Source organism: Trichosurus vulpecula, chromosome 2 (assembly GCF_011100635.1).
Source record: "Trichosurus vulpecula isolate mTriVul1 chromosome 2, mTriVul1.pri, whole genome shotgun sequence".
NCBI lineage: Eukaryota > Metazoa > Chordata > Mammalia > Diprotodontia > Phalangeridae > Trichosurus > Trichosurus vulpecula.
The window spans coordinates 361,436,040-361,580,218 of NC_050574.1; the positions used below are offsets into that span (position 1 = coordinate 361,436,040).

Genomic DNA, 144,179 nt, shown 5'->3' on the forward strand with positions numbered 1-144,179 from the left:
TCTGACCAAAGATATACATACATAATTACCAGAGAGAGAAGCACTAACACCTGGGTTTTCAAAGCCAGGGGGCTCCTTAAGGGCTACCAAGAGTCTCCACACCAACACTCTTCCAATGAGTGAGCCCCAAGAAAAATGCTAACCTCAGTGTATATATGCTCTTTTTAGGGCCCTGGGGCTTCACAAGTCTCTTGACCTAATTAGCAAAAGGGTGTGGGCCTTCCTACAAACAAAGGCAAGACTCACTCAAAGGCACTTGATTGCCTTAGTGCTGAGAAGCAATCTAAAAAAAAACAGTAAAAAAATAGCACTTTGCTTGCCCTTATGTAGGGACTGGCACAGATCCTAGGTCATTTTCCTACTGTTTCCTCATGAATAGGAAAACCAGGTTGTATAATGGATAAAGAGCCAGGCCTAGAGCCAGGAAGACTTGAGTTCATATCCAGCCTCAGACACTTACTAGCTGTGTGACCCAAGGCAAATCACTTAACCCTGTTTCCCTCAGTTTCCTTATCCGTAAAATGAGCTAGAGAAACAAATGGCAAACTACTCCAGCATCTTTACAAAAAAAAAAAAAACAAAAAAACAAAAAAAAAACCCAAATGGAGTCACAAAGAGTTTTCTCACGATGTTTTTACTTCTATGTGAAATTCACAAGGTGTCCTAGTTGGGGAGATGAGCATGACTGGTATGTATCACCACAACTCTGTGTTGAAATAGTGCATCATTGTGACATTTGGGGTATGTCCATATGAATTTGGGAGCATAGACTATCACTACTTATGTAGTTAGGATGTGGTGCTCCTCTGAAGATGTAGGTCCCCTAAAGTACCTATATTTGTGACATAATATAGGTCACCATCCACTTAAAACCACTGTTCACAAGCCCCTACCAATTGTATTTGTTACTTTTAACAGACAACCAGAGGACATCTGACGTCAAAGAAAAAGAAATTAAACACCACAGTAAAATAAATTCTAAGATTTGCTTCAAAAATTTTTATAGCATCTCTTTTTGTGGTGGCAAACAATTGGAAATTCAGGGGAAGCCCATCAATTGGGGAATGGCTAAACAGGTTGTGGTATATGAATGCAATGTAAAATACTATTGTGTTGTAAGAAGTGACAAGCAGATGGATTTCAGAAAAACCTGGAAAGATTTACTCGATGCAAAGTGAAGTGAGCAGAGCCAGGGGAACATTGTACACAGCAAGAGCAACATTGTGGAATGATCAACTATGAGTGACTTACCTCTTCTCAGCAATACAGTGATCTAAGGCAATTCCAAATGATTCATGATGGAAAATGCTATCCATATCCAGAAAAAGAACTGATGAACTCTGAATGCAGATCAAAGCATGCTATTTTTGCTTTCTTTATTTTTTTCATGGCTTTTTTCCTTTGGTCTGTTTCTTTTTTCACAGCACGAGTGATGTGGAAATATGTTTTACATGATTGTATATATAGAACCTACATCAAATTGTTTACCATCTTAGGTGGGGACAGAAGGAAAAAATTTGGAACTCAATTTTTGTTTTTCAATCATTATTTATTTTTTTAATATTTTTAGTTTTCAGCATTAATTTTCACAAGAGTTTGAATTACAAACTTTCTCCCCATTTCTCGCCTCCCCCCCCACTCCAAGATGGCATATATTCTGATTGCCTCATCCCCTTTTCCCTTACTTTCTCATAGGGCAAGATAGATTTCTATACCCCATTGCCTGTATATCTTATTTCCTAGTTGCTTGCAAAAACTTTTTTTTGAACATCTGCTTTTCAAACTTTGAGTTCCAAATTCTTTCCCTTCTTCCCTCCCCACCCACCTTCCCTAAGAAAGCAAGCAATTCAATATAGGCCACATGTGTATCATTATGCAATTACCCTTCCACAATACTCACGTTGTGAAAGACTAACTATATTTTTCTCCTTCCTATCCTATCCTCCTTTATTCAATTTTCTCCCTTGACCCTGTCCCTTTTCAAAAGTGTTTGCTTTTGATTACCTCTTCCCCCATCTGCCCTCCCTTCTAACATCCCCCTTTTTTAATCTCCTTCCTCCTTCTTTCCTGTGGGGTAAGATACCCAATTAAATGTGTATGTTATTCCCTCCTTGGGTCAAATCCAATGAGAGCAAGATTCACCCATTCCCCCTCACCTGCCCCCTCTTCCCTCCCAACAGAACTGCTTTTTCTTGCCACTTTTATGTGAGATAATATACCCCAGTCTCTCTCTCCATTTCTCCCTCTCTCAATATATTCCTCTCTCATCCCTTAATTTTATTTTTTTAGATATCATCCTTTCATATTCAACTCACCCTGTGCCCTCTGTGTGTATATGCATATATATAGATAGATATATACATACATATATATATACATATATATATATATATATATATATTCCCTTAAGCTACCCTAATACTGAGGTCTCATGAATTATACACATCATCTTTCCATGTAGGAATGTAAACAAAACACTTCGACTTTAGTAAGCCCCTTATGATTTCTCTTTCTTGTTTACCTTTTCATGCTTCTCTTGATTCTTGTGTTTGAAAGTAAAATTTTCTATTCAGCTCTGGTCTTGTCACTGAGAAAGCTTGAAAGTCCTCTATTTTATTGAAAGTCTATATTTTGCCTTGGAGCATGATACTCAGTTTTGCTGGGTAGGTGACTCTTGGTTTTAATCCTAGCTCCATTGACCTCCGGAATATCATATTCCAAGTCCTTCAAACCCTTAATGTAGAAGCTGCTAGATCTTGTGTTATTCTGATTGTGTTTCCACAGTACTCAAATTGTTTCTTCCTAGCTGCTTGGAGTATTTTCTCCTTGATCTGGGAGTTCTGGAATTTGGCAACAATACTCCTAGGAGTTTTCTTTTGGGGATCTTTTTGAGGAGGCGATCTGTGGATTCTTTCAATTTCTATTTTGCCCTGTGGCTCTAGAATATCAGGGCAGTTCTTCTTGATAATTTCTTGAAAGATGATATCTAGGCTCTTTTTTTGATTATGGCTTTCAGGTAGTCCAACAATTTTTAAATTATTTCTCCTGGATCTATTTTCCAGGTAAGTGGTTTTTCCAATGAGATATTTCACATTGTCTTCCATTTTTTCATTCCTTTGGTTCTGTTTTATAATATCTTGATTTCTCATCAAGTCACTAGCTTCCACTTGCTCCAATCTAATTTGTAAGGTAGTATTTTCTTCAGTGGTCTTTTGGACCTCCTTTTCCATTTGGGTAATTCTGCCTTTCAAGGCATTCTTCTCCTCATTGGCTTTTTGGAGCTCTTTTGCCATTTGAGTTAGTCTATTTTTAAGGTGTTATTTTCTTCAGTATTTTTTGGGTCCCCTTTAGCAAGTCATTGACTTGTTTTTCATGGTTTTCTCACATCCTTCTCATTTCTCTTCCCAATTTTTCCTCTACTTCTCTAACTTGCTTTTCCAAATCCTTTTTGAGCTTTTTCATGGCCTGAGACCAGTTCATGTTTTTCTTGGAGGCTTTTGATGTAGGCTCTTTGACTTTGTTGACTTCTTCAGGCTGTATGTTTTGGTCTTCTTTGTCACCAAAAAACAAAAGATTCCAAAGTCTGAGTCTGAATCTGAGTCCATTTTTGCTGCCTGGCCATGTTCCCAGGCAAGTATTTGACCCTTGAGTTTTTCGTCAGGGTATGACTGCTTGTAGAGTAGAAAGTACTTTGTCCCAAGCTTGAGGGGCTGCTCTGTTGTTTTCAGAGCTATTTCTACACAGGAACCTCTGCCACACCAGCGCTCCTCCTCCCCCAAGAACCTCCAACCCGAACCTTGACTCAGATCTTAAGCAGGCTCTGCTCTCCCGCTCTGATCTGCCACTTAATTCCTTCCACCAGGTGGGTCTGGGGCAGGAAGCAACTGCAGCTATAGTTCTGTCCTGGGAGCTGCACCACCTTCACTGCACCTGGAGCAGTGACCTAACCGCGAACTCCTTTCACTCTGTCTCCACAGCTTTTCCCACTAACCTTCCCTGTTGTCTTTGGTGTTTGTGGGTTGAGAAGTCTGGTAACTGCCACAGCTCACTGATTCAGGGTGCCTGTTCTGCCAGGAACCTGGTCTGGTTGGTGCAGGGGCAGCTCATGCTGGGCTCTGCTCTGTTCCGCTCCCAGTTCTGTGTGATAGACCTTTCCCAGCAACCCTCCAGCCTGTCCTGGGCTGCAGCCCTGTTTCACTCTGCTATTTAGTGGGTTCTGAAGTTCTAGAATTTGTGCAGAGCCATTTTTATAGGTATTTGGAGGGTCCTGGGGGAGAGCTTTTGGCAAGTCCCTGCTTTCCAGCCACCATCTTGGCTCTGCCCCTGGAACTCAATTTCAAAAAAAAATGAATGTTAAAAATTGTCTTTACATGTAATTGGAAAAAATAAAATAGTATCTTAAAAATAAAATAAAATTTTAATTTATTGGTGAGTTTCCTTTGCATTCATATTGGTCTCTTCAGAAAGAATCTCACAAGTTTGTTTGACTCTTTTCTTCATTGGAATTATCTCCCTTTGTGTCTTCAGAATTTCATTCTTGAATTTCTCTCCTTTCTTTCCTCTGAATTCTTTGAAATCTGCTTTCCTAAAGCCTAAAGTCCACATCAGACAATACCCAGATATCCTTTCCTCTGTTACAATTTCAAGGATAAAGTAGTTAATTTCCCCATTCTAGAGCTGCATCAACCAGTTTCTCCCCATTGGTATCAGATACATAAATTTTCTCTTGTTCATTCCACCACCTTTCAAAAGATAGAATTATCAGTAAGGCAAATCAAGAAGTTATTAATTGCTCCACATTTGTTAGGGAGAAAACTCCAGCAGATGTCCAGATAATTAAAGTTCTCTACCGTTACTACATCATGACTCACTGCCAAGATTATGATAAACCTCCTCATTTACTTCCTTTTTCTGTCCAGGTTTTTTTTTTTGTAGTATACTTCAATGACAAAACCATTTTTTCTTTCTCCCTTTGCCTTCATTTTAATACTCATTCTAAGTCATGCACCTCTCCACTTTCCTGGCTTTCCAGGAATATTAAGAAGGCATGGATATACTTAGTATACAGTGCTACCCCCACCACACCCCTTTTTACCTATCCTATTTCTTTTTGATAAGGTCAAGACCCATAATCATCATTAATTTCATCCCACCAAATCTTAGCAATGCTGATGAAGTCAGATTTGCCCCCTTTGTGTTAGCACCCACTTTATTTATTGCCTAAAATGTGGAATTGGTGTATAGACACTTTAGGATGAGGCTTCTTTCTTTATTTTGCATCCTTTTAGTTTCTGGGTGTCTCATCTGCTTTTCTTTCTTTGTTACTATTCTCTTTAGCATCTAACTTTGTGAATATAGATATTCTTTTCTATCCCCTCCCCTTTTCAATTAAATTACCCTCTCATTAGATTTGCAAGACATCTTGCAAGACAAATATATTCTTACCAACCTTTGCTGGTGTCCTCCAACTCCATCCAGGAATCTGTCAACTCTATATTGTACAGAAATCTAAATCTAATCATCACATAATTACATCTCTTTTTTTGCAGGGGGAAGGCAGGGAAATTGGGGTTAAGTGACTTGCCCAAGGTCACACAGCTAAGTGCGTCAAGTGTCTGAGGCTACATTTGAACTCAAGTCCTCCTGACTCCAGGGCTGGTGCTCTACTCACTTCGACACCTAGCTTCCCCCTACATAATTACTTTGCAACCTGCTCTTAACATTCCTAAATCAATTAGTCATTTTGATAAGTCTTGAGAGATTCTCTGCTATAACATGGAAGCATGCCCCAGGAAGAGAACACGACTCTCTGTTGTTGTTATCAGGTAGACAAATAGCTCTCTCAGTATCACTGAGCAAGGATTTACCAAATATTACTACTTTACTCTTTTTTCCTTTATCCCTAAAGGGATGCTCTCTTCCCAGATAGATTCTGTGGACCTACTATGTCATTCTTGGGAGGATTAGCAGCTTCTTCCTCCTAAGAGCATTCACAAGGAAGAGATTCACAACTGGTTTGAAGGTTTTATCATACAGGCATCCTTTTCTTTCCCTAATTTCCCTTATGGCAGCTGGTTGATTCAGTGAATAAAGCACTAGGCCTGGACCCAGGAAGACTTGAGTTCAAATCCAGCCTGACATTTGCTAGTTGTGTGATCCTGAACAAGCCATTTAACCTCAGCCTGCCTCAGTTTCCTCGGCTGTAAAATGAGGATAATAATAGAACCTGCCTCCCAGGAGTTGTGAGGATCAAATGAGATAATGTTTGCAAAGTGCTTAGTACTTAACAAAAGCTTATTCCTCCTCCTTTCTCCTCTAGATAAAACTCTTTCATTCTCCATCATGCAGAGAAACATTAAATTTCCCTTCTTTCACCTCAGATCCTTTTTTCTACCCCATTGAAACCTTACTTCTATTTTCTTTCAGGACTCTTCATTCTCCCTAACAGCCTGGAGTGTGAAAGAGGTGTTCTGCTACTCCCTGACCCTTCTATTCCAGGAGGAAGATCCACCTAAACTTGGGACATAAATAACTCTTACTCATCTGTGACAAAAATACAAATATTGTTTCAGTCAGTACACAATTTCCCCTACTCTTAGTGATAGTTAGGATTTTCTAACGTGTGTGGCTGGGGAAAATTTGTAGCCAGGACAACACACACTTCAAAAGCTTGAATGTCTCTATTCTTCTGATGCTACTCCTTATTCACCTATGGGAATTCTGATGTATTCTAGTGATATCATTAGACCATAGATTATTTTATTCACTGAACTACCCTATAGTGCTTTATTTTCCTCAAGAAATTTTCTACAATTTATCTGTTAAGTCATAGAATGATTAAGCGCTGTATCAGTGGAAGAAGTTTCCATCCTGGAAGTTCCCAATACTGACAGTATCTAGACAAATCTGGTAGCTCCAAAGTTTCCTAAATGCCCTTAACTATCTAGTTTTCCCTCTTTGGGCCTAGCCCTTAACTCCAGTCCTAATACTTGGAATCATTGTTGGTTATCCACAATCTTCCAAACTCCCTCCTAAACTTAGTTCATTGAATCCCCCAGAATGAGGTGAAATTTAGAGCCTCCCTTTGCAACCTTTTCCCTATCTTTGGCTGAACTCATTCAATCATAAAAGACAAAAAAGTCAAACTTCAACCAATTAAGAATGGCCAACCGTGCCTCATTGGCAACAAGCAATAAATGCTTGTTGATTGATCAAAAATTCGAGTCACATGATCAATTTCAATTGTGCACTGGTTAACAAAGACAACCCATGGTGTAATGAAAACGTTAAATTTTAGGGCAAAAATCTTGGTTCTCATTCTTATTCTGCTACTTACTATGCACATGACCTTGGACAAGTAACTTGGCCTCTCTAGGCTTCAGTCTTCTCATCTATAAAATGAGGAGAGTAGACTCAAATAATCACTAAGTTCTCTTCCCTATTTCTTAAATTCTAAATCTCTAAACTTGACCTTCTCCTTGATCTTCCCAGCTCCAACATCCAGCCTCAATCAGTTTTTCAACCTAAGTCATTGGCATGACCCAGAATATATATAAAGACAGAGAGAGAGAGAGAGAGAGAGAAAGAGAGAGAGAGAGAGAGAGAAGACAATAGAACAATTTGGTTGTTGGGAAGAAGTAGGGTTAACGACTCTTAATTGGCTAAGGCTTGACATAAATATATATATATATATATATATATATATATATATATATGCGGGTGTATATGTATGCATGTGTATATATACATATGCATATATACATATACATATATATATACATATACATGCATGCATATGTATATAGATATATATGAATGAGCTCAGCCAAAGAAAGGGTAAAGGGTTAAAAAGAGAAGCTCTAAACTTCAGGCCTTCACTGGCTTTACTCAGTCCCTTGCAGTCTTGCTCATGAGGTGATTTTCATGGATCCAGGATACTGATCAAAGGTATGTTTTAGATTGAAAGGAATTTTTTCATGTTAGTCTATCCAGTTCTGGTTCCTTTATAGTTTTGCATTCAGGGATTTTTCAGGCCATCATCTATGACATCGTAGCAGTTAAAAGGAATTTTCTAACCATAACTCAAATAAGAGTTTATTCTGAAAGTGTGAGTGGCACAGCAGAGTTACAGCAGTTCAAAAGACAGACAAATGCCTAAGGGTTTCTTTAACTGTGTGAATGGGTACAGCTGTCTGGAGATCTAGAAACATAAAAGACTGGAAATAGCTACTGAGTATGTGATCTAAAAAGAGCTGAAACCCCTAGTACCTACAGATGTAACCCAATAGAAAAAAAAAGTTTAGCAGAGATAGAAATAGAAAGAAGGCAATAATCAATAGGAAGCAATGGAGAGCAGCTCAGCAAAGAAAGCAACTTTTTTTTTTTCATAATTACATCACCAAGGGACATCAGCAGCCACTCGTGGGAGTGCATAGAAAGCCGAAAGGTGCTCCATCTAGGAAGCTGCCTTTGAAATGTGATTGGGCAGTACTGACCATGAGAACAAACTCCAAAGTCTGAAATAGTTTTAGAAAAAACTTATTTGGTCATTTGGCAAAAGAGAGACCTGGTAGAAGGTATGGCTCCCTTTTGAGTCTTCACACTCAGTAAAGCAATTTTTCAGTGAGGACCATTATCCAGCAAGTTTCATTGAAATATATATCAGTAAACATAAACATTCAAATTTGGAGAACTCAAAACACAAGCATTAGGTGACTCCATGACTTGAGTGGGATCTAAGCATTCCCTGCAGACATTAGGCTTCCCCAGAGCATCTCTGATGTCAGTCTGACTGATAGGTTAAACTTTTGGGTTAGACGATTTCTAGCCACATAAAGCTAGGTTTGAACAATATTAATAAAGGATAAATAATATTTTCTCCACTGTATGCAGAAACACATGTTCCCTGGTCATGTATGCATACCTTGCATGCATGTTCCCTTAGATTTATTTAATTTATAAAAATTATTTTTGTGCTTTTGTGCATTATGTGGATTTATTCTTTCCCTGTAAGCAAAACCCCTATAAAGGAAAAAAAAATCTAACTGGTATCTGAGAATGAGTGGAAGAGAGAACTGTGGAAAAGAGAAAAGCAGATGGAAACAGGAATGGATATCCACAGAATATGGCAATCCAAGGGGAAGGTAGGTGGCACAGTGAGTAGAGCACCAGCCCTGGAGTCAGGAGGGCCTGAGTTCAAATCCAGCCTCAGACACTTGATACACTTACTAGCTGTGTGACCTTGGGCAAGTCACTTAACCCCAATTGCCCTGCCTTCCCACTAAAAAAAAATATGGCAACCCAAGCGGCAACCTGGATAAGGCATTGAATCAACCTTTAAGGCATTTAGATGCAGTCAGAGATTCTAGAGAGGAAGCCAGTGCCCATTTCTTTGACTAGAGATTGTGATTCAATGTTGGTAGGGCCCTGGCCTTGTTTTCTCACACCTGTTCTTCATGACTTTCAGGCAGTACTGCAGGACATGGAGGAACAATCCTAATCTCAAGAGTGATGTTAAGAGCCTAATCAGAAAACTATTCTCATAGTAATTTTTTTCTCATCACTTTCTATCAACCTTTTACATTTTCCAGTCCATCCATGTCAGTGATTTCAACAAGCTAAAAGTTCCTTTCTCCACTGAGCTCTTCTCTACTGGACTATGGCTATAGTATTAGAGATTTCAGCCTTTTATACCATAAACTGGGGTTATTTCAGTTGTTTGGGGTTTTTTTTTAAATATCAGACCTATAGACAGTAACCCAGAGGAGCCTTTAAGTAGTTAAGCCTGTCTTTTTGACCCCATTCTTCGGCTACCCCTGTATTAGACCAAACTCTTTCCCGACTTTTGTTGCAGAAATTCCTTTTAACTTTTAGCATACTTATTATCACTAGCCTGAGTCCCTGTAAATCATCAAAGAAGCTCCACTTAATAAAACTGCAAAGGAGTTGAAACTGGATGGAGCTGGGGCAAGAAAATTTCTTTCAAGTCAGTTGTTTTTGTTACCGGATATTTTACATTTTCTTCTTCAAGTTTCTTAATCTTTTCATTTTGTTTTAATATTTCTGGCTGTCTCACGGAGTCATTAATTTCTGTTTGATCTATTCATGTTTTCAAAGACTCCACTTCTTGGGTAAGGTGTACCACTTTTTCTTCCATGTTATTTATTCTACTTCCAATTTTTTCCAGGTATTTTATTTCTTTTTTTATCTCTTCCTTCATTTCTTCTAGAAATTCATGTAGTCCTTGTATAAAAGCCATTTTTTCCTTTGAATCTATGTTTGCAGTTATTATGGAGTTACTTTCTCCTTGTTTTGGAGGATCTGTAGATTTGACACTTGTTGATGTTTTCATCTTTAATGTATTTATCTCCCCAGGTTTAGTTTCTGAATTGAGGTTTTGTGCTAGGGTGAGGTTATGTTCCCTAATAAGCTTCTGAGTGGATTGACTGACCAGGCAAGGTCTTGATCCCTTGATCCCTTGGGTTTTTGCACTGGCTGCACTAATCCTGGACTTAGGCCTCTTTGAATCTTTGGGGTTTAGAGCTGAATCCTCAGGGCCCTCTCTGGAGTCTCAGGACAGTTGTCAGGAAGCTCAGAGTCTCTGGGCTCGGGCTGTCCTGGTATGATGGCTAAGGGTACCTACTACCTCAGCCCTCTGGCATGTCCAAGCTCTCCAACCTAGGGCTTTTGTAATGGAAAAAGTTCTTTTGCTTTTGCAGCCTACAGTCTACATGAACCCCTTGGAGGGACTGGGAAATTTAGAGTCTAGTTTTGTTTCTGGGTCCCCATTTTCTGTTGCTTGGATGTTTTTTGTTTTGTTTTATTTTGTTTTGTTTCTTGCAGTTCTCAAGTAGAAGTCACTGACTTATATTTTGTCACTAGATTTCAATGAAGAGAGGACCTCAGGGATTGTTGGAGTAGATATGCAGGAGGTAGGTGGTCTGCCTTGAGTCTCAAAGTCCAGACAGCTGATCCCAGACCAAGGGAGGGAGATCTGCAGCCTCAAGGCCACATGTGGCCCTCTAGGCCCTCAAGTGTGACCCTTTGATGAAATCTGTCCCCCCCCCCTGTCCTAAATGATAACTTGTTGGAAATGTTGGAGAAGAAATTCTTGTCCAGAAATGAGCTGGCTTAGATGACCTCTTCAAAAGGAGTAACCCTCATAGAAATTCCTCTTTTCTCTGGTATCACAGGGACTCCTGTTCCTCCTTAAGGATATGGAGTCAAAATTCTTTTCCCAAGCACCCTTCCAACTAGAGGCCCACAGGCATTCAAAGAGTCAGCAGCCCAGGAAAAGAAAAGAGCAGGAGAGGATTCTCCCAGGATCTCACCAAATTGAATCTCTCAAACCAAGTTTTCCCCAGTGGAGCCCCTCTAGCCCAGAAGGGGAGATTTCTTTCAACCTTTATCTTGTCTCCAGTCTCTTATAAATCACCTTAAGAACACACTGAAAGAGGCTGGGTGTAGAGGACTGTGATAGAGATGTAGGCAAAAGCAATTTTTTGGAGTGCATGAAATTTATTTTTCCTGTAACAATTTAGCAATGGACTTTAAAGTTGCTTTGTAGTATTGGGCTTAGACTATCCAGTACTTTCTTTTCAATTAGAAAAAAAGATGCCATGTGCCACCACTCCAACTTCAAAAGTTTGGACAATATCCCATCCCTTATTGTTAGTCTAGAGTATGCAAATATCAGATCACTTTTCTGCAGTTGTCTAGTATGCCACTATTATCTCAATGAACATTTCTTCCACCCCAAATACTCCAGTTCCAGAGATCAAAACTATTTTCACATTAACCCTCACCCTCATATGACAAAACTGGAATTTTTCAGCATATACAACTTTTGGCTCACCCTCAATAAACTACTTTGAGAATGTTTTATTTTTTTTAGAGACAGAATTAATTCTATCAGGATACTAGGACCATTTAGTAGGCTACTGCTTCAGTGCACTAAATGGGACCCCGGTGGCATGAACACTTAATGAATTGTCCAGAAGCGCCTGGTGGTAGTTTAAATGGAGTACTAGAAAGACTTGGCCTAGTATTTCTGTGTCTGATACAAAGAGTTTATAACCTGATTTAGTTTAAAAATTCCTACATTTAAGATGGATTCTCACCCAAGGTCATCCAATTTGTTCTGTTATATGATGGCTTCTCATTTCTCTATGTGCTTCAATTAATTTCAGATTTTAGTATTAAATTCAGTATAGATTCAGTATTAAATAATATATCCATAGGCATTTACTTAGACCTTGTCACTGGAAAAAAAAAGGATTTTTAAACCTAAGTTACTCTGAAAAGTATGGACTTAATACAAGTTCCAGAACAGAAATTTAAAGCCATTTAAGAAAAAAAAATGATACGTTGAAAAGATTATAAGCATCATTCTTCACAAGAGGTCTTGCTTTTCCTGTAACCACTCTCTGGCTCCTCTTCCTGTCCTTCCTTTGTTTGGTTTGAATCTTATTTTATTATTTATATGTTTGTATTGTAGCAAAGGAGCAAACAAATGATTTCTCCTAAGCCTCCTCCACCGGAAAGCCCTCACGTGGTGAAAGTCTATTTAAACAGCCTGCATTTTGTCCTTTGCTTGGGCAGGAAATGAATTTGCTACAATGGGTCGTAGAACCAGCTCTGATAGAAAGGAAGGTAATTAAAATCTAATGGCAGGATCTAACCATTTGAATTACCATTTAAATTGGCCAAATAGTCTTGAAGTCAGACTACTTGACAACCTCAAAATGGGACTATAAGAGATTCATTGTGTGAATGTGAAATATTTTGCCTACTGTGAATTGAAACTAACTTCGTGTAAATGAAAAGAAATAACGTCCCAATTTTTTATGACTTTTCATTAGTATAAAAAGTTAGTGGTGATGATTTGCAACATAAAATGCATGCATAACAAAGAACCCCGGATATCAAAGTAAACGCTTTTACTATCAAACAAAAAATAAGGCATCTCTGGTTTATGACATCTTCCTATAATTTTGATGGGAATATTTTATTGTAAAAGACCTAACCATGGGATTTCTTAAATGTTAAATTAAGTAGTTTATAGCGTAATATACGAAAAAAATAAAGGTAATGCTGGTTCATCTGTACTGTGCCCTGGCCAGATCAGGTCTGCAGTACTCTGTTCAATTCTGGGTGCTGCACTCTTAGAGAGATACCGCTGAGTCAGAAGACTGGAAACCGTGCTGTGTGAAGGATGATTGAGAGAACCAAGTAAATTTAATCCAGAGGAGTCAAGACAAGAGAGACATGATACTTCACTTCAAGTATTTAAAGAACCAACATTTAAAACACACACACATAAAATTAGACTTCTTTTACTTTGCCTCAGAGGGCAAAAGTAGGAACAATGGGTAAAAATTGCCCAAATGCAGGCTTTGGCTTGATATAAAGAAATGCTTTCTAATACTAAGATGACCTAAAGTAAAATAGCTTCTTCTGTGAATCAGTGAGTTCCTGATCTCTGGAAGTCTTTTCAGGTGGAAGAAGGAAAAATATTTATTGGAGATGTTATAGAGGGGATGCTTTAGACAAGATGACCTTGGACAAGTCACTCAACCCAGGTTTACTTATGACTGGGTTGAGTTGTGTGTTTTTGACTTCTAGGTGAAGTCTTATGTGAGGGTAGAGGTTTGTGGAGATCACAGTGCATCTTCATATTTGAGCCATGGTGAAATTAGCCCACAACTAAAGAGAATGCTCCTCTAGAAGAAGGGCTAATATTGTTGAGGACCATAAGCAGAGTGACTGGGAAAAGTTCTGCATCTGGAGACTAGCAGGAAATGGGATGACTAGCACCACCTGCTGGGATATATAGTGAGCTGCAACGGGCACCAAACACAGAAAAACTCTGAGGAGTAATGTCTCTTGAGAGTGCTATCCAGGAACCAAGTGACCATAAATCAGTCATAATGCTACAAATATCTGTAAGGAAGACTTCATCGGAGATCATCAATGTTTTCCATGACCTCTATTTTTTCCAACATTTAAATGAACTGGATATCCACTAAGGTCTCTTCCAGCTGTATGACTATGACCATAACTATGAACATGAGCTTTGTGAAATGTCTACTTCCAAGGAGACACATACTAGGTTATGTGATTTAGAGGTTTCAATGATTTTCTAGGTTTGGGAAATTACCAAAAAATGTGAGATATCACCCACACTGTATTCAGGCAACTCTCTCTCACTTGAGAGTCTCTGACATGAGAGTTATAATCAAATAGTTTCTTAGAGAATCATAGGATTATAAGTTCCAGTAGCATCATGAAAAATTATCATTTAAATCTCTCATCTTATAAATAAGGAAACTGATCATCTAAAAGGTTAAGTGACTTGCCCAACAAATGATGAAACCACTAGTTAATGGTCAAAATAAGAGTAAAATGTGGTAGTCTTGATTCACACCAAGTTTTCTTTCTACTAAACATTTAACTTCACATTTAATAATTTATCACGGTCAGAACTATTTTTAGTGCATTAATACTTGAATATACTACTTGAATGTTGGTATTGGGACAAGCCAGAATAGGGATAATTATGAGCAAGAGACATTCAAGAACAGAGAAGCTATCACAGGGCATCTAAGCAAAAGGAAATAGATTCAGGTCTGCACAGATGGACAGACAAAATCCCAAGAAATTTGGCAAGTATGAGCAATTTAAGATATTGTAACTGGACTTCAGAGGATAGTATCCATTCTCTGGAACAACCTATGGACAAGTCCAAACCTTAGTCCTGAAGGAAATGAGGGTCTCACATAGGTGATCATCAAGGTAGGAACACAGATATATGGAAATAAAAGAAGTATCCAGTCACTGGACCCAAGGTACAAGAATGAATTAGGCACAATAACAAATGAGCTCCTTGTACACCCTACATCTAAAGATACATCTAGGCAGCTAGATGACTCAGTGGATAGAGTGCTGGGCCTAGAGTCGGGAGGACCTGAATTCAGATCCAGTCTCAGAAACTGGCTAGCTGTGTGACCCTGGGCAAATTGCTTAACCTCAGTTTGCCTCAGTTTCTTCAAGTGTAAAATGGGGACCTTGGAGAAGGGAATGGCAAATCACTCCAGCATCTTTGCTGAGAAAACCCAACGAATGGGGTCATGAGGAGCCAGACATGACTAAACAGCTTAACAGTAACAACATCTAAAGATGGGATGGATCATTGATTTTGGATGAAGCTAAATGTCTAGGTGAACACTTAAGTGGCCCAAGCTTCAAAAGTTAGAGAGGTTATACAGTCAAAGATAAAAGCAGAATATTACAAATTCCTAACAAATATGCATATGCATCCTACATATAGAATCCACATTATCCTGTTATGATAAAAATTATGGGTAATGACCTTTCCTCTGGAAACCTAGTCAAAAGCTTCCTTACAAAAGAAGTTGCCAGGACATTTCAAAAATTGTTTGTTTTATATGATTTTTCTTAATAAAATAGGAGATGTGGACAAATGAGAAAAAATGTTAGATTCGACATCAGAGGATCTAGGTTCAAATCCAAGGCTTTTTAGTTATTGCTTGTGTGTCCTTTGGCAAGGACATTTTAGGGATCATCTCTCTGGACCCCAACATATGCATCTATAAAATTAGCATATTTAGACTAATTTACCTCTAAGGTCTCTTCTAGCTCAAATTCTAGTGTTTTCTCTCTCTCTCTCTCTCTCTCTCCCTCTCTCTCTCTCTCTCTCTCTCTCCATATATATATAATGTGTCTATTGCATTCTAGGTATTGTGCTAGGGATGCAAAGAAAGAAAGAAACAATCCCTATCCTCAAGTATACATTCTGTTGAAAGGAAACTATATACATAGATAAGTAAATACAAAACATTTGTTCAATGATGTCCAGGTCTTTGTGACCCTTTTTGAAGTTTTCTTGGCAAAGATACTGGAGTGGTTTTGCCATTTCCTTTTCCAGCTCATTTTACAGATGAGGAAACTGAGGCAAATAGGGTTAAGTGACTTGCCCAGAGTCACACAGCTAATAAGTGTCTGAGGCTGGATTTGCACTCAGGTCTTCTTAACTCCAGGCCAAGCATTCTAGCTACTGCGCCATCTAGCTGCCCCCAAGGACAAAATATACACAAAGTAAATATAAAGTAATTTCTGAGGGGGATGCACTTGTGAATGGAGCTTAAAGAGGGGAAATAAAGATAAGGCTTGTTTTAGAAGAGGCAGTTGAGATAAACCTTGAAGAAATGGAGGGATTCAACAAGAAAGGCATGAGATTGGAGTTCACCTCAGATGTAGGGACAGACTCTACAGAGCAATACACAAGAGACTGAATGCTGTGTATAAGGAACATGGAAGCCATGACATATAGTTATGTGTAATAAGCTTGGAAAGGTGGGTCTGGATACAGGCTATGAAGGACATACCACTGACCTCCTTGCTGTTCCTCACACAAGACACTCCATTTTCTCAGCTGTGCCTCATGCCTATAACTCTTTTCCTCCTCAATTCTAACTTCCTGACTTCCCTGGCTTCCTTCAAGTCTCATCTTCCTCAAGAAACGTTTCCCAGTCTTCTTAGTTTTAGTGCTTCCCTCTGAGATGATCTCCAATTTATTCTGCATATCTTGTTTGTATATAGTTATTTATATATCATCTACCCTACTAGAATGTGAGGTCCTTGAGAGCAGAGGTTTTTTTTTTTTTAATTTTTTGTTTGGTTTAGTTTTTTTTTGCCTTTCTTTGCGTCCCCAGCACTTAGGACAGTGCCTGGCAGTACTAAGTGCTTAATAAATGTTTGTTGACTTGATTAGATTGGAGACAGATGATTACCTCTTAATATAGGTAGGAAGTGGGGAAGGACAGGAATTAGAGGAAACTTGGTTTGGCAAAAGACCATTAGTTGGAAGACTATTAGAGTCTGAAACAAGTTAACCTTGAGAATGATAAAACATAATAACCATCTAACTAGAATTTGAGGGCAGGGATGAAGATGGAGCAGAATACACTGTAATAGGAACGATTAACTCACAGACTTATGGATTATTAGACCTGTAAGAATCCCTGGGGATCTAATTTAGTGATGATAGACAACTTATTGGTAGAATTAGTTTCTTTTGTTTAGTTTTTGTTCTGCAGAACTGTAAATGGTAATTTCCACGAGTGGGCAAAATCAGAAATTCAGTTAGGGCAAACCAAAGAACCAGCTGGACTGTTTCACTTTCTATCAGAGTGTGTCACAATATGATTCCAAAGAGTGAACCATTTAATTCTCCAGACAAGCAATGGAAAGGGACTGTTAGTATTATCAGGCTACATATAAAATCACCTGAAAATTGTGAAGTCTATGTGCCAAACTCTCTCCCCCTCTTTACTCTCTTATTCAACTCAAAAATCTATATAAAGCATTTTAATAGAGATGGAGAAGAGAGGGATGGATGGCCCCAGGAAAGGCCACAGAGGATAGTGGAGGAGGAGGAACACAAGGTACAGGGACTGACCAACTAAAGTGTGGAGGAAGTTTGTCCCCTGTGGATGTTTCCACCCTGAGTCAAAGCTCCTGTTACCCTGCCCTAGTGATTATTGAATCCATTTATCCACTCTGTCATTCCAATAAAGTTATTTCTCTTAAATTTTTACTGGTTTAGGGGAACATTGTACACAGTAATAGCAATATTGTACAATGAAAAACTGTGAATAATTTAGCTATTCTTAGCAATACAGTGATCCAAGACGACTCTGAAAGACTTAAGATGAGAAATGCTATCCATCCCCAGAGAAAGAACTGGTGGAGTTTGAATGCAAATTGAAGCATACTTTTCCTGTTTTGTTTATCTTTCTTAGTTGTTTTTTTGTCTGAGTTTTCTTTCACAACATGACTAATATAGAAATATGTTTTGCACATGATGCACACAATATGATGGCACATGAATAACATGTCAAATCTCTTGCCTTTTCAATAGGGGGAAAAGGAGGGAGAGAATTTGGAATTCAGAGTTTTTTTAAAAGGATGTTAAAGATTATTTTTGCATGTAATTGGGAAGGAATAAAATATCAAATCATTCATTAAAAAATTAAATTTTTACTGGTTTTATTATTTATATAACCTAAAGCTAAAGCCTTTGACTCATCTAATTAATATCAGTGTAAGCCTCTCTCCCAAATAAGTAGTGTTCAATGAGAAATATGTATACTTGAAGAATTGGAGAAACTCTGTTCCTGTCTCTAATACACACAAATACACACACACATGCATACATACACACACACACACACACACACACACACACTTTATTAAATGCATACCTTAGGGAGATTGGGAACTAAAACCTGTAGAAGTTATTTACAGCTTTGGGTAACAGAAAGAGCCCCACCCAGTTGCCTAAGAGAGGATCATAGGACTATAAGTTAGAAGATCCCTCCTCGTAATAAACTGGTCCCTATAGACTTGAAATTATTTTCTTGACCAGAAAGACACAGGCACCAAATAGCAGAGACAGAATTAGACCTCATACTTATGCCTCCATTAGATAACATATAAATATATAAAGTAAGAGCTAAGACCTGAATTCAAGTCCTGCTTCTGGCATAGGCTAGTGGTATGATCCTGGACAAATTACTTAACTTCTCAGTGTTATAGGAAACTCTCGAGACTATATGTTGTAGAAAGGGTATAGACCTGTGTTGTAGAGGGAGTTTCCTCATGTGGAAGTTTCCTATACTAATGAAACCGCAGTTTCAGTCCCTAACCTAACATGCATATAATAATTTATGTATGAATATGTTTGTGTGCACATGCCTGTGCATATGATCTTATTTTAGTATATATTCCTATCACCCACCTGGTGGCAGTAATTTTGTATTTCATAGGAAAGAACAGTCCCAGAAGAAACAACCACAAGAGTCATACCCTATAATCTGTGTCTTTACACAGTGCCTCCTAGAAACCATACTGTTAAGTAGATTGGCATAAAGCACATTGCCCTTTCATAAGAATAGTGTTGTAAATGAAGTGTTACATTCCTGGCTAAGTACTTGGCAACAAATAAATGATAGATATGCCTAACAAATCATAAAAGCAAAGATAGAAACCCCATAAACCTCTGTAGTAATTTAAAATAGTAAAATTGTGTTCTGAGTCCCATAAAATGAGCATAAACATACTGTATACATTGATTATATTAGGGGTCCCAAGATACTATAAAGTGTGTATACAGCAAATAAAACCACAACTTTACTGGATCATAAATTTGACCTATTTAAAATTAATGTGCTAGCAATGACAAATTCTAAACATTTAATTAATAATCATTTCTAATTTAGAAGGGCTTTGGGGCATGACTTGTATGGTCTGAGTCTCCTTAAAAAGCTGAGAGAAATTTCATCTATTGCCTTATTTCTTTTTCAATAAATTTCCCTGTAGCAAGCAGGAACAATTTTTTTAAAAATCATTCCACTGACCTTTGATCTCTGAACAAGACTGCATTTGAGTTTTTTAAGACCGCATGTTGATTATCAGGAATTAAATAGGAGAAATCTTTTGAATCTGGTCTTAGTATTCCTTTTAGCCCCCAGCCAGCAGAAGTAAATAATTGCCCTAGACCTTACATTACTATTTCCTACTGGTTTAGATAATTGAGTTCTAAGAGATCTCTAAGACAAGGAGAAGAAGGAATGATAAAGTGGTGCTATCAGACTGTTTCACATACGTTAATCATTCATCCAAGTATGCACAGAGTAGCTTAATCAATGCCTTTTCATTCATTCATTCATTCATTCATTTATTCATTCATTCACCTGGTCAGATTAGAATGAGATTACTGTCATAGTAAGGAAAACTGTAGGTCTGAGCTCTTGTATGAGGGACAGTTTGATAAGATCCAAAGTGTATTGTAAAGATGCTAAAGCGGAGTAGAGTTAAAGTTTGTCATAGCAGTCAAGGAGATCTAGGAACTTGGGGACCAGGATATCTCATAGCTCATGAACATGGAATATCACTGTGTTCCATGCTTGAAATTAAGATGGGGGGAGGGGACACTGACTTGGCTAATTAATTCAATTCAATAACATTGTGAAAGCAGTAATGATGAGTATATGTTTTTTTCCAGGCACCATGCTGGTTCAGAATGTCTGAATTTAACCAAATGAAACTGGATGGAGCTGGTTTGCTTACATTTTAGCTGAGTGTTGGATTTTGTGTTATAAGCATGTTACAGTGTGCTTTTTGTCATGTTTTTAATTCTGTGCTTTTTAAAGAATAGCTATTACTCTAAAGAAACATGCAAAAGCTGTAGAGAGCACACTTCAAAAACTGTTAGAGATATTGCTACAGCTGTTTGGTATGGAAAAGTAAAGTATTTCAAGAATTGTTAGAACCTGCAGTGAAACAGTCAGTCACATGAAATGTAAAGGAAAATACAGTTGAAAAAGAAGCTCCATTTTGCAAAAATTGACAAATTATTGCTGCAAAACAGTCTAAATAATCTTCTGAAAATAGAAAAGACCTTAATAAAGATGTAGCAACTGGAACATTTGTTATTGATCTCTCTATAGTGTAGTGAGGCTAATTGAACTTAGGAGAACAGTGAGATGACAAGTAAAAAAGTGGCTGCTGACTCTTGATGTGAAAAAAAAAATGATTGTCATGGGCAAGAAAATGTAGAAACTGGAGAAAGAAGATAGAAAAAGTTAATTTTTGCTAATGAAATTCAATTTTTCATTCAAGACCATGCAGGATCCTGTAAGGTCTGGGTGGGGATCTTCATCAAACTTTAAAATATTAGACTTAAAAAATGTATGAGTTATATACATACTTACATCCACTATATGTATATATGTATTCGTTTGTATGTGTGTGTGTGTGTGTACACTTAGTTACTTACAGTGGATGGACCTGGAAGACTTGTCCCCATTGAGAGAATGATGAACTGTGAAACACTGATCTATTGAGAATAAATATTGTTCCGGAATTACAGAAATCAGGAATTCCCAAATAGAGATGGGATATTGCAATACAACCTTGCACTAGCTGACTTGTCATGAAATGTTGAGAAATGTATTTGAGACAGAGATAAACATACTTCAGTAGCCTGGGAACTCAACTGGTTTAAACCTTATAAAAAGAAAACAAATGAACAAACTATGACCTATAATCCAGGACATATTTAGAAAAATTGTTTGTCAAAGATTTACATAATACCCAATGTAATAAAATGATCATTTCATGGTGAAAAACATAAAGAAAAAGTGCTAAAATCTTGTGAGCTCAGTGCCAAAATATTTAAAATGAGATGTCAGCAAAAGTGGCTATATTATATGTTAAAATTTTAAAGATGTAAAAAGTTGTAATGATTATTGTATGGCAGTAAATTTAATTTATTTGTCCCAAGTAATTTGCACAACTCAGAATCAGTTATTTGATCAAGCGCATATCACTCAAACTCTCTGTGTTTTAGACATCTTTATACAACTACAAATTATAAATCAAATGCATTTGTGGAAGAAGTTTTGGAACCCAGAGTTCCTGAGACATCAGAGTTCAGTACTTTTTAAAGTGTAGCACATAGTAAGTACTTAATAGATTCTTGTTGATTGTTGTGCTAGATTCTGGTGATATAAAAATAGAATTACACATTCTCTTTCATCAACAAGTTTTTGATCTATTGGGAATGAGATGTAAAGAATCATTCTTTACAGTTCCCATTGATATAAGAGGTCAGGGTGGCATGAGAAATTCAAGGACGAAAGATAATTTGTAACTAGAGATGTCCAAGAAATCAACGAGACGTGTGTCTTCTAAGCAAAACTGTGAAGAATGTGTGAAAGGTGCTCACTCTAGAAGGAAAAACACTCGTTGTGAAGCCAGGAAAGTTCTCATTAAGTTTATTTTACATTCATTGTGAAAGGGTAGCTCCCTAAAGGAGCATGCTTGCTCAGACAAACGCAACGCTTTTTATGCTGTTCCCAGTTCAAATTTCCTCCCCTGCTCTCCATTGGCTAGATGCAATTTCCTGAACCACCCATTTCATGTTCTCTTACTTGATATGTTTCCCCTCAAACAGCTTGTTAAGTGTTCATACAAGTGTCTGACCTTTTACCTGATCAGAAGCCTGGTTCTGGAAGGTCACAGCTCTGATTAGAACCAGTCACCTCTGACTTACATTCTGTTATCACTCAAAGCTGGGAGTAGTTTTAATCCTGTGAAAACAGAAATCCTTCTTTTGTTTCTCACAAGAAGGTCATCAGTAGGCAAAGAGAGGAATTCCCTTCTAGGGAACAGTTGGTGAAAACATGAAGTAAAGAGAGGGCAAGATTCATGAAGAAATACTGTAAAGATAAATTAGAAGTCTACTGAAGAGAACTTTCAATGTCAAGAAAAGGTATTGGTGTTTTCTTGAGTCAATCAAGAGTCACTGAAGATTTTTCCTCAAGAGATTGTCATAGTCGGACTGTGCATTAGGAAGATTACTTTGGCTGCTTGATGACAGGTTGGAGAATGAAGAGCCCTAGCTTCTCTCAAGAGTTCTAGTCCCATATGAGCAGGTGTCTTATACGAGTTCAACAGCTCTAATACAACATGTCCAAAATAGGTCTCATTGTCTTTCTTCTAGCTAAAGCCATTGTGTCAGGGGAAGAGTCAAAATGGAGTGTGAAACTGACACTTTTCCTTAGCTCCTTCACATTCTCCTTCACGATGTCCTAGAAAACATGCTGATCCAAATTCTGATTAGAAAATCTAAGAAAAAATAAAAACAAGTCTTTTTTTATCCCAAGGCAGCTTAGAAAGATAGGAAGAGAGGTATGGAGGGGCCATTGGTGAGAGGGCTTGCCAAGAGAGTAGCAGCAGCAGCAAAGCAAACCAAAACAGCAGTGAGCTATGACAGAGGCAGCAGTGGTAAGAAGCAACCTAGAACCCAGACATGGTAAGGGGACTGAATAAGTAGGCAAAAAGAGATCACAGGGGACCCCTGTACTAACCCTGGGAGCAAGAATTGGTACCACTTGGCATCTCTGTTGTCCAGTACCAAATTCCAGGTCACAGTTCCAGGGCTGGGAGAAGCAATCACAAAAGAGCTGGGATCCTATCCATACAGGGAGCAAAGAACAAGTTCTAGAATCATAGCTGTGTTACTGAACCTAAGAGCAGAATGGTGACTCATTTCTAACCTTTAGCCTCATATATTAGCCTGCAATCAAGTAAACCAGGACAGGAGACCAAAACTAAAGGGAAACAAGTAGTTTGAATGTTCTAAACTGGCAGAACCTCTCAGAGTGCTAACTATGACTATCTATGGAAATTCAAATGCACGTAAGGCAACAGAGTTGCACTGGGTCAAGAATTAGTAGATAGCAGAACAGAAGGACAGTGAAGAGACCTGTCCCCAGATCATACCACTTTGGAAGTACCAAAATTACAAGTCTCCAGAGTGAGCTGTGAAAACAGCAGAATGACTTAAAAGAAAGAATGTTAGGCTAAACATCGCTACCCTCCAAAGGTGAGCAGAGCCCAAAACTAATATAAAGTCCAGTGTCAATAAATATCCTAGGAAAATGAACAAGCAAATAAATAACCTGACCATAAAAAAATTTACTCTGGTGACAGGGAAGCTCAAGATACAAAAACAAAAGAAGACGATGACCTGAAAACATCTATAAGCAAAGCCTCAAAGAAAAAAAAGTTGCAGATTGGGCAAACTCAGCAAAAACTCCTTGAGGAATTAAGAAAAAATTTTTTAAAAAGAACAAATTTTTTAATCAAATAAGAGTCATTGAAAAAATCGGGAAAATGAAAGCTATGCAAGAAAATTGTCGGGGCAAAGAATGAACAACCTGATAAAAGAGATACTAAATTTCCTTGAGTATTAATCAAGGAACTAGCTCCTTAAAAATCAAGAATTGACCAAATAATAAAAGAGCTATAAAAAATACTAAAAAATCCAACTCTTTAAAAATTAGAATTCTTCAAGAAGGAACTAATGACTCCATGGGATATTAAAAAACCAATAAAGCAAGTAAAAAAACTGAAAAAAAGAAGAAAATGCAAACTATTTCATAGCAGAAAAAAAGCTGACCTGAAAAATAGATTAAGGACACATAATTTAAGAATCATTGCAGGATCCATAGGTCATGTACAACAACAACAGAAAAGAACCCCAATATCATATATAAAGGAAAACTTCCCAGATATCTTAGAAGCAGAGAGCAAAAAAAATAAATTGAAAGATTCCACTGGCTACCTCTTGAAAGAAATTCCAAAATGAAAACTCCCAGTAACCTGAGAGTCAAAAATCCAGAGCTCCCAGATGAAGGAAAAAATACTACAAATAGCCAAAAGGAAAGAATTCAAATACTGTGGAGTCACGGTCAAGATCACACAAAATGTAGCAGCTACCATTATAAAGGAACGGAGGTCTTGAAATATGATATTCTGGAAGACAAAGGATGCAGAATTATAACTAAGAATAACAGTAAACATGAGTATAATCCTATAGGGGAAAATAACAGAATTTTAATGAAATAGAGGACTTTCAAGCATTCCTATTGGAAAGACCAGAGCTGAATAGAAAATTTGACATTGAGGCACAAGACTCAAAAGAATAATAAAGGAGGTTAGCAGAAGTGAGAAATCATAAGGGACTAAAACAAGGTTAAACTGTTTATATTCCTATATGGGAAGATGATACATGAACTTCATCATCACCATGGCTGTTAGAGGGAGTGTAAATGGAAATGTTGGGATGATCTCAAAAGAAGAATGGAAAGGTGAAAAAGAGGAATGCAATGGGAAAGGGGAAGCAAGGAGGAAAAATTGTCTCACATAAATGGTACATGCCAGGACAATTATACAATGAAGGGAAGAAATGGGGGATAGGGAACAAGCAAGACTTGAACCTCACTCTCCTCTGAACTGGTTCAAGGAGGGAAGAATATACACACACAGTTGGGTACTAAAATTCATCTTGCCTGACAGGGAAGTTGGACAGAAAGGGGTTAAGAGAAGGGGGATGGATAAGAAGGAGAATAGATTAGGGAGCACAGTGGTCAGAAAGAAAATAGACCCTTGAGGAGGAGGCAGGGTGAAAAAGAGAAGGATAAGTATAAGAAAATAGGATGGAGGGAAATATACAGTTAGAAATCATAACTGTGAATGTGAACAGAATGAACTCATCCATTATACAGAAGAGAATAGCAGAATGGATTAGAAACCAGAATATAGTAGTATGTTGTTTACAAGAAACACACTTGAAATGGAAAGACTCAGAGTTAAAATTAGGGGCTGTAGCAGAATCTATTAAGCTTCAGCTAAAGTATAAAAGGATGGGATAGTAATCATGATCTCATACAAAGCAGAGACAAAAATAGACCTAATTTTTTATTAGACAATAAGAGAAACTACATTTTACCAAAAGATACCGTAGACAATGAATTAATATCAATGCTGAAGATATATGCACCAAATGGAATAGCATCCAAATTCTTGAAGGAAATGTTAAATGAATTATGGAAGGAAATAGATGGTTAAGCTATAATAATAGAAAAACTTCAATTTAACCCTCTCAGATCTAGATAAATCTAATCATAAAATAAACAAGAAAGAAGTTAAGGAGATGAATAGAATTTTTAAAAAGTTAGATATGATAGACCTCCGGAGAACATTGAATGGAAATAAAAAGTATAATACTTATTCTCAACTGCACATGGCACTTTCATGTTTTAGGTCATAAAAACATCACAAACAAATGCAGAAGAGCAGAAATGTTAAATGCATTAAAATTACATGCAAAACAGAACGCATTTAGTAAAGGGTCTTTGAAGCACAAATTAAAGATTAATTAAAAACTAAATAACCTAATCCTAAAGAATGTTAGTCAAATAACAAATCAAAGAAGAAACATTAAAGATAATGACAACCATGAGAGAACATCCAAAAAGTTATGAGACACAGCCAAAGCAGTACTCGAGGGAAAATTTATATCTCTAAACACTCATTTCAATAAAAGAGAGAACAAATAGAACAATAAACCTGATGTATAAGCATAACAATAAGTAAATTTTCTGCTCTGGGGTGCTGGAATAAAGATTTACCTATCTGAAGAGTGGGCAGGAAGAGCCTAACTCTCCTTCCATTAGAGGTCACATTCTTTGAGGATTGAGCCTGGTTTAAATCACATTTCTGGGGCCAAAGGCAAAAGGCCTTCTTAGTGAAGGGACTGGCACAGTGTATTATTATAGGCCCTATGGACCTCACAACAGTCCTTTTAATATTACATGTGTAAGAAATGGGAGGAGGAGTTTTGTTTCCACAGAACTAAAGGTGTGCTTCCCTGCCCTCCCCCACCCCAGCTTTAGCAGAAACCAGGCCTCAAGGTCGGTCAGGTGAGAGGTCAGAGGCTTGTACTCATGTGCATACTTTTTGAGAAGGCAGTCTAGGGAATTAGAGAGGCCAAACCCACTTGAACCTGTTCAAGCTTATCTAGGGTCTGGTCTTGGTCAAGAATCCAGGCCTACTGATTTGCATCATTTGCATATGTTAAAGAGGGAAAGTAGGGGAAGTAAAAGAATATAGCTTAATACAAGGAAAATCTAATTAACTTCACTTTTGCTTCTGTATCCTTATTATCCTATTTATATAAACTGTATAACCTAGTAAAACTATGTAAAAAAACAAAGATTGTAAACTAACCATGACTCTAGCAGGAGTGGAGGGAATGGTTACCCCTGCTCCTGCAGCTGTATGGATGTGAGTGTTCCCTCGAGCACTACACCCGCTCTCCCGGGGAGCGTAATAAAATGCCTTCCTCTGCCCACTCTGGTCCTGAGTTCTTTGGGTGTGAATGGGCAAATCACATGGATTTTCCTAAGGTCAAGTGAAGGGAAGCAACAGGCAGCGGAAGCTCGCCAGGCTTACTCCTGGATCTTGTCTTGGGGTGTCCTGTGATCCCCACTGCAGTGTTAAGAGGGCTACCACTCTGGATTCCCTTGGGGAACCCTGTGGTCTGCACGGCCTTCTTAAGGGGACATCACATGGGACTTCCGGCCCTGTCTCGGGAGCCTTGTGATCTTACTGCCATCCTAAGGGGCCATCACTTGGGTCTTCCTTAGGGTCTGACCCCTAGGAGGCCCTGTGATCCCCACAGATTAAGGGATGGCTACCACTTGGTCTTTCTCTGGGAATCCTGTGGTCTGGATTATCACAGGGTTCTTCTTCAGGACTTTGGCCCTGCCTAGGAAGTCCAGTGATCCCCAAAACCACGTTTCTCACACATGTATGTAGCGCAATAAAGATCTGGATTCAAGTCCTGATTGCCTTATTACTAGCTGTGTATGTAATCTTAATCTCTTAGTGTTCCAGATAACTAAGACTATAAATTATAGACAAGTTTCCAATTTGTCTCAGTGTAGGGAACATCTACTCACTGCTAAAATCACAGGTGAAAGTGAATTTTTCTTTGTTGGGCTGGGAGGAGAGAGAAGAGAGAATGTGACAGAGCAAGAGAGAGAGAAGAGAAAGAAAGAGCAACAAAGAGGAAAGAAGAGAGGAGTGGGAGAGGGCAGAATTAGTCTTTATTACAGCCCACAGTCCAGAACAGGGAAAACTGGTACAGAAGGAATGAAAGCAGAAAAAGAATATATCTGCAAATGTTGCATGTTATTCATCATTTGACAGAATTCCAATTTTCATACTGTTATAATTGTTTGAGTCAGCAATGGATAATCGATGGACTCTAAAAAGCTTTATCAAATCCAGTTTTAGAGATTTTATGTACGTATGTGTTTATACATATATATGTGTATAGATATATCCTTACACACACGTGTACATACGTATATATCCATACACACATATACATATGTATATATACATGCACACATATATACATATCTATGTACACACACACACACACATATATATTTATCCCCCTTCCATTGGGTCAGAATAAAATTTTGCTCATGTTTTGCCAATGATTCAAACGTCTGCTCTATGTGAAAGTTTTTTTTTTTTTTACAATCCTCTGATCTCTGCAAGCAGAAGACATGATTGACTGCTTTACTTTGACAGTTTCTTTGGGAAGGTTATTTAATGTGAGCATCATTTAAAAATGTGAAAGTGGGATAAGATACATCTTAGAGCTCATTTTTATTTAGCCCCAACATCTTATCTTAGCCATGGCATTTAAAACATCCCATTACACTTTATTTTCCCCAGCCTTTTAGGCTTACTGCATAGTTTAGATATTGTGGGACACAACTTTGACTGAAGTGGAGCTAATTCCCACTGATAAGGTTATATGCCTGGTTCTGTTCTCTTTGGACCATCTGAAAAAAAGACAAATATCTCTTCAAAGATTCATCATAAACAGATCTCTTTCAAACCATCAAGCTGATAATTAAACAGTGTGCCATCCTGAAGGTGTCATTTCAAATCCTATGAGCATATAAAGATAGAAATGTATTTTCACATGCTGTCAATTTTGAGAAAGGATCCTAATACAAGGAATGTGAATGAATCTAAGCTGTACTTCCTTTCCCCTATTGTAACTCAGACCTTACATGTTTTAAGTATCATGAAACTATGGTTACCATCCTAAAAGAGACAGGATCAAAGAATAAAGGTTTCTTAGAATGATCTGCCAAGCAGTAACTGGTGTTCTGACAGTGGGAGGAAGCTACACAAGAAAGAGTTATTTGATGCTTTAACAAAACATCAAAATGAACTGCACTCAATCTGAAATGGGCCGTAATCCAATCACCTTATTTTATCAATAAGAGAACGAGGTCCAAGGTAGATTTAGGAAACTTAGCCAAAGTCACATAGGCAGTATGTACCAAAGGCAGGATTTGAACCTGGGATTTTTGATTCCAGAAACAGTGCTCTTTCCTCTGTACCAAGCTGCCTACTGCTTAGTGCTTTTGGAAAGTTTCTACATCTATTTCCTAAACTATGTCTCCCACAAATTAGCATGCGGGGCAGTAAAAATCATTCTGGACATTACATTTATGTGGAAAAAAGCAACAACTACATGGATCTTTTCCTTAGCAGTAGAAGACAAAGGTGGACGTAACAGATTATTCAATAAAAAATAATAATTATAAATATGGCATAAATTTATTTATTTATTTTAAAGGGTTGAGGATGAGGGAAGGCTAGAAGAGCTTTGCTGTTATCATAAAATATCAGGCAACAAACAGCTCCACTGGGGGGAAGAGGTTTGAATATAATTTTCATCATTCACATAATGAAGATGATGGTGCTTATCAGCTGTTTCCTGGAGCATAAACTCATTTTCTGTATGAGCTTGGCTGTGTGACCATAACGAATGCAAGTTATGTGGGGAAAACAAATGCAAACATGAAAAACAATGAGTCAGAGAGCTCATTCATTGTTGTCAATAGGCCCCAGAGTTCCTGAAATCTGCTTAATGTGATGCCATTGTATAGTTTAGAGAGGGAAGGGAAGGCATTGTGAAGTATTTACACAGAATGAAATGTTCAAGTTGCTCAGGGATATATAAAGCCCTTGACTTTGTGCTCCTCTCTCTCTGTCTGTCTCTGTCTCTGTCTGTCTCTGTCTCTGTCTCTCTCTCTCTCTGTCTCTCTCTCTGTCTCTGTCTCTCTCTCTCTGTCTCTCTCTCTCTCTCTCTCTCTCTCTCTCTCTCTCTGTCTCTCTCTGTTTTTGTTGTTTGTTTTCTTGGTATGAACACTCATTGGATTGGAGAAAAAGGATATTTGCAGCAGAAGAAGTCAAATGAAATAGAAAACTGAGTACATTATCTGCAGGTGATGACATTCATGTCAAATAGCAGATGACCAAAGTGAAGTTTTGGTTTCAGTGGCCTCCCTATATTTTCTTCAATGCTCAGTTTTGTACAGGCAAACACCATCATATCACTCTTTCTACCTTTATCAAGGCAACATGCCCCTCCACTCCTTGAAACTTTTCAATAAGAGTGCTCTCCAAAATAGGGATGATGGCTTCCTGGAAGGTGGTGACCCAATCCCAAGTAACCATGATTTGCACCACAGTGGGATAAAACAATGAGAGGATGGGTAGGTGAGTAACATCCCTTCCTTCACCCACAATAGTCAGTCATAAAGCTTGACTCCAGCACAACCTGCTTTATCCCTCAAAACACTTTCACTCCCTCTTTTTTCTGCTGTACAAGGAAGGCATCAACCTATTCTTCTTAGCCAGGCATTGGCATTCCAGGGAACTTATAACTTAACTCAGGACTGTCCAACCTTAGGTTATCTTTGGGATGCATGAAAACAAAATAATTATTTGAGGGCAGCAGCCAGAATAAAAAATACAGTACAATAATAGAAAGCGGGGGAACACGCATCATCAATACAACAGGCGAAGGCGTGATGCGTGAAAGCAAACACAAAACAGCAAAGCAACAACACAACAGTATAAAGGTAGGTGCATACTGACTAGTCTGAATCGTACAGACGGAACTCATCCCACAGATCTATTGAACATTCTGTGCGATATGTTCTGTCCGCAATACTGCTTAAAAACACCAAAGAAAATTAACATCAAGATTATTTATTAGTAATGGAATTTAAAAATCTAATTATGCAATTCATGCAAATTATTATTTTATTTTTTCACTCATGAAAATTAAAACCCACAGGCACATATTTTGGATAGCCCTGACTTAACTGTTACTTGGGTGCCCACAGGAGCAACTGAACAGGAAAATTTGGGGAAATTTCTCTCTTTCCCAGTCTTAGAAAGGCAAATTGAAGAGGTATATGTTGATATAGGGAGTTCACTCTATTGCTGAAAGAAAAGGTTCTCTCCCAACCCCTATAGTGAGGGAAATATTTGGAAGCACAAGCTGAGGGTACCCATTTGGAAGTGATCCATAGTTGCAAAGGTGGATTATCACTGAAGATAGCAGGGAAAATTTTCCCTCTCCATCACTATTGCTTTCATACGTTCACTTTTGTTCTTGTATCCCCAGTGCTTAATATGGAATTTAACACACAATACGGACACAACATCTGTTGACTGATTGATTGATTAAAGCATACAGCCTTGATAATAATTGAGACTGAGTATTAGTAACTTCTTTTGAAAAAAGAGGTGGCTTGGCTTCTCATCTCCTTCCATGATGCCCAAAGATCATTCTTGTGGTGCCTTATCCTTCTTCCTAAATAAACACCTCTGAGCTTCTCCACAGTAGTCTTGTCTGAATTTTTGTCGAAGAGGATAGTAGTGGCATGTAATGAAAATTACCATATATTGAATCAGCCTTTAAACAACGACCAAAAATCCTGTAAGAACAGGCTAGATTGAGTTAATTACTCAAACTCATCAAAGTTAGAGTAAATAACAATATGCTGCTACGTTTACCAAGTAAAAACATCTCTATCATTTTTAAAGCAGCTAGGTGGTGAAATGGAAACTATGGATCAAGAGTCAGGAAGACCTGAGTTCAAATTCAACTTCAGACACTACTTACCTTTTGGGATCCTAAGCAAACCACTTAATCTCTTCCAGCCTTAGTTTCTCATCTTTCACTTCTTTTTATACCCCCCCCTAGAACTTAGAACAATGCCTGCCATATAGTAAGAGCTTAATAAATTTTTGATTGATATTTTTGAAGTATTATAGTTTTCTTCTTTTCATATTTCATTTTTTCTCAATTACATGTAAAAACAATTTTAACATTCATTTTTTAAAAATTTTGAGTTCCAAATTGTCTTTTTTCCTCCCTCTCTTCTTCCCTCCCTTCCCTGAAATGGTAAGCAATTTGATAGAGGTTATACATATGCAATAATGCAAAACATTTCTACATTAGTCATGCTGTGAAAGAAAACAAAGACAAAAAATGAAAAAAAAATTTTAAATGTGGAAAATACTATGCTTTGACCTGAATTCAGACTCCATCAGCCTTTTCCCCCCAGACAATCAGGTTTAAGTGACTTGTCCACAGTCACACAGCTGGTATCTGAGGTTAGATTTGAACTTAGGTCCTCCTAACTCCAGGGCTGGTGCTGTGTCCACTGTACCACCTACCTACCCCATCAGTTCTTTCTCTGGAGGTGGATAGCATTTTTTATAATGAGGCTTTTGACGTTGCCCTGGATCACTGAATTGCTGAGGACAGCTATATCATTCACAGTTGATCATCATACAATATTGTTCTTGCTGTGTGCAATGTTGTCCTGGTTCTGCTCACTTTATTTTGTATCAATTCGTATAATTCTTTCCAGGCTTTTCTGAAATTGTTCTGCCTGTCATTTCTTGTAGCAATATTCCATTACATTCATATACCACAACTTGTTCAGCTATTCCTCGATTGGTGGACATCCCCTCAATTTCCAATTTTTGGCCACCACAAAAAGAGCTGCTACAAATATTTTTGTACATGTGGGTCCTTTTCCATTTTTTATCATCTCTTCAGGATACAGAACTATCAGTGGTATTGCTGAATCAAAGGATATGCACAAGCCCTTTGGGCATAGTTCCAAATTGCTCTCCAGATGGTGGGATTAGTTCAAAAGTCCACCAATAGTTCTTAGGTGTCCCAATTTTCCCACATCGCCTCCAATATAAGCATTACAATTTTCAAGGAAAAATTGAGATAGTGACACTGGGATTCTCTTAAGGAATACACAATATTCAAGGATTCAAATCAATAAAAATCAAGAGGGAAATGGTGCAATGTCAAGATCTAAGTATAGTCACTTAAGCAGAGCAGCTTGTTGTAGGTTCCAGTATTATTCTACTTTGTGCAGAAATCAATCCATCTAGCTATTTGGAATAATACAAAACAAACTAGAGCAGAGATTTTTTTGACAATCTATTCTAAGGTACCTGGTTTGTTATTATTTATCAATGCTTCTAACAGTAATGTAATGGATTAAGTAATGTAATGGCCTAAGGGCATATGTAAGGGAATCAGGGGTATAGCAGACAGATGGAGTTAGTCCAACTTAGGTAACCCTGTCTGTACCTCCATATATAATATAAATAGATATGTTGGGTATGTTTGAGGGGCATAATTTGCCCTGTAAACTCTTCACTCACAGATAAGCTCACTAAAAGGAGGAATAGATACAGGGGGGTGACAATGTGTACATTGGTAAAAGAATCCAAAAAGGGGACCCCAATGGCACAAATGTAAGTCGGCCTACTTTCCTCACTTCTGGGTTGGCTTACAAAATGTTTTTCTACTGTGTCTAAGGGCTTTTGATTCACTTTATGTTTTAAATCTCTCTGTGCTTTACATTCTCTCCTGCAAATCAACTCTGAGCTGGCTAATGAATACTGTCACAGAGTAATGCTAAAGGTTTATGATTCCCCAGGAGGGAAATCAGGATTTTCCCACTTCCCTGTACCTGGTCCTGAAGATAGAATATGCCCCTGCTTTTCTCAGATTACCCATTCTTTCTAATCTCTATTGGCATCCATATTAACTATACAATAAGGATTTGTGAGAACATAGAGGAAGAAAGACAGTGGTGTATATGTAGTCAGTGCTCAGTGCTGCTAACTGCAGGAGAGACTTAGCAGCTTTAGACTCCTTCCTTTTATGGAAAGAAGGCAGGAAGTAGCTTCCTTCTCTGGCATGGAGTAACAAGAGAAGGATGTTATCTTGGGTCATCTCACCAAACCTGCTCCAATCAGCTTTTCAAAAGTCCCCATTGCCAGCTATAAAACTTTTCAGATTTTTTTGTAGGGAAAAGTAAAGGGGCACAAATCCGATGCCCTGGATAAGTACTCAACTCTGGAAAGTACACATGAATTAAGCATTTATTAAGCAATTACTGCATGCAAAGCACTGTGCTTAGCATTAGAAACACATATAGAAAAGTAAGATAGTCCCTGCTCTGGAAGAGCTCACAGTCTAAGGGTTTGAGGGAAACAACACATATTTAAGAGTTCAGATGTTAGTCAAATGGAAAAGTCCCATGGTCCTTAGGTTGCAACAAAAAAGTAGATTTTAATGCTTCTTATTTAATATAATTATTTAATGTCACTGTCATGTAAATCATTCCACTAGGCTAGGATCCCAAAGGTCACTCTGGAAGCTCCTGCCTGGTTCTTTGGGACATCAGTGTTGCAGATGGCTACAAAATCTGGCCTGGATTGCCAAGATGGAAAATAAATAATATCCTCTAATAGCTTCTTCCCCTCATGTATCTCTTTTCTGGAAATCTCTACAAAAATTCCCAGAACCCCAGTTTTTTAACTGTAATGGCTTGTAGATTCTGAGGAAGCATTTCTCCTAACAGGCTGCTGGATGGAATACCAGATGGAACATTGAACTTGGAGTCATGAAGATCTAAGTGCAAATCCAGTTGCAGACACTTACTAGTGTAATGCTGGAAATGTTTCTTAACTTCTCTCAGTCTCAGTTCCTTTATCTGTAAAATGGGGATAATAATAACTTCTACCTCCTAGGGTTGTTGTGAGTAATAGATGAGATCATGTATATAAAATACTTTGTAAAACTTAAAGTAGTATATAAATAATAGTTATTTTTATCATCATCAGCTCCATGGTGATAGATATGCATAGTTACAGCAATATTCTATTTCTACACTTAAGATACCAATACTCTAGCTACCTAACAGGAATTGATGTGCTGTATTTTGCTTAAGTATCTTGTTTGTAGGTTTTACTATTTCACTCAATTAACTATAAATAGTTCCATCTAGCTATTTGCAGCCAAACAAAGTAAATTGGAGCAATCTAGAAGCTGATTGTCACTGTAATTTATCAGAGTTGTATGCATAATTTCTTATTAGCTGTCTAGCTTCCTCATAGAAATATTGGGTTTATACAACTAGGATTGTAGTTTTCTGACAATTTCCATCCATCCAACATCAATAGAATTCTATCAAAGAACTTATGCAATATCAATGCATAACTATATTGAGCTCAAGTATTTTGATTCCAGATAATAATACCCACGGCATCAATTCAACATCAACGGGAACTCTATTATGGGACTTGCAGAATGTCAGGGAATAACTATATCGAACTCATTTCTCCATTCCTTGAGACATTATTTCACTCTATTACCAGAAAATATGTCCATCCAGCTAGTTAAATCAATACCAATCCATTTGGAAAAATCAAATTAGTCTTTTGATAAAATATTCTACTATGTTATGCTCATAATTTCTACTAAATCATCACTCCTAATATGAACATCTAGGTGGCACAGTGAATAAAGTGGAAGACCTGAATTCAAATCTAGGCTGAGGTACTCACTAACTGTGTGTGCTAGGGCAAGTCACCCAATTTCCATTTTCACTATCTTTCTCCTTTGTAAAATGGGGATAATAACAGAAACTACCTTCCAGGATCATCACGAGAATTAAATGAGATAATATTTATAAAGTACTTTATGAACCTCGAATTGCTATGTAAATGCTAGCTATCCTATCAATGAACTATCAAGAAAAACTCAAGAGAGAATTGGTATCATTTCAGGATCTAACCGTATTCCATTTAAGTATCTATTTGTCAGATCCAGTATTTATAGAAATAAATACATCTTGCTATTTACAGCAATACTTTTTAAATGGCACAATCTAGAGACCACATTAATAATGTATTTGATCTAAATGACATAGCTGATTTCTTATTAGTTATCAATTCTCTTCATGTAAATATATTACATTTCTACGAGAACTATAAAACTTCGCCCCATCACATACCCCATCTTCTATTTATTCTTTTCCCCTAAACATTAAGATAATGTTATAATGATATATCAGGCACCATGCTAAGCACTTTACAAATATAATCTCATTTGATCCTCACAACAACCCTCCCAGGACTGTGTTGCTGTTATTTTTATCCCCATTTTATAGATGAAGAAACTAAGGTTAAGTGACTGGTCTAGGGTCATACAGCTAGATAAGAGCCTGAAGCTAGATTTGAACTTAGGTCTTCCTGACTCCAGACCCAGGGTTCTATCCACTTCACCATCTAGCTATCCCACTTAATAGATCTTTATGTATCTTTCAAGTCCTCACACCATCTGCCCTAATACCATTTGTTGGGAAGACAATATTAGAGCCACAGATGTAATATAAACGGCATCTAGAAAAATTTCAGTGGGTGTCTGGCTTTGAGCATATAGCCAAAACATTACTCATTTCTTCAGTTCAAGTAGACTCTAAGCAGTTTATATCTCAATAAAATAGCCACATTTTCCTCCTGATACAAATATGGAATCCCTAGTAACTTCAAAGAGAAAATCTGACTTAGTCCTGGAGGCACAGAGGAAGATGGAAAAATGAGCATGAAAGCAATGACTTCTCAATATGCCTCCATCTGGCCCAATACAGAAAGCTAAGTTTTGGGAGAAATGCTTCCAGTAGGATATTGGATCAATCTCTGTTGATTCATAGTGAATTTAGTAAGGTGTGATCTGAAGGTTCAATCTATCATTACCTTTCTAGTATACAAAAGGGGCTGCTGGGCAGCATTTCTCATATCCTGTTCCCTGGAAGTTAAAGAACATACTTCATGGTCCTGTCTATTCTTACTACAGCAGAAAAAGATACCATGGACATGAAACAGCTCTTTAAATTAAAATCAACATTGTTTTTAATCTTCTAATCTACAAACCTAGTAAGTGTGTCATTACTATCTTTTAAAAATCATGTGTCCCACAAGGTGATTTTCCATCTTAGTCCATGGATACTATATAAAAAAAAATTTATAAAATTGCATAACGCTGAGAAAAATAGCTTCAGGACCCGTATTACTAAGTCAGAAGTTCCTGCAAGTTTTTTTTTTTTAAGCCAGAACACTCTCAGGATCTTATAGTGCTAGTTGATTAGTCAACCCAGCAGGATTATTCAGTAATGGATTCAGCTTTGGGCAATGCTAATACAGTCTTTTTTAAAAAAAGTATTAAAACTAACCTTGAAACTGGTGTGACAGCCTTAGATTATCACTCTATGTAATGGCTTCACTTTTCCACATAGAGAGTGTAAGGAGAAATTGAAGCCATTATCTTGGTCATTCCATTTTTTTTCTTTTTGTGTCTGAAATATCAGCTACTTGAAGCCAAAAAGGTTTTCAGTATTAAATTATCCAGTTAACAATCTTGATTCTTTGTTTTCTTTTGTTTAAGATACAGAGCATTTTATGGATTAAGTTAACTGAGCCTAATTCTCCAAACACACATTATTTGTACAAAGCTGTGGAAAAGACCAGACTTTTCTCATTCCCCATCCGTGATACAAGCAGTTAAGGGAAGTCTGGTTCTGAGAAAAGCTATTTTATTACATTTATTATTTCTGCTTTTGTAAAGTGGCAAAGACTACAGTTGTTTACTATTAAAGTTTGTGGCATGACAGTCACATAGATACGACAACATTCCCATTTTTCCGCATTTTATTTTCCACAGTTATATCAGTTTTCAATTTGTAAGCCAGTGGCTATACATTTGTCAACTGCTTTGAGTTGTCCTAGTACTGGTAATTCCAGGATGATGTATTCGTTTTCATTCCAAAAATATTTGTTCGTTGTAAATATAAACATGTATCATCAGTGTTATTTATAAAAATATAATACAACCAAGGGGAGAATGGTATGTTGCACTACCAGGAGGAACTGAGGGAAAGGTCACTAGCTCTATCAAGCCCAGAAAGGAGAGAGTATTACTCTCAAGGTGATTTCCATTAAGCAGGAGCCTAACAGAAGTTAAAAGAACATCCACACCTCATTTTCATCTAGCTTCTTTGCAATTTTACTAAGCAGAGTCCTAAACCTGATTAAAGGAACTTAGACTTGTGACCTGGAGATATGACAGAAATTAAAAGGAATTTTAGATCATAGCTCAGTACTTGGATTGAGAAAGTCAATATCATGGTGGGGAAAACAGAAATGGTCAAAATTGGCCTTAAAATGTCTAGGTTTTCTTAACCAGCTGTCTAAGGCCCACATCTCAAAAGAGCTAAGCTTGAACCTATAGCCTATAGCTAAAGGGCTGGAAGAACTCTCAGACAATGGGGAAGAAGACACATACCACTTCAAGACCAACAGAAGCAGCATTTCAAAAAAAAAAAAAAAAACTCTGATAATGTGATATCTGCCTTGTGTCAGGGATATTTTAGGCATTAAATTTTTCTTAGTAGTGAGCATCTTTTCCAAGTTAGAAGCTTGGTTTTACTACATAAAAGTCAGGGCTATCCAAAATGCGGCCCCCCTACAAGCATAGAAATTTACATAAATGCTTCAGTAAAGGAAGCCAAGCTACCACAGAGCTCTCACTAAAATGGCAAATCAAAATGTATTGTCTATTGTTTCAATAAAAACCTAAGGTTGGACAGCCCTGATATAGATATTGTATATGAATAATCAGGGGTGAGGGGCAGGGAGAAATCTCCTGAATACATTTAATCAATACAAAATCTGCTCAATTTGGTAAGGAAAAAAAAGTAACCTTAATTTCATATGATTATTTTTTGTCAAAATCATAAATACACATGCATTTTCTCAAGAGATTTATTTAAAATTATTTTATTCAACAATCATGTTTTAAATGTCATCAGACCTTAACCCTGAAGTGTAAAAATAAGTCCACAAAAAAAAATCCAATTTGAGGTATTGAAACTGAAGGAAAATAGGCACAATGTGGTTTCTCTTTATAACATCTTTACATTCTAGAAATGAACATCATTTAGGGGGAAATTACCTTGCATTCCCAGGTTGTAGAGAGTAGATCTTTGTATCTAGTATTACACCATACACCTCTAATCCTGCTGATTCATTTGGTATCACAAGAAGGAGGAACAAAACTCATCATGAAAAAAGAGATTATCTCCAAAAATGTATAGACAAAATACAGCAATGTGGAATAATTAAACAATTGTTAAAACTGCAATTATTCTAAAAGTTTAGAAATCAAACTAACAGGTGTATCTGGCTTCACAGATATAATTGTTAACCTGTTTACAGATACCTATTCAGTCAATGCATCCCTGACAATTCAAACACCTAGTCTAAAGTAAATTGGGGGGGTAGGCTTGGGAAATGAAATTCTGCTGCTTTTGACATACAGTCGGATAAGTAACACAGCCTAGTTTTTTCTTTAGAACATTCTTCCTCCTCCCCCCCACCCCCATCCCCATCTCAAGGAAATTTATTAAAACAGAGAGTTAAGGATGATCACCTCTTGGCTGAATTAAAACAACACATGGTGAAGGAGAGATTGGAGACCTTGAAAGACTTAATTTTTTTTTCTACATTCAAGACATTAACCAGATGTTTGCCAAATCTTCTTTCACCTTGCCTGTGCCTTCCCAAGGAAGTGGAGGGGTGAAATAGTTGCGCATATAATTATGCCCAGAGAAGTACTTTCTCTTGAAACATACAGATAAATCTTAGGAAAATTAGGTTTGGGACCCAAATAACCTGGAAAATTACATTAATGCTCCATTTGAGTGTGTAGGCACAGAATTTTATATAAGAATTCTGTAATTTGCATCTGGCATAGTAATTTGGGTCCTGAACAACATGACAATTTGTGGGTAGGAATTACTCTATTTTCTCCCCCCACGCAACTATTACTTTTAAAGTGTTACTTGACAGCATTTGGATGTCCGGCACCTAGCAGTCTTCCTGGGGCACAGAATAAATGTTTGCTGATATATTGATTGATTGACAAGGCACTGGACAAATTGCCCATGCTAAATCATTTTAGTTATCAGTGATTAGTGTAGCAAATAGGGTTCATATACTTTACGGCCTGCTTGTCTCCTAAAAGGAGGGGAAACTAAAAAAAAAAAACTATAATAATGGCTGGTAAGAATGTTATTTTTTTTTTAGAAAACTTTTGAAGTGTTAAATTACTTTTACAATCTAATATTGGAAAGAAATACTGTCAAATCCAGAGGACATGATCTAAGAAGACTTACTGTAAACAAGCATCTTCAAGAGTTTATTTTGCCTTTGTACTAAATGTTTGTTGACTGTTGTGGACTGGCACCAGACTTATGGTGATGAAAATTTTCTGTGTAGACCCAAGGGAAAAAGTTGGCCTAGGAAGTTACATTCAATCTACTTTGTAGGGGCAGCCATGTCATTATAGATCCACCAAGGATCATTGCACTTATTTGGGCTACATGGTGGGGAGAATTCTTTCTCCATTTTCTGATTGAATTTGAGAAGGGGGAGAAGGAAAAAGAGGAGGAAGAATGAGACCACGGCAACAACAGCAGTTGAGCTGTTTATCTCAGAAAATTGGTCCTGTTGGGGCTCCCTCTAGAGCCAGAAGGATAAAATTGATCCCATTCATTCTTATGTAAGTAAATAGCAACCCTGGGCCACTTAGTATAATTTGGAGGCTACCACTCTTTTTCACTACTCACTGTAGAAAATGGATACTAGAGGCTACACAATACATCTCTCAGGAGGGTCCTAGAAAATGAACTGTTGCCAGCTGCGGAAATCAGCCCAAAGCACAGGAGGTTAAAGTGAATAGCTATCAAGTTTTCAGATTGGCCGATCTAATTAAAATGGAATCCCCAAGCCAGAAGAAGCTGTAAGCAACTTCAGCTTTAAGACCCTATTTAGAACTGTCTCACAGGGCTTTTCTGGGGGAAATGGAGTGGGAATGACAGATGGAGAGTAGGGAGGAATGCATCTGATTCCCCAATTTCTTACCACACTCAATGCCAGTCCATTATCCCCATAATCCACCAAAAAAATGAGAGAAAAAGAGGAGAGAGAGTGAGAGTGAGAGAGAGAGAGAGAGAGAGAGAGAGAGAGAGAGAGAGAGTAGAAAAAAAAAGTCAGTGTTTCTGTTAGATTTAAGTCCTGATTTTTTTTAACTTCCAGTTAGCACACCCCTGGGCAACAGAGAGGTCTGATCACAAACACGAATGACAATAGCAATATAGCCTAAATTCTTTCACTACCCTCATCACTACCAGCTGCACAATAAAGTCTAGGAAGACTACAAATAGAAAGAGCTGGCATTCCGTGCTGATGGAACATTGCCTCAGTCCACCCACAATGGAATCATATATACTATTGAAGGCAGCTCCCCAAATGTGAGGAGACTGTTACAGTTAATCAAAAACTGGATTTCTTATGCCATTCAACACTAAGCCATCAGACCCCTTCCTGTGAAGGAGGGTCAGGGAACACATGAGAAGGGAAAAGCTCATGACTCCCAGAATGACTAATCCCGATATCAGTGCATTGGTGATGGCATTCAGCTGGAAAGGAGGCTCACTTGAGGAACCTGTGAAGCAAGGAAACACAGAAATATAAAGGTCCACCATATTATCACCCTCTCCAAATTACTACTGATGTGTCTGAGCACTGAGTAGTAGCAAAAGTCTAGGAGTCATGTGACCTGTGTCCTGCTTTCTGACTTCAGCATTAATTAGCCCTTTGACCCCTGAACTTCACTACTTTCAGACTCAATCTCTTCATCTATATAATGGAGATAGAATTTATTTCCTTTTTTAAAATAGTTTTGTTGATTTTTTAAAATGTCACCATCTTTTCCCAGTATGATTCCTGTCAATAGAAGCATCCCCTATAATAAAAAAGTACAACAAGCCAATAACTTGGCCATGTGTGACAGCATGTTCCTCAGTCTATACCTATAGCTCCCCTCTACTGAGAACAAAAATATCCTTGATAAAGGCAACCTAACATAGCAGAAAATGGATTGGAGTTAGAGTCAATGCAACCCTATTTTACATTGACAATATTTTTTTTTTGCTAGGGGGAAGGCAGGGCAATTGGGGTTAAGTGACTTGCCCAAGGTCACACAGCTAGTAAATGTGTCAAGTGTCTGAGGCCGGATTCGAACTCAGGTACTCCTGACTCCAGGGCCGGTGCTCTACTCACTGCACCACCTAGCTGCCCCAACATTGACAATATTTAAATTAACTTACCAAGCTGTGAATTGTTGGTGGGTGTTTCATCTGAAAAAGAAAGAAGAAATACATTATATATTTTTGCCAGGGATTTGTTGGAGCTGCTTCCTAAGAGCTGATTGTTAAATTTTCAGGAGCATTTGCATCTCTAAAACCAGCGAATGCTAAAAATCTGGGCTTGATTTATTGTTTTGCTGATTGTCTAGATTTAGGAGCACAGAGGAGAAAATGTTCTTAATGCAGATTAAACTTAAAAGTATGTGTTGTGTACTTTTTTTCCCTTGCAGAGAGAAGGCTGTTAAGCATTTACCAGCACCCTCCTTATTTGGCCCCATTTTCTTCCCCTCTCACCTTCCCTAGGAAGGTTAATCCATAATCGGCTTTCCACATTGTTCTTACCATCCCTCAAACCGTCACCCATCAAAATACTAATACTATCCTTAAATATTTGTCAATTCATTCTAGTCACTGCTGATTCATGATTGTCTCTGACAGGCAGATCAGAGGAGGCACTAATTGACAGAGCTGATTTCATTTTTAATGTGTTTACAACTAATTTTTCTAATGTTGTTGATATTCATTATTTATTGTCTGTTATACTCCAACGTGCAGCCAATTCTTTCCTGCTTATTCTACAAAAATGTTAGCCTATGCTGAAAGAAAATCTACATTTAAAAACTAAATGAAAGAGAAATCTGATAGTTTACTTAGTGTTTACTGTACTGGTAAATCAAAGCATACTGACTTTCACTTCTCCTTACTCAATTCATTATTAAAAAAAATTCCAGTTTTACCTTTTTTGATCTATAACCAAAATGCCTTAAATTTTTATTTTGTGTAAGGAGTGGGAGAGGGAGGAGTTCTACCCTAATTAGAATTTGTATAATGTTTCTGGTGTTTTGTTTTGTTCAACCCTTCATTTTTAAATAAAAGCATATGTTTAAATCAAAGCCCATCAGTTTCTTTTTCTTAAAAAAGAAAGGAAAGGAAAAATTACATGCAGCAAAAAGTTATCGCTTTGGTTATAGAAGAAAAGAATACTGAGCTTAATTTATCTAGCTTTTGATTAGATTCAGCAAACATTTATTAGGCACTTACTATTTGCAGGGCACCAGAACTAGGCATTAGGGTTTCAAAAACAAAATGAACCATGGCTGTCCTCACTGAGTTTACATTCTAATCTTAAATAGATAAGGAAGAAGACTTTAAACAATTAATAGGATAGCTTGATGGCATTTCACAAAGTAACTGAGGCTTTTTTTAATCCCCTGACATTTAAGTTTTAGAAAAATAAATATTTGCTCTGTGGTTTTGACCCTTAAAGGTGAGCTAGTCCTTCAACTTTGGCTGGTCCTATTTACAGATGAAAAGCAAGGAATGCAGCTAGCCAAGTATAAGACACAGACTTAGCTTTGCCTCTATGCACTTTCTTCCATCTAATCTATATGAGAGCATCAAAAGGTTTAAAGTTGGAAAACTGAGGAGTCTCAAACCCCAAAGTTATTTGATTGTTATTGGGTGACTAGCCCTTACACAAACAATGATCAGAGATAGTCTACACTAAAGGAATTAAAATCCATAGAAACGGGCAATCCTCACCATAAGTAAGGATGAGGTCTCTGACACAAAGATGCAAGCCCTTGGGTAAGATAGGTATGAGTTTGAGGCTACTACTTAATTATAGACATCTTTTTTTTTTCTTTTTAATCTAAACAGCCTGCCAGTCATAATTGAGAATCTCTGGATGTTGCTGAGGAGATTCACAGGAACTTTGCAAATAAGTTTCCTGGGTGAACAGAACAGGTTTCTCTGATTATAGGATCAAGGGTAGCCAAGTATCTAAAAGAGGTATTTAAAGTATCTAAGTATCTAAAACGCCCATGGCTTTCAAAATATAAGGGCAGGGCAGAGCGTATTCTTCGTGTTAGAAGAAGATCCAAGCTTTGGCAGAAGCCAGAGAGAAGCTTCTTAGTCATGTGCCCCCCAGCAAAGCCATGCCTGGCAAAGTTCACTGGATACTACATGTCCAGTGAAGCTTCCAACAATGACTCTGTCCAGAAGAGCAGCATGCAGCAAAGCTTCATGGAGTACAGAATACCCTTCCAGCAGAGACTACATATATTCCTGTACAACCTGGCCAATTATGTTCCCTATGTGTCCACTCTTCCCATTGATGGCTGCATATGTGGGGAAAGAGTATGCCACAGGTTTATGGAGTGATATGTTTTATTGCTACTTCTCTTACTATACCACTTTGAACTTATTGTATCCTCTTGTAATAGGACTGGTGGAAGCTTGTGAATTACGGTCTTAGCGGATGTGGTCATACAGAGTACCTTGAATATGGGCCATCTGGGTCTGGGGTACCTGCTCTCCAAGTCCGAGGATACACCCAATTGTGATAGATCGGAAATGCTAAATCCACACTTGCATACAAAAAAAGAAAAATACCCAGTTTGCTGATTGCTTAATTAACTCTGCAGAAAGACTAGGGAAGAAGATTTGTACCTATTTTCTGTTACCTTATTACCTGGTCAGACTGGTTTTCTTTTTCTTCACCTTTCTTTAGGTATACTATACCAGACTTTGCATATGGAAATACTCTTTCCTCCTGGTGGTTTAAAAATACACTAGGGGAAGCAGATGAAACTGTTCAGGAATTAACATGATAACAGCTTGGAATACTATGCTTGATGGGCACTTCAAAAGAACATAGATGGATAAGAACCAGTGCAAAGAAGGTAATAGAAGCAATGCCACAGGCCTTTACAAAGCCAGCAATGACAGATAAGCTGTCTTGCTCTGGTTTCTCCCATAAAAATGGTTGAAGTGCCTTGAAAAGATGTATAACATCTATGCAAAGACATATGCAGAATGAACATTTCCTCTCTTGACATAACTAGACAGCAATTAAAAAAAACGTTAGTAACCATGTGGTAAAATGACATATATTTCAAATTCTTTAACAGCCTCCAAACTTTTACCCTTATGCTGTGTTGCATTTGGATAAAACTTCATAAAATTACCAAGATGCCAAAAGAACAAGAATCTTGACTTGGTCTTCTGTATGAGACCAGGGATCCATGCTCAATTAAGGAACTAAAATCAGCTATTTTATTATATGACCATAATACTTTTCTTTTCCTAAGACTGCTTCTTCCTTGTGTTCTCAAGAAAGATTTTAAATTTATCCAATTATATACTCATCTGGTCACAGATTTATAGCTGGAATGGGATCTTAGAGGAAACTGAAGCCAGCCCTCTCATTTTATAGGAGAGGAAACTGAGGCCCAGAGAGGTTGAATGATTTTTACAGGGTCACACAGACAGCAAGTATTTGAGTCAGGCTTTGACCCAAGTTGTGCTGACTCCATGTCTAATACCCTATCCCATTCCAGCTATAAATCTATGACATAGTATATATTTGCTGTTCCCTATTCTCCTGCCTCCATGTCTTTGCATAAGCTATTTCCCATTCTTGGTAAGCACTCTTTCTTTACCTCCACCTCTTAGAATTCTTGGATTTTTTCATGGTTCAACTTAGCTGCTTCCTCCAAGAAAGGAGAGGTCTTTCCTGATTTCCACATTTTTAGTGCTCTCTCTCCCCATTCAAATTACCTTATATTTATTTATCCATTTACTTATTTTATCTCCCATTAGAATATAAGCTACATCCAGTTTGGCTGGAACATATGCATGTATATTATACACGTGAATCTAGAAAGAGATAAGTATAGATAAAGATAGACAGAAATAGAAATAGAGATAGAGACAAATGTAGATATAGATAAGATACAGAGATATAGTTACAGATGATATATAGATGATAGATATGGATAAAGACAGCATGTCCCCAAAATCTTAGTTCAGTTGTTAAGCTATTAAAGCTTAAGACAGCACTAAGACTCTTGAGATACCCTGTATACATATATAGCTGAGTTTATTTTTAGGTATTCCAAGGAGTGCATGAAAGATTAGTTCTTGTCTCCCTGCCAGTGTTACACATCATGATGAATAGCACCTTTACCCAAATACATATATTTCATGATACACTGTTAGTCTTTTAAAAAAAAGATAAGAAAAACCTTATGTGTGTGATTCAAGTATGAGTTTTGAGGATTTTTAACACTTTTAATAAGCCAAATACAGACTTTAAAAAGAAAGAAGAGAGGTAGAAAAGACAAAGAAAGAATGGGAGAGCTTAGTAAAATGGAAAGAACATTGGATTTAGAATTGGAAACCTAAGTCTGAATCCCATCTCTGCTGCTTACTACCTATGTGATCTTAGGGTAAGTCAATTCTCTCTGTCCATGCCTTGGTTTTCTTAGCTGCAAAATTAGATTGTACTGGGTGAACTCTGAGTTCCTTTCAAGCTCTAACCTGTGAGCTACTCAAGGGCAGGAAAGATATACCAGCTTGGAGAACCTGCTCTAGATACAATGTTGATGAAAAAGAAGCTTGATCAAGAAGTCCTGATTATGGGATGCAGGAAGGCTGGAGCCAAGATACTAAGGCCACACTGAACTTTAAGGACAGCACCTTCTTCCAGAACCCAATGCTTGCCTCTAGGCAATTATTCAAAAAGTACCTTTTTTTCCTCAAGGACTGGAGTCTGAAAAATAGAATCTGGGGTAGAGCAAAAAAGGGGCTCCAAAAGAAGACTGATGAGTGTAGTAACCTGGGCAAACCTGGACTCTAGCTACATCATGTATCTGTAATTTGCCTGCATTGTGAAAGAACTCAAAAGGAAGTAATGCAGTGATTCTTCATGACCTGGAGTTGTGTTTGCATTCATTTTGATGTCTTGTTATATAAGAGACTCACTGACGATGAGCAAGAGGCAAAGATCTACTTAGTCCCTGAGTAATTATCTAAAAAAAGGAGAATTCTCTTTTAACCCTTGAGTGCTTGTAGCAGTTAATATAGGGAGCATGCTGTTCAAGGGTCATGTTCATAATGATCTAAAGCAGGAGTTCTTAACCTGGGGTCTGTGAATTTGTTGTGTTTCTTCAAAAAATATTTGGATAACTATATTTCACTGTCATTGATTTCTTCTGTAATCCTTATGTTTTTTTTCCACATCTAAAAATATTCTGAGAAAACATTCATAGGATTCACTAGACAGCCAAAGGTGGTCCATGGCATTAAAAAAATAAAGAACTCTGATTTATAGTTAGTTATACCTAAGCTTTGTTTGATGCATGTATAAAGGAGACATTTCACTTGAGCAGGATGGGAGAGAGGAGGGGTGATTCTCATATACATAGAAAGGGCCAGTTTTAAATATAGATCACACAGTTCCATCTATATATTTCCCCTTTCAATTCCCTCAAGCTGATCCTGACTGTGCTTCCTAGAAATTAAAAACATTTTCTATTGTTCCCACTCAAAAGCAATTCCAAATATTGTCAATGCAAGCTGACTTTTCATCCTGTGTAATTCTACGTACCAATTCTGCAGAGAGGCACAGAAACAAGAATTGGGCTTTTCACAAATTACAAGCCAGTATTTTTCAAAGCACTCAAAAGCATGTACCAGATCCTCAGGGAGTCTGCACCAAGTCTGAAATTTCATAGTTAGTACATTGCTGCATTATTGGAGAAAGAACCTAGCAGCCCTTTACTATATACAATAGCACATTTTCCCCTCGTCATCATAAATTATAGACGACTAAAAGGATTTCTTTGTTCCTTCAAACTTTACAAATGAAACATTCCACCTTCCTGCTGAAGGAAATTTTCAGCTGAAAAGCAGCTGTCATGAGAAACTGAAATAAGAGCATGATAAGAGAGAATGACCAACATTTTAAGCCTATGCCAATGCACGAAAGTGAAATGAGAAACTGAGGCAATTATTTGGATAACTTACCCAAAAGCATTTCTTTTCTTGTCTTAGCTAGATTTTTCTGGGATATTTGGTTTTCTTCATGAGTTAAAACATAACTAAAATATGACATTATTTATCCTGAAGCTAATATGACTATAGAAAATAAAAATTTAAGGAATAAAAAGAACTACTGTAATAATTCACTTATATTCCCTGAGCCAAATTTGAACCACTGAGGGATTTTTGAGATCATCTTTGAAAGTCAGTGAACTATATTATTGACTCAAAAGTCAGAGAACCTGAGTTTGAAGCCTAGCTTTGCTACTCACTACCCACATGATAGGCTAAAGTCCTTTATATAATCATATCTGATTAGACAAGTCACTTCACCTCTCTAGGCCTTATTTTCCACATCTTTGGAATTAGGGGGTTGAATTTGGTGATACCCAAAGTCTCTTTTTGCTGAAAGTCCCATGATCTAATCCTAGACCTTTGTTTTATGTGTGAGAAAGCTTCAACCCAAGAATTTAAGCAATTTATCCAAGGTCATACAGCTAGGCCTCCTGACTCTCAGTCTCATGATTTTTATACTACTTCACATGGCCTTTAGGCACCTAGGTGGCTAAGAAGTTAACACACTGGGCTTAGAATCAGGAAGACTCATCTTCACAAGTTCAAATCTGGCCTTAGAAACTTACAAACTGTGTGACCTTGGGCAAGTCACTAAACCCTGTTTGCCTCAGTTTCCTCATCTGTAAAATGAGCTGGAGAAGGAAATGGCAAACCACTCTAGTATCTTTGCCAAGAAAACCCCAAAATGAGGTCATGCAGAGTCAGACATGACTGAACAACAACAAAATATGGCCTCTACTTTTATCTAATAGACAAAAACCATAAGTTCTTCCCTGCACCGCATTCTGGTAACTTAAAATATCATTCTTCTTCATAAGAATGTGGGGTAGAAGAGGGGGAGACAGAGTATGTCTCTTTTCTTCCACCTCCTTCTTCTCCCTCTCCCAGTGGTAGGACCATTACCCTTTATATGAAAGTCAAGTAAACAGAATACCACTGTGCAATTAGAGGGTTAGAGAAGCCTGGAGGTTTATCTTATCTTTCAGTTAATTAGTTCTTTTTAGAAATGACTCTGAGCTCTTCTAAAAAGCAAAACAAGTTTCCATTTTGGAAATTCCTGTGAGTACAAGAAAAAACAGGAGCTGTCCTACCACTCCGGGTAATGATGGGGCCAGCAGAAACAACAGCATTTCCCGAGGTGCTCTGAGGGCTCCACGTTGTCCTCCTCCCCACATCTCTTCTTTCTCTGTGACTGCAGATCTGAGGTGTGAATGAAAACAAATGAAATTCCACATTGAAGCAAGGCTGGTTCTTTATGGCCATTTTGGAAAGGAGGTTCCTCTAGACCAACAGCCACACATTTGATTTTATTTGTGTTCATTTGTGTGTGCATTTAATTACTTGGCATGTCCCTGCTACAGTATTTCTTCCCCTGGCTTGGGTCACATTTCTCATTTCCCACCATTCCAATTGTGTTTTGCCTCATTAATTTACATAGATCAGTAGCTCTCCTGAATGAAAGTTCTGTTTATTAAACTCTTCTACAATTATTTTACTCAATCCTTGAATAAATCCATCCACTAAAATCCTATGGAGTACCAAGGCAAGGTTGTGTGCATGTTCCACTTAATCCATTCTAACATAACTGAGAGCATAGCATCATTGATTTACAGAAGAAAGATCACTGGCTCTGGAGTCCAGGGACCTGGTTTCAAATCCTGCCTCCAATCCTCACAAACACACCCATGTCTCCCCTATCCTTATACAAAAACAGAAGAACCTTCAAGTGATTTGATTTTCTTCACTAGCTATTGTTTTGATAGATAGATAGATAGATAGATAGATAGATAGATAGATAGATAGATAGATAGATAGATGATAGATGATAGATAGATCCTCTCTTTTGTGGCTAAACTCCTTGAAAAAGTCATCTAGGTCATTCCACTTCATCTCCTCTTATTCTCGTCTAAACTCTCAACAATATGGTTTCTGACATTGTTGTTCAACAGAAACTGCTCTCTCCAAAGGAACCAAAGGAATCTCTTAATTGCCAAATCTAATGGCCTTTTCTTAATCCTCGTACTTTTTCACCTCCCAGCCATCTTTAACAATGTCAAACATCTTCTACTCTTGCTTTTCTTCTTGCCTATCTGACCACGCTTTCTTGGTCTCCTTTACTTCATCCAGGTCACACCAACTAACCATGGATGTCCTTCAAGGCTCTTTCCCTTTCTCTTCTCAATCTATAATATCTCACTTAATGATCTCATCAGCACCCAAGGATTCAATGATGAAGATGATTCCAAAGTTTGTCTGTCTCTCTGTGTATACATACACACATATATAGGTGTGTATACACACACACACACACACACATACATACATACATACATCCAGTCTTAACCTATCTCCTGATCTCCAGTTTCACATCACCAACTAACCACCCCTTAGAAATCTCAAACTGGAAGTCCTCATTCCAAACTCAAAGTATCCAAAATGGAGCTCATTATTTTTCCCCTCAAACTCTGTACTCTTCTGAACCTCCCTATTACTGCCAAGGGCACTACCAACCTCTCAGCCACTGAGGCTCCCAAACCTCGTAGCACCCAGGCTCCTTATTTGCACTCAATCAGCACAACCCAATATGTTGCCAAGTTTTGTCATTTTTACCCTCATAACATCTCTTACATACCTCCCCTTCTCTCCACTCACAACTGTACCATCTTGGTATAGGCCTTCATCCCCTGACACCTAGACTATAAAAATAACCTTCTCATTTGTCTCCTTGCTTCAAATCTCTCTTCACTCCAATCTATTCTCTACTCAGCTGCCAAAGTGATTTTCCTAAAAAGCTTATTTGATCATGTTGCTTTTTCTGCTCAATAAATTCTGATAGCTCCCTATTGCTTAAATACATAAAATACTGTTTGACTTTTAAAGTCCTTCACAACTTAGCCCCTTTTGGCCTTTCTAGTCTTTTTACACTTTGCTCCCCTCCATCTACTCTGCTCTCCAGCTACAAAAGCCTTCTTGCTGCCCTTCAACATCTCACAACTCCGTGACTTCTCCCTGGATGTTCCTCATGCCTGGAATTCTCTCGTTCCTCATCCCTTGCTCCTAGTTTCACTGATAACCCTCAAGAGGAAAGTTAGATATCTCTTTCTATGAGAGGTTTTCCATGGTCACTCCTCATATTCCAGCAATTTTCCTCAGAAATTATTTTCCATTTAAAATGAATATGTCTTACATGGACCTAGTTATTTGCATATTATCTCCCTGATTAGAATATGAGCTCTTTAAAGGCACATACTGTATTTTTGCCTTTCTTTGTTTCCTCAACATTCTAGCTTTCTTCAAGAATCAGCCCAAACTTCACCTTCTTCAGGAGGCCTTCTCCCCATTCCTTACTCCTTCTAGTGCCCTCCCTGTGAAACTGTCTTCCATATGTACATATCTTACATGTACATAGTTGTTTGCATGTTTCCTTCCTTATTAGAATGTGAACACCTTGAGGGAATTTGGTCAACAATCATTTATTAAATGTTCTTCTGCAAGTTTTCCTTATCTCCCTTAATGCTAGAGCCTTCCTTCCATTGGTTATCTCCAGTCTATCTTGTACATACTTTGTTTGTACATAGCTGTTTGCACATTGTCTCCCTCCCCATTGAAATGTGAGGTCTCTGAGAACAGGGATTGTTTTGTTCCTTTCGTTGTATCCTTGCAGAATTTAGGAGTTTAATTGGGGCTTGAAAGAAGTCGGTGAATCCAGGAGATGCAGGTGAGGAGGGAGAGAATTCCAGGTATGGGGGATGGCCAGTGAAAATGCCTGGATTCTTTCTTTCTTTTTATTTGTTTGCTTGTTTGGGGTTTTTTTGTTCCTTTCTTTATGTCCCCAGCACTTAGAATAGTGCTTGGCACACAGTAAGTGACTAATAAATGATTTTTAAATAACTACTGAGTATGTCCTTAGACAAGTCAGTTCACCTACCTGAACTTCAGCGTCCTTATCTATAAAGTGAAGGGCTTGGACTATGCTGCCTTGGAAGTGTCTCCTAGCTTTGGATATGTGATCCTAGAAAAAGCTCAAAGGGACCTTAAAGGTCACCTCCCACATTCACTTGAGGACCAGAAAATTGAAGTGCTTTCTTTGCCTAAAGTTTTTTTTTGTTTTTTGTTTTTTTGCAGGGGGAAGGCAGGGCAATTGGGGTTAAGTGACTTGCCCAAGGTCACACAGCTAGTAAGCGTGTCAAGTGTCTGAAACCAGATTTGAACTCAGGTCCTCCTGACTCCAGGGTCTGTTCTACCTAGCTGCCCCTGCTTTGCCTAAAGTTTTGTAGGGACAGAGTTGGAATTCAATTCTAGGTGGATTCACTTTCTTCTGCACCTGTACAAATTCAGGGTTTTTTTTCATTGCACCACAGTTGTCAAATGCAAATAGAAACAATTGGTGTATTAAAGCAAAACTGCTAGAGACCACAGACACAACCATCACTAGCTTGTAGTGAATGGGGAACTCCTTGGAGAGTGAAGGGAGGCTGTGTTTCATCCCCTCAAAAGCCCTCTGCTGCCTAAGGGCCAGATGTGTGTACAGTCGAGGTGGAAGAGTACCCCATTCCAGGGTCACCACTCTCCACTCTTCTGGCCTACCTCCCCCTTTCCCCTACAACTCAATGGAAGCAAGGGAGTAACATTGCCTTCTCCTGAAACAACTATATGCCACAATCATACTATCCTCAACAGAGATGTTTTTAACCCAAGTGAATAAATTCCCAGTTGTGTCTGTTCTCACAAAAGAAGATAGAGTTAAGAACAATAATTGTTATTTCTGTGGTATAGGCATCTCTTGGGGGAGGAAATCCTTCTACCAACTAGCGTTAGAAATTTGAAGTCTCAGAGAATTGCCTGGAAAACTAAGGCTGGAAAATGAAATGACAAACTATACCAGTATCTCTGTCAAGAAAACACCAAATAGGGTCACAAAGAGTCAGACACAATTGAAAATGACTAAACAACAACAAAGAGAAATAGGAGATTAAGTGACTTGATCAGGGTTACACAGACAAAATGTGGAAGAAGCAGGATTTGAATCCAGGTCTAGGGGGCTTTAAGGCCAGCCCTCTTTCTACTATACTATAATCTCTAACAAACAAAACTTTCCCTCTTTTTATCCCCTCAGACCAATTAATTAATCAAGAGACATTTATTAAGTAGTTACTATGTGCCAGGCATTGTGCTAAGTGCTAGGGATACAAAAAGAGGCAAAAGACAGAGTCGGGCCCTTGCATTTATAATCTAATGGAGGAGACCACTGTATATAGGCAGAAACTTGAAAAGCCAATTGGAAGAAGCAGATCTTTGGTTCCTGGGAAATGAGTCTGTATTTCAAGGGTAAATAGCCCTTCATGTAATCTCCAGAAATAGCCTCATCTGCCTCTAAAGCATGGGGCTATGATCAGAAGACAAGCAGAAACCTGGTGGATACTGTTTTAGACCACTGTACATGGCACATTTTTTTTTGGTGGCCAATTAGTTGGCCAATTAGTCCAAGACATGAAATGAACCCCTCTTCTAGTTGCTAGTTTGTAGTTGCAGTGCTAGAAATCAGTGAACACTTACAGGAGTGAGGAAAGGACAGTCCTCTGCTCTGCACAGTTTGGTCACACAGTGAAGGAAGACAGTGGACATCTTCTGATTTTTGTGCTTCACAAAACGGAATACCTCAAATGAAAACCGGCCTTGCTGGCTCTTGCCATTTTCGATGACAGTTGTCTGTGGATCTTTGTCACAACTATAATTCAAGAGACACAAAAACTGGGGCATTACTGTGGAGCATAACAACGCCTCACATTTCTAGAGCATGTTAGTGTTTGCCATGTGCTTTCATCACAACCACCCTATGAATCAGGGAGTACAAATATTATTGTCCCAATATTTTTTAAGATTAGGAAATGGGCACAGAGGTAAAATGTCTTGCCCAGGGTCACACAGCTAGTAAGGTGTTAGGATGAGGATATAAACCTAGCTCTTCTGATTCTAAGCATAGTGCTATATCGACTGTACTATACTTTCACTAACATGAAGTGCAAAATTACTGCACTTTTAAGATCTATTTCCACAGCAAAAAGAATCCAGGTTTTGAGGGATGACTAAGTCATTCTTCCATGTTAAGGATATTTAACAAGGTCATAAAACAAGACATTAGACTAGAGCCTTGGCTACATAGCAGCAATCATAGCTAACTCACATTTTCATAGGACTTTATTATGGTTAATTTTCTTCATGTAACTTGACATTGAACAAAGTATGTGAAGAGCTGCCCTGCATACTTCCTACCAACCATGTGCTCAGTGCTTAGGTGCTGTGGGGATAGCAAATGCCCTGGACCCTTCCAGCTGGTCATGTGTGACTCAGGGCTTGGATGCTTTGCTAATGACAAGGTCATCTCCATACTGGCTATCAAGGAAGAAGAACCAATGACTCAGTGGACCTTTAAAAAATAATTCTGTCGGGGGCGGAGCTAAGATGGTGACTGGAAAGCAGGGACTAGTGTGAGTTCCCCACTGAGTCCCTCCAAAAACCTATAAAAAATGGCTCTGAACCAATTCTAGAACTGCAGAACCCACAAAACAGCAGAGGGAAGCAGGGTTCCAGCCCAGGACAGCCTGGATGGTCTCTGGGTGCTGGGAGCAGAGCGGAGCAGAGCCCAGCATGAGCGGCACGGACCAACCAGACCAGGAGCCGGGCGGAGTGTGCCAGTGAGCTGCGGCAGTTACCAGACTTCTCAACCCACAAACACCAAAGACAACAGAGAAGGTTAGTGGGAAAAGCGGCGGGAGTGAAAGGAGTTCTCGGTTTGGCCACTGTCCCAGGGCAGCAGAGGTGGGGCAGCTACAGAAGTACAGCTGCAGTTGCTTCCAGCCCCAGGCCCACCTGGTGGGAAGAATTAAGTGGTGGATCAGAGCAGCAGTGAAGAGCCTGCTGAAGATCTAAGTCCAGTCCGGGTTGGGGGTTCTTGGAGAAGAAGGAGTGCTGCTTGTGGCAGAGCTGGCGCATCTCCCCAGGCATGGAACACAGTTCTCTAAACTCTACAAGCAGTCACACCCCACTGAAAAACTCAAGGGTCAAGTTAGTTGGCTGGGAATATGGCCAGACAGCAAAAACGCACCCAGATTCAGTCTCAAACTTTGGATTCTTTCTTTGGTGACAAAGAAGACCAAAACATACAGACAGAAGAAGTTAACAAAGTCAAAGAGTCTACAACAAAAGCCTCCAAGAAAAGCATGTACTGGTCCCAGGCCATGGAAGAGCTCAAAAAGGATTTGGAAAAGCAAGTTAGAGAAGTAGAGGAAAAATTGGGAAGAGAAATGAGAAGGATGCGAGAAAACCATGAAAAACAAGTCAATGACTTGTTAAAGGAGACCCAAAAAAATACTGAAAAATATACTGGAGAAAACAACACCTTAAAAAATAGACTAACTCAAATGGCAAAAGAACTCCAAAAAGCCAATGAGGAGAAGAATGCCTTGAAAGGCAGAATTAGCCAAATGGAAAAGGAGGTCCAAAAGACCACTGAAGAAAATGCTACCTTAAAAATTAGATTGGAGCAAGTGGAAGCTAGTGACTTTAGGAGAAATCAAGATATTATAAAACAGAACCAAAGGAATGAAAAAATGGAAGACAATGTGAAATATCTCATTGGAAAAACCACTGACCTGGAAAATAGATCCAGGAGAGATAATTTAAAAATTATTGGACTACCTGAAAGCCATGATCAAAAAAAGAGCCTAGATATCATCTTTCAAGAAATTATCAAGAACTGCCCTGATATTCTAGAGCCACAGGGTAAAATAGAAATTGAAAGAATCCATCAATCACCTCCTCAAATAGATCCCAAAAAGAAATCTTCTAGGAATATTGTCACCAAATTCCAGAGCTCCCAGATCAAGGAGAAAATACTGCAAGCAGCCAGAAAGAAACAATTTGAATATTGTGGAAACCCAATCAGAATAACCCAAGATCTGGCAGCTTCTTCATTAAGAGATCGAAGGGCTTGGAATACGATATTCCGGAGGTCAATGGAGCTAGGATTAAAACCTAGAATCACCTACCCAGCAAAACTGAGTATCATGCTCCAAGGCAAAATATGGATTTTCAATAAAATAGAGGACTTTCAAGCTTTCTCAGTGAAAAGACCAGAGCTGAATAGAAAATTTGACTTTCAAACACAAGAATCAAGAGAAGCATGAAAAGGTAATCAAGAAAAAGAACAAGAAAAAGAAATTGCAAGGGACTTACTAAAGTTGAACTGTTTTGTTTACATTCTTACATGGAAAGATGATGTGTATGATTCATGAGACCTCAGTATTAGGGTAGCTGAAGGGAATATGCATACATACATACATACATACATACATATATATATATGTATACATATATATGTTTATGTATGTATAAATATAAGTGAATGTGTATGTATGTATATATGTATGTGTGTGTATATATATAGAGAGAGAGAGTGGGCACAGGGTGAGTTGAAGATGAAAGGAAGATATCTAAAAGAAATAAAATCAAATTAAGGGATGAGAGAGGAATATATTGAGAGAGGGAGATAGGGAGAGATAGAATGGGGTGGATTATCTCGCATAAAGGTGGCAAGAGGAAGCAGTTCTGTGGGAGAAGGGGAGACGGCAAGTGAGGGGTGAATGAGTGAATCTTGCTCTCCTCAGATTTGGCCTCAGGAGGGAATACCATACATACTCAAATGGGTATCTTACCCCATAGGAAAGAAGAGGGAAGAAGATTAAAAAAAGGGGGGGGGATGATGGAGGGGAGGGCAGATGGGGGTGGAGGTAATCAAAACCAAACACTTTCGAAAGGGGACAGGGTCAAGGGAGAAAATTCAATAAAGGGATATGGGTTGGGAAGGAGTAAAATATGGTTAGTCTTTCACAACATGAATATTGTGGAAGGGTTATAAATAATGATACACACGTGTCCTATGTTGAATTGCCTGACTTCTTAGGGAAGGTGGGTGGGAAGGGAAGAGGGGAGAGAATTTGGAACTCAAAGTTTTAAAAACAGATGTTCAAAAACAAAAAAAAAAAGTTTTTGCATGCAACTAGAAAATAAGATACACAGGCAATGGGGCATAGAAATGTATCTTGCCCTACAAGAAAGGAAGGGAAAAGGGGATGGGAGGGGAGTGGGGTGACAGAAGGGAAGGCTAACTGGGGAACAGGGCAACCAGAATATATGCCATCTTAGAGTGGGGGGGAGGGTAGAAATGGGGAGAAAATTTGTAATTCAAACTCTTGTGAAAATCAATGCTGAAAACTAAATATATTAAATAAAAAAAATAATAATAAAAAAATAATTCTGTCCCTGTTTCTCTCTTCCTTTGATCCTCCAGATAGCATCAAATAACTCTGGGACTCCCACAAAACATTTCCAAGAAGTTTATTCTTTTCTCTGCCCTGTCTTCCACACAGCCATGAGTACATGGTAGCTAGAAAGTCCTAGTTGCCTCCTCTGTTTTATGATTTATTTTTCCTGAGTATAATTAACTAAACATCAACCTTGAGATGAAGGTGTCTATGCTTAAAAGTCACCTTGTGAGGTCAACGCATCCAGAGGATCTTTAGTCCCCTGGTCTGAGTTGATTCATGGGAGGGGGAGTCCCTGCATCAGAGGAGATGAGCACTGACAATAGGAGGACTCTAATCCCTGACTTGGCTGGCCAAAAGACATCGACTTTGTGGAGACAGTACAGAATCAAAGAAAAATGAAACCACACCTATCCAGCAAATACACAGACTACTTTTATGCTCTAAACTGTTTTAAGTTTCAACTACTTAAAAGAACATAACATCAGTTGTTACTGAATACTGATTTAAGTCTTTTTGTCAATATTTACAAGTGAGTGTTTATGTCTGAAATAAAAACCTGTCTATTATCTGATTCATATTATATATTAAGTGTCTTTCTCCTCATCCCTCTGGGGAGACACTAGGCATGAACCACAATTTAAACTTCATGTAATTTTTCCATAGGGTATAAGAGTGGGAGAATGTAATGAGCCAAGTAGTGTGAGAAAAGGAGTGTAACCTCTTTCAATCAATGCTAGATTCCCTCGCACTCAGGACTGAACATTGTCTAGACAGCATATATGGGTTTGGAACAGAGGGGTCCCATAGCTGCAATGGAGAAGGCATGGTGTCCTAGTCCTTTGGGCCCACCAATGGTTCTGTTGTTAGACTCACAACAAACCAGTGAAATTCTTGTCCAAGGGGAGCAGATGTGGGTTCATTAAATTTCATCGACCTGGTTTCTGGGGACCATCCTAGCATATTAGAAGTTGTGAAACAGATGCTTTGTGATTCTTATCATGCCGCCTCTCCCTATCCAAAAGCTACAGTGAATCAAGCCAACTGCATTTCATGTTCCAAGTTTGGGTCAATTGTCATCAACAATCAGAATCTTTGCTTATGCTATTAAGTCCTGTTCTGTTGTCTGATCCCAAGCACTGAACATCAGACAGGAAGATGGAGAATTTTTATGGCTGTGATACACAAAAAATGAAGACATCTGTATAATCCGTCACCATTCACTAGAGACTAATAGTGAGGGTATTGGCTGAGAAAAATGAGGTAGTAGGTCAAATGGGATTTTCATGTGAAATACCTTGATAAATGAGATGAAAATGTTTTTTGCCCTAAATTATATGATACATTGCCTTAATTTTTCTCCTTTCTTTAAAAACAATATATAAAAACATTTATATAGCCCCTTAAGGTCTGCAAAGCACTTTACAAATATTATCTAATTTTATTCTCACCTGAGAGGTAGTTGCGAGGTACAGTTAGGGAAACTGTGGCAGAGAGCTGTGAAGTGTCTCGACCAAGGTCACACAGCTAGTTAAGTGAGGCTGGATCTGAACTCAGGTCTAACATGACTTCTGCCCAGTGCTCTATCCACTGTGCCACCTAGCGGCCGTCTTTGGCAATGATGACATAGCCTAATAGAACAAATAGTTGGCAATTCTCCCTTTTCTGGAAGATAATTACTTCATCATCATTCTCTAACATTTTCCCTTCTCCTTTTAATCATGAATCAGCAATTTTGGTAGATCAAACTGATTCCTAACTCTCATTTGACTTTGGCCTACTCAGTAGTCAGTATTGATAGTAACTACACATAGCCAGTATAAACTCAAATTTGAAACCCTATTCAAAAAAATAGAAAAAATGGCTATCTGGCTTAAACTTGCTACTTCAATCAGGCACAGCTAGGTACAGATAGAAGCCTTAGGAAACACCTACCTGAAGAATAGGTCATATCGTATATCATCATTTGGGTTCCCTGACGGGGTAGTGTAGCAATAGTCCATCAAAACATTCCACCTATAGAAGAAAGCAAGGATGAGGTCATGTTAGAGCCATAACTGTCTAAAGCCCCTGGATCATTTTTTTTTAAATAGAGAGAATTTATTTACTGCTATTTGAAGGCAATAATAGTAATTTACATTTCTATACCATTTTAAGGTTTACAACATACTTCCCTCATAATATCTAAGTGAATTAGGCAGCAGTGCATATTCCCTGCTTTACAAATAAAGAAAGCAAAGCTTAGAGTGATTCAGTGAATTGCTCAAATAACAGAGTCAGAACCAAATCTGTCCTTCCAGGGGCCTTAAAGATTTCCTAAACACAGAGCTTGAAGAACCCCTGAAGCAAAGAATTTCCATTGCCACTACTTTCCCCAGCATTTCTGATTTGCTTTCAGGGCCAATCCTACCACAGGGACAAATGTCATGGGTGCATGATTGGGCAGATGAGGAGAAGATAGAAAAAGATGGCTTCCGGAAGCAGACTCTGTAGGAGCCCATGTGCCACTGTTTAGTTTGACCCATGCTTTTCAACATATCAGTATTTCAAATAAGCCACAAGTTGGTGGTGGTTGACAGGCAGTGGAGGGAGGAAGGAGGCAACACACATGGTCAAGGAAAGAAGGGTACTCTCTCATTGACTGCTTTGGGGAGCGTACTTATATTCTTCACAGAGTCCCCAATTGTGTCGTGTTAGGCCTAGGCTTGTTTCTTATCTATACAGGCATACCTCGTTTTATCATGTTTCACAGATAAGGGGTTTTTACAAATGGAAGATTGGAGCAACCATGGATCAAACAAGTCTCTCGGGGCCATTTTTCCAACAGCATGTGCTCACATCATATCTCTGTGTCTCATTTCTGTAATCCTCGCAATATTTCAAATTTTTCATTATTATTACATCTGTAACTGTTATCAGTGATCAGTGATGTTTGATATTACTATTTTAATTATTTGGGGGTGCCACAAACCATGCCCATGTAAGATGGCAAACTTACTCGATAAATTTGTGTGTGTTCTGACTTTTACCCTATCGAGCTCTCCCTCTCCTCTGGCTTCCATTCCTGAGACACAACAATATTGAAATTAGGCCAATTAATTATCCTACAATGGCCTCTAAGTGTTCAAATGAAAGGAAGAGTCAATCAATGAGGCAAATTTCATTGTTGTCTTATTTTAAGAAATTGCCACAGCCACCCCAACCTTCAGCAACCACCACACCACTAAGTCAGTAGCCATCAACATCAAGGCAAGACCCTTTAACAGCAAAAAGACTACACTCACTGAAGACTCAAATGATAGCATTTTTAGTAATAAACTATTTTTTAATTAATGTATATAATTTTGTAAGACATAATACTTTTTCACACATAATACACTACAATAAACATGACTTTTATATGCACTGGAAAACCAAAAAATTCACGTAACTCACTGTATTGCAATATCCACTGTATTGTGGTGGTTTAGAACCAAACTCACAATATTTCAGAGGTCTGGTTGCACATAATACGCTCAGAATCAGTGTGGCAGAGAGCTAAGATCCCTAGTTTGATCTGGGTTCAAATCTTCCTCTGCCACTTTCTCCCCAGCTAACTTTGGACTAATCAATTCACTCCTTGGTGCCTTGATTTCCTTACCTATTAAAAGAGAGAACTGAACTACACTATTTATGAAGCCTTTTGATGCTCTAAAATTCTGTCTTGTTGTTAATGAGTAAAAAATATATGACCAAGGAAACAAACCATCAAACAGCATTTTTTTAAATCCCCAAAACTGTGGTAACATTTTAAAGAGTAATATTTTTAGCCTCCAGTAAAGTCCTGCTTTGATCCCTCCTTTTGGTGCGAAGTTTCCCTGGAATCTTGAAGCCTATGTCAGGAGATCTCTAATGTTGGCAAGTCCCAACAAGGCTGGAAAGACATCAGGTACAGGCCCAGTTAGGCAGCAGAGTAGATGGAATGCTGGGCCTGAAGTCAGGAAGACTCCTCTTCCTGAGTTCACATCTGACCTCAGACATTTACTTGCTGTATGATCCTGGGTAAATCACTTAACCCTGTTTGCTTCAATTTCCTCATCAGTAAAATGAACTGGAGAAAGAAATGGCAAACCACTGCAGTATCTCTGCCAAGAAAATCCAAAAGAGTTGGACACAGCTGAAAGTTGATAGCCTAGCTCTCAACAGACATGTGTGTGTGATTCCAGGATCAACCTAGCCAATTTTGAAGACATTCATGTCCAGAAGGGACATAGATTTGTTTTGCTTTGTTTGGGAGAGAGGTTGGGGGCAAAGTAGAGAAACACATAAAGCCCATCCACACTATGGAGTAGTAGGGTTCAAGTTTGCATCAATGAAGGAAATACCTACAGTGAAGTTGCAAATCCCTAAAGTATTAAACTAGTATTAAAGTGTAATACTAGGTAAACATCTTCATCAGAAAGTAGAAATGCTGAGGAGAGAGGAAAAGGAGAAGAAAGGGAGGTCACATCTGGAGCCTCTCAATCTCACCTTTTTTAACAGTAATTCAATGACATTTCTAAGTCTAAAGTAACTTTGCATTCTAACCACTTGATATTTGTTTATCAAAATACATTTCTGAGAGAAATTTCCTCTCCTGGGTTCCCTTTGGCAGTTAGATGGTACAGTGGATAAAGCCCTGGGCCTAGAGTCAGGAAGATCTGACTAGATCAAATTCAGCCTCAAACACTTAACAAAGGTGTGACCCTGAGCAAGTAATGATCTCTGTTCACCTCAGTTTCCTCATCTGTACAATGGGGATAATATGGCACCTACCTCCGGTGTTGTCGTGAGGATTAAATGAAATACTATTTGTTAAGCACATAATAGGTGCCTAATAAATGCATCTTCTGTTCCTCCCCTTGCTGTTTTAAGTTTATCAGTTTCCAGCTATTAACCGAGGTCTCATTTTTAGTTTTATCGTTCTGAGAACTTTTTTGACTTGTGTCTTATTTTGTTGGTCCAAGAACTCCCTAGGAGAATTCTTGTTTGTTAAACAGTGGCACTGGATGGCATATAAAGTCTGACCCCCTCACTCAGGCATAACTCAGTGTTTCTACTTGTTTATATAGCCAGAGGGATAGAGCACCAAGAGTACTTTATAAATTGAAATTAAAAATGAATGAACTAGCTTCGTAATTCACGAGGCTTCTAAGTAACTAAATTATTTTTTTAACAAATCAAAAAGCAGAGCATAACAATACCTGCCATCCAGATTGGTAGCTCGTACTGCTGCAAATATTTTGGTTTTCAAAGGCAGTCCTGCACTAGGGACAATCAGTTGCTGGCTGTAGGTTGAATCCTGTTGGTTAAAAAAAAAACAAAACATTAATATTATAGTTAAATCAAGTGAAACATATAGAACAGTCATGCTAACTTAGAATTTATTTCTCTGTAAGAGACAGGGGTGAATAAAAACTCATAATTGACCACAGAGAGCTCCCTAAATTGTCTAGTCATACTTCTGGTTTCTAGGGATGATGGTACAAAATCCAAAAAGTTTGACTATGACATTTAAATCTTCTTCAGCTATTGTCCATTTGTTGTTTGCTTTTTTCCTTTCTGGGTACTAAGCTGCCTTTTTGAAGGCTGTTATCACTTTGGGAGAATATTCTATTTATTGGGACTTTTCACAATAACACCTAAGAAAATATCTGACCCTGAGCTTGATTTTCAACTTTGTAAATAGATGCATATAGTGAAGAGGGAAAACGGTGGGCCTAGACTGCCTTAATGGTACCCAAAGGCATTCTCACTTGCCCTTTCACAGGGAAAGCAAAATTGCTAACTGCATCAAGGACATAAAAACTTTATCCATCCCATAAGAACTTAACAGAGAGGGAAAGTACACAGACACAAAAGAAAAGTATTATTTGATGGAACTACAATTAAGCCAGACAAATCTCTCAGTCTTACTACCTAGAAATGAAGATGATCCCTAGGCAAACCAAATATGCCCCTTTCCTTATCACCATACATAAAGAGGATTATATGGCCTCAAATGGTTAAAAGAAACAAACACAAAAAGGAAACATTTACATTTTTTTTAAACTAGACCTGTGACTTCTTTACTCTAAAAGATCCCTCCAGTGATGTGGGTCAGCAATTCATCGGTAATTCAGAGAGTTATCTGGGGTACTTAGAACTTAAGTGACTTTGCACAGGTCATACAGCCAGTATAGGTCAAAGATGGGATGAGCTCAGGTCTCCCTGATTCCAAGGCTGGCTCTCTCTTCTCTCTCTCTCTGTCTCTCTCTTCTCTTCTCTTCTCTTCTCTTCTCTTCTCTTCTCTTCTCTTCTCTTCTCTTCTCTTTCCTAAAATTTCTCTCTAATAGGTTACTAATATATTATTGAAATAGAGACTAGAATGACATAATGAATAGCATGTTGGACTTAAAGTCAGGAAGGCCTGGATTCAGGTCCTGACTTTGGCCCTTATTAGACATGTGATCCTTTGCAAATCATTTAACTCTGTGCCTTTGGCAACTCGTCGGATTTAGCTACCAAGGAATCCCTTGCTGTCTATTTGCACAATTAAAATTGTTACAATGCAAGTTTAATACTGCAAATACTGTAACATTACTCCTGTATGATAAATTTACTTAGCTGTTTTTCCAAATGAAATAAACTGCAAATTTGGTGCTGCTATATAAAAGGAGCCAAACCCAAAACAAAACCCTGACTTGAAAGCAAATTTTGATATGTAATCAGGTTGATTTAAACTTTTAACATAATATCTTTCAAGCTGGTTTGTGTTTTATTTTGGTAAGACTTGCTTTAGTTACTATTTTCTATCCCATTGTAAGTGGCTCTTGACTATAAGTTTTGTATAGAGCATTGAAATTCAGGCTGAAATATGGGGTTTTATGTTATCTTACTTAAGATCTCAGGAGCCATTCAATGTATCATTTATGTGAGGAACAGTACTAACAATTATGTAAAATGGCAACAACAAGAAGTGTCATCGTGTTCATATTTCTTCAATCTGATTTCCTCCTCTTTCAGGGGAAGAACAATTTGGGAGGCTGGATACGATGACTTTATTAAATGCCACACAGAGGTTACTTTGTGTTTCTAAAGCCAAGAGCTCTTCCTTTTGTTGAAATCCATGATATCCAATATTACTTAAATCAAAGACACTTGAGCCACCTGAAATTCTACCCCAAACAGCACGCAAATATAAATCAAATGGTAGAAACATTTCAGTTGAGAGCTATAGAGTTATTGAGTTAGTCCTCGTAACAATGTTCAATTTCTGACTTTATTCAGTGACTGGTATTAGAGTACATTTGCTGAGTATTCATTTATTGTACTACTAAGTAACTTGGCAGCATCTCCTCTCAGAAGAAAGTTTTTAAAATGACGGAAATGCAATCTTCATTCCAACACATTTTAATTTGTTTTTTAGAACTCTTGTGGTGTCTGACTACAAACTTATAAACATGATTTTTTTTTAAATGCCTTTGGAAAATGTCCTACTACAATATTTATAGCTCATTATATTCAAAGTATAAAGCACTGACTTTTAAATCAGTTGCATGAATTATAACTCAGTGCCATGATGACATGAATAATAATGTAAAAATCAGATTCATAATTTACAAAAATGTTGCTTGATAGATTGAAAAATTGATATTTAAATCAGGCATTTAAAATGTATGAATAAAGAATTTTAATCAACATGAAAATATCATTTTGAGGATTAATGCTGCTGTTATAAATAGAAATCCATGTATTTTTCACATTTTGCTGCCACTGTCCATATTTACATGACAAAAGTTTAGACAATGCTCTGTTTTTGATCCAAATCATTTCAGATATGAAATGATTGTATGCAGCCAAAGACCCATATTGAAAATATTAACACATTCGACCTAAGCATACTTGCCAGAGAAATATTATTTTTATGTTTTCTTGTATTTTTCTTCCTAAATATAACATTTATGAAACTTTGACCCCCAACTACATATGGAAATATAAGCATACACATTATCATGTAGCTAGAAGGACAATTTGACAGGATCTACAGTTCCTTCTATATATAGCCATATGCATTTTTTTCACCTGGGAGTTGGGGAGGCAGACCTGTGATCTCTTTGGTGTGGGGAATGCATACTGAAGAAACTCCCTCTATTAACATATACTAGCAACTAGTCTAACAAAGTCTTGGAGAACTGCCTGGAATACTGAAGAGTTGTGACCTCCTCATAGTCACAAAGCTGGTATATGTCAGGAGCAGGATTTGAACTAAAATCTTCCTTACTCTAAAGTCAGTCCTCTGTCCACTTTGCAGCCCTATCTCTCTTTAATAAATATACAGAATCAAATTTATAAAGAGTCAATATTTGGTAATAAATTGGACCTTTTAGCACATCTTCATCTCTAAGACACATGCAAATGATAATAGAGACATTACCAAAAGATTATCAGATAATTGTATTTGTAATATGCATGTACACAACGCATACAGTATGCAGACATTACAAATACATTTCTCTAATTGCATATATATGAATATGTATGACCTCTTTGTAAATGGCTTATCCCAACTAGAAGGACCTAAGTGAATTTAGGAAGGACAGTATCTTTCAACCATCACACTTACGTTATAAAGGAGCAAATTCAATGTGCTGACAAATGTACCATTGTTCTCCCGTACAGATATAGCAGCTGAGGACCTAGAATCAATTTGGAAAAAGTGAAGAATTTATAATTTTTTTATATTTCAATTTTGGGCTATACATGCATTTTACACTTCAGGAAATAAAACTCTGAGGAAATCTAACAGATTGGGAGGAGACCAGGAGTGGTGTAAATGGTTTGAATCACTGAAAAGGTAAAGCAAAGGTATAACAAGAAATTTGATTTTTATGATGTGTTAATTCCTAGAAAATGTTCCCAATTCAGCTTCATGTCTGAGTCTCCTCACATGCACAGATTGTATTTCACAGGAATTTAAATCTGCTAACTGCAACCGCTATTATATTCTGCAAGAAGAATGGTGAGAAAAAAATAACTTTACCTTAAATTACTCAACACCACACTTGTTTTATAATCATGGAGTGTTTTTTTCTAATTTCTTTTCCCAATTTTTCCATCAGATTGTAAGTTCCTTGAGGGCAAGGACTGTCTTTTGACTCTTTATATTCCCAACCCTTAGCACAGTGCCTGGTGGTAGTAGGTGCTTAATAAATGTTTATTGATTATGTATTGATTGGTTGATCAATGCTTTCCTTTTTTTAGTTGCTTTCATTATTCTGTTCCTTGTCCAGTCATTCCTTGCCTGTTTGCTTTTTACCACCCAGTTTTGTTTTCAGGTAGGCATTTATTATCCCAATGGCATCAATGTTTGTATTTGTTCATTGAGGCAGAATTTATAGTAATGAGTCATTTTCCTAGTAACTCATCACTAAACAATAACTAGGTCTATATGATGTCATAAAATCTTTCAGAAAAGTATAAGATTCAAGTTTTCAGAAAGTTTTACAGTTAGAGGAGACCCTAGACATCATAGAATAACTCCCTCATTTTGTTACTACTTTTGTTATTTTTCAATTATGAACTTAACATCAAATCAAATGAGCATTTCCATATACAAAGTAGAAAAAAGATGATTTGACATAAAACTAACTATCTTGAATATTGAAAATTCAATATAGTGAATACTCATTGAATAGTGAACCTTTATGACTAGTTTGCTCTTCCTCTCCACATATAGAATAAATCCCACATGTAACTTTCAAAGCTGTCCTGCTTGTCTGTGTTTTCTTTTGGCTTCCGTTCTCTTCTGTATACTTCTAAAAATGCCTCAAAGACCCTATTTTTTTTTTCTTTTCCTTTTTTCTTCTTTTTTTTTTTGGGGGGGGGGGGGGGGGGGAGATCCTTATTGATAGGCCACTTCTAAAAAACCTTGTAACAAATAGGCCAAATTAAGTAAACTAAATCACCAAACTCCATGACTATAAAACCACTTAAGGTAAAGTTATTTCTTTCCCACCATTCTTCTTGCAGAATATAATAGCAGCTGCAGTTAGCAGATTTAAATTCCTGTGAAATACAATCTGTGTACGTGGGGAGACTCAGATATGAAGTGTAATTGGGAACATTCTCTAGGAATTAACACATCATGAAAATCAAATTTCTTCTTATGCCTCTGCTTCCTTTCTAATTATTTACCCTTTCAGTGATTTAAACAGTGTATACCATTCCCAGTCTCCTGGGAGACTGTTAGGTTTCCTCAGAATTTTATTTCCTTAAATGTAAAATGCATGTCTAGCCCCAAGTTGAAACTAAATTCAACCCCCCTCATTTTGAAGATGAAAAAGTTAGGTCACTTGCTAAAGTCACAGAACTGGTGAGGAGCAGAGTTAGATTTCAAATCTAGGCCCCGTGACTTTAAAACTGGTAACCTTTTCATTACTATACTACAATTCCTGCATCATTATCCGGATGTTTTGCGTAAATGTTCTCATATAATCAGAAAACTGGTAGCTTATGTTGCCTTTGAAATGACTAACTTAAAGATGCTGGGATAAAAGTAACCCAAAGCGCATAACTTTGCCTAGTCCCTTACATACTAGACACACAATAAATACTTGTAGAATGAATAGATGCATGAATGAGAATACTTACGATGCAAGTTGAGTGTTGTTGACCAAGTATTCCAAAGGGTAGCTGCAACTGAATTTGTACAAAAGCCCAGGCAGATAGCTGATGATTGTTGGGGGGTCTGGGGTATCAATATATCCTGAAATGTTTCCTATTTGTACTGTTGTTACATTTCCATAAGCGCTGACTCCTGGAACTGAAGATACCTATGAGAATAATAAATGTATTTTAATGATTAAAAGGTCGTACCCAAGTAGTTACATATGCATTATTCATTTTGCCCATAATAATGTTTTTATGTTATTTTAATGAAACTTTATATAAAACAGGCTCCACAAAAAAGGAGGATGTTAATAGAGGTTATATTACAAGAAACCGTAATAACTAGTTAAAAAGATCTTAAGCACAGAGGTTTTCTCCAGACCTGTCTTCTTGGACGTCCAAGATCCCTCCCTGGGTTAAGCTATAATGTTCTGTAATCAGTAAATTGTCAAGAACAGTACATTCCACCCTGCCATATTTAAGTGTATACTTAATAATGAGAATAATGGCTATGCTCCTCTTTGAGTAACAAAACTGAATGCAAACAGAATTGAGTGCATTCAGTGTGTATTATAGCCAAAAATGAAACAATTATCTATCTAATTAGGGGAAGGGGACTTTGGCTGGAATCCTGTTACAGACGAAAAATGTTAGAATGCTACATTACCCAGATCAGATGTTTATACTGATTGGATGACTAAAGATTTAGTTCTCTAATTTTGTCTGGGTAGACAGAATTCTGTTGCTTAGAACAGAAACTACTACTGGATGCCTTTTTGGAAAATGTCAGAAAAAATTAGTAAACACTGTGTGCCAGGAAAAACAATTTTCCCTGCTCTTCACAGCTTGTCTTTTACTCTTCCCTAATTGATTCTCTATCCCACTGCTTGGGATACATTCTTCATGTAAAACCAGAGACCTTTCTAAATCCTCTCTTTTGTCTTCCAGATACTCATTCCACCTCAAAAGGACCATCCTTCAGACTTTGCTGAGAAAATAGAAACTATTCACCATGAGCTCCCTCATTTCCCTTTTCTACATCTCAAAATCCCTCAACATATTTCCATTTCTCTCCTTTGTTGTTCGTCCATTTTTGAAGAGGACTAATGACACTAAGGGGTAGTGTCTTGACATCTGCATGAATTGGATTAAAGTAAGGCTAAGTTGCTCAAAGTTGTCAGCCTCACTCTCTTTTCCAAAGCCATCACAGTCCAGTGGCAAGACAGAAGTCAGAACTGGACATGGCCCAGGATGAAGCGAATGACCTTGGCATCTTCCATGTCTGATCAAGCTCCACAGCACCTGATTCAGCCTCCTTCATGGGCATTGGAATAAATTGTTTTCATCTGTCCATTATGCCTGCAGAAGTCTTCACACACTTGGGGCAGACACCCCACTAACTCACTAAGGGGTTTGAGGCCCATCAGTTACCCTCAGCCTGGTTTAGCCTGTCTGACAAGATGGTTTCATGTGGTGTGGCCGCTGCACATGCTACAGCTTCTTGGAACCACAGGTGAGAGTTGGGTGAGAGGTAGATGCCAAAGGTGAATGAGCAGCCCTGAAAGAACCCAGTAAGCCTTCACACCAGGGGTGCTAGTCCTCCCTGAACACCTCATACACCCCTCTTTTACTCTAATATGAAATGAAGATGTGAGCCTTCTATTGTCCAAGACTAATCCTTCTCCATATATCCCTGATCCCACTCCGTCCCACCTTCTCTAGTAGACTACCCTTAAATCACCTCCTTTCTCTAATCTTCTATCTCTTCTGACTTATTGGTTCCTTCACTACTGCCTACATAAATTCCCACATTTCCCTCCATCTTAAAAAAAAATAAAGTTTGACTAGACCCTTCCCTCAAGCTATTTTTCTATATCTCATCTCATTTCACAGGCAAACTCTCAGGGATAAAAATGTAATAAAATAAAAATAAAGTAAAAAACAACAGCCTAGGGGCAGCTGGATGGTACACCAGCCCTGGAGTCAAGAGGACCTAAGTTAAAATCTGGCCTCAGACACTTGACACAATTACTAGCTGTATGACCTTTGGCAAGTCACTTAACTCCAATTGCCCTGCCTCCCCCCCACCCCCCCAAACAATAATTAAGGTGGGACTTTTCGCTATTTTTCTCTTAAGTGCCTTTAGTGATTCTGGCCTTTGTTTGAACAGGGTAGATAATGTGGGATCTTTTTGTCTTGGAGTATTCCTCAGCACTGAGACAACTGGGAGTCATTGATTTGTATATGATGTGATCCTGGGGATGGAGAACTTTCCCAGACCCAGCCTGGGTGAGGTCAGAGACCTCAGGGCTCCAAACTGGATATAATTGAGGAGAGCTTGGCATTTGATTTCTGGGGCACATTCATGAAAGGAGTGTTGAGACTCTGGGCAAGCTGCAAACTGCCCCCCAGCTTCGCAACCCAGAAGTTGGCACTGGTAACTATGTATTGTGATTTGAATCAGACAAGGTCTGTCTGTTAATGTTTTTATTTGCCTTGAAGTTTAGGGGGCTGATCTTTTCCCCCTGAACTGTGAATGATATTCGTATGTTTGATTAAATGAGATTGTTAACCCCTTAAAGTTACCTTCCTTAGTAAAGCAGATCAAAGAATCTGTGTTGGCAGTTTCTGGGTGCTGGTTGTTGGTGGATCTTACACCCCCACAGCAGCTGCTAGCAAGATTGTTACTACACTGCCCCCCCCAAAAAAAAACAGTCTACACTCATTTGTTGCCTTAATTTTCTTTTATTTCACCTACCTGACAATTCTCTGTAATTTCTAACCTCATCACTAAACTCTCCTCTAAAATTTACCAATAGTCTTTTAATTGCCAAATCTGATGGCATTCTCTCAATCCTCATCCTTCTTGACCTCTCTCTGAAGCATTTGACACTATTGACCTCCCTCTTTTCTTTTTTTTAATTAAGATTTTTTTAATTTTAGTTTACAACACTCAGTTCCACATGATTTTGAGTTTCAGATTTTCTTCCACCCCTTCCCCCGTCTTCCCCAAGACAGCATGGAATCTGATATATCTTCGACATATAACTTCACATTAAACTTCTTTACACAATAGTCAAGTTGTAAAGAATTATGACCAATGGAATAAATCATGAGAAAGAAGAAACAAAACTGAAAAAAAAAAAAGAGAGAGAGAGAAAAGAAAAAAAAAGGAGTACAAATAGTTTGCCTCAATCTGCATTCAGATTCCATAGTTCTTTCTCTGGATGTGAAGAGGTTAAAGAAACATGATGATGGTAGGGAACCATTTGTTTCTAGGGGTGCTCAAGACCCCAAAATACCTACACACTGGGTCCTGCTGAAAGAATTCGACTCAAGCCTTCTCAGCCAAGGAAAAAGACAAAGTTTATTAAAGGTTTCACCATAATGGGTTGTCTTAAGAAATCCCACCTTTTGCGATGCCTGTTTTCACAAGTGGGCCAGATTCAATTTACTGAGCTAGATTGAATCTGAAAACCTTCATGTAGGCAAGATGGAGATCATATACACACAGATTGTGGGAAGGATTGAGGAGTGGTTTGGGGTGACTAGAGGAGGGATTTAGGGAGGGTCTTGACTAAGGAGCAGCTTGATGGGACCCAGATGAGGTCAGACTCCAGGGACTAGAATGAGGTCATACTCCAGGAACCAAGAGAATGGGATTAAGGGTGGGAAGTAGTTGAAGGCATGGATATTGATAGTATCAAGGGTGGGAAGTAGCTGGATAATAAAGGGCAAGGCTAGGTAGAGATTTGGGCCTAATGATAATGTAAGGTATAGCCTCAGGCCAAGGCCAGATCAAGTGGAAAGATTCAAGGAGAGTTCAAGGGGGTTCCCAGAGACTGTACTCCAGATTCAAGGGGGTTTCCAGAGACTTTACCCTCATCATTCCCCCCTCAAACAAATAGAACCCAAATTCTTTTGGGGTCCAAGGGGATTCCCATAGTCTAAACCCCATCAGATGTAGATAGCTGTCTCCATCATGAGTCCTTTGGAGTTGTCTTTGAACTTTTTATTGATGAGAACAGCAAAGGCTATCAAGGTTAGTCATCACAGAATCAATATATCTGTGGCTGTATATAATGTTCTCCTAGTTCTGCTCCACTCACTTAGCATTATATCACATAGATTTTTTCCAGGTTATTATGAAATCCATATCTTCCCAATTTCTTATACCACGATACTATTCCACCATTACATTCATGTACCACAACTTGTTCAGTCATTCCCCAACTGATGGGCATCCCCTTGATTTCTAATTCTTTGCTACTACAAAAAGAGCCAATACAAATATTTTTTGTACATACAAAAATACCCTTTTCCACTTGTGTGATCTCTGGGATACAACCCTAGAAGTGGTATTACTGGGTCAAAGGGTATGAACATTTTTATTGCCCTTTGGGTATAGTTCAAAATTGCTCTCCAGAATGACAAGATCAGTTCACAACTCCACCAGTGTTTCAATTTTCCTACATCCTCTCCAGCATTTGTTATTTTCCTGTTTTGTCATTTTAGCCAATCTGATAGGAGAGATGTGGTACCTAAAAGTTGTTTTGATTTGCATTTCTCTAATCAGTAGTGATTTAGAGCATTTTTTCATATGCCCATATATATCTTTAATTTCTTTCTCTGAAAACTGCCTGTTCATATCCTTTGAACATTTATTTATTGGGGAATGACTTGTATTCCTAAACATTTGGTTCAGTTCCCTGTATATTTCAGAGATGAGGCCTTTATCAGAGACACTGGTTGTAGAGATTTTCTCCCAATTTTCTGCTTCCCTCCTAATCTTTGTTGTATTGGCTTTGTTTATACAAAACTTTTCAATTTAACATAATCAAAATTATCCATTTTGCATTTTGTAATGCTCTCTATCTCTTGTTGGGTCATGAATTCTTCCCTTTCCCATAAATCTGATGGGTAAACTATTCCCTGCTCTCCCAAATTGCTTATAGTATCAGCCTTTATTCAAAAAGCATGAACCCATTTTGACTTTATTTTGGTATACAGTGTAAGATATTGGTCTATGCCCAGTGTCTGCCCTACCATTTTCTAATTTTCCCAGCAGTTTTTGTGAAATAGTGAATTCTTAGCCCAGAAGCTGGATTCTTTGGATTTATCAAAGAGTAGATTGCTATAGTCATTGACTATTGTGTCTTGTGTACCTAACCTATTCCACTGATACACCATTCTGTTTCTTAGCCAGTATGAAGTAGTTTTGATGACTGCTACTTTATAGTACAGTTTAATATCTGGTATGGCTAGGCCACCTTCCCTAGCATTTCTTTTCATTAATTCCCTAGATATTCTAGACCTTTCATTCTTTCAGATGAATTTTGTTACTATTTTATGTATGTAAAATAATTTTTAGGTAGTTCAATTGGTATGGTACTGAATAAGTAAATTAATTTAAGTAAAATTGTCATTTTTATTATATTAGCTCAGCCTAACCATGAGCAACTGATGTTTTTCCATTTATTTACATCCGAATTTATTTGTGTAAAAAGCGTTTCATAATTCTGTTCATATGAATCACTGAAGGGCGGAGCCAAGATGGCAGCTGGAAAGCAGTGAGCTCCCCGCCAAGTCCCTCCAAAAACCTATAAAAAATGGCTCTGAACCAATTCTAGAATGGCAGAACCCACAAAACAGCAGAGGGAAGCAGGGTTCCAGCCCAGGACAGCCTGGATGGTCTCTGGGTGAGGTCTATCGCACACGGAGCTGGGAGTTGGGAGTGGAGCAGAGCCCAGCCTGAGCTGCTCAGACCAATCAGACCAGGAGCTGGGCGGAGTGGGCCCTAGTGCCCTGAATCAGTGAGCTGCAGCAGTTACCAGACTTCTCAACCCACAAACACCAAAGACAGCGGAGAAGGTTAGTGGGAAAAGCTGCAGGAGTGGAAGGAGTTCCAGGTTCGGCTACCACCCCAGGGGCAGCGGAGGTGGGGCAGCTACAGAACAACAGCTGCAGTTGCTTCCGGCCCCAGGCCCACCTGGTGGGAGGAATTAAGTGGCAGATCAGAGCAGGAGTGAAGAGCCTGCTGAAGATCTAAGTCCGTGTCCAGGTTGGGGGTTCTTGGGGAAGGAGGAGTGCTGGTGTGGCAGAGCTGGCACATCCCCCCCAAACGTGGAACATAGAACTCTTTAGTATACAAGCAGTCATACCCCGCTGAAAAACTCAAGGGTCAAGTTAGTTGGTTGGGAATATGGCCAGGCAGCGAAAACACACCCAGATTCAGTCTCAGGCTTTGAATTCTTTCTTTGGTGGCAAAGAAGACCAAAACATACAGCCTAAAGAAGACAACAAAGTCATAGAGCCTACAACAAAAGCCTCCAAGAAAAACATGAACTGGTACCCAGGCCATGGAAGAGCTCAAAAAGGATTTGGAAAAGCAAGTTAGAGAAGGAAAGGAAAAATTGAGAAGAGAAATGAGAAGGATGCGAGAAAACCATGAAAAGCAAGTCAATGACTTGCTAAAGGAGACCCAAAAAAATACTGAAAAATACACTGAAGAAAACAACACCTTAAAAACAGACTAACTCAAATGGCAAAAGAACTCCAAAAAGCCAATGAGGAGAAGAATGCCTTGAAAGGCAAATGGAAAAGAAGGTCCAACGGACCACTGAAGAAAATACTAGCTTAAAAATTAGATTGGAGCAAGTGGAAGCTAGTGACTTTAGGAGAAATCAAGATATTATAAAACAGAACCAAAGGAATGATAAAATGGAAAACAATGTGAAATATCTCATTGGAAAAACCACTGACCTGGAAAATAGATCCAGGAGAGATAATTTAAAAATTATTGGACTACCTGAAAGCCATGATCAAAAAAAGAGCCTAGGTACAATCTTTCAAGAAATTATCAAGGAGAACTGCCCTGATATTCTAGAGCCACAGGGCAAAATAGAAATTGAGAGAATCCACCAATCACCTCCTCAAATAGATCCCAAAAAGAAATCTCCTAGGAATGTTGTTGCCAAATTCCAGAGCTCCCAGATCAAAGAGAAAATACTGCAAGCAGCCAGAAAGAAACAATTTGAGTATTGTGGAAACCCAATCAGAATAACCCAAGATCTGGCAGCTTCTACATTAAGAGATCAAAGGGCTTGGAATACGATATTCCGGAGGTCGATGGAGCTAGGATTAAAACCTAGAATCACCTACCCAGCAAAACTGAGTATCATGCTCCAAGGCAAAATATGGATTTTCAATAAAATAGAGGACTTTCAAGCTTTCTCAGTGAAAAGATCAGAGATGAATAGAAAATTTGACTCTCAAATACAAAAATCAAGAGAAGCATGAAAAGGTAAACAAGAAAGAGAAATCATAAGGGACTTACTAAAGTTGAACTGTTTTGTTTACATTCGTACATGGAAAGATGATGTGTATGATTCATGAGACCTCAATATCATAGTAGCTGAAAGGAATATGCATATATATATATGTTTATGTGTGTATATATATATATATGTATATATATATATATATATATATATATATATATACAAGTGAACGTGCATGCATGTATATATGTATGTGTATATATATATATGTAAAGAGAGAGAGAGAGAGCCGACACAGGGTGAGTTGAAGATGAAGGAAAGATATCTACAAGAAATAAAATCAAATTAAGGGATGAGAGAGGAATATATTGAGAGAGGGAGATAGGGAGAGACAGAATGGGGTGGATTATCTCACATAAAGGTGGCAAGAGGAAGCAGTTCTGTGGGAGGAGGGGAGAGGGCAGGTGAGGGGAGAATGAGTGAATCTTGCTCTCATCAAATTTGGCCTGAGGAGGGAATACCATGCATACTCAATTGGGTATCTTACCCCACAGGAAAGAAGGAGGAAGAAGATAAAAAAAAAGGGGGAGGGGATGATGGAGGGGAGGGCAGATGGGGATGGAGGTAATCAAAAACAAACACATTGGAAAGGGGACAGGGTCAAGGGAGAAAGTTAAATAAAGGGGGAAGGGTTGGCAAGGAGCAAAATATAGTTAGTCTTTCACAACAAGAGTATTGTGGAAGGGTCATACATAATGATACACATGTGGCCTATGTTGAATTGCTTGACTTAGGGAGGGTGGGTGGGAAGGGAAGAGGGGAGAGAATTTGGAACTCAGAGTTTTAAAAACAGATGTTGAAAAACAAAAAACAAAAAAAGTTTTTGCATGCAGCTAGAAAATAAGATACACAGGCAATGGGGCATAAAAATTTATCTTGCCCTACAAGAAAGGAAGGGAAAAGGGGATGGGAGGGGAGTGGGGTGACAGAAGGGAGGGCTGAATGGGGAACAGGGCAACCAGAATATACATCATCTTGGAGTGGGGGGGAGGGTAGAAATGGGGAGAAAATTTGTAATTCAAACTCTTGTGAAAATCAATGCTGAAAACTAAGTATGTTAAATAAATAAAAAAAAAAATTTAAAAAAAATTGTGTTCATATAGGCCCTGGGTTTGTCTTGGCAGATAGACTCCAAAATGTTTTATAGTGTCTACAGCAACTTTAAATGAATTTCTCTTTCTATTTCTTGCTGTTGGGCTTTGTTAGTAATGTATAGGAATGCCAAGGATTTAGGTGGGTTTATTTTATATCCTGCAACTTTGCTAAAGTTGTTTACTATTTCATGTAGGTTTTTACTTGATTCTCTAGGAGTCCCTAAGTAACTTATCATATCCCCTGCAAAAAGTGATAATTTAGTTTCTTCTTTGCCTATTCTAATTCCTTCAATTTCTTTTTCTTCTCTTATTGCTACAGCTAACATTTCTAGTACCAAATTGAATAATAGGGGTGATAACGGACATCCTTGTTTCACCCCTGATCTTATTGGGAATGCATCTAGCTTATCCCCATTACAAATAATGCTTTTTGATGGTTTTAGGTAGATGCTATTTATACTTTTAAGGAAGGCTCCGTTTATTCCTCTGCTTACTAGTGTTTTTAATAGGAATGGATGTTGTATTTTGTTGAAGGCTTTTTCTGCATCTATGGAGATGATCATTATGGTTTCTGCTAGTTTTGTTGTTGATATGATCAATTATGCTGATAGTTTTCCTAATATTGAACCAGCCTTGCATTCCTGGAATAAATCCTACCTGATCATAGTGTATTATTCTCTTGATAAGTTGCTGCAATCTTTTTGCTAATATTTAATTCAAATTTTTTGCATCAATATTCATTAGGGAAGTTGGTCTATAATTTTCTTTCTCTGTTTTGACTCTTCCTGGCTTAGGTATTAGTACATATTTGTGTCATAAAAAGAATTTGGTAGGACTCCTTCACCTATTTTCTCAAATCGTCTATAAAGTATAGGAATTCATTGTTCTTTAAGTGTTTGATAGAATTCACACGTAAAACCATCTGCTCCTGGAGACTTTTTCCTGGCTTGCTCAATTTCTTTTTCTGAGATGGAGTTATTAAGGTATTTTACTTCCTGTTAAACTGGTCAATTTATTTTTTTGTAAATATTCATCCATATCCCTAAGATTGTCAAATTTATGGGCAAAAATTTGGGCAAAATAATTCCTAATTATTGTTTTAATTTCCTCTTCATTGGAGGTGAATTTACCATTTTCATTTTTGATACTGGTAATTTGGTTTTCTTCTTTCTTTTTTTAATCAAATTGACCAAAGGTTTATCAATTTTATTGGGTTTTTTTTTTCAAAAAACTAGCTCTTAGTTTTATTTATTAGTTTTATAGTTTTCTTGATTTCAATTTTTATTAATCTCTCCTTTGATTTTCAGTATTTCTAATTTGGCATTTAATTGGGGATTTTCAATTTGTTCTTTTTCTAGCTTTTTCAGTTGCATGCCCTATTCATTGATCTCCTTTTTCTCTATTTTATTCATGTAAGCATTTAGAAATATAAAACTTCCCCTAGGAACTGCTTTTGCTGCACCCCATAAGTTTGTTATGTTCCCTCATTATTGTCATTCTCTTGAATGAAGTTATTAATTGTTTTTATGATTTGTTCTTTGGCCCACTCATTCTTTAGAATTAGATTATTTAGTTTCCAATTAATTTTTAGTTTATTTTTCCATTGTTCTTTATTTCAAATAATTTTTATTGCATCATGATCTGAAAAGCATGCTTTGACTACTTCTGCCTCTCTGCCCTGGATTGTGAGGTTTTTATGCCCCAGTACATGGTCACTTTTTGAGTATGTGTCATGTACCGCTGAGAAAAAAAAGTATATTCCTTTTTATCCCCATTCACTTTTCTCCAGCGGTCTATCATATCTGCTTTTTCTAAAATTCTATTCACCTCCTGAACTTCTTTCTTGTTTATTTTGAGGTTAGATTTGTCAAGTTCAGAGAGGGGGAGGTTGAGGTCCCCCATTATTATACTTTTGCTATCTATTTCTTCCTGCAACTCCTTAACCTCTCCTCTAAGAATTTGCATGCTATACCACTTGATGCATATATTGTCTATGGTGCCTTTTAGCAGGATATCGTGCCCTTCCTTATCTCTTTTAATTAAATCTATCTTTGCTTTTGCTTTATCTGAGATTAGGATTGCTACCCCTGTTTTGTTTTTATTTTATTTTAGTTTTTAGTTTTTATTTAGCACAATATATTCTACTCCAGACTTTTACCTTTACCTTGTATGTATCCCCCTGTTTCAAATATGTTTCTTGTAAATAGCATATTGTAGGATTATGGTTTTTAATTCATTCTGCTATCCACTTCCGTTTTATGAGAGAGTTCATCCCATTCACATTCACAGTTATGACTACTGTCTGTGTCTTTTTCTTCATCCTATTTCCCCCTTGTTTATGCTTTTATTTCTCCCTTCTCCCTTCCACTCCTCAACGGAGTTTTGCTTTTGACCACCACCTTCCTCATTTTAACCTCTCTCTTGATTCCCCTCCCTTATCTTACTTTTTTTCACCTTGCTACTTCTTCCCTCCCTTCTGACCACCCCCTGCCTTTTCTTGCCCCTTTCCCCTCCTGCTGCCTGTAGGACAAGTTTGATTTCTATACTTATCAGGGTATGTTATTCCCTTCTTGAACCAAATCTGATGAGAGTAAAGCTCAAATACTGCTCTTTTCCCTCCCTTCTTTCCCTCTACTATAAAATGTTTTTGTGCCTCTTCATGTGATGTAATTTACCTTTTTCTACTACCTCCTTATCTCTTCTCCCAGAACCATTCCTTTATATCTCTTAATTATATTTTTATCATTATATCAGTTATTTTATACTGAAACCCACAGTCTATGAATATCCCTTTCAATTGCCATAATAACCGTAGTATTCTCAAGATATATAAAACAAAATAATCCTATATAGGGATGTAACTAATTTGTCTTATTGACTTACTAGGGTTTTTTTCCCCATTTACCTTTTTATGTCTTTCTTGAGTTTTGTATTTGAAGATCAAATTTTCCATTGAGCTCTGGCCTTTTCATCAGAAAGGTCTGGAATTCTCTTATTTCGTTGAATGTCCATCTCCTTGCCTTGAAAATTATACTCAATTTTGCTGGATAGTTGATCCTTGGTTGTAGTCCAAGCTCCTTTGCCTTTCAAAATAGCATATTCCAATTTCTCCTCTCATTTAATGTAGAAGCTAAAAGATCCTGCATGATCCTGACTGTAGTTCCATGATATTTGAATTGTTTCTTTCTAGTTGCTTGCAGTATTTTCTCCTTGACCTGGTAGTTCTGGAATTTGGCTATAATATTTCTTGGAGTTTTCAATTTGGGATCTCTTTCAGGGGGTGATTGATGGATTCTTTTGATGATGATTTTACCCTCTGGTTCTAGAACCTTGGGGCAATTTTCCTTAAGGACTTCTTGGAAGATACTGTCCAGGCTCTTTTTTTCATCAGGGCTTTCAGGTAGACCAGTAATTCTTAGATTGTCTCTCCTGGATCTGTTTTCCAGGTCAGTTGTTTTTCCAATCTGATATTTCATGTCTTCTTCTATTTTTTCATTTTTTAGATTTTGACTGATTCTTGATGTCTCATAGAGTCATTAGCTTCTACTTGCCCAATTCTAATTTTTAATGTATTGTTTTCTTCCTTTAGCTTTTCTATTGCCTTTTCCATTTGATTGATTCTACTTTTCAATGAGACATTTTCTCCATTTATATTCTGATTTTCCTCAACCATTTCACCTATTTTGCTTTTTGTTTTCCTCACTGAGTTTTTTTTTTCCATTTTTTTTTTTTTACCTCTCTAATTTGGTTTTTAAAGTCCTCCTTGAGTTCTTCCAGAAATGCTTTTTGGTCTGGAGGTTTCCCTTTTGAGGTTTCAGATGTGGGTATAGTGTTCATACTGTCCTCTTCTGAATTGGTATTTTGATCTTCCCTGTCTCCATAATAGGAATCAATGGTCCTTGGCTTTTTAGCATGTTTTTTCAAGTTGTTTTTTTTCCTCTTGGCTTCTAAAGTGGATCTCTGTTTCTGAGGCTCATGGGGCTCTGTCCCAAGTTTCTTGTGTTGGAATCTGTGGGCCTGTTCGTTGGCTTTATGTGCTATGTGGGGGGAGGGGTGGTCTGGCTGCTGGGAGTCTCCTCTTCCCCAGGACTTCCCTATAGCATGGGTGGTCTCAGCTGTTGTCTGTGCTGGTGTCTGTCACTTCCCCTGGCTATGCAAAGTCACATCTGGCATCCTGGTGTTGATGTTTGTTAGCTCCACCCTCTGGGGCTCAGTTATTCTCATTGTTCTGCTCAGGTGAGGACTGCTGTGATGCCTCTCTTCCTGAACTAGTCTCCTTCCACCATGACAGGAAGGGCCCTCTCCCCAACCTCTCTCACTACTGAAGTCCCACTTCTGGCTCCTCTGTTTCTTTTGTGGGAGTATTCTCTGGGTTTATTCAAGGGAGGCATGAGAGCCATTTTACCTGGCTATCACGGCTCCCAGAAGTTCAATAAGGTGAGTTTCAAACCTTTAGACTGTGAGTTGGAGGCCTCCGGGTTAGCTGCTCCGGCAACTGCTTGCTCTTTGCTGGTGTCTCCTGTAGTTCCGACAGACTCCTGTCCTGGGCTGAAAAGCCTGGGGCTAGATCTCGGCCTTAGCCAGGACTTCCACCCTGGGCCTGCTCCTGCTTTGGCATTTTGCTCACCCAGCCATCTCCCAGACCAGCGCCCTGGCTGGATTCCTCTGCTGTTCCCAGTTGGCTTGGTCTGGTGCCTTTCTGTGTGCCCAGCACTCCGACCCCCTCAGTCTACTAGTGGCTTCTAATTCTCTAAAGTCTGCTCAGATTCACTTTTTTAGATGTATCTGACAGAATTTGTGAGAGAGCTCCAGTAGTTCCTTCCTTTCACAGCACCATCTTGGTTCTGCCCCCCTCCCTTTTTTCTTATAGACTTTCTTTTCTGGTATTTTGTGATGCTGCTTTCTCTGGGGTCTATTCCTACCTGCCTTACTACTACTGTTCAGTCTCCTTTATGGTTTAGAATCCAAATAATAAAACTACTTTGGGGTTCACTCCAAGGCTCTATTCTGGGCCCTCTCCTCTCTATGTACTTTCTCTTGGTGATCTCACTAACTATCATTTGTTCACTTCTCATCTCTGTGTAACTGGTTTCCAGATGTGTATATCTCCCATTATACATTTCCAACTATCTATTGTACATTCAAACTAGATGTCCTGAAGCCACCTAAACATCCGCATGTTCAACAAAGAATTCTTGCCCCACCAAGCTACCCCACTTCCTAAATTTAATTCTCTTAAAGGGGCCACCATCTTTCTGGTCATGTTGCTATTCAATTATTTTAGTTGGTTCTGACTCTTCATGACCCCATTTGAGGTTTTCTCAGTAAAGATCCTGGAGTGGTTTGCCATTTCCTTTTCCAGCTCCCTTTACAGATGAGAAAACTGAGGCAAACAGGGTTAAGTAACTTGCCCAGGGTCACATAGCTAGTTAGTGTCTGAGGCCAGATTTGAACTCAGGAACATCAGTCTTCCTGATTCTAGGCCCAACACTGTGTGCACTGTGGCACCATGTAGTTGCCCCTTTCTGTTCACACAGATTTGCAACTGGTGTCATTTTTGGTTCAATCTTCCACATAGCTATTAAAGTGATTTTTATAATATACAAGTCTGTTCATATTATAATTAACCCTTATTGCCTTTAGGAATAAACATAAACTCCTTTCTTTGGATTTTTAAGCTCAACCTCATTTCAACACACTTCTTCAAACTTGTCCTCTATTATTCCTTTCCCTATACTCTGAAATCTAGCCAGACTGACCTTCTTGGCATTCCTCATCTGGGACACACCACATTCAATCTCTGCTTTTATACTGATTCTTCCTCAGGTCTGAAATATACTACTTTTTAATTCCCTCCTCCCAGTCAGCTAGTGCACAGAGCACCAGGACAGGGGTCAGGAAGACTCATCTTTCTAGTATGAAAAACAACTGAACAACTTAAAAACCTCCTTCTCCTAGAATCCCTTGTTTCCTTCAAAACTAAGCTCAGATACCACTCACTATATGAATTCTTTCATGGTCCACCAAGCTCCTAGGTTCTTCTTAAGATTATATTATATTTATTTTATGAATATATATATACAATGTATGTATATATGCATATGTACGCATATATAAACATATGTATGTTTGTATGTATGTATACAAATACATGCATACATATATATTCACATACACACACCCATATGGGGGGGGTTGTATACAGGAGACCCCTAATAGAATGTAAGCTCCTTGAGGAAATAGACTATTTAATTGTTGTTTTTATATTCCCAATGCCTAACATAGTGCCTGGTAAACAGCAGATAATAAATATTTAATGAATAAAAATATAACGGTTGGCATTCACCTGAGCTATATATTTGAGGATAGAGTCCTAGCTGGGCACTGGAAGAGAATAAAGAAGGAAGACCAAATAACCCTTCTTGCTCTATCTGGATTTATTTCTTATCTGGAAGCATCACATACGACCTTACCCCTTCCTAACCCCTGTACATAAGGGAAAATTAACTTCGTCATTGTTTTCTTGTCATCTCTCCTGGTCTCTCCTCTCTCTCTCTCTCTCTCTCTCTCTCTCTCTCTCTCTCTCTGTCACACACATACACACACACACACACACACACACACACACACACACACACACACACATACATTTATATAATAATAATAGTAAGTTCATCCAAAAGTAAAAATCTATAGCTATACAATTCAGAAAGAAAAAAGAAGCTTGAAACTACGTCAAAATCTTCAGAGATATGTGTAAAGTAGGGACAATTAGGGGCTTAATCCTGGACCAAAGCTTTCTTTCTTCCCCAAATAAATCAGATTACCCATCTACTGCATCATCAATTTTTGCTGATGTAGACATTGCCTTCACAGTTCCCTGTTTTTTCCTTTTGCTTACTTTGAGATTGAATCTACACATTCAAAAGGAGAGGTGAAATAATTATCTGAATAGCTAAAGCCTTTAAAAATTACTCAAATTGTTCTAAATTATCAAGAGATAATTCAATATCCAACTATATTTAATATGTAGATGGTATCTACTAGAGGGGCAAATTTTGGCTTTTCAAATTCAATGTCATGAAAATTTCACATATTTCATATAATTTGCCCTTCTGAGTCAGGATTCTCAGAAACTCTAGTTAGTGACTATTCCAGTATTATCAATGTTGCAATAAATCTTATCTGTGTGACAGACTGCCAGATCAACAGGTTAAGAATGGCTACTGCTAGACAATAAAGAGATACACATTAACAAGAAAGATGGTGTAGCTCTGTCATATACCAGGCAAATAAATATGGCCTCAGGTAATATAACCAAATCTGTTTGTGCCAAATTGTATGTACCATAGTTTATTAGCTAGTGCAACCAGAGATTATGTGTTTGGGAAAGAGGCCTAAAATGGGCAAAGGGAAATGATTTGTTTAATTTTATGGCAACTTTTTCTGTAAAAACAGATGGGGCTTCTTATTCACTTTAAACAAAAAATAGAAGGGGTATGTTTTAGCCCTGGACATGACATAATTTTAGACAAATCTTACCACTAGATTGTTTCCACAGCCCTCCAAGGTGCTAAGGTTGATGATGAAAATGACCACTGCTGGAAAGGTATTGTTATTTACAAACCCTCTGCAGTGAGAATCCCCGTGCTTTCCATTCAATGCCAAATCTGTTTCAGAATAACCCGAAAAAAGGACTGTGCAAAAATTAATCTTCATTGTAATGGCCTGTACTCCACAGTAGACACTGATGTCTCTTTCAGCTGAAATGAAAGTATATGAAAGGGAATGTTAAACAGTGCATATTTGAAAACACTATTGGGTTTTTTAATGTTATTTATATACTCAACTTTTAGACATATTCAGTTAATTTTTGTATTATTGGTCTAACCCCCCATACTAGAAAGTCTCCTGCACAGGGTAGAAATGAAAGGATTCCCTATTGCTTTTGAGTTTTTCCAAGTGCTCCTACTTGTCGATAATAATAACAATAAAAATAATAATAGCTAAAATTTTATATAGTGCTTCCTATGTGTCAGGCACTATGCTAAGCACTTTTTAAGTATGATCTCATTTGATCACTGATGACAATGTATAAATTGCATCAAGTCCCAGAACACTATAAAGCTTCAATGAATGCCAGATGAATTAAAAAAAAAGATTAGTCTAACCATCCAAACTGGAAAAATAAAGTGGATGAATAATACATGGTTATTATGTTACATAGTGTGAAATGCAGCTAAAGCAGTCCACTAAACCAGTCTGTTGCTCTGTTCATATATCTGTCTCTATGTAAATTCTGAAAACAATACATAAACATAAAGATATAGTCATATATATATCCAGCTATGTCTTCTAGAGATAGAGACAGATGAGACAGAGACAGAGAGAGACAGAGAGAGAGAGAGAGAGAGAGAGAGAGAGAGAGAGAGAGAGAGAGAAATAGAGGAGATAGAACTAGAGTTAAAGGTAGAGGTTGGCTAGTAAATAAGAACAGGAGAAAAAAAGCCTGAATGCTACATTTATACTCCCAAGTTATGAAAAGAACAAGAAGAAGGCATTTTCTATGGAAAATTCATGGGAAAACCAGAGCAAGAATGTCACAAAAGGAAAAGATGTAGAGAAGTTACAACATAGAGAAAGGAATACCTTCTTTGATAAAATCATGGCTCTCTCCAAAATATCCAGTAGGTCAGAAACTAGCTACCAGATTTTGAAATGCAATTTCTCATTATCTCTACAAAAGTACATTGAAATAGAAAATTGAGTGGGCAATTCAAGTTCTTGAGAAATAACTGACCTAGGAGACTCAAATTATTTAGATCATCTGTCTATTTACATTGATGAAATTCACTACATAATTCTTCAAATCTTTATTTCACTTTGCTTATGGGGATACACATTAGAAATAAAGTGTGTCAAACACCACAATCATAATAATTAACATTTTTTCAAGTGCCAGCTTTAAGGTTTGCAAAGCAACTGTGCTCATGTTAATTCATTTTATCTTCACAACTCTATAAGTGCTTTTATTCTCATTTTACAAATAAGGAAACTGAGGAACAGAGAAGTTAATTGTCCTATCCAGGGTCATACAGTTAAATGTCTGAGGTAGGATTTGAACTCACATCTTCCCGACTCCAAGTCTTAACACTCTCCCCACTGTGTTACCCAGCGACTCCAATGTGACACCAAAGACAAAAATACACAAAAAAATGGACATAGCTGGATGCATGAGAGGCAGCACGGGTTAGTACATGGAACGCTAAACTTGTAGTCAGTAACATCTGAGTTCAAATCCCACTTCAAACGATGGTTAGGGGTATGACTTCTTTGAGCCTCAGTATCATCATCTGTAAAATGAGGATTTCAAACCTTCAATACCTCACAGCCTAGTTTAAAGACCCAATTCAAATAATATATGTAGAATATTTTGCAAACCTACATGCATTATGTAAATGGCAATGATAAATATGACCACACACACACAAGTGAGTTAGGCATAAGGCTATAAAGTATATTCTGCTCAGTTCTACATGGGTTGTCATGGATATCCAGGTTTCTGAAGCCCACAGTAGTCTCTGAAATAAGCCAGACCAAACTAGACTCCTTACAATACTTCTTATTTGCTTTCTTCATCTATCAGATAACTGAAGAGGGCCAAAGGGAGAAAAAATATGCCTCTTTTCTACTTTCTCCAAGAGTTTTTTTTTTCTTCATTAGGAAAAGGTTTTTATTTATTTTTGTTGGCTTGACCTTGATTACGGTCAACTCTGTACTTCACTTTCCCCTATGTCTTTGAAACAGAGGTCAGTAATGAATAAATACTGAAGTCCAAGGCAGAAATTATCAGGCAATACTCCCATGAAGCTTTTCATGAATACTGCAATATATCTTGAATTAAATAATAATAAATGTAACAGTAACCAGCATTTATATAGTGCTTCAAGGTACAGATATTATCTCATTTGATTCTCACAACAACCCAAGGAGGTAGGTGCTATTATTATCCCCATTTTACATATGAGGAAACAAAGGCAAACAGAGGCTAAGTGACTTGCCCAAGGGTCACACAGCTAGTACATGTTTTAGACTGGATTTGAACTCAGGACCAGCAATCCAGGCCAAGCAATCTATCCACTGCACCACCTAGCTGGCTTTAAAAGTCAAACAGAGGAGTTTAAGTTTGATTCTGGAGGTAATTTCTTTATTGGGAGAGGGGAGAGGAGGAACAGGACATGATGGGTGACATGGGCAGACTTGTATTTTAGGAAGATCCTTTTGACAACTCAATGGAAGATGAACTGGAGAGGGCTGACGCTCAAAGCAAGAAGACCAGGCAGCAAGCCATTGCAATGGTCCAGATGAGGAAAGATGAACTGGAGAGGGGTGAGGCTCAAGGCAGGAAGACCAGGCAGCAAGCCATTGCAACGGTCCAGATGAGGAAAGATGAACTGGAGAGGGGTGAGGCTCAAGGCAGGAAGACCAGGCAGCAAGCCATTGCAATGGTGCAGGCGAGGGGAGATGAGGGCCAGGGTGGGGGCAGTACCATCTCAGCCTCTTCTTCTCCGAAATGAGGAGGAGATAATTAGTCTAAATTGATATCCAGAAATCCTTAACTAATGGTAAGCAGTCTGTATTCTGAACCATTTGCTGTTTTCTGCTGTATCACTGAAGAATTGTCATCTCTGGTGGAAAGAAATCAAACTTATCAGGAGTTGATCCCATTTGAAAGCTTGAGATCAAATGATGGCTTTTCAACAAAGTAAGAAACAGAAAACTGTTCCCCTCCAGGCTCACTCAAATTGCTAAAGCCCTTTCAGGTGCCTACGCAGTCAAACCTTTTTTTGGTGGTAGATGCACGGGGTAGCCATCCAAGCGCAGTTTTACCCCTTGCAGTGCTCTTAAGAAGAAAGAGCTGCAAAAGGGCAAGATTTTGTTCTTTTGCCAGAGGCAGAGAAGTTAGCTTTAGAGTTACTGAATCACAGGGGCTCTCAGCAATTAAATTATATGAGCTTGTTTATTTCCGAGGCCTGGCCTGAATTGCGATATTCCTTTGAGTAATACTGAAATATTAAACTGTGTAATGAGGGCAAAGGGATGGAAACATCAAAAATTTTAGTAGTTCAATGTTTCTTTCTTTCAAGTGCTCTGTTTTGGAAATTATTGAGTATCTTTTAAATAGGAGACAAGTATAAGCAGGGGTTATAGACCAGCAACCGAAATAGCAATATATGTATTTTCCCTTACAGACAATTTGCCCAACTTTAGCTTTTAAATTGAAAACTAACAAAACAAAACATAAGCTTTACTTGAGTACAGCTAGAAACTAAAATGTTTAGTTTTTGTTGTTTTAGGGAGTTTGGGGGTTTTTCATACAACAATTCTCTTACCTATACTGAAGTCATTCATTCACAAAACATTGAATACCCAACATATGCTTGGCCCAGATTAACAGGTATAATCTGCTCTCTAGGGATGAGAGATAGGAAAATTCCTTACACAGGTTGGAGAAAGGGGGTCTACCTTGTCATTCTACTTCCAAGTTGTAAGAGTAAAAAAGACTACAAAAGTCCCAGGTTAAAAAAAACACATCTCTGCAAGGATCTAAACACGTTTCTAATATATTCCTAGGACAAACTTTTATGCTACTGCTTTGTCTGTCAGAGGTACTGAGAGAAGGGGCCAGCAGCCATGGAGCCTACAGGCTTAGAGAACGCTTGCTCTGATTGTTGCCACTCCACTAATGCCAGCATACGCTAGATTCTAAGAGAAGAAACGAGAAAGGGGAAAGGAGCTTTCCTTACCCTTTGCAATGAGGCTTCCCAAGCCTCAAAGGGAGAATTGGCTTTGTGAATTCAAGAGAATCTAGCAATATTGATAGTCATATGAAAAAATGTTCTAAATCACTATTGATTAAGAAAAATATATTACAACTCTAAGGTACCACAACCTCACACCTATCAGATTGGCTAATATGACAGAAGGGGTAAATGATAAATCTTGGAGAAGAGGTGGGAAAATGGGGCACTAATGCATTGCTGGTGGAATTGTAAACTAATCTAACCATTCTGGAGAACAAATTGGAACAATGCCCTAAGGGCTATAAAATTGTGCATATCCTTTGATCCAGCAATACCACTAATAGGTCTGTATCCCAAAGAGATCATGAAAAAGGAGAAAGGACCCACATGTACAAAAATATTTATAGCAGCTCTTTTTGTGGTGGCCAAGAATTGAAAACTGAGGGGATGCCCATCAATTGGGTAGTAGCTAAACAAGTTGTGGTATATGAATGTAATGTAAAACACTATTGTGTTATAAGAAATGATAAGCAGGAGGATTTCAGGAAAACCAGGAAAGACTTACATAAACTGATGCTGAGTGAAGTGAGCGGAACCAGGAGAACATTATACACAGTAAGACTAATGTTGATGATCCACTCTGAATGACTTAGCTGTTCTCAGCAATACAATGATCCAAGACATTTCCTAAACACTTGTGATAGAAAATGGTATTCACATACAGAGAACAACTGATAGAGTCTGAATGCAGATCAAAGTATACTATTTTCACTTCCTTTATTTTTTCATTGTTTTTTTTTCCCTTTTGTTGTTTCTTCTTTCACAGCATGACTAATATGGAAATATGTTTTACATGAATGTGCATATATAACCTATATCAAATTGCTTACTGTCTTAGGGAGGAGGTGTGTTGGTAAGCAAAATGGCCTTTGTTTTCTTTGAGTTGCTCAGTGTATTTCATTGAGCCTTGCTGGGTGCTGGGCCCCAGGCCCAGAGCCCTATTGGGTGTGGAACCTATGTGGGTGTGTATTGGCTAAGGTGGGGCTGGCTAAGGGGAGGTGTTAACTCCAGAGCCATGCCCTATTGGGTGTTAACCTAATCTATGTGGATGTGAACCTCCCAGGGTCCTAAGGGGAGGGGCCAACTCAAGAACCAATCACCAGAGCCTGGGCTCTGGTCATTCAGACACGCTTGATGATGTTGAAAACTCTATAATAGGAGAGAAGATAGCTTGAAGATCCCCCTTCTCTGTTGGAGCTCTACCTGCAGCAGTGATGGCGAGCATGACTTTGGGCCTGCCCTTGTTCCGAGCTCCCAGGCTAAACCTAGATGTTGGTAACTATGAATTGTATTGGGTCTGTCTGTTGATATTTGTAATTTGTTTGTATTTTGTTCTGAAGTTCAGGGTGCTGGCTTTTTCCCCTGAACTAAGTGAATGCTGTCTGTATGCTGGATTAAAGTAAGCTTGTCAACCCCTTCACCTTGCTTTCCTTATTAATGCAGATCAAAAGAACCTGTGCTTTCCCGGCATGCCAGCAGCTTTCTGGGTGCTGGCTTTGGGTGGATCTTACACCCCCACAGAAGCTGCTAGCCGGATTGTTGAAACAGGAGGGAAGGGAAGGCAGGAAGGAGAAAAACTTGGAACTCAAAATCTTATTTAAAATGAACATTAAAAATTATCTTTACATGTAATTAGAAAAAATATACTATTTAAGGGGGAGAGAGAGACAGAATCAGAGACACTGAGAGTGAGAGAGACAGACAGAGACAACCCAGTAATATGCTCCTCCAAAGAGAGATGGAAAAAAATACCCAGAGAGTGACTATGTACATAAATTAGTTTTTTTTAAAAAACCTAACAGAAGGGAATTGAATGTTCCTTGCGGGCAGAAATCACATTTTATGTCTCTGTATCCTGCCGCAAATGCCTGTCATAACACTTTACACATAGTAGGACCTCAATAATAATAAAAAGCTAGCATTGGTACAACATTTTGAGGTTTGCAAAGGGCTTTACATGTGTTGCTTCATTTCAGCCTCACAATAACCTTGTGAGGTAGATGCTATTAATAATAATTTATTATAGATGAGGAAACTGAAATACAAGGCTCCTCTTCTCCTTCTATGCTATTTCATTTGATGATCTCATCAGCTCCCATGGAATTTATTACTGTCTTTATGCTGCTAATTCTCAAATCTACCTTTCCAGCCCCAATCTCTATGTTGACCTCCAAACTCACATTTCCAAAGGCCTTTCAGACATCCTAAACTGGATATCCAGTAGACATCTTAAACTCAATATGTCCAAAATTGAACTCATTATTTTTATCCTCAAACTCTCACCCCTTCCTAACTTCCCTAGTAAATGTCAAATACCATCTTCCCAGTGTCTCAGTCTTACAACCCAGGTGTCATCTTTGACTCTACACTATCTCTCACACCCTATTTCCAAATTGTCACCAATGCCTACAGATTTTACCTTTGAAACACCTCTTCATACACTTCCCCTTCTCTCCTCTGACTCTGCCACCTCACAGGTCCAGGACCTCATCACCATATACCTGGATTACTCCAATAGCCTACTGGTGGGTCTGCCTGCCTCAAGTCTCTCCCCACTCCAGTCCATCCTCCATTCAACCAACAAAGGTCTGAGCACGTCATACACAGCACCCCCCCACTACCACACACACACTCTCTCTCTCTCTCTCTCTCTCTCTCTCTCTCTCTCTCTCTCGTCCAGGGGCTCTATTGCCTCCAGGAAAAAATACAAAAATCCTCTGTTTGGCATTCAAAGCCCTTCATAATAGAGCCCCTTCCTACCTACCTTTGCTGTCTTCTTACACCTTACTCCCTAACTATATAGTCTTTGATTCTCTGACACTGACCTCTGGCTATTCCATGAAAAAGACACTCCATTTCTCAGCTTTGGGCATTTTCTCTGGCTGTCCTGCATGCCTAGAATCTCCTTCCTCATCTCTGCCTGCTGGCTTTCCTGACTTCCTTTAACTCCCAATTAAAATCCCATCTTTTACATGAAGCCTTTCCCAGTACCTCTTAATTCTAGTGCCTTCCTTCTTTTAATCATTTCCTATTTATCTTGTATATAGCTCCTTTGCACATATTTGTATATTTCTTGTCCTACCTATCAGATTATGAGCTCCTTGAGGCCAAAGTCTTATTTTTTTTGCCTCTGTTGTATACCCCTCACTTAACACAGCTCCTGGCACAGAGTAGGAACTAAATAAATGTTTGTTGACTGACTGACTGACAGAGATTAAGTGACTTTCCTACAGGCATATGACAACATCTATTTATTATATAAAGCTAGCAAGTATTTGAGTCATGATTTGAATTCGGGTCTTTCTGATTGCAAGGTATGCATTCTTTCCACTATGCCACTTAGCTACCTAAAACATTATTGATCAATCCAATCAAGAAAGATGTGTCTAGCCAGCTATTTGAAAAGTTCCAGACTCATCTTGGCTGAGCAAAAGAAAAGACGAGAACTATCTCACATAGACTGGCTAGGTGAGAAATATCAGCACACATCTGGTGATGGGAAGCACTGATTCACATGCTCAACACTACTGCCAGTTGAAAGTAAAAGATTAAGCAGAGAAAGGTAGATTTAAAAAGTGAAGAGGGGCCTCAGAAGATATCTCCAAAAGGGATTTGTATTAATGAACTATGGTTTAAAATGTAGGCATGATGAACTCATGGCAAAGGGAAGAATTGTGCTTATCAGAGCTGGTTAGAAAAAAAAACAACTTTTACCAGAAAATCTAATAAAAAGGGTTTTAAACTGACTGAAGAGAAGAGGAAAAAACTGCCTATATAAATAACAAATCTACTACAACATAAAGTAGTGGGTAAAAGATAAGAAAAAGGATAGCAGAAAAAAAAGGGCTAGGGAGAAAATAACCAAGAAGAGAAAATAAAAAAAAGTGCATGGCCATTAGGTGCATAGGTAATAAACAAGGCGAATTTAAAATCTCTAAAAGAAGGCAGATCTGATCTTATGGGTTAATTAATGAGACTTGGTAGGATAGGATTCAGAAATTTTGCACTAGGAGGCTATCCCTCATTCAAAAGAAGAATAGATAAAAGGGGAGCAGCATTGCATATTAGGAAAAATGTACTTGTGAGAGAAAGTCCAGGAAGCTGAGGGGAGAAATATACAGTAAAGAATTGGGGTGAAGATCACTGGATTCGGGGAGGGGAGAGTGTTATCATTGTGAGGATATGCCAATGACCTAGACAGAAAAGGAATTAGATGAAGAATTTGGTAAATATCACAAATGACACGGAAACATTACATTATTGTCATGAAGAACATCAATTCTCCCTACAACCGGTAATGCTCTATTTCTTTACATATGTTGTGTCTGTATCTTTCCTTTCCCTGTCCTTCCAAAGCAGAAGAGTTGACAAATTTGTGAATTGTCTGGTTGATAATTTAATCATCCAAATGATAGAGTAGGTAGAACAGCTAGGTGGTGCAGTGGATAGAGCACTGGCCCTGGAGTCAGGGTGACCTCAGTTCAAATCCAGCCTCAGATACTTACTAGTTGTATGACCTCAGGCAAGTCACAACCCCAGTTGCCTCAAAAAAAGAGTAAGCATAACAGAAGACTATTCTGGATCTCATCTGACCAACAAAGAGGATTTGGTTGCTAAAGTAGAAATAACAGGAACCTTGAAGACAAGGGACCATTCCATCATAGAATTTGTAACAGAGAAGAAAGGGAACAACAGGGCAGAGTGATAGGAAGCAGTGCCATGAGCTCCTACCCACGAACTCCTCCAAGCCAATCTAGAAAATGCACAAAACCAAATCCTGATAGGAAAATCCAGGAAAAAAATCACAAGTCATTTGTCTAGCCTACCTCAGCTTAGGGAGACACAGAAGAGAAGTCGAGCTAAGAGCACAGAGAAGAAGAGGCTATGTACCAGGGCAAGAAGACCTAGTCCTAAATTGAGATACTCCTAGATCCATACCAGGGCACTGTGATGGGAACAGGTGTGAACTGGTAGCTCCATTACACACTACCCAGTTCCTGGTCACAGAGAAAGGGACCTAGTAGGAGAGTGGCATTCACAGGCTGGGAGGTCCCAGGTGGTGTATAGAGAAAGGGGGAAGTTCAGAAGTCAGTAGCAGCAGCAGCAGCAGCAGCAGCACTATGGCTCAGACTCCAGGTCCAGAGCAGGGCCTCATTTGCAGCACCTAGCTCAACCTGCAGAGGAATAACCAGAGCAGGAAGTCCAGACCAAACTAACCTAAACATCTGTCACTCTGAACCAGCAGAGCTGATAGGGGCAGAGTCAACAGCAGTCTCATCTTGCAAAAATGCAAACCCACAACAGGAATTTGCAAAGCTCAAACCAGGGGGATAGCAATTAGACTTTGTCCTGGATCAGACCCCTCAAGGAACACTGAAAATTTGCAGGTCCCCAACCTGTCCTGAGATCCAAGATCACAACACTTGAAAGTCAAAGAAAGCAGAAACAAGACCAACTCAGACCTTCTCTCTTTAAGTGTGGCAGAGACTAGCCCTAACATCAAGACTAAGGTCAAGAAGTTGCCTGAAAGAATGAACAAACAAAAAAAGAGACCTTCACATAATAAATACATAATAAATGATAAATATATAATAAATAAATAATAAAGAGAATTTTACATAATGAGCTATTATTGTTAACAGCCCTGCTCAACACACAAATGCAGGAGAAAGGAATGACTCTAAAATATCTACAAGTAATGCCTCAAAGGAAAATATACCTTGGGCACAAACTCAAGTAGATTTGCTGGAAGAGATGAAACAAGAGGTTTGTTTGGGTTTTGTTTTCTTTCTTTAGAGTTAAAAAAATGTTTTTACAAATGGAATGAGAGTGCTTGAGGCAAAAAATGGAAAATAAATGAGAGCAGTGAAAAAAAGAATTGGAAAAGAAATGAACAGTTTGGCACAAGAGATACAAAACCTCACCCAAGCAACAAACTCTGAAAATTAGACTCAAACAAATAGAAGCCAGTGACTTCATGAGGCAATAAGAAATATTATTGTGACCAAAAACAAAAGTCTAAACATTATATTTCAAGAAATTTTGAAAGAAAACTTCTCCAATCTCTTAGGAACAAAGATAAGTTGTAAATAGAAAGCTTAATTAGAAAGAATCCACTGATCTCCTAAAAGAAGCCCCAAAATGAAAACTCCCAGGATCATCATATCCAAAATCCAGATCTTACATGTAAATAAAAGAAAAAAAATACTGCAAACAGCCAGAAAGAAAGAAATAATGTACCATGGTATTATAGTCAGGATCACACATGATTTAGCAGTCACCATTATAAAGGAGAAGAGAACTTGTAACATGATATTCCAGGAGGTAAAGGATATGGACTTACAACCAAGAATATCTCACCCAGAAAAACTAAGTATAATGATATAGGGTGGAAATTGATTTTTAATAAAATAGAGGACTTCCAACAATTTCTGATCAGAAGACCAGAGCTATTACAGAAACTCTGATGTTCAAATGCAGGAATAAAGAGAAACTTGAAAAGGTAAACATGAACAATGATAAAGGAACAAACAATGATAAACTGCTTACATTCAAGTGAGGGAGATAAGGCATGTCTCCCCAAATCATACATAGAGGGAATCCAATTAGACAAGGCCTAGGAGTAGTTTTCTTATATACTAATGTTCCTTTTTTTCTTTTAAATTTATTTATTTTTAGTTTATAACATTCAGTTCCACAAGTTTTTGAGTTTCAAATTTTCTCTCCTCCTCCTCCCCACTCCCTGCCTAAGATAGAGTACAATCCAATATAGGTTCTACATATACCTTCACACTAAAAATATTTTCACAATAGTCAAGTTGTAAGGAAGAACTATAACCAATGGATGAGCCATGAGAAGAAGAAACAAAGCAGAAACAAAAAAGAGAGAGAGAAAATAGTTTGCTTCATATCCTAATGATCTTAAGAAAAGAATGGAAAGAGAGGAGAAAAGAGAAAGAAACACATTGGAGGAGAAGGTAAAGAAAGGACATGGAAAATTATTTCACATTCAGCATACACAAGTAGATGTCTATACAAACAAGAAGGAGGGGGGAGGGTAAGCAGCTAACACCTGAACTTCATTCTAATCTGAACTGGTCAAAAAAAGGAAAAATACAGTATAGACAGGTGAGTACAGAAATGCATTTCATTTCACTGAAGAAAAGAAAGAATTGGCCAGGAAACAATAAAATAGAATCAAAAGAATGAAAAAAATAGGAGAAAATGTAAAATATCTCATGGGAGAAACAACTGACCTGGAAAACAGATCAAGGAGAAATAATTTAAGAATCATTGGACTACCTGAAAGCCATGATCAAAGAAAGAACCTAGATATCATATTTCAAGACATTGTCAAGGAAAACTGCCCCAATATATTAGATCTAGAGGGCAAAATAGAAATTGAAAGAATCTACCAATTACCTCTTGAAAGAGATCCCAAGATGACAACTTCCAAGGTTACTATATCCAAATCACAGACCTCAAAGATCAAAAAGAAAATACTTCAATAGAAGTAAAATACTACAATACTTAATAAAATACTTCAGGAGAAAATTTAGCCAGAAAGAAACAATTCAAATATTGTGGTGCCAGTCAGGATCACATAAGATTTAGTGGCTTCCACGTTGAAGGAGCAGAGGATTTGGAATATGATATTCTGGATGATAAAGGAGCAAGAATTACAACCAAGAAAAAGCTACTCAGAAAAAAATGAGTGTGATCCTTTGGTGGGGTGGGACAGGAGGTGGGGGGATGTTTAATGAAGTAGAGGACTTTCAAGCATTCCTGATGAAAACATCAGAGCTGAATAGACAATTTGACATTCAAACACAAGACTCAAGAGGAAGTGTAATAATGTAAACATGAAAGGATAATCATAAAGGGTCTCAATAAAGTTAAAATATTTGCATTCTTATATGGGAAGAGGATACATGTAACTCCTAAGAATTTATCATTATTAGAGCAGTTAAAAGAAAATTAGATTGACGGAGGGCATGGATATGAATCGATTATGTTGGAATGATTTCCCTAAAACGAAGGGGTGAGAAAGAGGGATGCTTCAGGAGAAGGGGGAAGGAAGAGACAGAATGGGGAAAGTGTTCACACATAAAAGAGACATGCCAGGAAGGGCTTTTACAATAGAAGGGAAATGGAAGGGGAGGTGATGGGAAATGTTTGAACTTTGCTCTCATTAGAATTGTTTCAAAGAAAGAAGAATATAGATACACACTTAGTTGTATATAAAAATGTAACTTACCCAATAAGGAAAAGGAGGGGAAGGGGATAAAAGAAAGAGGGAGCGTATGATCAAAAGGAAGACTGATTAAGGGTGGGAGACTTTTGAGGAGGATAAAAAGAGAGAGAGAAGAAACAAAAGAAGATGGGATGAAGGTAAATACACAGTTAATAATCATAACTGTGAATGTGAATGGGATGAGATCAACCATAAAATGGAAACAGATAGCAGAATGGATTAGAAAGCAGAATATAACAATATGTTGTTTACAAGGGACACACGTGAAACAGAAAGATGCACAGAGAGTTAAGATAAAGGGCTGGAGCAGAATCTAATATGCTTCAGCTGAACTAAAAAAAGACAGAAGTAGCAATCATGATTTCAGACAAAACAAAAACAAAAACAGACTTAATTAAAAGATATAATCAGGGAAACTATATTTTGATAAAGTGGATAGAGTGCTGGGCCTGAAGTTAGGAAGATTCATCTTTCTAGGTTCAAATCTGGCCTGACACAACACTTACTAGGTGTGTGACTCTGGGCAAGTCATTTAATTCTATTTGGCTCACTTTCCTCATCCATAAAATGAGCTGGAAAAGGAAATACCAAACCACTCTAGTATCTCTGCCGAGAAAACCCCTAATGGGGTCACAAAGAGTCAGACACAACTGAGCAACAATAACAATCATAGACAATGAAGTAATATCAAAAGTTTCACTGATAAAGGCCTCATTTCTCAAATATATAGGGAACTGAATCAAATTTATAAAAATAAGAGCCATTATTCAATTGTGATCAAGGGATACGAAAAGGCAGTTTTCAGAAGAAGAATTCAAAGCTATATATAGTCATATGCAAAAAGTTCTCTAGTAGTCTTAAACACTATTGATTAGAGAAAGGCAAATTAAAACTCTGAGGTACCACCCCTCACCTATCAGAAATGACAAATGCTAAAGAGGATGAGGGGAAAATAGGTACACTAATGAATTGTTGGTGGAGTAGTGAACTGGTCCAACCATTCTGGAGAACAATTTGGAACTGTGGCCAAAGGGCTATAAAACTATGCATATCCTTCCATACCATCTTGGGGGGGTGGGGAGGAGGGAGGAAAATCTAGAACTCAAAACTATGTAGAACCAAGTGTTGTAAACTAAAAATAAAAAATCTCAAAAAAACTATGCATATCCTTTGACCCAGCAATACCATTACTGTATCCCAGAGAGACCAAAGGAAAAGAAAAAGATCTTTATGTACAAAAATAGTTATAGCAGCTCTTTTTTGTAGTGGCAAAGAATTGGAAATTGAGGGGATCCTCATCAACTGGGGAATGGCTGAACAAGTTGATTGTGATGAAATACTATTGTCATATGGGAAATGACAAGGGGATAGTTTCAGATAAACATGGCAATGCCTCTATGAACTGATGCAAAATGAAATGGAAAGAACCAGGATCTGATGTAGAGTAAAGGGGAAATTACCTAGAGAAAATGTAATAGATATGTAGGGAACTGGTGAACAAAATGGGATTTAAAAAAGACAGAATATAGAAGCAAAGACAATAACTGAAAGTGTACAGAAGAATAGTTGTAACAACAATGTTGCTAGCAGCTGCTGTGGAGGTGAAAGACCAACAAGACAAACAACAAGAGCACACAGGAAGGCTGCTAGCACAGGTTCTTTGATCTGTTTTTCTAAGGAAAGCAACTCTAAGGGGTTAACAATCTCACTTTAATTATATATATATACATACATACATACATACATATATATATATATATACACACACATACATATATATATAATTCATCTAGTTCAGGGGAAAAAGTCAGCACCCTGAACTTCAAGGAAAACACAAACAGAAATTACAAGCAGAAATTATATAAACAGAGCAAATAACACAGAGAAATCAACAGATAGGTCTCTAGCTGTCTGATCAGGACATTACCTACATAGTTACCAGAGAGAAAGGCACCAACATCTGGATTTTTAAAGCTGGGGGGTGCTCCTGTGGCTACCCAGAGTCTTGTCTGGCCAAATCACCAGCACTCTTCCAATGAGTGTGCCCCCAAAAGCAAAATGCCAACCTCAGAGCTCATATACCTTGTTCAGAGCCCTGAGGGCTCAGCACCTATTTATCAAAAGGGATGTGGGAAAGATCTTTAATCGCTAGCACCACATCATATACATTGTTTCCAATCAATGACTCTTGATTCAAACAAAAGGAAGACTCAAAGAAACCTGATTTCCTCAGTGCTGAGAAGCACTCCAAAACAGAAGACCCCACTTTGCTTGCTATCACATCTGAAAGGCAAGACTTATCACAGGTACTTGATTACCTCAGTACTGAGAAGCATTCCAAAACAAAAGCCAACAAAAGGTCCTACTTTACCTGCTGCCAGATTCAAACAGAGGCAAGACTCATTAAAGGCATTTGATTGCCTTAGAATTCCAAAAGAGAAAACAGTAAAAAAAAAAAAGTCCCACCCTTCTTACCATTATAGTAGTACATTCTTGCAAGAATTATATCAGAGAGAAAAAAAAATTGTCAGGAGTTACTAAAGCTGAGAGTAAGGTGAGGATGGTGATGAAACTAAGATATATGAAAGGGGATTTTTTTTAGAAAGCTGAGTTGAAGATAGCTGAGAGATAAAAAGACAACTCAACTCTTTGGGGTAGATGGGATAATGATAACATTAAAAAGCTGTTAAGGATGAAATAATCAATTCTAAGTAATTTTTGTATTCTTTTCCAAAATAATGACCTTTGTAGTGAAAAGGATAGAACACACACCAAAAGAAATGGCTAACAGGGAATGTTTAACAAAGAGGTCAAGCAGAATCTAGTAACTATCAATGAGTTATAATCACCAGGCTGAGCTGAATTACATAGCAGTCTACTAAGATAACTGCCAAATAGCACTACAGAGTCATTGTCAGTAATCTTTAAAAGACTTAGAGGATGGTAAAGGTGATGAAGATTTGGAAGTGGTCAGTCCCAATTTTTCAAAAAAAAAAGAGGATAAAGTCTACAAACTATAGACCAATAATCTTGACTTCTTTTCCTAGAAAAATTCTAGAACATACTATTGTGATGGTTTATGAGCATTTAAATAAGTAACAATCACTAAAAAACAAGCATGGTTTCATGAAGAACAAGTTATATTAGAGTCTCATTTTTTGCCAAGATAACAAGACTGTTAGTAGGGAAATTATTTAGACATGGTACCCTTAGATTTCAGCAAAGCATTTGATACATTATGCTATTCGGGTGGATAAAAGAAAAACGTGGGCTAGATAACAGTATAGTTTGATGGATTTGGAACTACTTAAATTATCCAACCTAAAAAGTCATCATTAATGGGTCAATGGCAAATTAAAGGCAGTTCTCTAGAAGTGTACCCCAGGGATCTATGCTTATCCCTCTATTGTTCAACATTTTCATTATTGATTTAAATGAGAATAGAGATATCAAATTTTCATATGAACGAATTTTAGAATATTATATTAAAGAAAATATATCCAAATACATCTTAAAAATTAGAAAGATAAGATGGATAAAGTATAATTAAATTCAATAGGAATAAATGTAAAGTTTTACATAATTGTTTTAAAAAATCATAAATTGTAACTAGGGAGAGCATCGATAGACAATACTTCCTGTAAAGAAGATCTGGGTGGAGAGGTGAGTGAAATACAAGTTTAATATAAGTCAGGCAAAGAAGCTAACACTATACTTAACTGGGGTAGATCATAAGAGGTATAATGTTCTCATTTAGGGAAATAAATTCAGTTATACTCTGTCTTGGTCAAACCACATTTGAAAAATTATGCTCACTTCTAGTCACCTAATTTTATAAAAGACATAAATGAACTAGAGTTTAAAGAGGGCAACCAGAATGGTGAGATAATGTTTCCACAATCTGGTTAGCAGCTTCTGGGGGGGGGGTATAAGATGCACCCAGAAAGCTGCCAACAGCACAGGTTCTTTTGATCTGCTTAACTAAGGAAAGCAAAGTGAAGGGGTTTGACAAGCTTACTTTAATTCAGCATACAAATATCATTCACTTAGTTCAGGGAAAAAAACCAGCACCCGAACTTCAGAGCCAATTACAAACAAAGTACAAACATCAACAGACAGACCCAATACAGATTCATAGTTACCAACATCTAGGTTCAGCCCGGGAGCTCAGAACAAGGGCTGGTCCAGAGTCACATGTGCCACCACTGCTGTGGGAATGAGCTCCAAGGAACAGAAGGCCAACCCCTAGTTTTATATCTTTTTCAGCATCAGGGGTGAGTCACACATGCGACTTACCCACGTTACCTAAAATCGTCACAAAGAGGCGACTTAAACCCACATGGTCTAAGAGCCTCTGCTGTCCCAGACATGTAAACTAGGCCCTCTCTGGAGTTAGCCTCATCTTGGGCCCCACCTTAGTTGCCAATCCACACCCACTAAGGTTTTACACCTAATAGGGGTTTGGGCCTGGGGCTTAGCACCTAGTAAGGCTCAATAAAATATACTGAATCACTCAAAGCAAACAAAAGCCAAACTCTTCAAGGGCACTTGTTGAACTAAGTGCTAAGGAGCCCATTTTGCTTACCAACACAGATGACTAAAGAATTTGTCATTAAAATTAATTGAAGGAATTAGGGGTATTTAGAATGGAGATGTGAAGACTTTGGAGGATGTGATGACTGTATTCAAGTATATAAAGAGCTAACATGTGGAAATGGGATTAGATTGATTCTTCTTGCCTTCAGAAGGCAGAATGAGAAGCGATGTGTGAAAGTTACAAAGAAATAGGTTGAGGGTGGCCATAAGGTTAAAAAAAACCCTTTATTAGAGATAATGTAGAATAGACTATTTTTGGACATTGTGGGTTCCATCTCATTGAAAATATCAAAGCAGAGTATGGACAACTATTTCTTGGGAATGTTGTAGAAGGGATTTTTGGACTAGATAGCCTCTGGACTCTCTTCTAATTTAATATTCTGTGAGTACAGAATCTCCCATTAGAGTAACACAGCTTGAAGTCTCCTAAAGTTAAATGAAACAATATCCATTTTGACAAATATTGATCTTTTGCATTTGTTTAAGTTTTATGCCATGTGAAATACAAATACATTATATCTATTAAAGCCAACAAACATTTATTAAGTCTCTACTGTGTGCCAGGCACTGTGCTAGACACTAGGGATTTTTTAAAAAAGGCAAAATATAGTCCCTGATCTCAAGGACCTCACAGTCTAATGGAGAAGACAACATGCAAATAACAATGCACAAAGAAAATATATACAGGATAAACTGGAGGAAATCAACAAATGGAAGATGCTAAGATTAGGAGGGACCTGGAAAGAATTCTTCTAGAAAGTAGAATTTTAACTGAAACTTGAAGGAAGCCAGGAAAGTCAGAAGGCAAAGATGAGGAAGGAAAGAATTGCAGAAGAACTGAGTTCAAGTCCTACCTCTGACAAATACTGATTATCTGACCCTGGGCACTACAGAGCAGAGAAGTTCCTCATCGAGGAATTTCCTAAACAGAAGAAAACACAAGTCAGGTCCTGATGCCCTATTTTACCAAATCCTCCACTAAAGTCCTTTGTGTGGTAAGAGATGACCCTGAATTCTCTATGGCTAGGCCAATGCACATCTAGTTCTGTTAGGCCCTTCCATGATTTTGAGTAGATCCATTGAGTGATGGATATTCCATCTTTGCACCCACCCTGGTGAGTCCAAAGAGGATCAACATTAGAGTTTGACCGCAACATGATGAATATTTTTTGGCCACAGTTGCTCACAAAACCACCTATGAAGCATGGAAGAATTATCAGGTACGTTAGTAGAGAAATAGAGAACTAATGCAATCACAATTTTATGCCAAAAAAGTTTATCACATGAAACATGGTCTACTTGATTTATTATCAAGAATCTACTATCAGTAGGGCTTCAGTTCTGAGTTATTTTCGTTTTTGTTCGTTCTTTTTGTTTTTTCTGAGAGTGACAGATTTGTAAGGATCTTGTCTGAAACCCATTGTCATATAAGAACCAATATAGTATTGTACCATGGAAAAATTGTTAGGCTTAGAGACCCATGAAACCTAGATTCAAATACTACCTCTGACATCTTCTAGCTGTGAGACTATGGGAAGTTACGTAGCTTCTCCCATACTTTATTATTCAGTTGTTTTTCAGTCCTATCTGATTCCTTGTGATCTCATTTGTGGTTTCCTTGGCAAAGATACTGGAGTGGTTTGGCATTTTCTTCTTCAACCTATTTTACAGATGAAAAAAACTGAGGCAAATAGGGTTAAGTGACTTGCCCAAGGTCACACAGCTAGTAAGTGTTTGAGGCCAGATTTGAACTCAGGAAGAGGAGTCTTCCTGAATCCAGGCCTGGTACTTTGTCCACTGGGATACCCATTGTGGTGGTGGTTGTTGTTGTTCCATATTTTGGTTTCCTGTAGAATGAGGTTGAGGATAAGGTACGGTATATGTATAATAACCTGCTTCCCACAGCTGTTGTGAGGCTCAAATGAGAGAATGTACAAGCAGTGCTTTGAAAACCTTAAAGTGCTATATAAATGTCAGCTATTATTATTATCAAAAGCATGCATTTGCAAGATGCTGGAGCCATGTAACTGTGAAATGTTAATTGGTCCACATGGCAACTGAACAGACATCTCCAGCTTCATTAGCACTGCGCTCTGAGCTAACTAGCCACAGCCTGTCAAATAAAAAGTCATCTTGCCAAAACATTTATTGCATGTTCACATTAGTATTAGTCTAAAATTAATAGAAGCAAAAAACCATTTGGTATAATAAGAGAAATCTTTTTTTGCAAGCTTGAGAATTCATTGCCTTTAAGAGCCTCAGAAGTTCCAATTGGAAGGTGTTCCTATAATCCAATCACTGTTCAAGTAGAAATCTAGCACCAATGATCTGACTAAAAGCAAGCCACTAAAGAAATAATTCCACTTCTACCTCTGCTAAATGAGGGCCACAACACTTGCCAGGACCCAAGGTCTACAAATTGCCTGGGATTTTCAGGGGACAGAGATTACTAGGGTGTTTCTACTGTAATACGGTAGAAATCATTTACAATTCCCTTTAGTAAGCCCTCATATACTATAATAATGAGATGTTTGTGCTAAAATGCAAGAACTCCTAAAGGGTACTGGTATCTCAACCTCACAAAATATCAGCAGCTGAGGAAAGCTTTAGCCTGGATTAGAGATTCAGGTTCCCATTTTATATAGCACAGGGTTCTTGCCAGTACCGTTTTTCATCAGAACAGCTGGGTCTTGTTAGCAACTGCAAGCTGTTGTTTCAAATGCATATGAAGGTTGATGAAAACAGAGCAAGCCCACTGTTTTCCACAGAGACAACCCCTAGCACTGAGCATTTATTGAAGCCAACAGAAGCAAGCTTTGATCAGCTCCATGAGTCACAAAAGGGCTGAATGGCCATAATTACACAGGCAAGTGGAGAGTTAAAGTTGAGAGATTCAGGCTAGAAACCCCACTGTTAAGATAAAAGAGAACTTGGGCCCTGAATTATTCAAAGGGATGGTGCTGGATGTAGTCGCTGAGCTCCCTGGCTAATTACTCACCTCTCTCCTCTTCACTTTCCCCTTGTATACCCATCATAATAAGATCACCAGCTGTTACTTGTTTCAGTTCAGCAGAATAATTTAATCCACTGATTGTATTTACAAATACAAAGTAGAATGTTGGCCATCATCATGCTCAAAATGTTAGGGCTCACAAAAAAAAGAAAAGTGGGAGCTTTGCCCAGTAAGGAGATAGTCTGAGCACTGGAAGAGTGATGGTCTGAGTTCTAGCTCTGGCTTTCCCTCTAATTTGCTACATAAGTTTAGTGTCATGGTAGTAAATGTTTAACAATCAGCTCTACTTCCCCACTACCCCAAAAATTTACACAACATGCTATTTAGTTTAATCAGCATTATTAACATTTTCTCTATCACTTTCTTAAGTCTAGACCATTGACAAAACAATAAATCAAACTTTGATTTACAGTATCTGCTTTGTAAGCAAGGTGGATTTTAGCATGCATAAGGTGGATTTTTGTCATTCTTTCTTAGATTTAATTCCCGGGACCCACAGCCATAACAATCTCTAGTTCTCAGGTGTTAGATAATATTTACTAGGCTCATGACCTGTAAACAATTCTACCACACTCGCGCAGTGAGATAGGGGGATGATATAATGTAATATTTACCATGCTTGCTCTGAATGACAATATTGCTAAAGTTAATCTGTAAGCTTAATGTTGGCAAAATGCCTTCTTTGTCTGTTGCCCTATAAATCAAGCGGGCACTGGTCAGTAAGTATGGCTTTGGGATTTGGGAAATGCATAGAAGAATGCATGTACCTTCCTTGATGGACCCCCATCAAGACTTGGAAGGAATCTGTTTGTCTCAACTGGCCCCCCTTAAGGCTTAGGGGACTTGTAAGAGTTGCAACTCCTACTACATTCTTGCTGGGCTCTGTGAGAAGAGTGATTAGGGAAGCTATAGGAGTTGGTGCTCCCATTATCAGCAAACCCTTTGAGAAGAACTGAATAGAATAAAGTAAGCTAGCTAATTTAACACCTTATTATGACTCTGTTCCTGCCTTCCTGTCTGCCCATATCAAAAGTGAACCTGTGCTAGAACACCTGCTAGCAGCCCTCTTGTGTTTCCACTACATTGGTGTAATCAGTTTACCTTTGAAATGCTGCTGATTTCTGAGGTATAAATGCTCACACCAAAAATTTAACAATTGGCTCTCAAGCCAGTATAAACTGGCCCTACTACACCCCTGTGAAGGCAAGTTACTTTAAACCCAGAGGCCTTGGTTAGCTCATTTGTTACATGTTTTTCCCAAACAGAAGTTTATTGAGAGGATGAACTGTTTAAGTTTTGTCTTTGTATCTTCATTGCATAGCACAGTGCCTTGTACAACATAGTTAGTGAATAATGAATGCTTATTGATTGACTGATCTGATAAATGAGGGTATAATCGATTTGCAGAGTAATAACTCAATTGCTTCAGATACAAGCCAATACAGTCCTTGAACAAGAAAACACATTGGGACAATAAAGCACTTATCATAATAAATCTGCTCAGCATATGCAAATGTACTGAGGTCAAACAGCTTGTGTGACGGTATGATTATGATGGACACAATGTGGAGTGGTGTCAGGCTCCCTTCGGGCTGTAAAGGCCAAGTGTCATCTTCCTTCCTGTTTGCATTGTCTTCAGATCTGATCGGCACTCTTTCAATAGGAGATCCAAAACAACCAACTTAATAGTCAAACTGAAGTCATCAACTGGTGCGAGTTGTCACATAAATATCACACAAATAAAGAGATGAGAAAGAAGAGCAAGAATGACTCCATGTTGAGCATAGAGCTATATTAGTGAAACAACCTTATTAGCAGCATCAGCTGAAGAAATTACTTATATAAAATAAAAGGTTCTGGAAACTGTTTCTCTAGACTAATAATCTACAAAATATTCTAGTCATTGTAGTTATTTTCCTGTTGATGGGGTGAGACTCACTCATAAGCTATAAAAATGCCTATCTATACCTTGCACAATTGGAATAGTGCTTATATAGCAATCTGACTCTTGCCTCCCCTTCTTAGCAAGGAAAACCTCTCTTTGCCTAATCTGATTGGTCTCCATCTCCATTATTGCCAAGGTGGATCATGGAATAAAATTTACTATGCCTATATTTTTTTCAACCCATTATATGCAGCAGAAAATGCTACCTTCCTCCAGGTAGGATGTATTGCAATCCACTGCCAAGCACATAGAAGAAAGTCAGATTATTTGACAGGGTTGATTATCATTAGGAAATCTCATCATCCTATAGGATTGAATCACCTTTGGCACTCAAACCTCATTATGAACCTCTGTACCTCATAAGGGAGAGTGGAGACATGAACTCCAAAACCTCCCTTTGAGGAAGGAGCCCAGGACAGACAACTCCTCATTTCCAATCTGGCTGCACTATTTTGGGACTTCTCTGCCTTTTCTACTCTTCCCCTGAAGGAATATTTTTCCCTTAATCCAGTTTAGTCTTCTTTTATGTGTCATCTTCCCTATTATATAGTAAACTCCTTGAGAGAAGGGATTGTCTTTCATCTTTATATTTGCATTCCCAGCACTTAACACAGTGCCTGGCATATAGCAGGTGTTTAATAAATATTTGTTTACTGAGATAGAGGTGATGAATTCAGAGGGTAGACTGAGACGTATATATGCATACACATATTTGTGTGTATATGTTTCCATGTATATTGGATACCAACAACGTGGGAATTTATTTTGTTTGACTCTACATGTTTGTAACAGATTTTGTTTTCTTGCTTTCTCAATGGAGTTGGGGGGAGGAGGAGCAACGAGGGAGGAAGGGAAGGAAGGGAGTAAGAGGAGAGAAGAAGAGAATATGGACCTGAAAAGGAAAGAAAATTGGATTTTTTTTTAAAAGTAAGAAAATAACTGAGTTGGAAGGGACCCAAAAGGTTATTTACTTCATCTGAAAAAGGGTCTTCTCAGCAGCTTTCCCCAGTGAATGCTCACCCAGCATCCATTCAGAAGCTTGCAATGAAGAACCCACTGCCATCTGAAGCCAAACAAAACAATTTTTCTTCCACATGATAGTCCTTCAAAGACTTGAAGGCAGCTATCATGTTCCTCCTAACTTTTCCACCATTCTAGTTTATGTTTATACCTCATCCCTTCAGTTCTCAAATAGTATGATCTCTAGTCCCTTCACCATTTTGATCCACTCCTTTCTTTTTAACAAATGAGAAAACTGAGACCCAGAAAATCCCTACCCTCCATCAGTGCTTAACTGAGGGAAACCTTCTGTGGGAAGCCTTTTTTGACTTTCTTAGTTGTCAGTGTTTTCTCTCCTACTTCAAATTACCTTCTCCTGTTACAGCACCCCCCCACCCCCACTGCCACCCTGCCCCCAAGAAAATGAAAGCTCTTTGAGGGTGGAGACTTTCTTTTAATTCTTTGGATATTCAGCAGCTAGAATAATCATTGCACATAGTAGGTACTTAATAAATTCTTGCCAAATCAAGGAATGAATATCACTGCATTTTAGCATTATTTTTAATGACATTCTTTACTGCCACAGCAATTAATAATTGTTTTTTGTTTGTCAGGCAAAAATGTCTCTAAAACCTCCACTGTATGCAATGCACTGTACTAGATGGCATGGGGAACAATATACATAAGAAACTCCTGTTCTGAGAAAGCTTAACACTTATATAAGGCAATGGGGCAACATATATGTGAAAAACACATGAAAATTGTAGACAAGTTCAGTTAGAAAAAGCAACTTCAATGACAAAGTTCTAGACTAGAAAGAAAAAGAATAATATTGTATGTTGAAGGTGGCAACAGCAGAACAGTTTAAAGACAGACTGTAGTAACATCATTCTGATGTTAAACAACCTGAAGGTTCGGAGCACAGCTGCCATGGCCACTGTCCCATCTCATCTGCAGGGATGGCTTTGATCCTGACAGATTGCATACACTATTGCCCCAACGTTCTACCTAGAGTCTCTGTAACCAAGTAGCTCTATGCAGACTATGGAGCTGTATTGAAGTCAATGACATGAAATACTCATTTTTCTCCAATAGAATTTTCTCTGCCATAATGAGTTTCAGGGATTTTATTGGTAAAGTTATTAACACTGAATGAAGAATTGGTCCCAGATGTTTGCAGCTAAGAGGGGAGATCACAGGCTGTCTGTCAATAAGTATTTATTACATACCTACTATGTGCCAGCCACTGTGCTAAGTACAGAGATGCAAAGAAAGACAAAAGACAGTCCCTGATCTCTATAAGCTCACAGTCTAATAGAGGAGACAACATGGAAGCAACTAGATTCAAACTAGATATATGAAATAAGTTGGAGAACATCAATAGAAGGAAGGCACTAACAGTCAGAAAGATCAAGAAAGGCTTATGGAAGATTGAATTTAAGCTGGGACTTGAAGAAATCTAGGATGAATATGAGAAAGAAGAGTGTTCCAAACATACAGAATGGCCAGTAAAAATGCCTAATGTTGGTTGATGGAGCGTCTTGTTAGAGGAACAGAAAGGAGGTCCCTATCACTGGATGGCAGAATAGTAGGGCAGGAGAGGGAGAGAAAGGGAGAGAGAGAGAGAGAGAGAGAGAGAGAGAGAGAGAGAGAGAGAGAGAGAGAGAGAGAGAGAGAGAGAGAGAGAGAGAGAGAGAGAGACAGAGACAGAGAGGAGTAAGGAAGGTATAGGAAGCCTGGGAACATAGGAAGAAGACAGGTGGGAAGAGCTTTGAATAGCAAACAGAGGATTTTGTATTCAATTCTAGCTGTGATAATGAATGAGCCTGTGGACTTTATTGAACTGGTAGCCAGAAGGAGGGAAATTTGGTCAGTTCCCCACTTTAGGAAGATTAATTTACCAGCTGAAAGGGAGATGTGATGGAGTGGGGAAGAGACTTGAGTCAACCAGAAGACTATTACAAAAGCATGGGCACAAGGTACTAAGGCCCTGTTCCAGGGTGTGGCAAAGTCAGAGGAGATAAGGGGGCACATTGCAGGTAATAATTGCAAAACTTGACAAGAGATTAGCTACTGGAAGGATGATTAAGAAAGGGAGGTTATTCGGCGTTGAATTCTTAGTGGGAATTCACCCACCGAAGTAAATTGGGTGGGAAAGAAAATATAAAAGTAAGGATAGAAAGCATGAATTATGATAGGAAAGAGAAAAAAAGAAGCAAGTCTTTCCATGAAAATATTTTTTTATAAAGTCACTGTAACCTTCAAAAGTAAATAAGGTGAATTAAAGTTTATTTAGAGGTGACATAGCAAACTGGAAGGAGAGCTGGGTTCAAGCCCTGGCTTTGACATTTATTAGCTCTGTGACCACGGACAACTCATTTCATTTCTCTAAACCTCAGTTTCCCCACTTGAAAATTGGGGATAATGACATATGTACTGCCTTGATCTCTCAGAGTTATGAAGAAAATAACCTTGTTAAAAAATTTTGAACACCAAATATAAATCCTGGAAATCAAAGGAGAGAGTTAACAAAATTAAAAGTTAAAAAAATTGAACTAATAAATAAAAACAGAGGTTTTTTTTAAACAGTAAAACACATAAACCATTGGGCTAATTTAATTTTTAAAAAGAAAGAAGGAAACCAAATTACCAGTATCAAAAATTCAAAGGGTGAATATATAACCAATGAAAAGGAAATAAAAACAATTATTAGGAGCTATTTTGCCCAACTATTTGCCAATAAAACTGACAATTTAAGTAAAGTAGATGAATATTTCCAAAAATATAAATAGCCCAGATTAACAGAACAGAAAGCAGAATGCTTAAGTAGCCCTATGTTGGAAAAATAAATTAAACAAGCCATAAATGAGCTACCTAAGAAAAAAATCCTCAGGGCCAGATCAATTCACAAGTGAATTCTACCAAACATTTAAAGATCAATTAATTCTAATACTTCATGAACTATTTGAATAAATAGGCAAAGAAGGAGTCCTACCAAACTCTTTTAAGAAAACAGAATCTTGATACCTAACAGGGAGAGTCAAAACAGAAAAAGTAAATGATAGACCAATATATTACAAATTACTGTGTCCATGCTGAATTTACACCAGGAATGTAGTGCTAGTTCAATATTAGGAAAACTATAAGCATAATTGACTATATCCATAACAAAAATAATAAAAATCACACAATTATCTCAATAGATACAGAAAAGACTTTTAACAAAATACAACACCTATTCCTATTAAAATGCTAGAAATATAGGAATAAATGGAACTTTTCTTAAAATGATAAGTAGTATCAATCTAAAACTGAGAGCAATCATTATCTGTAATTGGGATGAGCTAGAAACCCTTCTAAATAAGATCAAGGATGAAGCAAGAATGTCTATTACCACTGTTATTATTCAATATTGTACTAGAAATGCTAGTTATAGTAATAAAACAAGAAAAATGAATTGAAGGAATAAAAATAATCAAAGAGGAAACAAAGCTATCACTTTTTGCATTGATATGATGGTTACCTAGATAATCGAAGAGGGTCAATTGAAAAAGTAATAAAATCAATTAGCAACTTCAACAGTTATAGGATATAAAATAAACCTACAAAAATCATCAGCATTTCTATATATTATGAACAAAACCCAGAAAAAAAGAGATAAAAAGAGAAATTTCATTTAAAATAACCATAAGCAGTATAAAACATTTGGGAGTCTACTTGCCAAGACGTGTAAGAACTACATGAACACAGTTATAAAACATTCTTTATACAAATAAAGATACATCTAAATAATTAAAGAAATATTAAATTGCTCAAAGATAGACTGGATAAAAATGATGATACTACCTAAGTTTGTTTATTTATTCAGTGCCTTATTAATGAAATTACTAAAGAATTACTTTAAAAGGCTAGAAAAAATGATAAAGTTCATCTAGGGGAACAAAAGGTCGAGAATATCAAGGGATCAAGGGAAAAAATGGGAAGGAAGGGGACCTAGCAGTAACAGATCTTTGACTATCCTACAAATCTGTAGTCATCAAAAACTATTGGCTTCTGGGTAAGAAATTTGGAATTTGATCAGTGGAACAGATTAGGTATATAATACATACAAGCAAATGGCAATAGTAACCTAGTGTTTGATAAACCCAAAGATCCCAGCTATTGGGGCAAGAACTCACTATCTGACAAAAACTGCTGGAAAAACTGGAAAGTAGTCCAGCAGAAATTAGGCATAGACTAACATCTCACACTATATACTAAGATAAGTTCAAAATGGGTATATGATTTAGAAATAAAGGGTAGTATCATAGGAAAACTAGTGGAACAGGGAAGAAATTACCTGTCAGATCTATGGATAAGAGAAGAGCTCATGATCCAACAAGAGAAAGTTTCATAAAAATAAAATGGATAATTTTGAAAATTTGACTTGATATATAAAATTAAAAAGATTTTGCACAAACAGAAACTAATACAGTTTAAATTAGAAGAAAAGTAGTAAACCGGGGTAAAATATTTATAGCAAATTTCTTCAACAAAGGTCACATTTCTAAAACATATAGAGAACAGGGCCAAATTTACAAGAATAAGAACCATTCACCAACTAATAAATGGCAAAAGGATATGAATACGTAGTTTTCAGAGGAAAAAAATCAAAGCTCTCAATGGTCATATGAAAAATGCTCTAAATCATTAATAATTAAAGAAATGCAAATTAAAACAACTCTAAGATACCATTTCATACCTATCAGATTGGCTAAGATGACAGAAAAGAAAAATGACAAATGCTGGAAGGGATATAGGAAAAAAGGTACACTAATGTTTGTTGGAGCTGTGAACTAGTCCAACCATTCCGGAGAACAATTTGGAACTATGTCCAAAAGGCTAGAAAACTGTGTGTACCTTTTAACCCAGCAATATTGTTACTAGGTCTGTAGTCAAAGGTCAAGGAAAAAGGAAAAGGTCAAAGGAAAAGGAAAAAGGCTTATATATACAAAAAAAATTTATAGCATCTTTTTGTGGTGGCAAAGAATTAGAAACTGAAGGAATGCCCTTCAATTGAAAAATGGTTGAACAAATTATGATATATAAATTTGATGGAATACTATTGTACTATAAGAAATTGTTAAGGGGATAATTTAAGAAAACATGGGAAGACCTGTATGAATGGAAGCAAAGTGAAGTGAGCAGAACCAGAACAATATACACAGTAACAGCAATATTGTAAAGATAATCAGCTTCAAAAGACTTAGGCGCAGTGAGTAGAGCACCAGCCCTGTAGTCAGGAGGACTGGCCTCAGACACTTGACACCTTGGGCAAGTCACTTAACCCCAATTGCCCTACCAAAAAACAAAACAAAACAAAAAAGACTTAGTAACTCAGATCAACACAATGACTTGCCACAATTCCAAAGGATTCATGATGAAACATGCTATTCACTTCTACAAAGAGAACTGATGAACTCAGAGTACAGATTGATTTCCTTCTTTTTTCTTGTTTTTTTTTTAAAGAACATGGCTAAGGCAGAAATTTGTTTTGTGTGACTGTACATATCAATAATAGATTTTGTTTTTCTTGCCTTTTCATTGAGCAGTGGAAAGGGAGAGAGAAAGGGAGAATTTGGAACTGAAAAAAATTTTTTTTAAATCTTTGGGCCAAGAAAGAAATTTATCTGGGACTATGTATGAGAGGATTAGTGGTTTGATCATCACATAGCTTGTATGTGTCAGAGGCAGGAGGTGAACCCGAGTCTTCCTAGCTCCAAGGCTAGCCTTCTATCCATTTTTCCACATCTTTTTTTCTTTCTATTTTATATAATCACAAGAAGTGTTTTTAAAATCCTAGGGCAGCTTATTTCTATCACTGAGTATCAAAGAAGGCAAATGACTTAAGTACAATATCAAGAAAACTATAATCAGAAAGGTAAAATTTGGCAATGGGGGAGGGGGAAAGCTGAAGAGAAGGAAGAGCAATAGAAGAGTCTAATGCATTCCCAAAGCAAATCTGACACTGGGTATCCATTTGGAGGGATTTCCCATGTCACTTTTCCTGTCTATTATCATGGATATTCAAGAGTTAACTATCTTAGGAAGTGCAGGTGAGCAAAATGGAATCGATTTGATTTGAAAATGAATTAGACCATGGTGGTTCACTCGGTCCAAGGATAAATGCCATGGAAATTAAAGAAAATAGTTCTAATGTCATAAAACAGAATAGGTCACTGATAGGGCAAAATGATTACTATCATCATCATTAATATTACTTTGCATTTAGATGGCCCCTTTCCTCTGAAAAATTCATTCTCATTCCATGCCATTGCTTATGGATCTCTTTAGCCCTTGGAATTCCTGGGATACTTAGTCCTCATGTAGAAGAGATGTACAGAATTAGGAGGGGAGTGAGCAATTAACCTTTAAACTTAACTTAAGCTTTCTTTCTTCAAGTAACCTGCAGAAATAGATTAACCTTTAAAACAATGCCAAATTTGAAAAATCCTTTTGTGAGTGGGTACTGACACAGATTTTAAAATCAGAAATACAAATTTTTAAGTACTAACTTAGTATTTATAGAAAATAATACTGAGCAAAAAGTATCACATTATTACATACATATAAGATACTGGAAAATATAGTTATTTGTTCAAAAAACCCTCTGCCTAAGACTACGGTGAAATTGGTTGGTATAATGCTAACATAGAAATAACAGCAAAATAAGTCTGTTATCTTATCATATAATTCAGGAATCCTCAAGAGACTACAGCGACCTGACTCCCTGTGCCCTTTTGTCTCCAACCAGAACTGCCCTTGGGGTAAGTTAGCAATCCAACATAAATTCTATACTTGGTGCCTGGTTGCTTCTGTCAGATGCACCATTACTCTGAGATGAATTGGTCAGTCTTCTGAAGACTGGCAATCAGAATGACTGCAAGTTATAGAGACTATAGCAACCAATAGGATAATAATAAGTTTACATTTACATAATACTTTAAGGTTTACATGGCTCTTTTTCAACAAAAATCATGATGTTGTTTAAAGAGAATTTGAGGAAGAATTAGGAAGCTATAAGTTCAAATCCCACCACAAATACTTTGTAATCATTCAATCCTGTGCAACTCACTTAACCTCTCTCTGCCTCAGTTTCCTTATCTATAAAATAGGTAGGCTGAACTCCATGGCCTCTAAGGCCCCTTCTAGTTCTAAAACCATGATACTGTGATCCAAACCTGTGAGGTAAGTTTAAAAATAATTTTTTGTTGTTTTTTGCTTTAATTATCTATTTTTTATTTATTTTATTTCCAATCCATGGAACAAAACACGTGTTACCATAACACAGTACAATAAAAGATATGACTACACACGAAACTGCAAATCTACATTGTACAACTTGCTACCTCCTCCAAATTTACAACAAAGTTATGATGTAAATTTCTTTTTTTTTCCTTTTATCCTTCCCTCCCCACCCCTGCCCTAGAGATGACTATCATTACATACAAATAAGCATGTGTGTATATATATATAATATGTATATATGAGTTAAAAATAATTTTTTTTAAAATCATGGAATAATAGCATCACAGAATTTTAAACCTGGAAGAGAAGTTAGAGGTGAAAGGTCATGTGCTCAAGTGTTATTTAACATGAGGCCTGCAGCATAATTGTACTTCTCCCTCTTAAGCCCTGGAAAGGTCAGTGGATCAGAGGTCCGCAATTGTGAACTTAAATGTTTTACCAATAGGCAGTAAAATTTTGATTGAGAAACTCTTGTCTCATCCCAACCCTTCGCTTCACAGATGAGATAGCTTAAGTTAAAGGACCTATCCAGACACTTAGTGGCAAAACCAGGGCTAGACTCAGGTCTCTAAACTCCTGGTCCAGTACCCTTTCCACTAAACCATAGCCTTTACAAATTTGTGAAAGACACATAGGTTAAAGCTTCCATATGATGGGGAAAGCTAACAGTATTATAGATACATATAATATAACATAACATAACAATATAATATAATATAGTGTAATCTAATATATAATAATATATAGTATATAATAGGGTCCATGTCTTTAAATTATGAGAAAATGAATGAATTATTCATTCCCAAAGACTCAGGCCAAAACAAACCACTTCCTCCCTGGAGGCCTCTTATAAAGCCCTTTTAGCCTTGACAAGATTTCTCCCTCTTCTAAACTCTGGCAGCACCAGAGACTACTAATCTAGCACCCATTATCATTGACATGATTTGCTTGAGATCATACAACCAGTAAGTAAACAGAGATCTTATTCCAAGCTTAATGAACCTTCTGTTATATCACACCACCTTACTGTGTCCCTCTTCATTGAGTACTTAAATTGGGAATGGGGAGAAAGCGGGGGGAGGGAACATCTACACAAAATTAGGGAATATGATGAGATCACAAGTCCTTTGAAGAATGAAGGATTATGAAAATCAAAGGCAGCTTTCTTGAAATTCATTCTAAAGCTGGACGAATGAAATCTAACGCTTACCAATATCATTCAAGTTTCATTTCTTCCATACTGGACAAGAAGTTGCTGCTGTCTTCCCAACATGATTCTTAAATATATTTATTAATATGAAATAGCCCCAGGGAAAATCGAAATTAACCCATTAGAATAAAAAAGCATTAATTAAGCAAATGTTTGAATGAAATTAACATCTTACAATTTTGCTACCCAGTGACTAATATTTTTTTTAAATCTGAGAGCAGTTATTATGGTAATCGTAACTATGATGAACACTTTGTATGTTAATGTGGATGCAAATTATAATGGAGAAGACATTTCTTTTGTCACTTACCATTTGTTAATATCTACTTAATGCAAAGGCCTATCCCCTCCATATCATCCCATATATATTTGAGTGTTTTACTATGCAAACTTAATCAGAATTTTTAAATAAGATTATTGTTTCATTATGCTTTTTAAAGGTACAGGGAAAGGGGTTCAGACTTACCAGGAAATCTGCTGTGGAGACTAGCATCACAGTTATAGCTATTGAACTGTGCAGTCCCAGGAAGCACCTTAATTGTTAGCAGGAATAGTAACCATGCTCGTTCCATTGCAAAGCCTAGAAAAAGGATCAGCTTGTTAGCATATGCCCACCATAGTTCCCCTACCTGGTATCCAAATCATTAAGTTCCATTGAACTCAGTCCCTAACATCAGTCCAATAGGCCACACTTCTATCATGAAAGCTAAATAGAAATTTAAGTGATTATCAAAACAATTCAAGTAAGGATTTGGCCTGAATTACTCAGATGATGAATCATTGGTTTCACTTTTCCAGGATGCCCTAGCTAGGCATTATGTTTAGATGTAAAGAAGGGATCACAGGCCAATTTAACAGTGAGTGGAAGGTATATCATTTTTGCTATCAATATGATGGCAAGGAGTGTAGTTAGCTAACAGTTTAGGACAACCCAGATTGCCGGAGCACCTAACTAGCTTAATCTTCACCTCAGATTTACCTCAAAGAATTAAATCACAAAGAGACTTAAACATTTGATTATTTTAATTGTGGAGAGGTTTTAGTTCTGTTATTGCCATACAGACAATGGAAATGGGAATTTTCCTTAACAGAGGTTGCTCAGATGGTTAATATTTGTAGCCCCATATCAAAGTCTATTGTTTGATTACTGTTTTTCAATAAACAGTGTTGGAGGTGGAGAAAGGTAAGGAGAAGGATATTTGAGAATAGGACAAAAGCAAGAAAATACTGTGTGGAAAATCATTCTGCTTTCTCTACCATCTGTTTCTTGGTGAATATGAAAAACGAGTACAGTTTTAAAAACAATGAAGGCAGAAATGAAAGTAATTTGAGATTAAAACAAAACTAAAACATATCTGTGCTGTAGAATGAACAAATAAAATAATTACAGAAGCAGCTTAACCTTTTAGCACCATAGTGACAGTAGCTATTGGTAACATTTTTGGACACTATTTAAAATATTATTATGCCTGAGTACTAATGCAAACCCTTTTAATGCAGCTTCTGAATGTTCCTCTCTTACTCCCAGAGAACAGTTTGTATACTGAGAAAGTGATAGTTCATAGTACATGCCTCTGAATACTTTCTATTCCAAATGAAACTCCATCTGCTTCCTTTGCACAGGTAGTCCCTCAGGTCAGTCAATAAACATTTATTAAGCACTTACTATGTACCAGGTACTGTGTTAAGCATCAGGGATACAAAGAATGGTAAAAGGCAGTCCCTGCTGTAGAGGAGCTCACAATCTGATGGAGGAAGACAACATGCAAACAGCTATGTACAAACAATCTTCAAAATAAAGTGGAAATAATCAACAGAGAGTAAGTGCTAGAATTAAAAGGGATCAGGAAAGGCTTCCTGTAGATGGTAGAATTTTAGCTGGGACTTGAAGCTAGGAGGTAGAAATGAGTTCTGGGTAAAGAGTTACATCCATGGGGAACAGCCAGTGAAAATACCAGGAGTCGGGAGATGGAGTGTCTTGTGCAAGAAACAGCCAGGAGACCATTGTCGTTGGATCAAAGAGTCTATGGAGAGGCAGATGGGGGAGAAAGGCTGAAAAAGAGGGGAGCAGCTTATGGAGTACTTTAAATGCCAAACAGAGGGTTTTCTATTTGATCCTGGTGTGATAAGGAGCTACTAGAGTTTATGAATGGGGAGGGGAAGTGATATTGTCATATTCAAGCTTTAGAAAAATCACTTTGACTCAGTGGAGGAGAGACTGGAATAAGGAGAGTTGTGGCAGTCAGACTCACCAGCAGGCTCTTGTAGCAGTCCAGGCACAAAGTGATAAGCACCTCAGCCAGAGTGTTGGCAGTGTCAGAGTAGAGAAGGGAGTATATATAAGAGATACGACAAAAGCAAAGTCAATGGGCCTTAACAACAGATTGGATATGGGAGGTGAGAGAGAGTGAGGATGAAAATTAGTTTGGTTTTGAACATGTTTAACTTAAGATGTCTACAGGTCATCCAGTTCAAAATGTCCAATACGCAGTTAACCTAGACTACAGCTCTGCACAGAAACTAGAGCAGGAGAGGTAGATTTGAGAATCATCAGTATGGAGATGTCTGGCTTGCATTTCCTACCCACTTTTCCCTCTTTAGAAAGATTTTCTAGGTACCTTAAAAACATAGCTATGGCACTACTATCTTCACAAATGATTCCCTCTACTGTTAGTTCATTCTTCACCTTGAAATTAATAATAATAATAATAATCACTAAGATATAGTACCTGCTACGTGCCAGGTACTATGCGAAGAACTTAGCAGCATTGTTTCATTTGATTCTCACAAACTTGGAAGTTAGGGTTATTATTATCCCCATTTTACAGATGAGAAACCTGAGGCAAACAGAGGTTAAGTGGCTTGCCCAAGATTACACAGCTACAAAGCATCTAAGCCTGGATTTGAAGTCAAGTCTTTTTGACTTCAGGCCTAGCACTCTCTCCTTTGGACCAGCTAACTGCTCACTTTATATTACTTTACATACTGAAATTTTAACTTATTTGTTTACATATTATATCCTCCCTGTAGAATGTAAGTTCCCTGAGGGCTAGACTTCTTCATTTTTGCCTCTGTATTCCTGGGGCCTTGTCTATAATTGGCATGTATTTGTTTGTTGAATTAAATTGAAATTAAGTCTATCCTGGCTATGCCTACACAGCAAACAAATAAAGTGGAAATTATAAACAGCTACATCAGATAATCCGGAATTCAAAGTGTTTTCCTTTGTTTTATTTTATTTTTCAGCTTGAATTATTGTTAAGAATTTGGGCATTATAGCTATTCTGAAAAAGACTCCAATCTTTAGTTGACCAATCTAGTATTTAGCATTAGGAAGGAAATAAAAATTGCATTTGAATCAACATGACAGAATACAGAGTTTATGGAGGGGAAAGTCACTTTGGAGAGGATGTGGGAAAAGAGAGTACGAGTTTACTTTCAAAAATAGATGAAAAAGAATATTAATTCAACCACTGGTTCCTTCCAAAGCTTCTATAATCCTCTCCCCCATAATAACTGGTAAATAATTATATATCAATTTATCTGTGTTCCGTTAAGGCCAAAATGCCCACCACATTGGACATCATTCATGGAGAAATCTTGGTCAACACCTCAAATCTCAAATGGGCCTTAGTGGCATTTAACTACCTTAGGGGGTGTTAAACAGGACCAGAAAAATCGCAGAGAACTCTCCCTAATGCATTATGGCCTCTTGAGGACCTTTAATAAAAGCACTGATCCCAGAAAGTTGGAGGATGCTTGGAAAGATAGCTTAGCTCTGGATACTGACACAGGTCATGTCTTTTCTTGTCCCCAGCACCCTCTCATCAGAGGTTATGTTTAACTCTAGGAAACTATGCACTAGATTGGGAGTCATATGAATCATATAAAATTCATTGCTTCAGACTATATCACAAATGGATTTGGGGAAGGTATTTTATAATTCATTACATAAGCACAGGATCTCATCAAAGTATTATTTTTTGTTTGAAAGGAAATGACTAGTACATGGCATGAGATGGTAGGGGATACAACTCCAGTTATATAGCATTGAAACCCTACTCAGGTGCCAATTAGTATTGAGTGGTAGGTAAATATTTATTAATTATAAATTAATATAAATATAAATATTGGAAGGTAAATATCAAAGTTTTGTGGTTCCGGTCAAAATAACTAGGAATGCACACCCACCTTGTAATTCCAAGAGACCCTAGTGAAAAGGAATATAGATATTATTATCTCCATGTCACAAATGAGGAATCTGTAGTTGAATCACTTCACAGATTAAGTGACTCACTTATGATCATAAAAGTCAGTAAGTATCCCAACCAGGATTTGAACCCTGGTCCAGAACTCTTTCCATTATATTACACTAGCATTGAAAATAGATTGTTATGAACAGGCAGCTCATGTGTAGTATCCATTTCTGTGCCATGGACAATTAAATTCATTTATTTTTTATTTAAATAGTATTTTATTCCAGTTACATATCAAGAAAATTTTTAGCATTCATTTTTACAAGACTCTGAGTTCAAAATTTTTCTCCCTTCCTCCCTCCCTCTCCTCCCCTCTTCTGAAAATGATAGGTAGTCTGATAGTTTATACATGTGCTATCATATAAAACCTATTTCCTTATTTGTCACAGTTGTGGAGGAAGAACAGATTAAAAGGAAATAAAACTGTGATAAAGAATAAAGTAAGTGAAAAAATATGCTTCAATCTGCATTCTGAGTCCACAAGTTCCTCATCTGGATATGGATAGCTTTTTCTTCATGCGTCCTTAGTACTTGGATCATTGTGTTGCTGAGAAGAACTGAGTATTGATCATCACATGATGTTGCTGACACTGTGTACAATGTTTTCCTGATTCTGCTCATTTTACTCTGCATAAGTTTGTACAAGTCTTTACAATTTTTTTTTCTGAAATCTGCCTGTTCATCATTTCTTATTGCACAATAGTATTATTCCATCATATTCATTTACCACAGCTTGTTCAGCCATTCCCCAGTTGATTGGCATCCCCTCAATTTCCAATATTTTGCCACCATGAAAGGGGCTGCTACAAATATTTTTGGACATGTAGGTCCTTTCCCCTTTTTAATAATCTCTTTGGGATACACAGCTATCAATAGTATTGCTGTTTCAAAGGATATGCACAGTTTCATAGAACTTTGGGCATAGTTCCAAATTGCTCTCCAGAATGGTTGTATCAGTTCACACCTCTGCCTTCAATATATTAGTGTCCTAATTTTCCCATATCCTCTCCAATATTTGTTATTTTCCTTTTTTGTTATTGTTTATTATTGTTTTTGTTATATTAGTCAATCTTATTGGTGTAAAGAGAGTTGTTTAATTCGCATTTCTCTAACAAAAGTGATTTAGATGCGTATAGATAGCTTTGATTCCTTCATCTGAAAACTGCCTGTTTATACCCCATTTATCAATTGGGGAATGGCTTGTATTCTCATAAATTTGACTCAGTTCTCTATATATTTGAGAAATGAAGCCTTTATCAAAGACTCTTGCTGTAAATATTGTTTCCCAATTCCTTCTAATCTTGGTTGCATTGAGTTTTTTTGTACAAAAGCTTTTGAATTTAATATGAACAAAATTATTTCTTCTATGTACATTTTGTAATGCTCTCTATCTCTTGTTTGGTCATGAATTCTTCCCTTCCTCATAGATCTGACAGGTAAGCTATTCTTTGCTCTTTTAATCTGATTGCTTTGTTGTCTACGTTACCTTTTAGCAAGATATAGTTTCCTTCCTTATCTCATTTAATTAGGTCTATTTTTGCTTTTACTTTGTCTAAGATCAAAATTATTCCTCCTGTTTCTTTACTTCAACTGAAGCATAATAGACTCTGCTCCAGCCTCTTACCTTTACTCCGTGCATGTCCCCACTTCAAGTGTGCTTCTTGTAAGCAACGTATTGTAGGATTCTGTTTTTTTTTTATCTACTCTGGTATCCACTTCTGTTTTATGGGGAGTTCATCCCATTCACATTCACAGTTATGATTACTACCTATGTATTTCCCTCCATCCTATTCTTCCTCCAGTGTGTCTTCTCTCTCTTTTTACCCTTTCACACTGAATCAGGGTTTTGCTTCTGTCTACCACCTCCCCTGATCTGCCCTTCCTTCTATCAGTCTCCACCCCACCTTCCTTTACTGCATCTGCCCCTCTCCTACTTCCCTGTCAGGTAAGATAGATTTTTATATTTGATTGATTGTGTATATTATTTCTTCTTTGAGCTAATACTGATGAGAGTAAGGTTCAAGCTATGCCCATCATACACCCATCTTCCCCTCCACTGTAAAAGGTATTTCTCACCTCTTCATGTGAGATTATTTGCTCCATTCTACCTCTCTCTTCCTTCTATATCCTTTGTACTCCTCTTTCTCATCCCTTATTTTTATGCCATTCCCTTAAATTCACCTTATACCCATATTATCTATGTATATTCTTTCTGTCTGTACTGTTAGTGATAAAAGTTTTAAGAATTCCAAGTATCACCTTCCTGTGTAGAGGTATAAACAATTTAGCTCTATTAAATCCCTTGTGTTTTTGTTCCCCTTTTTACCTGTTTATGCTTCTTGTGGGTCTTGATATTGGAGATCAGACTTTTGGTTTACTTCTGGTCTTCTTATGAAAGCTTGAAATCCTTCCATTTCATTGAATGATTGTTTTTTCCCTTGATGTATTATGCTTAATTTTGTGGGGTAAGTGATTCTTGGTTGTAATCCTAGCCCCTTTGCCCTATGGAATATCATGTTCTATGACCTCTGATCCTTTAATGTTGCAGCTGCCAGGTCCTGTGTGATCCTGATTGTGACTCCCCAATATTTGATTTTTTCTTTCTGGCCACCTGTATTATTTTTCCTTGACCTGATAGTTCTGAAATTTGGCTATAATGTTCCTAGGGATTTTTATTTTGGGGATCTCTTTCCTGAGGTGATCAGTAAATTCTTTCAATGCCTATTTTGCCCTCTGGTTCCAGGACATCAGGGTATGATAATTTCTTGAAAGATGAGTGTCCAGTTCCTCTTTTTGATTATGACTTCCAGGAAGTCCAATGATTTTGATATCATCTCTCCTAGATCTATTTTCAAGGTCAGTTGTTTTTCCCATGAGTTTACATTTTCTTCCATTTTTCATTCTTTTGTGTTTGCTTGATTGATTCACAATCTCCCATTAGTTTGCTGAGGTGGGGCTTGCTGCTGGCTTGCTGGGACATTTCCCATCCTGGGCTGTTCTCCCCTTTCATGTGAGACAGATCTTTCTTGCTGATCCTCCAAGTTTCATGGGCTAAAAGATTGTTTCACCCTGTCTTTTTACTGGTTCTGCTGTTCCAGGATTTGTTTTGGGGCTCTATTTTGTGGTTGTTTGGAGGTGAGCATGGGAAAGCTGTAGTGGTTTAGAGCTTACTCTGCTAGCTTGGCTCCCAGACATCCATTTATTATTTTTATGATGATAATAATGATTCTGTACCTTGTACAATGTGGAAATGGGACAAAGTATGGAATATTTTGGAAAAAAAATGTACATGTAACCTAGGTGGTCCTGGCCATTCCCCCAGTTGGTACTTATGAGTATAAGGAAAGAAATCCCCTATGTTGTTGGCTGACAAATATGCCAGCTTTAGTCTTGGAAATGCTTTCTTAAAATGATTTATGGCAAGCCCCAAATTGATTCGTATCCTGAATATTAAAGGTCACATGATTTTAAATAATGAGAAAAGAACCAGATCAGATAGCTCTCACAGATATAGATAGATAACCAAATGAAAGAAAGAGAGGTTATCACAAAAGACAAAATAGATCATTTCTATTACATGAAATTGAGAAGTTTCTACATTAAAAAATCAATGCAACTTGGGTAAGATGAGAAGCTGCCAATTGGGATTTTTTTTTCTGCATCAGATATCTCAGATACGGTTTTGATATCCAAGGTATATGGGGATTAATGCAAATATATAAAGCCAAGAAGTGTTATCTAATGAATAAGTGATCAAAGGATATAAAACAAGAATTCCCAAAGGAAGAATTGCATGCTATCAAAAACTATATGAAAGTTTCGTCCAATCACTAATAACGAGAAACATGCAAGTCAAAATAAGTCTGACAATTGATATCATGCGCAGCAAATTGACAAAGATGAACAAAGATGGGAATAGTCAATGTTGGAGGAGCTGTTGAGAGACAGTGATAATAGAGCTGTGAATTGCTCTAACAATTTTGGAAAACAATTTGGAGTTATACTAAGAAGATGGTTAAAATATACATATGCTTTCACCCACAGATCTTTCTGCTAGGGATATACACTAACCAAGTCAAAAACAGAAAGGTGTCATATATACTTCAATATTTGTAGCAGTACTTTTTGTTGCAGCAAAGAACTGGAAACAAAGTAGGCATGTGAATGAAACAGGACAGGGCTGTCCAAAATACGACCTGTGGGCCCCATGCAGCCTGCAGTGCAATTTTATGTGGCCCGCTTGTGGGTTTTAATTTTCACAAGCAAAAAAATAAAATAATAATTTGCATGGAATGCTTATTAGATTTTTTAATTCCATCACTAATACATAATCTTGTTGAAGTTAATTTTCTTTGGTGTTTTTAAGCAGTATTATGGTCAGAACACATCGCACGGAATTTTCAATCGATCTGTGGGATGAGTTCCGTCTGTACAATGCAGACTGGTCAGTATGCACCTACCTTTATACTGTTGTGTTGTCACTTTGTTGTTTTGTGTTTGCTTTTGCACTTCACGCCTTCGCCTGTCATATTGAAGACATGCATTTCTCCACCTTCTGTTAGTGTACTGTATTTTTTATTCTGGCTGCTACCCTCGAATAATTATTTTATTTTAATGCCACCCTAAGATAACCTAAGGTTGGGCAGCCCTGAAATAGGATATTACTGCATCATTAAAAATGATACATATGAAGAGCTCAGAAAAGCTTGGGAAGATATAATGAACTGATACAGAATGAGCTAAGGCAAGCGAGAAAAATAATAATCATAACGACTAACTACATGAATGAAAATAGAAAGAATAAAAGCCCCCAAATCAAGTGCTAGGTAATTGTCATGATCAAGCTTGTCCTTCAAGAGGAGATGAGAAAATACATGTGTCCCCCTCCCTCACTGTCACTGAAGAAATGGGAGACTGTGGAACATTTTATGTGCTTTCACCTTCAATTGATACATTTGTTCTGCTGAATTGTTTTCTTTCTTTCCCTCCCTATTTTCTTCATTTTTTTTTGTTACAAGCAAGGATGGCTGGTAGATGTTTAAAAATTAGCCCCCCCCCCAAAAATGTGTATATATGACACTATTAAGTTTAATCTGCATTATTAACCTTTTCTCCATCACTGCCTTAAGTCTGGAAAACCAACAAAACAATAAATCAAGCCCTGACTTGTGGTATTTGCCAATTTCTGATGAATAATGCTCACAATGAAAATTTAACAATTGGCTCTTGAGTTCATTCTAACTCACTCCAGCATGTTCCTAGACAAAGCATGGCTCACTGAGTAGGGTGGGAAGAAGAGGCAGTGCAGTGGGTGGATATATTCAAAAATAAAGCTCTGAAAAATACCAACAAATTTTAAAATTAAAAAAATTGTGTTAAAGTTGATAAAATGAAAATTGTCAATGTTGGAAAGGCAGTGGAAATACAGGCATACTAATATAATGTTCATGAAACTGAAAAATAGATCAATAATTCTGGAAAACCATTTAGAACTATGTGAAAAGCAGTTGCTAAGCTGTTCATAACTTCTGATCTACTGAGCCCTAAACTGGGCCTTGTGCTCCAAGTAGGTCAATGTAAAAAAGGTACCAGATATATAAAATTCATGGTAGCATTTTTTAAGGTAGTAAAAACAACACCAACAACTTGGAAACCAAGTAGGTGCCCATTAATTGGGGATTAAACGTACAAATTTTGCTATAGCAATATAATGTGTTATGCTTTATTATTAGTATATATAATATATAATACTAATATATACATATTAATATTATCCTTTAAGAAATGAGAAATATGAATAATTCAGAGAAATGTGGGAAGACTTATATGAAGTCATGAAAAGAGAAGCAAGCAAAATCAGGAGAACATCATTTGCACAGAACAGGATGTGAATTATGGTATAATACCTTCGTTTTGCTTCTAAGAAGAACGTCCTCTCTTTTAACCTCACACTGTAAATAGAATTCTATCAGGTTTCTTCCACAAACACTGTTCTCTAATTTTTAATGGAAGAATTATCTGGAATTTAATCAAATTAATATCTACACACATGAAATTAATTGAGACAACTATGGAAATAATTTAGGTTCCAAAATATTTTTTGCCAGAATGATCCAGCTAATTGAGATTTTTAAATGGTTTGAAATACTTAATTATTGTCTCACGTTCACACCTCTCTTTGTATGTAGACACGGTCATTACAGCTTAAAATTTTGCTAAGATCTTTGGAAAACCCTAATTGTATTGTTTCCTCAACTCAGTAAGCAAAGTCCCAGCTTTGGAATCTCAAACAGTAACAGGTAGAAGAGACTCAGAGTTGGAGGACCTTGGAAACCAAAGCAGTAAGCAGCCCCCAGAGGGGCATGATGGTTAGAGTGCTGGGCCTGGAGTCAGGAAGACTCTTCTTCCTGAGTCCAAATCTCAGACACTTATTAGCTGTGTGACCCTGGGCAATCATTTAAACCTTTTTGTCTCAGTTTCTTCATTGGTAAAATGAGCTGGAGAAGGAAATGGCAAACCACTCCAGTATCTTTGTCAAGAAAACCCCAAACGGGGTCATGAAGAGTCTGACACAAATGAACGACAACAAAACAACTCCAGACCCAGCTGCTTAGAGTCTCCTGGGAAAAGTATGGTGTACAACCCTGGCTTGCCCTCGGAGAGTAGGAAAAATCAACCAGCTCACTAATGCCATTGGTTTTTTAAAAAACTGAAGACTATTACTATTTGATGACACAGCATGGTTTCTGATGGGCTGTGGCTGTCTAGACTGAATCTCAGACTGTTATTTATGTGTCTCATTTGGACATTAGCTACAACATACATGAGGGGAGGGAAGAGAAAATATAGACACTTTATGAAAAAACACCTGTTATTATATATAGAGAGATATTCTTTAATATAGCAAGTGTCCTTGTATCCTGCAACAAAGAATAAAACACACAATGAACTTTCAGAATCATTTCTCAGACGGAGAAGGAAATATATTCAGCCGTCAAGACAGCCTACTAAGTTTTATGACTCTGAAGATGCTGACGTATGCCGTAAGGAAATATAAATGCTAAAGGCTATTCCTAAGATAAAAACCTACTGCAATTTCCACTGACAGAAAGTGGGTGCTCATTTGTTTTCCTTTGCCCTCCCCTCTCATTTGTCTTTCCACGGAGGGTTTTCCCTCTTAATCTTCAATGTTTCAATGATTTACAGTATTGAGTTTAGAGCATCATCTCTAGTAGTTCAGGGTTTTGCCGAAATCTGACAATTTGTCCCAAAATCAATTTAAAAGCTTATCTCTAACATTTTACCAATCTAAGGACCAAACGTTTTTTATTAGGGGAGGGGAGTCAAATGTCAACATTGTCTTCTTTTGAAGCTAACTTGTAAGGTAGAAGAAAAAAAGTGTTTCTTTGTACTCAATTTGGCCTTATGTAAAATATGAATCATAGCTGCTATACCACTTATATAAGTGTGAGATAACATTACTAGAAATAAATGAAACTAAGAGGCAGTGGGATATAGTGGAAAGAGAGCCAACCTGTCCAGCCTCTGACACATACTGTGTGCCCATGGGAAAGTCACTTAACCGCACAGTGGCCAAGGCAACTCTCTAAGATTGAAAGTTGCAGAGAAAATGTTGGTCTACATTAGTAGAGAGTTCCTTACTAAGGATGTGCATCAATAAAATCACATAGATCTGGACTTTTTTTTAAAAAATGAAATAACTTTGTTAATGTAGCAGGGATCCGGTGAGCAGTCATAGCCTGCTTAATTGATGCAATTCCCATATGGAAGCATGTTTCTGGGGAGGTGTGATGATGTCTTATAGATAAGCCTTGCTCCCTAATTGAGGCAGCTAAGTGGCACAGTGGATAAAGCAAAGGGCCCAGAGTCAGGATGATCTGAATTAAAATACAAACTCAGACACTGGCTTACTGTATGATCCTGGGCAAATCATTAACTTCTGTCTGCCTCAGTTTCCACATCTGTACAATGGAGATCATAATGGTGCCTACCTCATTGGGTTGTTGTGAGGATCAAAAGAAATAATATTTGTAAAGAGTTTAGCACAATGCTCGGCACAGTGTTGGTACTTAATAAATGCTTAGTCCAACCCTTGTCTTTGTATCCCCAGCGCTCAGTACAGTGCTTGGCACAGTGTTAAATGTCTACTTACTTTCTTCATCAGTTCTTGCAATAATTTGCATGTATGCTACCTACCAAATGTATCAGATGTGGTGATTCCCTCAGTGTTTCTATCCCTTTTCCACTATTTCGTACTCCAGTCCTTATCATTCCCATCTCCGTGATTTGTTCATGCCGTACTCCACATCTTTCCCTCACTACCACCTTGAAGCCTTCCCTGATTCCCAAAGCTTGAACTGATCTCTCCCTCCTGAAACTGTCATTTCCTACTTCATTACATGGAATGTATTCCATTGCATTTATATACCAGTTTGTCAGGCAGTTCTCTCTTGACAGGCACCTACTTTGTTTCCAATTTCTTGATTCCATAAAAAATGCTGTAAATAATCTGGTATGCAGGGAGCCTTTCTTCCAGCCTCTGAGTAACCTAGGGCAGCTAGGTGGTGCAGTGGAAAGAGTGCCAAGCCTGGCATCAGGAAGACTCATCTTCCTGAATTAAAATCTGGCCTCAGATACTTACTAGCTGTGTCACCCTGAGCAAGTCACTTAACCCTGTTTGCCTCAGTTCCTCATCTGGAAAATGAGCTGGAGAAAAAATGGAAAATCATCCCAGTATTTTTGCCAAAAAAACCCCAAATGAGGTCACAAAGAGTCAGACATGATTGAAACAACTGAATAACAAGGGTTGTTGAGCTTAAAAAATGAAAATTTTTGTGAATTTCTAAATAATTCCAATTATTTTCCAGAAAAATTGGACCGATTCATAGCTGCCCTGATAATGAATTAGTATGACTCTCTTCCCACAGGCCGTTCAATATTGATTGTTTCCATTTTCTGTCATATTTATCATTTTAATGGTTGTGAGATGAAGCCCCAAGGTTATTTTAATATGTATGTAATATGTGTTATTATGGGTGATTGGAAACCTTTGTTCATATGGTTATTCATGGTTTTATAATTCCTCATTTGAGAACTGTCTATATTCTTGGACCATTTGGGGATGGAATCACTCACTCTTATATGTTATTATCAGTTTCTTATGTGAGTTGGTTATAAGACTTTTGTGGGAGATATTTAATGAAATGATTTTTTCCCTTTTCTCATTCTTGCTGCATTGATTTTCTCCATGCAAAGAAGTTTTGATTTTATGTGATCAAAATTGTCTAATTTTTCTTTTGTTATCTCCTCTGTCCTTTGTTAAGAATTGTCTTTTTAAGCATAATTGCAAAAGGGAGCTATTCCCATTCTATTCTAACTTTCTTGTTATGTAACCTTTTTTTTATTTAGTTCCATATATATTTGGAATTCATTGTTACATAGTACTTCTAATATTCTAAAATCGCTTTCCTACAGCATTTCATTATGAGGCAGCATTCAAATGACACAATGCATATAAGGCATTTCGAAAGCTTTAAAATGCTATAGAAATTAATTTAGAAATTAGCTAATTTAGGTTGAGAACTCTTCTAGGACAAGGGCTATATTTTACCATTTTTTTTGTATCTCAAGTGCTCAACACAGTTGCTGGCACATAGTAGGTGCTTAATAAATATTTATTGATTAACTCACTGATGGAAATGCCAGATATAATCATCATCACTCTCATCACCATCAACATCATCTTGTTCTCATCTTTTTCAATGTTCAAATAGAAACAGGCCTAGGACATGCCGTTACATCCTATTAGTCGTTTATGTATAATGGTAGGCAGAATATTATAGATAGGCAAAAGCTGTTTCATTGTTGTTATTTTGTAATTGGATAAAATTTCTGGGATATAAGTTCATCTTCTGTAGGATCACTGACGACATGTTCAAAACAACTCCAGTAGCAGACGGGATTGAGATTATATGAATCTTATTCTAATTCCATATGGTTTGGGTTTCTTCTTCCAGATCTCTATATTTTGAAAATTTTCCATTCCATATAACTTAGGAGTTGCTATTATGGCTATCATTATTCTTAACATCAACAATAGGGGATTCTTTAAAATTAACTACAAAAGTATAAAATGTTTTGAAGTCAATCTACCAAAGCACCTTCAATATTTGTATAGATTCAATTACAAAATACTCCCATAAAGAAATGAAGTGCTTAAATAGCTAAAGGAATATTCAGTTCTTATATTTAGGCCATACTGATATAATAAAAATGACAATATTGCCAAAGTTAATTAATTTATTTAATGCTATACCAATCAAACTACCAAAGAGATATTTTTTCAGAGCTATATAAAACAACAAAAAAAATCATTTGGAGAAACAACATGTGTGAATATCAAAGGAAATAGAAGGGAGGAAAGGTAGGAAAAATGAGGGAACAACACTTCCAAAACTCAAGCAGTAGTCCTCAAAACCACTTAGTATTGTTTAAAAAATAGAAAGGTGGGTCAATGGAACAGACCAAGTCAGAAAGAATCAGAAATAACTGAACTTAATCACTCAGAGTTCACTGAATCCCAAAACAAGTCAAGCATGACAATGTACACCTACAGTCCTTGCTTTTAAAAGGGAGGCTAAGGCTGGTGGATTGCTTGAGTTCGACAGTTCTCATCTGTTGTAGCGCTAAGTCTGGTGAGAGTCCAGAGAGCCAGTTTTCTTAATAAAAGGCACCTTCTTCCCCTTGTTTTGCGGAGGTTGGGGTCCACTGATGTGGGATCATTACATATTATGTTGGATTTCTTTTTTGCTAATATGTTGGTAGGTTTCACTGAATTTTTTGCTCTTCCCCCTTTTTAAAACATTACTTGAGCGGTCTGCAGCTGTCGGGATCCAGCGCACAGCAGCGGCGTCGGCTCTAGTGGCAACAGCTCTAGTGGCAACAGGAAGAGAATAAACATCAGCCTTTCCAGTGGTGACCTTATTCTGGAGGACTTGGAAACAGAAGGAGAGGCAGCTGAGAAGCCTCCTTCACCATCAGCTTGATACTTCTATATCCGTAGAGGAGTGTGTATCCAAGAAACAATCCTTTGCCCCTGCTGCAGTGTATGAGCCCTTTGGGAAGGAGGCAGCTGGGACTTTGAGCTTGTCCCAGGTTTAAGCACTACAAAAGAGTGATCAGACAATCACATCTCTGAGGGACTTGGGACTTAACCATAGAGAGATTGTGCTGTGGAAGAACCGAGCTTCATCCCACAGGGGTACAGGGCTGGGAGCAGCCCCTGAAGCAACACAGGACCATCTTCCTGATGTTGAAGAGAAGATGTGGCCTTGCCACAGAGGTTTTCAGGGAGTAAACAACTGAGCCCGGGAGAGATGGAAATAGAAAAGGCTTTGTTTCAGGGGAATGATCGCCATTCCTTCCTGAGGGCTCTCTATTACCAAGGTGAATCCTATAAGAGACTAGAGGCTGAGAAGGACCCCATTAATAATCTGGAGACTATTTACCAAGAGATGCTGGCCAAACCACATCCGGAAGAGGCTCAGCTTATGAGAAGCGAACCCTTTGCTTCCCCCTCACTGGACCCAGATGCATTAGTGGACACTAGTATTACAGCTAAGAACCTGTCAGTACTTCAGGATCAGGGAAACCAGGTGGCACAGGCTGAGGGGCCTAGCCTCCCTGTGGGAATCTGAGTCTCAGCAATGTCTTACGGGGTCCAAGAAGGGGACAGAACTAGTGGAGTTTGTCACAGAAGATGAGATCAATAGAAATCATCCATCGGAGGAGAACATCCATAAAATTCCTATGTTTGCTTCAATACAGTCCTGGAGAGCCGAACAAGGTATTGTATTTGAAGAACCTCAGTCCTTGGGTGACTGAGAAGGAACTTGTCTCCTTGTTTGCCTGGTTCCAGGAGAAAAAAGGACCCCCGACTCAATTCCAAGTATTGATTGGCCTCATGAAGGGCCAGGCCTTCATCACCTTCCCCAATATGTAGATGGCCCAGCAAGCATTGCTGCTGCTGAATGGATACAACCTACTGGGGAAGACACTGGTGATAGAGTTTGGGAAGAACAAAACTCAGATGTTGGGGCTTCAGTCAGCCTTTCCCATCCCATGTGCAACAGATAGCATGACAGATAGGATGGGAACTAAAAGAGAAATGGACCAGACTCCTTGTGTTCTCACTTGTATTTGCCACTCACTTCTAGGGTCTCTATATAATGAACCACCTCATAGGAGATAGTGACTAGTAAGCACCTAAGACAGTCCTTTTCCAGTGTTCATTATGGGTGACTTGTGGAAACACTTCCCCCAATGAGAGACCGTATGGGATAGAGGAGATACTGAGAATAAAGTTTGCCGTCCCTCTCCCCGCCTCCCTAGGGTGAGATAGAATTGTTAACAAGTTGTCTCTGTTTGATCTTCATATATTTCCTGCTACCTTACAGAGGCTTGACAAAACCTCCTAGCCTGTCTCCTACCAACCACAAGGGAAGGACATCAGTCTGCTATGCCCCACCTCCTCTAATCCCTTTCCCCACCTGAGCCTCAAGTAGTCATCTAAGATTGCAGGAGAGCGGCCAGGTCCAAAGCATACTTAATTTGTATATCTCATCTTCCCAGCTAAACCATATGTTCCTGGAAACAGGGACCTTTTCTTATTTCTTTGTCTCCCTCTTTGGTGTCCAGCACAGTGCCCTGTACATAGTAGATGGGGAATAAACATTTGTGGGTGATTGGATTGATTACATACAAACATAAGAGGCCATTAGAGCATCACCCTGGAAACCTTTTCCCTTTACAGGCATATGCTCTTTACAACCCTGTGTCCCAGAAGTTTCTTTCTCCTTCACCTTTGCCTTATGGCTTGGCTTCCTCTTAAGTTTGCCAAGCCTGCTCAGAGGGAGTTGACTGTAGATACAGACACCCAGAGTAGACTTTCAACTTCTTTGATATCCTGATGGCCTGGACACAAGTCTCCCAGCTGCCATCCTTCCAGACTAGAATAACTCCTCTCCATAGAGCAGGCCTTCTTCCAGTCTGCATTCAGACAAGTTGCCTCCTTTATTCCAAGTAAACCTTTGCTTATGATACATTCCACATCCAGGGCCTGGACTGGTAGTTCTGGTCAGATTGTATCTCTTAGTCCCTTGTCCAGGCCAAGATCAGCTCTCCCCAAAGCAAAAGCAGATTCCAAACCAGCCCTTGAGGACTAAGGGAAGGGTAAGAGTAGTGTTAGTGACTATGGCCTGTCCAGAGAGCTCTAGCACATCAAACAGCAGATGGGCCTACCCCGAGTCTTGCATTTAGTTTATTGGGGCACCCATCATTCCCTGAGATCCCACTCTCTCTGTCCTCCCACTAGAACACTTGTCTGCCTAGATAAATCAGCTGTTTCTCCAGGACCAAACAGTCCCCCACTGCCCCCCCAAGACAACCCTAATCCAAGGATTTCTTCCTCTCTCAAAGTCCTGGAAACAGCTAATCAGGAGCCAAAATACAAAGCACCCTGGGGAAGGTGGGAAAAGGGAATCTGTGGCCAAGAGAATTTGGGAAGCAAAGAAAGTTTTCACAAATGATGGGCACAGATGAGACTCATCAAATCACAGCTATATGTATACTATTTTGTGATGTACCAACACAACTTTACTGTGGCATGGGCAGATACCTGTTTGTGTATTAGACTTGGTACATTATATGAATGTGTGTCCATGAGTGTTTGTATATCTGTGGAGGGGTCTTAGGGGTGTGTATTTTGTTTCTTTTGTTCCCCAACTGGGATGCAAGGGTCCTTGCTTGCTTTTCTCCTGGAAGCATCTGTAATTTAGCAGGTGCTGTTCCATGTTCAGGGGGACCCTTCCTGGAAGGGTATTTCTACACTTTCTAATGTTTCTCCATTTTTTCTGCTCAAAGAGCAGCCCTTAGCTAGTTACTCCTCTTTTCCCTCCTCCACTGTCTCAGCAATGTCTTGTGTATCACAGATATTAGAACATATTGGAGAAACAGGAATATGTGGAGAAACAGTTTGCCTGAAACTTAGTTACAACACAAATACGGTTTGAATGATCAGTAGTTGGGTCCAACAATCAGAGAGGCCCCTTCATGGAGAGCAAGAGGTTGTTACCTTTGCGTTAGGCTTTTATTCTCTGACAGGCTTAAGGAGATGTGACTAGACAACAGTTCGTGTGAAAGATCTTGGATGGATTAGTTCAGTGAGTGACCAACGGTGACTTCAGAGGCCTGATAATAAAGCGCACCTCCAACCTTTCTACAGGGAGGTGGTCGCCTCTAGGTGTGGAATGAGGCATGCACTTGCAGACATGGCCATTATGTTGATTTGTTTCGCTTGACTGTACTTATTTGTTCCATTGGGGGGTATAGGTGGGAGGAGTCACTGAGAAGCAATGATGATGTTAAAAAAAAATAAAGAGCTTCAATAAAGCATTTAAAAAGAAAAAAAATAAAACATTATTTGTTATAAGAGATGACTCTCAAAGAGGGGGAAAGAGAAGAGATACAGGGAAAATTGAATAAATTAAATCTGTTTAAACTAATGTAATGCCCCTGTGAAGTAGGAACCAATGTCACTCTGTATATCAAGAAACTGAACCACAAGTACTATAAATAGTAAGACCACAAAATAAAGATACAGTATAGGACTTCATAAAGGCACTTCTTAACATGACAACGCATGCATTGAGTTATAATAAAAACCCCTATTGGTAGAGCAGCTAGATGGTGCAGTGAGTAGAGCATGGCCCTAGAGTCAGGAGATCCTGAGTTCAAATCCAGCCTGAGACACTTTAAACACTTACTAGCTGTTTGACCTTGGGCAAGTCCTACTGGTAACAGAATCATAGGGACAGGGAGTGGATTTGATTTCATTATAACAGGGAAATCCTATGTAAGGAAACTCCCTCTACCAAGACAGGTTAGTAATTCCCCTTCAACTCAGAGTCCAAAAGAGTCACTTAAAGCACTTAGAGATTAAATGACTTGCCCAGGGCCATGCAGTCATAAGTTTCAGCAGCAGGAATTAAAGTCAGATATTCCTAGTTTCAAGGTGAGCCCTGTATCCACTATACCACAGTACCCCCTCATAAAACCCTAAATAACATACACAAGAACCATGTAACTCTGAAATTTCAGCCTGAAAGAGATCTTAGAAATCATTTAGGCCAACATCATTGACATACTAAGTCCTCAGAGAGATGAGTGCAAAATTGTCCAAAATCACATAGCTAGGAAGTATCAATGGGTACTTGGACCAGGATTTCCTATTTCTGTGTCAATTGTGCTTTCCACTAAACCACACTTCCTCCTGTAAGAATAGACTTAATTACCTATTACCAGTTCTCAAGAATTTCTTTTTCAAAAATTGCCTTAAGTGTGGCTATGTATCACCCTAGCTGGCAGGGAAAAGCAAAATTAAATCAACTGTGTGTCTTTTATCCCCCAGGATACCAAATAATCACCTTCACTGTTTTGTGCCTTAGACCACAATAAAATTTGTGACATTCATCAACAGCAAAACCAGATGTGTCAAAGACCCACATGAACCAGAACTTTACAATGAAAAGAGAAGGGGTGGACTATGGCCCTCCAGGATGTTATCATCAAAAAAGAATTTAAACAAAAACCCTCACTTTTGTTTGCGGCCCACACCTTCTTATTGACTCTTTTACAGAGGTTGTTTATCTGAGTTCAGAGCCCATTTTCTTCAAGCTATAGATTGAATAGGTACAGAATGTGACAGCCAGAAAGTAATAGAACCCTTAGGTTAAAAGTACCAAAATATCTTTTCAAACTTTAAGGTTAGCTTAATTTTGAAATACTCTGCTGTCTCTTGCCTTGTTGAAACAACTTAGATGGTTAACAGACTGTGGGTCCATAAACTAATCATGATGAGATTAAACGAAAGATATTATGCTAAGATTGTAATTCTACAGTACTATCACCTTGTGATACTAATAATAGACAATTATAGGGCACTTTATGTTTACAAAGCTTTTACATATAGTATCTCATTTTTAGTTATGGTGGGAAAATCCCTGCATTTGGTATTAGAGGACTTTCTTTTGCATCCCAGCCCCATAATGAACTTTGCAAATTAGTGAATCATCACCAACAACATCATCATTATCATCTTTTTCTTGTTATTAATAATAAATTTGGAGTTTGCAAAGTAGTTTACGTCATTTTAGTTTCTCTGGACCTTAGTGACCTCATCTTATAAAATGAGAAGAAAGTACCATGTGAACACAAGGTACCCTCTACCTCTTGAGTTCTACAGACAAGAATGGTTGAATGAAGACTTTCATAGAAAGGTACAAAAAACAAAGAATGACAACTATTTATAGCCATATGAAAGTTTGCTCCAACTCTGCAAATTAAAACAATTAAGATTTCACTTCATCCTCAGCATGTGGATAAAGATAATAAGAGATGGAAATATTCAATGTTGGAGGAACTATAAAAAGATAGACACATTAATATGCTGTTAGTGGGGCTATGAATTTGTCTAAGCATTCTGGAAAACAACCTGGAATTATGCAAGAAAAGTCATTACAGGTTCACATCGTGTGACCCGAAGATCACTCTGCCAGTAATGACCAAGAAAGCTAAAGATTTAAAGGTTCCATATATTTCAAATCATTCATGCCAGTATGTATTGTGGCAGCAAAACAGAGAACAAAGTGAGTACTCACTAATTAGGCATGTAGGTGGGACAATAGACAATCTTGTAGAAAGACCTGAATTCAAGTCCTGCCTCAGACACAGTAGCTGAGTGTCCCTGGGCCAGTCGTTTAATCTCTCTGAGCCTCAGTTTCCTCATATGTAAAATGAGGGAGTTGAACTTCATGACCTCCAAGGTCCCTTCCTGCTCTAAATCTATGAATCTATGATTGACAAATGGCTCAAGTAAATTGAGCCATAAACTGTAGATGATAATAAAAAAAAATTAGTGTCCTGTAGAAAAAGGCAAATATGAAGAATTTAGAGAAATATGGGAAGACTAGTATGAACTGATGCAAAAAATACACACAAAGGATGTATAATGTAAACTAAAAGAATAAAATAAAGCTGAGCCCTGTGTAATTATGACCAATCTGCTCTCTGGAGATGTGATAGTGAAGTAGGGAACCATAGGAGGCTTCATATGCTGTCAGATACAGTTATTAAAGTTCTCTTTAATGGTTTTTCTTTCATAGTAGAGAAGGCTCATTTAGGGGGAAAGTGGGAGGAGAGGTAGCCATGTATCTGGACTTAAATGGCATGGAAACACAAAAGGCATAAGTAAAATGTGAGAGAGATATATACCGAAGAGATGGGGGCAGAGTATAAGTGATTAGCTCTTATCTGAGGTATTCATTGTGCTTTTATTTATATTCCCTACTTTGGGATTTTCTTTTGTTTCTCAAAAGCCTCAAAGGTCTTCAGCAACAGTCATCAGGAAAAAGAGCTTTTAACAGTTCTTTATATTTATACATCACTTTTCTCAGGCTCAAATCGAGTTCTAGTCTTATTAACACTCTCATGGGCTTCTTATTTGTTTGGGGGAAAGCTTTGAGAGTGTAACATTAACCTTCTCATCATCCCTGCAGGGAAAATGATGTAGCAGCTGGGTTATTCCCTTCATTTTGCAGATGAGGGAACTGAGGTAAAGAAAAGCTAAATGACTTTCCGGATTAATCAATCGTGTGTTATTAACACACAAAAGTGGATAATTGAAAGCAATTTCAGGAACAGTGAATTGTGGATACCTCTTGCTTAACTATTTACTTAAAACAAAATTGTATCCAAGCACCACAAGCTGGATCCACAGATAGGGCAGCTTGTAAAAGAAGCAGCATACAGACCATTTAACTTTGTTTAAGAATAGAACATGAATTCTTGTAAATATCACAATTTACTTATGTTCTGGGTTCTCTTCTAATGATATCAACCCCTGTATTTATCGGTAATGGAATCACAGTCACCGAGAAAATCTTACATGGAATAGAAGTTATCTTGGTTTCTCAACAGCTATACCAGGAAGAATGTAAGTTCTGGGAGCTCCCACCAAGCTTGGCAACAGATTGCATATACATCTTATCATCAGAAGACCAACTTATCTTTATAGAAGCTCATCACCAGAAATTTGGCCACCAAGACATTGAACTTAATGGTGAAGAAGACCTGGGTTTGAACCCTGCCTCCATTATTAGTTTGTGACCTTAAGCAAAGCTACTCTGCCAACATGTGCTTCAGTTTCCTCACTTGTAACATGAGGGGTTTAAACTTAATCTCTGAAGCCCTGTCCAAGTCTAGATCTATGGTACTATGAATAGTTGCAATGTACATAGATGAGAATGTGCCCATACCAATAAAAACACAAGACATTTAAGTATTGAGGAACAAATTCATGAGACTCAAGTCAAAGAGACCATATAGGTCATCTAATCCAATGATCTCTAATGTGGAGTGCATACACCCCAGGGGATGTGCAAATCAATCCATTAGGGCACACAAAAAGACATTTAGAACTGAGAGCCACACAGCTGCTCAACACATTTGCAGCTGTTGTGTACTTTGCTGCTCTCCTTTCACTGTTTTCTCTGTGGTTTCAGGACCTGGACCCCACCCCAAAAAAGGAAAAAAATCACAACTTAGGAGTATATGAAGAAGACTATCCACTACCAGGAGGCCCTGCTTCTGCTCGTTACTTCCCTCCATGGTGAGACCTGAGAAAGGTCATCAGGCAGGACTTAAGACCTGCACTACAGAGACCACAGGTCGCTGCTGGCCCTGGGATCAGGGAAGAGGGAAATTTAATAGATTAGTAGATTTCAACAAAAGTGTTTATATCATTGGTGTTACCGTGGGCAAATCACTTAATCTTTGTCTGCCACATCTATAAAGTGAAGATAATAATAGGTCATTATCTCCCAGGGTTATTGTTAGGATAATAATAATATTTGTAAAATGCTTTGCAAACCTTAAAATGCCACATAAATACTATCTATTATCATCACATTATTATCTTTATCTCATCCCTTTGAAGTACATCTTTTTGTATATGTCTTATAATGTGTAGAATATTAGTACAGTAACATATGAATATAATTTATACATATATGTGGTTGTTAAAAATATTTTTACTAATATAAATAGAAGTGCATAATAAAAAAGTTTGGTGCCCACTGATCTAGTTTAACCCATTTATTTTGGAGGGGAAATAAAAGTCCAGAAAAATTACTAGTTAGAACCAAGAGCAGAATGCAGATCTTCCAACTCCCTCTGTCCAGTGGACTTTCCACTTGAACATACTGGCTCAATCAGCCAAAAATGGTTTTTCAAGAAAATGGCATTACTACATTTAAGACATTGTGCTGGGTGCCATGGGATGTATAAAGATAAATAAGACATAGTCCCCATCTTCTAGGAGCTCAGAATGAAATAGTACATCAATATGTAGAAAATAAAATGGGAATATAAGTATACAATATAAGTCAGGAATACAAATGAGGTAATAGAGGCATAATAAGTGACAAGTCTAAGATCTCTCTGGGAGTTAAGTAGCAGAGCCAGGGTTATCCAGGCCATCTAACATTGAATTCAATGTTGTTTTAGATGCTATTAGGTTGTGCATGGTATAGCCAGCAAACACTATAAGTTCCAAGAAGGATGACATCACAGAGGGCTGAAATGTTCTGGAAAGACTTCCTAGAATAGATAAGTTCAATAGACGCTAAGGAGGACAAGGTGCATTACAGGCAGGAAAGTGCCATAAGAAAAGATGCAAAGGAAAAATGTATAAGATAGACAGGAAACAAATCGTAGAGTAGTTTGGAGTGGAGGATTTATGTAAGGAAAGATGGTGGGGCAGTAAATGCAGAAGTGTGCTGGTAAATGTTTAACAACCAGCTCTCGGTGGGGGTTGGGGGATGTACCTACAACATACTTTAAATTTATTCTGCATTATTAACATTTCTTCCATTATTTTCTTAAATCTAGACAGTTAACAAAACAATAAATCAAGCTCTGATTTATACAATTTGCCAATTTCTGAAATATAAATGTTCACACTCAAAGTTTCATAGTTAATTCTTCTGAGATTGGTAAGAGCAGCATACCATTTTATAAATGTTGAGTAAAGGAGGTTGGAAGCAGAATGTGGAAGACTTTGAATGCTATGATAAGGAATAAACAATTTGCCTTTTGAAGCAAAGGAGGGACATGATAAAAGTTGTATTTTAGGAAGATTTATACTCATGAAGTCAGGAAAAGCAAGCAGAAGGCTAGTGAGGTTATGCAGGAATGAGATGAAAGCCTGAACTAAGGTTGTGGCAGTGGAAATGGATAAGAATGACTAGATCCTCATGATATTGTAAAGAATGAATCAATGAAACTTAGTGAATATTGGATATGTTGCATTTTTACTTTTGAGCCTCAACACCTAGTATAATGCCTACTAGTAGTGGGTTCTTTTAATGCATGCTTATCCAATTGATTGATGAAGGCCAAAATGGTCTCTGAGGTTTGGGAGTCTAATTCATTGGGAGAATATAGTGACCATTAAAGATATATATATTAAAGTCAAGAAGTGGAAAAGATGATAAGTTCAATTTTAGAAATATTTAGTTTGAATTGATAGAGGGACAACACATTGGAAAAATCTAGCATGCAAATGGAAAAGTGATACCAGAACCAAGGAGATAGATCGGACATAGGTTTGGAATTTCGAGATTGTCTCACTTGCAGAAAGTTGAATTCTAAGGAGTCGAAGCAACTTCAAGGGAAAGATTATGTAAAGAAAAGCAGAACTAAGAAAACAATACATAATCAATTAATTAATCAAGAATATATTAAGCATCTATGTGTGAGGCACTGTGCCAGGCACTGGGGATACAGATACACAAAAATGTAATAAAGCCCATTCTCATCAGGTATACAAGGATTACCATGAAAACGACACCTGAATTCTGAATAATTGTAATGACCAATCCTTGTGCTATATAAAATAGATCTCATACTCTTGGCAGAGAGAGAGAGAGAGGATAAGAAACATAGTATATGCTGCCAGATGCATTTGCTATGTTGATTGGTTTATGCTTAACTTTTTTCTTGGTTACAAGCAAAGGTTCAAAAGTGGAAAGGGATTATAGTGGAAAATTGTATCATAAAAAAGGCATAAAAGGAAGGCAGGCAGGTAGGCAAGGAAGGAAGGAAGGAAAGGGAGAAAGAAATGGACAGCATAACATTAGGATCTGAGGATAAACATCTCTAAATGCAAATATTCAAAACTAATCTTTGAACATCATGCTTTTGTTATACATGTACATACATTTTGTCTGATGTATATACTTTTGCCTGACCTTTATCCTTGTGCTGTAAAATAAGTGAATAAATAAATACATGCAAAGAATAGGGTAGCAACTAGAGAATACAGCAATGCTGACTGAAACCTATGCATATTTGAAAGTAGACAGGAAGAAACAAATGGAAAATGAGAATGAAGTAGCCAAAGAAAAAGTAGTTCTAATTTGTAGTTTAAGTGAGGTTTAGTCTCTTATTGAGTAACCACTAGTAGTACTAGGTTATAAATTCCTTGATGGCACAGACAATGTCATATTTTTTGTATCTCCCTCAGTATTGAACATAATGCTTTACATAGAATAGACAATACCTAAAAAGAAGCTAAATGATTAAAATCTGCACTTGGAGTTATTTTTCGAGTGTTAGATTTGCACTGAATTATCCACACTGTCTTCTGCAATTCCTATAAGGCCAATGGCAAACATTTATAAGATGTGAGTGTGTCAGGGTGTATGTGTGTGTGTAATTCGTGCTTATAGAGCAAAGCCAATGGGATCAAACATGTCTTTTGCTCCATTTTTCCCATGCTCTAAATTAACAAATTTTTTATAATCATGAAACCAAACAACACAGAGCAAAACCAGAATTAGAGCTGTCACCATCCAGAGACTTCATGGTTTTGAAGTAGTGGATAAGTCACTGGACCTAGAATCAGGAAGACCTGGTTTCAAATCCTGCATTAGATATTTATCAGATTGTAACCTTGGACAAGTTTACTGCTCTGCCTCAATTTTCCCATCTGAAAAGGGGCGGGGGGTGGGGAGAGTGTTAAGGGGCAGGGGATAGACTCAGTGGCCTCTCAGATACCCTTGTTTTAAATCTACCATCATCCCTCCCAGTTCAATTTTCTATTCAGTCATATACTATTACAATTGTATAAATAATTTCCGATATATTCTCTATTATATGTGTTTATTATTATTACAAAGTATATGATTATATATTTTATAATATATTATAAAATATATATTACAAAGTAATATATATTACTCCATGTAATTTTTAAAGCAAATTTTTAATTCCAGCCTGCCTTTTCCAGGCCACTTATTATGTCTACAAACCACCTCCTAATAATAATATTGGACACTTATACAGCACTTCAGGTTTGCAAAGGTATTTACCTACATTATCTGATTTGAACATCATTGCAACCCCTGGAAGGCAGGTACTGCAGGTCTTATTATCACCCTTTTATAGATAAAGAAAACTGAGCTTGAGAGAGGTTAAGTGACTGGCCCAAGGTCACACAGCTAATAAGCACCACTGGTGACTCCCCAGTATCTCTAGCATCAAATGAAAAGTCCTGTTTGGCACTTAAAACCCTATACAATTGAAATCAAACCCTCTCTCCATCCTTATAATACATACATACATACAATCTATGGCCCCGCTAAATTGACCATCTTGTTACCCAGACATAACACTCCATCTCCTTTGTGGCTTTGTCCTGGTTGACTCCCATGCCTGGAACACACTCCCTCCTTATTGCTTCTCTTAGAATCCTTGTACTTTGAGCTCAACTTAAGCTCTACCTTCGATTACGGACATTTTCCTGACTCCCCACTCTATCCCCAGTTGCTTGAACCTTCCCTGCCAAAATTTACTTTGTATTTATTTATATCGATAAATATTGTCATTTCTGATAAAATGTAAGCCCCCACCAAGGGTAGGGACCATTTCATTTTTATCCTTATACCACAAAAATCTAGCATAGTTTCTGGTATGTAGTAAGTGCTTAATAAATGTTTGTTGCTTAATGTATTTAATTGAGGTGGGATTGAAACCTAGGACTCCTCTTGATGCCAGCTCCAGAGTCAGTATTCTATTTGCTATTTCATAGCTCTCCAAGCTGCCTCTTCCTTCTGATGACATATCTTTAGGAAAAACAAATTGTCGAACTGAGAAAAAAAAATCAAGTCTTTCATTCCAAAGTCAAATAAAATTATTTCTCATTCACCCGTAGCACTGTTATTCTAAGCGAGCATAGATAATGGAAAGCTTGACAAATTCATAATCTCCTGATCCTTAAAAAAATAGGTGTCCACTTGATGATAGAGAACATTCTTATCCTTATCAATGGCCCTGTGGCAGAAATCTGTATGCAGAGCTCCACATACAGGACTGCTTGGCCTACTTGATGCCATATACAGTACATAAACTCTGCCAGTCAGTGGAGGAGATAATAACAACAGTAATTTACCAACCTATTGAAAATGAATGAGGCAAAAACTTTCTTCATTTCCTCAGCACCATTCTGACTAATAGGGTGAATAGAATCTAATCAGTGACAAAAATCAATAAGATGAAAATAGTCTGTCTGTATAAATTCCTGAAATTGAGGATCCTCCCCTCCCTCATCCCAGACCCTACCAAACAGTATTCCTTTTTGTATTCATGCCCACTTCCAAACTGTGACCTCAAACTATGACCGTTTTTGGTATTAAAACCTTGTAATGGTTAGCATAATGAAGGCAGGACCAGAAGAATTAGAAGAGCAAATATAGTCAGAATAGACCCAAGTTTGCACAGTTCTAGAACTATATGTAGTTAATGCATTTATCAGAGGAAGGCTTTAAACACTAAACACTGCCCCAGAAATCCTTGTCATTTAACCCACTTTCTAAACCCCTTTCTTATTCCCCTTCCAGCCTCACCATTGTATCTATCCACCACAGCCTAGAACTTTTTATTTACATCCAGACTTCTTATCTATCTTTCCCATTATTCATATGCCAACAGAGTCTGTCCCTTACCTATACTAGACCAGTTTAGAGATGAATCTAGGGAGAAAAAAATAAACTGTAAGGTCCATAAATGGCCCTATTCATATACCTTACTGTTATATGCCCTGATATATCACAAAATTCAACATAAAGTAGGTCCACTGAGTATCTCATTTAAAGACATTATTATCAGAAAAACCCCGAAGAGTACCTGAGTTCAAAGCCTAGTTCTGCGACTTATTACTTAGAGATGTTATAATCTCTTCGGGCTTCAGTTAACTCATCTATAAAATGAGGGACTAGATGACCTCTAAGGTCCCTTCCTATTATCTCTGAACTTTGTTTTAACATAAGTACAAATGAATCAACAAATATTTATCAAATGCATACTGTGTGAACAGGCACAC

The 144,179-nt window shown here is 37.8% G+C and overlaps 2 protein-coding genes across 2 annotated transcripts; one reads left to right on the forward strand and one right to left on the reverse strand.

Annotated features, from left to right (window-relative positions):
* Nucleotides 1-41,033: 41,033 nt before the first annotated feature.
* ZPLD1 (zona pellucida like domain containing 1) lies at nt 41,034-115,978 on the reverse strand. Its single transcript, XM_036742450.1, has 10 exons — nt 115,873-115,978; nt 83,781-84,001; nt 67,787-67,968; nt 65,760-65,832; nt 62,359-62,456; nt 59,072-59,152; nt 53,370-53,541; nt 48,905-49,013; nt 41,874-41,903; nt 41,034-41,209 (listed from the first exon to the last, which is right to left on the reverse strand). Exons 1-10 carry the CDS (start codon nt 115,976-115,978, stop codon nt 41,034-41,036), a joined length of 1,248 nt encoding a protein of 415 aa, XP_036598345.1.
* Nucleotides 115,979-126,700: 10,722 nt separating this feature from the next.
* Nucleotides 126,701-131,933, forward strand: RBM41 (RNA binding motif protein 41). Its single transcript, XM_036744131.1, is given in 6 exon segments — nt 126,701-126,705; nt 130,566-130,691; nt 130,693-131,003; nt 131,006-131,369; nt 131,371-131,503; nt 131,505-131,933. Coding segments are annotated over 6 exon segments (1,368 nt in total).
* The last annotated feature ends 12,246 nt before the right edge of the window (nt 131,934-144,179 follow it).

Excerpts from the sequence above, each read along its gene's own strand:
- ZPLD1 (XM_036742450.1), bottom strand. The coding sequence starts at position 115,978 with ATGGAACGAGCATGGTTACTATTCCTGCTAACAATTAAGGTGCTTCCT. Across the intron at positions 49,014-53,369 it reads ACTGTCCTTTCCTCACTCCT|ATCTGCAGTCACAGAGAAAG; the intron begins GTAAGTGTTCAC and ends TTCACACCTCAG. Across the intron at positions 41,210-41,873 it reads CACCAACAATTCACAGCTTG|GTTCCTCAAGTGAGCCTCCT; the intron begins GTAAGTTAATTT and ends CTTGCTTCACAG.